This window comes from Pipistrellus hanaki (genome assembly GCF_964339955.1).
Source record: "Pipistrellus hanaki genome assembly, chromosome: 17".
In the NCBI taxonomy this organism is placed as follows: domain Eukaryota; kingdom Metazoa; phylum Chordata; class Mammalia; order Chiroptera; family Vespertilionidae; genus Pipistrellus; species Pipistrellus hanaki.
Genome location: NC_140519.1, coordinates 34034339 through 34157348, shown reverse-complemented (window position 1 = coordinate 34157348; position 123010 = coordinate 34034339). Strand labels below are relative to the sequence as shown.

The 123010-nt window shown below is 44.4% G+C and overlaps 1 protein-coding gene and 2 long non-coding RNA genes across 11 annotated transcripts; 1 reads left to right on the top strand and 2 right to left on the bottom strand.

The window, feature by feature from the left end:
• Window positions 1-1486: 1486 nt before the first annotated feature.
• On the bottom strand, window positions 1487-74584 carry SYBU (syntabulin). Of its 9 annotated transcripts, none has more exons than XM_084864460.1 (8): window positions 74351-74464; window positions 72840-72946; window positions 72372-72567; window positions 49010-49207; window positions 13759-13861; window positions 6929-7132; window positions 5506-5655; window positions 1487-3363 (listed from the first exon to the last, which is right to left on the bottom strand). In XM_084864460.1, the coding sequence occupies exons 4-8, from the start codon at window positions 49077-49079 to the stop codon at window positions 2256-2258; spliced, it is 1635 nt and encodes a 544-aa protein (XP_084720586.1). In that variant the 5' UTR covers window positions 49080-49207; window positions 72372-72567; window positions 72840-72946; window positions 74351-74464; the 3' UTR covers window positions 1487-2255. The 9 variants fall into 9 exon arrangements, with proteins under 9 accessions (XP_084720586.1, XP_084720588.1, XP_084720589.1 ...); XM_084864462.1 differs by having other exon boundaries at window positions 72372-72564; XM_084864463.1 differs by lacking the exon at window positions 72840-72946 and having other exon boundaries at window positions 72372-72570; window positions 74351-74584.
• LOC311611923 lies at window positions 41530-49001 on the bottom strand. Its single transcript, XR_014793182.1, has 2 exons — window positions 42781-49001; window positions 41530-42574 (listed from the first exon to the last, which is right to left on the bottom strand). It is a non-coding gene; the product is annotated as an uncharacterized lncRNA (long non-coding RNA).
• A 3254-nt stretch (window positions 74585-77838) lies between the features above and the next one.
• LOC311611924 lies at window positions 77839-79852 on the top strand. The gene is made up of 3 exons (XR_014793183.1): window positions 77839-78060; window positions 78371-78447; window positions 79212-79852. It is a non-coding gene; the product is annotated as an uncharacterized lncRNA (long non-coding RNA).
• Window positions 79853-123010: the final 43158 nt, after the last annotated feature.

Genomic DNA, 123010 nt, shown 5'->3' with positions numbered 1-123010 from the left:
TTCCACACAGGTGTTTAATAGACACCTCAAATTTATTTTCCCAAACTTGTTTTTCTCGATCTCTTCCAGGGGTCTTCAAACTACGGCCCGCGGGCCACATGCAGCCCCCAGGGGAGTCTGATCCTGCCCGCCAGGTTTTTTGGGCAGTGAGCGCAGCCAAGGTGTTACAGTAGGGATTAGTAGTTCATATAGTCCGGCACTCCAGCTCTCTGAGGGACCGTGATCTGGCCCCCACTTTAAAAAGTTTGAGGACCCCTGCCAGCAAATGGCACCACCATTGACACAGGTGCTCAAGTTAAAAACCTGAGAATCATCCATCCTTAATTTCTCTCTCCCTTAAACCCTACCTCACCCCCTCCCTACATCTAATCTATCTGCCAATCACAACAGTTCTCTCTTCAAAGCTATATCTTCAGGTATTCAACTTAATCTATATATCCACCTCCAAATTGTCATAATTACTCACCTGCACTATTTACAATAAATCTCTATATGGTCTCTTTGCTTCTGCTGCTCCTGCCTACTTACAATGCAGCCAGAGAGAAGGGGGGTAAAGAGAAGAGAGGGAGGAATCTGGGGAGAGAGGGAGAAGGGGAGAGGAGAAACCAGATTATATCATTGTTCTAAATATTCCCACTGCACTGGGAATAAATTCAACCCAGCCCTACCATGATTTACCTGGCACCATATGAACTGGCTTGTCCACTTCTCCAGACCTCCCCTTCCCCTTCACTCTGCCCCAGCCACTGGCCTCCTTGGATCCCCTATAAGATGCCGAGCCCTCCTCTGCCTCTTGGCCTTTGCATTTGTTCTTTTATTTGCCATATTTTCATGTGACAGGCTCCTTTTCACCCATCAGTGCTAATGTTTCCTTTCCTTCACCTTGTTTATCTCCTTGGAAGCACTTACTGCTATTTAAAATGATCTTGTTGGCATATTTTATGTCATTCACAGGCAGAATTTAAGACCTCTCAAAGAAGAAACCGAATCCTCCACTACTGAAGAGCAAGCCGGTAAAGTGCCTAGCATGTGAGCACCCAATAAGAATTTGTTGGATAAATTAATTTATTATAACAGCTAGTGCTAAAATCCCCACTGTTAAGTCGAGGCTGAGAGGAACCAGGCTGAATGAAATTAAAAAGCAAAACTTATAAATTTATTGTTTCATCTGTGAACAGAAGGGCTGAGATGAGAATGTAATAACATCTCTTAAACACTCATGTCTCTTGGTCTGGCTCCTGTCAGCGTGGACATAACACCTACTATTTGCATTATGCTGTCCTAAATTCTTGGTATAATTTATGAACAAAAGAGAACAGAGATTCCTGCCCTCAGAGAGTTAATATTTTAGTGGAGGATGGGCAATAACCAAGGCATAGTAGATAAAATATATCCCATTTTCACAGACCACTATTGATAACCATGCAAGGATCTGCTACTCATTTAATCTTTTTTGTCTATCAAAATAAAACTGCAGAGATCATAATTTTATACGGGGATAAAACATTTATTTAACTGTAAACACTAATCTTTATTTTCGTCATGCCGAAGTGTCTGGTTACAAACAATTTCCAATAAAACGCTATCTATAATAAGCAAAAAAAAAAAATAAGTTAATACACTGTAAACTTACAGACAGTTCCATCAATTAACAGTTTTTAAGAACAAACAAAGCCATCTTTAGACTTTGGAGCTACATTTAGTAGAAAACGGCAAACACTCGAACCTTACCAACCCCAATGAAGACACTAAAGGATTAGCCAAGACTTCTTCAAACCCAGGACGCAAATACACGTTCATTTTTTGGTTACAGTCCCCCCCCCCCCCCCCCCCCCCCCGCTGCTACGCACAAGACCACCGGGGATGCTGGAACAGTCACACATCGCAACACAGCACGAAGCAAAGCAGGGAGATGGCATGCCGGCAGGACAGAAGCTTGTCTGGAAAAGTGCACACTTTGCGTTTTCTCTTCCGGAACCACCAGGGTTAAGAGCGGGCACCTCTGACGACACGCAGGGTCACGGTCACGAGCATGCTTTCGACACCACACGGGCGGCGGGGCTTTTGCCTGGAACCAGGGTCTCCATGCCTTTGGAAGGTGCCTCCGCTCCTCCTCCGCAGGGAAGGGGCTTCCACTAAACATAGTGCAAATCAAACACCGAGGAGCAACACGACAGAACACAGACCAGCCCGGGTGGACCTGCTGCTGCTCCCCCCGCCTGGCACCAGGTTCCCCGCCTGGCACCACACCGCCTCTAGGTCTGCACGTGGGAGGCGGTGCGGCGGAGCGAGTGCAGGGCCAGCACGCAGCAGCCCCGGAGCAGGGCCCCGATGTTGTACACGGGGCCCGTGCTCCCCCTCTGAGTACTGAGCACCCACAGCGCGGTGGGCACCACGGGGGCAGCCACGGCCAGGAGATCCACCAGGAAGCTACGGCTCCAGTACTGCCTCCCCGGGGCCCCCTGGAGGGCGCCGTCCAACCTCTCCCCTGCGCAGCCTGCAAAGTCCAGCTCTCGCGTGAGGCTATTTGCAGGGGCCTGCGTCTGCACCGTGGCGTCTGGGGTCTCCACGGGAGACAGAAGGATGGCCGAGTTTGGGTTCTTGGGAGTTAAATCCACCATCAAGGCGGAGATGGACTCCGGGAAGCTTTCTGTGGAGTCGGCCGCTGACTCGGAAGGCGATGCCGAGCGCCAGGCAGAGGGGTCCTGCAGCTGGAGCATGTACTGGAGGAGCTCGGACACCGCGGGGCTGGAGGGCACCATGTCGGTCTGCACGGCCCGCTCCACCACCACCACCACGCGGCCCTCCTCCTCCAGACCTGCCTCCGTGGGCATGATCATCGCCAGGGCCTCTGCCCCCGGGCCGGAATGCAGCAGCTCCAGGTCGTCCGCCTGGGTGTCGGTGGCCGTGGCCAGCTCATCCAGCAAATCCGAGCCATCCACGCCGCTGTCTCCCACCAGCAGCTCACTGTCCACCCCTTCCTCCGTGGCCTGCTCTTCCACCGACATCCCATCCGCCGTCTGGCCCACGGGGGCGTCTCGGGGGCAGCTCTTGGCCGGGGACTCGCAGGGGAAGTCCAGGCACAGCTCGTCCCTCAGGGAGCCGCTGTGCGCCAGCTCCATGCTCTGCAGCAGGGACTCCAGCTTCCTGTTCTGGATGTTGATGTCCACGAAGTACTTCTGAATGCCTTTGTCTTTGTCGGCCAGGCTGCTCCTCATGGTCTCGATGACCTGCCTGAGCTGTTTGATCTCTTTCCTGGCCTCCTTGAGGGCCAGCTGGGCCTCCACCCGGTGGCACTCCTCTTCGATCCAGTCTTCCCGCATCCGGGCCAGCTGGGACTTCAGCTCCGCGATTTCCGTTTCCCTGCACGGAGAAGAGGAGCAGACCCCCGAGGCTGAGAGAACGGCATCTCTGAGCCAGCGGACGCTCAGGCCAGAGACCAGGCTCTTCCGCTTGGAACACAGACATGAAGCCAGTTTTGAGCATTTTTTCTTTCCCAGGTTAATACCCATAAATAAGCCCACCCTCAACTGTAACATGGCTAAAATAATTCTAATAACTAGAATCAGAATAAAAAACACTCCTATTGTTTTTCCCCCCTCTTTGTGGAGCATCACTACATGTCAGACATTGCATTAAGTATTTTACAAGCATTCTACCTTATTCAATACTTAATATTTGAGTCATGGTTTGATTCCCGGTCAGGGCACATGCCTGGGTTGTGAGCTCAATCCACAGTAGGGGGTATGCAGGAGGCAGCTGGTTGATGATTCTCTCTCATCATTGATTCTCTCTCCCTCTCCTTCTCTACAATAAATGACTATATTTTTTTAAAAGCCTAACCTTAATATTTGAAATTTTATTATTAGAACACATTAGAGTCTCTCAGTTATCCTGTTATATATACCTACTAGAAGCCTGGTGCATGAAATTCATGCATGAGTAGGGTCCCTAGGTCTGGTCAGCAATCAGGGCTGATTGGGGCCTTCTGGCTGCCAGCCAGGGCCTTCCTTTGTACTGCACTACACACAGGTGGTCAGCACATGTCATAGTGAGCAATTATACTCCCAGTCTCTTGGTTGAATACCTAAGGGGACATTTTGCATATTAGTCTTTCATAGATAGATAGATAGATAGTTTGTGGAAGGAAAGTCCATTTCACTTTAAAGAATATGTGTGTGTGTGTGTGTGTGTGTGTATATATATGCCCCACAATGGGGGTGTGGCTGTTTCAGAAGTTCAGGGGACCCTCCTTTGTTAGAGGAGACTGCCTCCCTGCTCTGGGTGTGAGCAGCTTTGACAGAAGTTGGATGTGTTCCTGACTATTTTTAAATGGCAGGAACACTCAGAGGAACAATCCATACTTCCAGCCCAATGGGTCACATTCAGGGAGCCCCTCGTAAGCTCTGTTTATTTCTGTGAGAGAGTGGATGGCTGTGTGCACCCTCTTGACATATCTGAAGATATGGTGTCAGTTTTGCTGCTTTAAGTTTAGGATTGAATAATCTCCCTCCCATGACTGTTCAAACCCTCACATGGTTTCCTCCAATCACACCCCCAAAGACTTCCAGAAAGTAGGGTCTGACTCTGGGCAACCTCACCCTGGGTTCGCAGCTCCCCTGGCTGGAGCTCTGCCCATCCATCCTAAGATGTTCCAGAGAATCTCATCTGCTCAAATCGTCAAAGGTCTCTTCTCTCTCAGATAAGATCTCTAAACATGGGCTGCTTTGTTTTGCTTTTTACCTTAGCACTTGGCCAAGAATAACGAACCCCTTCCTTCAGCACAGAAATAGCCGGCAGGAATCACGGTGCACACAGCCATCCACTCCCTCACCGATACAAACAGAGCTTACGAGGGGCTCCCCGTGTGTGACGCATTGGGCTGGAAGTATGGATTGTTCCTCTGAGTGTTCCTGCCATTTAAAAATAGTCAGGCACACGCCCAGCTCCCCCTGTCCAAGCTGCTCACACCCAGAGCAGGGAGGCGGTCCCCTCTAACGAAGGAGGGTCCTCTGAACTCCGGACACAGCCGCATCTTCTGAGAGTCTGGGTCAGCATTTTTCAACCGCTGTTCCGCGGCACATGTTGCCTGGTGTGCCGTAGGTGCAGACAAGACAAGAATTTTATAATTTTTCACTATTTTGTTTACTTAATATTTCATAATAAAGTAATTATAAAATACTTTCTTTGTGTTTATTTGATTCCTATTCAAGAGAATTACTTTATATATAGTCAATATAGGCACAGAGTTAAATTTTTTAACATTTTCTAATGGTGGTGTGCCTCGTGATTTTTTTCATGAAACAAGTGTGCCTTTGCCCAAAAAAGGTTGAAAAACACTGGTCTGGGTTATGAAACATGACAGGGATGCAGTCACATTTCTTCTTTTCCAATTTTCTACAGTGTGGTTTCCTATTTCATTTTATAGAAAAAAAGAAGAAGGAAAAAAAACAACACAAACAAATGCCCTAAGCCACCTTAAGTGTGCAAGGAACTGGGACTCGCCTCTCGTGGAGTCGGCGCTCCGATTCCTTCAGCTTGGTCTTCAGGTGTCTCACTGTCACCTCTTTCTGCTGCAGGGGAGTCAGATACTGCTCCGGATTGGGGGGCTTGACCCCGTGATTCTCACCACAGGACATGTACCTTCCAGACCGCCTGAAACAGCCCGAGCAACAGAACGTTACCTTTAGTATAAAAAAGGCCCATGGAGGCCCAGAGAAGAGCTTGAGAAGAAGTGGTGACTGTGTGTTGGGATCTTAAACCTCAGAAACGGGTGGCCTCACCATGAAAGGGGATGGTGATCTACCTGCCAGCCTTAGGATGTTCATTACTTGGAATGTCAGGGTGGTGTGTGGGGAGGGTGACGGGGGAGAGGGAGGGTTTTCTCTGGCTTCTGAGTGATCTCAGACGAAATAATACACAATGGTCCAGCTCAGAGGAGCAGGCCGTTTTATGTTAAAGGACAATGAGAGAGGGCAGGCGGGAGGAGGGAAGGAAGGGAGCAAGGGAGCGAGATGACCTAACTTTCCACACAATGTGCCCCTAAGATCCCGATTGTTAGGAGTTGAATTCAAATTGTTCTGAACGCAGTCCCTGGAGTGAGTGTGCTGATTCGGTGGGCAGTTTCCTCCTCCTGACAGGAACGAGGCTGAGTGTGTTTGGTAAGAGAGGTGCCCGATGTCCTACAAACCACCGGGAGCTGGAACCCAGCCCCGGTCAGGCTGTACGAGAGCTGACTGGTGAGGATAGACGCCCAGAGGAAGGGGCTGAAGGAGGTCGGCTGGCAGCTTCTTCCCTGGCTGTGGCCCCAACCCAAGCCACTGCCCTCGCCTGTTCCCTGAGCCTGCCCTCCAGCCACCCTCTGTCCCTCCTGTCCTGGCCCTTCTGGATGGGCAGTTCCTTCTTTCTGCCTCCCCAATCCCTCAAGGACTAACTCATTCCTTGTGTGACCTTCAGATCTCACTTCAATTTCACTTTCTCAGCGAGGCCTCCTCTGGTCCCTGCAGCGCTGGAGCCCTGGCCACCTTATGCTTGCAGAATCATCTCAGTGAGTTCTCGTCGTGAGATGAGTTAGGTCCTCCTTCTCCTCTGGGTGGTGCGCCCAGGGCCCAGCTCTGTTGCTCCATGCTCTAGTCCCAGCACATCACACGGAACCTGGCACCATGTGGTACTCAACATGTAACTGGTATCTCAAGGGACATGTGAGTGATGCCGTTTTTCTCCCTACCCACCCCCTACTACTTGGATCACCGAAACTTAGGAGAGATTGTGGCTTGCGTTCTTTTGGCAGCAGCCCTTAAACAATGAGCTGTGTGTGGGAAAGAGAAGTATCTTGTTGCAGAATAAGAGTTGCATAACTTTTTTTTTTTTTTTTTAAAGGAAAACGTACCATGTAGGAACCATGAATTGAAAGAGGATCAGAACTCACCTCATGATTGGGCTACAGTCACTTCCTTTGTAGGAGCCCGAGTTGCTACTACTTGGGGAAGAAGGTGCATAGCTGGGATGGGTGTTGACAGGACTCAGCTGATTCCTGCACAGCATGGACAGCAGGTCCTTTTCCCTCGGGGACTGGGGGCTGTTGCCAGACTTGTGTGATGAAGCTCCATTACTCCGCCCGTGGGGACCTCGGCTGAGGGAAGAGCATGAAAAAAATTAAAAAATTAAAACCCTTGAGGCTACGGGTGGCCACCACTACTGCTTTACTCTTAGAGCTAGTTACCACGAAAGAAATCCAAGTTCTAGAGTTAGAAAGAGGCAATGCAGTTATTGGTGCACACTGCCCTTGTGAGCAGCCTCCTTCCCACCTGCCTGATGCTCTCTCTCCTTCTGCTCTCCGCACCGGCAACCTCTCCCCCTCTCTGTTCTTTCAAGTGGTTTCTGACCACAAAGCTTGTTTTGGATTAAACCCAGCTGCCTGCCAGGAACACAAGCCATGTAAATATTGATCTGGTGCCGGTTCCTTTTGGAGGCGGTTTTGGATGTGGGGTTGGTTCCAGGACACCTGTTTCAGCTTCAGGTGGGTTAAGGCGATTGGGTTGGTTCATTTGGAGAAAGGGGAAGTAGGGGACTGCCCATAAAGGAGGAGGAGAAAGTAGAACAATAAAATAGCCCACATAAAAGTATCAAGCCTATGATTTTAACCACCTATTTTTTTTTACCCCTTTTCTTTCTGTCCCCGATAACTTAGCACAACCTTCATCATTGAACTGCTGAAATGTCACAGCCCCCACTCCGTCCCTGGCCTCTTGTCCTGACCCCTTGGGCGAGGCGGCTGACCCTGCAGCTGGAGGCCTTTCTAAAATGGAATGTAAATATCCATGCCCTCCCGGAAGCCATTCACCAGCTCCCCGTGCCTCCCCAATAAAGGCCAGACTTCTTAGCATATTTGCAAGGTCCAATCCCACCCCCCAGTCCCACCCACCCTCTGCCACGCCCCATACCTCTCCTCTATCGCAGCATTCAAAACGACTTACAGTTTCTTGACAATCCACGCTCTCCATCAACTTTATATTTTTAAGCTTCTAATTTCCTCTGCCTAGTACAATATATTCTCCTCTGCTCCCTACCCTAAGCCTCTGGGTACCTCCTACTTCGAAACTGGTGGGAACCTACTCCAAGCAGCCTTCTCTGGATTCTTTTTTCCCACGGCCGGTGTCAGTGCCATTCCTTGTTGCTCCCTAATATTCTGTGCGAACTTCCGACGTGAAATGTACCACAATGCATCACAACCCTAACCCTCCTTTCCTGAAGACGAGGGCATGCCGTGGGCAGAAACACACAGCCTGGCCTTTCCTGTCCCCGCTGCTGCCTGGCTCATACTAGGCACTCCCTGGATGACTGATGACTGAATACACTGGGTTTACATCCTGGCACTGCCACATTGTAGGAACTTAATCTATGGGGATAGATATATGATAACTTCTCCTGTCTTCCTCACAGAGTTGATAGGAAAAATCAAAGAAGGCGCGTGAGGGCATTTGACAAGCTGTTCAGGGCAATTCAACGATAGGGTGTCACCAGAGAAGAAACTTGTTTCCACTTCCCTGTTAATCGGGTCCCAGGGAAGCATTCTGAAAAGACTGTTGGAAAAGGAGGACACAGAGCATCCTGCTTTCTGAGGGTCCCCCGCTTGCCACTTTAATTACCGCCGTGTCCAACAGGCACGTCTCAATGAGAAGCGTGTGTGGACGGGAATGTGAGCGTGCACGTGGGCACACTTGGCTCCAAAGCCACAATCCTTTAAAATCAAGTGCAATGTCAACTCGCTGTCAACCCATAAATCACACACAAAGGAAACGTCACCACGTTGGAAAGTTAAAAGGTTCTCTCCTTTTGAAAGCATGCAAATGGACTCTGTCTCCTCTTCATGAAAAGGGGACGCTTTATAGAGAACAGATGGGCTGATGGCTCTGTGACAAAGCACCTCGAGCAGCCCCGGGGGCGGGAGGACTGCAGGAGTAGCTGCAGAGAACATGCACCCTGGCTTGAGTTTGCTTCTTTAGACGTCACTTCCAAGCCTGGTACCAACCGGCCCGCCTACTTCTTACCGTGGCTGTGAGGAATGTGGAGGGTTAGCCATTCATTGCAAGTTAGGGCAGACAGCAAAGAACCCGCCCCCCCGCCCCCCTAACATTGACCTGGGGAATCCTATTGAGTCTACCTTCACCACGGACCTCCTGTGACTCCAGCCCTGTTCCTGGTGCTTTGTGAACATTGTTTCATGTAACTGACCATCATGCTGGATATAAAGCTGGTACAGAGGTTAGCTCCCTCTCTGTGAAGTACTCAGTAAGTAACTGAGGCTGAGAGAGAGACAAACAAGCAAGCAAGCAAGCAAGCAAGCAAACGAAAAACTGGCTCAAGAACACAGAGCTGAGCAGGGAATGAAATCCAGGTCTTTTCACACTGCAAAAATACCTCCTACTTTCCCCAAGTGGAGTATACTGCTCTGAGCTTGTAAACAGGTACATTGGGTCCAGGCTATGTATATGGTTGTGACCTGAAGAATTTGCCACTGACTTCTTCAGTGTAGTATGTGACTAAGACACAAATGCAATTAGATGAGGATTTTGTAAGAACTCATCTGCTCTACAGACTAAAGCAAAAACTCTTAAGCTATTAAGCATGACTGAAGTACAATCAAGTCTTCAAACTTATTCACGTGTATTTCAGGAAATGAATGATTGTAGACTGTAACAGCTAACTTTTTTAAGAGAAAGTACATACTTAACAATCTCTGTTCTGTTCCTTACATTTAGTTTAATCCAAAGGCATCATGGGTGATGATAAAACGTTTCGAAGGAGAAGCAGGGATTCCATATTGGTCATGGCTGTGAATAGGCAAACCCAATGCTGCCCTCCTCAGCCCACCTAACGCCCCTGGTTTGGTGAACAAGAATGAAGTCCACAGAGGAGAGACAGAACTCTGCTTACCCCACCCCAAACAGAAGGAGGATAAATGGAAAGAGAGACAGGGAGACCTGAAGATGGAAACCTCGGGAGGGGCCCGGGTGAATTTCTATTCCCCAGCTGCTGTCCTTTACTTCAGGTCACATTCTTATCAACACCATCATCACATCATCGTTACCATGATCACTGTTTTGGGCTGAATTGTGTGCCCCCCGAATTCATAGGTTGAGGCCCTAACCACCTGTACCTAAGAATGTGACCCTGTTTGAAAACAAGGCTTTCTAAAAAGAAATGGAGTTGAAATGAGGCGGTTCGGGTGGGCTCTAGTCCAATTTGATGAGAGTCCTTATATGAAGAGGAAAATTGAACACAGACAGGTACAGAGGAAAGACTGTGAGGAAATGGGACAAGACGGCCATCTAAAAGCTGAGAGAGGCCTCAGAATAAGCCAAACCTGCTGACACCTCCATCTCATACTAATCGTCTCCAAAACGGTGAGAAAGTAAATTTCTATCATTTAAGCCACTTCGTCTGTGGTATTTTGTCATGGAAACCCTAGCAAATTGGTATGATCACCATCACCATAATCGGCACCACCACCATCAGCAACGGCAGCATGAGGTAGAGGCCATGATTACCCCATTTTCCAGGAGAGGAAACTGGGGCCCAGGGCTTGGGTCATGCCCCTAATAAACAATGGAGGCTGAACTCAGGTGCAGGACTGTCTGACTCCAAATCCCAAGCCCTTCTCTTCTCACTTCCGTCTGCCTCTGATCAGACAGGATTTTAGTTTAAGGAAGAGAATGCCTCAGATACACCAGAGTTGGCCTTCTGTAAGAAGAGACCATTTGTAAATCTCTAATGTGTTGTTTTTAAAATCACCTATCAAAAGGACTCTCACCAACTCCACCTGTCCCTCATTCCTCCCACCCCACCTTTGCCAAATGTTCTCGCCATGCTTCCTCCCAGGAGCTAATTCTCCACAAAGAAAATTCCTTTCTAATAGGATTGAGCCAATTAAACAGATCATAAACTATTACAGAATTTGGCAAGGATACTGGCCCATCTAGAGGAGTTGCCCTCAATGTGTGGGTCACAAAGACAATGTGAAATGCTGAGCTAGTCCATCATAGAAATCTACTCTTTATGCTCTATGCTATGGCCTTGACTGGTGTGGCTCAGTTAGTTAAAGTGTTGTCCTGTATACTGAAAGGTTACAGATTCGATTCCCAATCAGGGCACATAACTAGGTTGCAGGTTTGATTCCCTGGTGTTTCTCTCCCCCCCACCTCTCCTTTCTCCCTCCCTTCCTCCCTTCTTCCTTCCCTCCCTCCCTCCCGCCCTCCTTCTTTCCTTCCTTTCTTCCTCCCTTTCTTTTTCTCTAAAATCAATAAGCATTTCCCGGGGTCAGGATTTAAAAAAAAAAAAAAAGTGAGGGTAATGGATAGAATATTTCCAATTTCCATTTGCCATCTATGAACCATACATCTGATTTGCACATAGTTACATTTATCTATTTTATGTTTAACATATCAAATTTTAACCACTTAGAGATATCATGAATTCCAGACTAGCACATTTTCTCCAAGTCACTCAGCATTACTGGCATTACCTTGGAATTTAACCACAAACACAAATTCCGTTGAAAGGCTTAACAAATTTGGCTTCTTCTTTAGGACATTTGTTTTTTTCCTTTTGCTTCTCTGCTCTTCGATGCCTGTACCATGGGTATGGGCTAATTTCTTGAATGGGTGAGATTGATGGGTTATTTTCAGAGCGAGCCCCATCTGACTTATACAGAGAACGTTCATATTCACCGTCCTGTGATCTCAGAGGCAATTTATTTCCAAAACAGATGCTGTTTGGGAACAGAACGACTGCTCTTTCATGTGGACTTCGCTCTTTTGCTACAGGTTTGTCTGGCTTCGGCTTTGTTTTCAATAAACTCTACACCGTGGGTCTCGGGTCCCCTTGTAAACATCAGCCTAAGCTGCGGCCTCCCCAAGGGGAATGGGAACTGACTCCCAGAAATGCCAGATTTTAGGAACGAGACAGCTTTCCTCCAGGAAGGGAGCTTACAACAACATGCAGTCCAACCTCTTTCATACACGTTTGGACACTGTGGCCCAGGAGAGCCACGTGGCATCCCCAAAGTCTGGAGACAAATCACCCCCCAGTGTCTGTGGCTCGTCCGTCGCTTTGTTCAGGTCTCTGCTCAGAAGTCTCCCAGAATCCCCCTACCCAAAACACACCGCACCCCCATTACTCTCCTGTAGCCTTTCCCTGCAGGTTTTAAAGGTAATTACAGCCGAAATCGGTTTGGCTCAGTGGATAGAGTGTCAGTCTACAGACTTGGGGGGTGGGTCCCCAGGTTCGTTTCCGGCCAAGGGCATGTACCTTGGTTGCGGGCACATCCCCAGTGGGGGGTGTGCAGGAGGCAACTGGTCGATGTTTCTCTCTCATCGATGTTTCTAGCTCTCTTTCCCTCTCTCTTCCTCACTGTGAAAAAATCAATAAAATATATTTTAAAAATAAAAGTAATTACATTATTTATGCACTTATTCTTTCTTCCCCTGCTAGAAGGACTGTAATTTTCCTGGCGTTTTGTTTCCTGCCCCATCTCCAGAACCTGTCTCATAGTAGATGCTCCACAAATACTTGTAGAGCAAGTCGCTGATGGTGGCAGAGAATCCCTGTCCCTCCCAGTGTGAAGAGGTGCCAGTGTCCCCCAGTCCTCTCCCCTCTCCCCAAACAGCATCCGAGGCAAACCCTGCTGATGCTTCCTATGCTCTGTCTAAGCACTTCCCCTGTTCCCACCTGCCTCCCCTCAGGAATCTAGATTATGGATTCACCCTTTCTTTCTTCCAGCTGAGCTTCCTTTCCTTTATGAGCCCACACTTGACCTGAATCAGCCAATCTAATCCTGACAATAAACCTTATTAGGTGGGCCTCACTGTAGTCCTGTTTTATTTTTTTTATTTATTTATTTTTCTTCTCTTTTTTTTTTTAAGTATATTTTATTGATTTTTTACAGAGAGGAAGAGAGAGAGATAGAGAGCTAGAAACATCGATGAGAGAGAACCATCCACCAGCTGCCTCTTGCACACCCCCTGCCGGGGATGTGCCCGCAACCAATGTACATGCCCTTGACCAGAATCGAACCTGGGACCTTTCAGTCCACAGACCGACGCCCTACCACTGAGCCAAACCGGTTTCGGCTGTAGCCCTGTTTTACAGACGAGGTGACTGAGGCTTGGAGAAGCTAAGCTACTTGCTCAGGGCCACGCAGCCTGTAAGTGAAACTGCCGTTCAAACAGAGGCAGCCTGGCCCCAGAGCCCACACCCTGAGCTCTTGTGCCCCTCCCTGCGGTGGCCGCTCATGCCTAGGAACGTCACACTTCCTTCCCCAAGTACATATTGGGATGACCGATATTGATGCTTATATATCGTGTATGCTTCTTGCACCAGAATTAAGAAAAGGAAGCTCAGCTGGAAGGAAGAAAGGGTGAATTCGTAATCCAGATTCACGAGGGGAGGCGGGGGGAGCCTGGAAGGCTAGCTGGAGGCCCAGGTGAGTGAGCACACAGGTGAGAGAGGAGGAGAACGTGGATCGGACCCAGAGCCGAAGGCTGGCTGAGAGGTGACAGAGGCCACGCCGCCACGTGGCCACAGGAGGACAGGCAGAGCGAAACACCCACTTCTAATCCCTAAAAAACCCACAGAACCCACTCACTGACCAAGACACGGCTGGACAGTCCTCTGGGTGGCTCTCTAGAAGCATCAAAGTCCAGGTAAGCCGCCCGCGGACAGGGCCTGACTAACCACAGGGCGGGAGTCAGTGCCTACTTGCGTGAGAACGAGGAGCGCTTGCTTCCGGCCGCAGACATGTGGACCTCAGGCGCGGAAATGCTGCCCGTGCTGCTCGAGGAGCTGAAATCGGCTTCGCTACCTGCAAAACAACAGGGGGAGAAGCGTGAGGGGAAGGAAGCCCAGGCCGATGGCCAGCGCCCGGCCCCCCGGGGCCCTGGCGGCCTGCCTGTGCGCTCTGACTCCACACCTGCCAAGATTCCAGAGCTCCCGGCCCGTGTTCCCCGCAGCAGCCAAGGGAAGGCGCACACACAGGAGCATGGTTCGTAAGCACAGCCTAGCAGCACAGGAGGCTGGCTGCATACAGATGTCCCGCGTCCGGCGGGCTCTACCCACAGGGGCCCACGTGGGGGAGACACATGCATCCACCCTGTGAGTCACAGGCCCTCCCCACAGCACCTACGGGCCGACTGAGCTGCAGGCAAAACTACTCCAGTAGTTTTTTCCCAGAGAGTTCGTCTCCGGGCTTCTGTAGTCAGCTAGCCACACACGTGCATTTGGCACTTCGGGGTCTGGAGATGATCAACCAGTTGGAGGCAGTCAGGAAGCAAGCCTGGGCTCCAGAGAAGTGTTGGAGCCGCGCTATCTGCTTATTGCCTTGCTCTGACTGCGGCTGCAGTTCTGCTATAAAACAGAACCTTAACGAAAAGCAGGCATGGAGGGCTTCCAAGCAGAACGAAAAAAGGTCACGGTGACGGAACCTCTGAATTAAAGGGAAATTGGAAATTTTGGGTGTTTTCTGGGGTGGTGGTGGTGGTGGGAGGATTGGTCATTCGTTTAGGAGGATTGCATTATGTCTTGAGTACAGACTAGAGTTTGGTATGTAATTAGAAGAGTGGTAGAATAATTAATGTGAATCCCGTTTCCAACAACAATAAATAATATGTGGGTCTGAAATGGTAATGAAAATATCCCATGGCTTGCCTGGGGAAGTGAAGGGGAGGGGAAGAGAGAGGCGAGAGGGAATAAGTGGGAAGAAGAAAGAGATGAAATAAAAGATGAAATTCCATTTGCTTTCAGAAAGCAAACCAAGGTGTACAAGTTATTTGACCTTGTCTCTCAACTCCTACAACACAACTCCTGACTCTCTGGTCTAGAACCCAGAGCCAGCTCACATTAGTGAATTGAGGAAAAAATGAATAATTTAAATATATATATATATATATATATATATATATATATATATATATATAATTTCTTTATTTCAGAGAGGAAGGGAGAGGGAGGGAGGGAGAAAGGGAGAGAGGGAGAAAGAGGGAGGTGGGGGAGAAAGATCAATAATGAGAGAGAATCATTGATTGGCTGCCTCCAGCACATTTCATACTGGGGATCGAGTTCACAACTCAGACATGTGCCCTTAGCCGGTATCGAACCTGGGATCCTTCAGTCCGCAGACCAACGCTCTATCCACTGAGCCAAACAGCTAGGGCAAAAAAAACGAATAATTTAAATCCCCTAGGTTTCTAACAGGCAGTGAACAAGGTGATTATAATAAAAACGACTTCACAAGTGCCTAGTAGGTTCCAGGCCCTGAAGGAGATGCTTTCTACTCTTCATGTTTTTGACAACTTTGTAATGCAGGCATTGATCTCACTGCTCCACAATGGAGGAGACCAAGGCTCATTTGTGCAAGGTTGGGGAGTGACAAACCATGCCCAAATCCTCGTGCCACTTCCATGAACCGCGCTGCATCCTTAGCAAGGCCGTGGGGAATGCGGGGACACGGGAGACTTCTACCATCCCGCTAACTGGCAAGATGAGCCACATGTGCAAGATGTGGCCAGACTGGCCCACTGCGGAGCAGATCCTGTCGCTGACGGGTTGTGTTACTAGTAGATTTGCTAGAGGGGAAGGTAAGCAGCAGCAAGGAGAGCAATCCCTCCCCTGGCTGCCAGTACCTCTCAGGAAGTCCGGCCTCTTCTGGGAAAGAGATCAAGAATGATCTCTGAGCACAGAAGACAGTAGTGAATTTCACCTCCCAGCAGAATTCTGGGAGGATTAGGCTGGCAATTTATCAAGATGGGCCAGGCTAGTCCTTCTGGATTTCAGAGACTTTATCTAATGATAAATTGAACGCCAGAAGCTCCCCGAACCTAATTAGTTGCCTCTGAGAAAGGCACTGGCTAAGTTCGTATTTTAGTCTCAAGGATGCACAGCTGGCAGTGGTACCCAGAAACACGCTAGTCTGGACAGCCTCGTTCAACCAGCTTTGTATGCTAGTAAATTACCAGGTTGGCTATTTAATCATAATGGTGGAAGATTTTCAAAAGTAGATACAGTGTGCCTGGCTAGCATGGCTCAGTGTTTGAGCATCGACCTATGAACCAGGAGGTAACAGTTCCATTCCTGGTCAGGGCACATGCCTGGGGTTGCAGGCTCAGTCCCCAGAGTGGGGCGTGCAGGAGGCAGCCCATCACTGATTCTCTCTGATCACTGATGCTTCTGTCTCTCTCTCCCTCTCCCTTCCTCTCTAAAATCAATTAAAAAAATATTTTTAAAAATAGGTACTGTGGCTGCAGCCACCAGATTTCTGATATCATTTCCTAATGTAAAATTATTACTGGGTAACATCCCATTTTGATTTCCTAAAGGATACACAATAGCCATCAATCATAAGTTAGCTGCCTGCACAAAAAAAGGAAATTCTACAAGAGAAACAGACAATTGCCGAAAATCCACCGTGTCCTCCTGATGCCTTTGATCCGTGGTAATTAAGTTCTCTGAACTAAAGGGACACTTCATTGCTACAGGAACTAAATAATTGACTCTTACGTATTTGCAGACCCTCATGTCACCGTGTTCCTGTACTTTTTGAACTTATCTTCTGCACACATGAAAGAGATTAGAAGGCTCATTCAGGATACCCAATAGATGCATTCAGGATTATTTGAATAATACAAAAGAGAAAAAAAATGCTACTTCTCAACTACTTCAGTTTATGATTTGCAAAACTATAACTATTTCCAGTTTGGTTAATGCAATGTAAAGTCAACACACTTGATTTAAGGGCTACACAGAAAAGTCAATTTTACTGCATCACCTGATGTACTTCCCCCATTTGCTGAATCAAGATAACTAAGAGGAAGGCGGGAGAGCTGACACCCCCCCCCCCCAATTTATCTATTAGCTGGCAACACAGACACAGGGAAGGGAGGCACTCTTTATTCATTTCCTTTAAACAGTGACTGCAATGAGGGTATTGTTGTGGAGGCTGTAGTTCATTGCTCTGTTGGTACTGAAATCATACAGACAGAGTACCTAATCTAAAAATACAGGTCCCGAGACAGATAGGGCCTCTCTGTGCCTCAGTTTCTTAATTGTGAAATGGAGATGATAATCATAGCACCTGCCTCATAGGGACAGTGCAAGCAATGCATGTATTCATATAACCTGATCTCCATTGTAAGCTTTCAATAAATGTTAGCTGCTGTTACTCCAAAGACGTTAAAAAGGCAATGGTTAGTATATTATACATTTCCTTTGTAGATTATTTAGAAAACAGCAATGGTCGAAGGGGAAAATGTAGTCTATAATTCATTAGCAAAAAAAAATAATAATAAATAATAAAAATAAATAAAAATAAACAACAAAAACAACTATAATCTTTTGACATGCAACTCTTTAGAATTCAGACTTAACACACTATCATGTAACCTAATTGTCTTTCTTATAATATGTGATATCTTGAAAGCAGAACACATTTTGTTTCATTAAATCAATGCATATGAGGCTATTTCCAGTTGTCCTACTATTGATAACAAACACTATGCGCCAGAAACCATCCTACGCATCTTCTGCAGGTTAAGTCATTTCTTTCTTGGGAAAGCACAGGCCCTATGAGGTAGGGACATTGACAAGGCAGAAAAGTTGAATGACACAACAACAGTGACACAACTAATAAGAAGTAGAGGCAAGACTGGGACCCACGTCAGCTGACCCTAGGGTCCACATTCTTAAACACAGGCCTACCGTAACCTGAAACCGGTATACTTGAGCATACAAACTTATATCCTTGTCTACTCAGTTCTTTAATTCCCAAAGGTAGAATTTTTAAGCCAGACTGTATGCTCAATTTAAACACTTTTAGTATTTCAATATCATTAAGTAAGAAATTTAAGGTTTAAATTTCTTACTTAATGATAATGTAAGAAATGATTTCTTACTTAATGATAATGTAAGAAATGATAATGTAATGATTTGTTTAATATTTAAGGTTTGCCCCCATCTGCTTGTGTGCAGACACCTAACTGGGAATCTCTGATGTCACAAGGAATGCTTGGACAAAGCACGGAAAATAAGATTTGGCCACTGAAGAGTCAAACTTGGAAAGCGGAAGGGGATTTAAAATATGCATATCCCCGTCATCCTCATCAATACTGTCTTTGTTCCTTATCAATACTGTCTTGGATCGGCTGCTGCGGTTGGCAGGACTCCACAGGCAGGATGAACTTGACCTTTAAGACACCGTGTGGCGCCAGTCCTGATGCCTGAGCACCCTGCCCCCTGCCGCTGAAGGCATTTCCCAGCTACAGGCTATGCTCGCTGGCCTCCAGAAATCCCGGTGGTTTTTCATTTGGTAGTCTTGCTAGATTCTATCGGGAAGCGTTCCTTTATTCATAGCACCAGGACACCAAGCATTCTCTGCATGTGATGGTGAGGCTGGGAATTAGAGAAGGAAAAATGCGAACAGAAAGAATATGTGCAAAAACGGACAACAAAACTCACTTTTAAAAACCACTACCTGTGATCTGGTCTCTAGGATGCAATTATTTTTGCCTGCTTTTAGGATAATGTGCCGTCCTCCTACATCAGAAAACATCATGGGCCCCGGAGGACAGCGATCCTGGCTCTCCAGAGTTGTATGAAGTCATTCTATCGATAAACCAGAGCTTGCCACCATCCCAAACCTTCCTTTATCCTCAGGGTGTCACCACAAAGCTATCACATTAATTCAGGCTGGCCATCCATATCCCCATCTCACATAGAGGCAGCAAATTAAAAAAGAAAAAAGAAAGAAAGGAAGAAAAAAGCCAGTCCCTCATCCCTTCCTCCTCTCATCCCCACACAGAGACACACAGATCTTTTATTTAAAGCTCTCCTGGGAGGAGAGACGAGCCATCTTCACTGAAGCCAAGCAAAGCTATCGGGGAGCAGCTGGGCCGGTGGACAGATGTAATTAGAGGAGACACTATAAAAGAAGATGCTCTGTAAGGTGTGTTCAGGAGAACTGACTTTTAGCTGCAAAGCTTTGGGGTGGGGGAAGCCAAGGAATCAAACAAATCCTTCACAGAGGACTTTTGTTTTAGATTTTACAAACTATTCTTTGAACCTTCTATCTAGGGGGTTTATCTTAGAAAGGGATTTTTTAAAAAAATATTGATTTCAGAGAGAGGAAGGGAGTGGGAGAGAAGGATAGACGCATCAAGGATGAGAGGGAATCCTTCATTGGCTGCCTCCTGCACTCCCCCTACAGGGGATCGAGCCCACAACCTGGGCCTGTGCCCTGACCAGGAATAAAACTGCTATCTCCTGGTTCATGGGTTGATGCTCAATCACTCATGAGCCACACTTTCTAGGCAGAAAGGGAATATTTGATCAAAAGGTCAATCAATTGATTGGGAAACTATGTAAAAAGTAGTATGGTTGCATTTCAAAACAGAAAGTCTTCCTGAAAAATTGTAAGCATCATTTCCATTTATATCATAATTTCAGAAAAGATTTATTTTCATTCCGATTGATGTTCAATGAATGGAGCTACCATAAACACAAAAGCATACACACACACACACACACACACACACACACACACACATTTATGCACACGCATTTAAAAACAGAAAGTTCAAATTTAAAGTATTTAGAAGTGAATAATTTTGTACTGATAAATCTACATAAAATAAAATCATTTATGGGAAAATAGCAGTCAAAATCAAATAATACATTTAAAGAAATTATTTGCAACCTAGGACAGATTAAAAGCTAATTCACGAAAGCTCATATGAAATAGAAAAAAATATATAAAAAGAACAGAAAAATGAGTCAAGGACATGAACAGACGGATGACAGGACAACAGAGGAAAAAAATGAACAACATACATGAAAAGCCATACAACTTCACATATAACATTAAAATGTAAATGAAAAGGAGACTTCCTTCATCTGATTGGCATAAAAGTAAAAAGTCAAAGCTTGCTAACGGTGGTTCTGTCTGTGCAGGGTTTGGGAAACGCTCTGGGAAGGTTTAGTGAGAGTGCGAACTGAAGCAGCGCACATAAATCTGCTTGGGATTTATCCTGCACAGAAGCATCGGAAAAGACAACACAATTATCTACCAGTGAGGACTCCAGTCGTGAAAAGGGGTGGCGCGCACCTGTGCGTGCTGAAGGGGAAAGGTCAGGAACTCGCATATTCCTTAAGAAAAATGTGACGCAAAATAGTGAAGGTGGTATAGCTGCTTGTGTGTGAGCAGCTCTTCACGTAACATAGAACTTGGAGGGACTGAAAAAGATATGATAACAGGGCTTCCGCTGGCAAGGGGACAGCAGGGCTATCGAGAGACTCTTGTTTTCATTCTCTATCATTGGGGAACCATGTGTCTTTTCTAACCACGTGCATGTACTCTTGTTATAGGAATTATAACGAGGGGCCCACTGCAATTAAGGGCAATTAGTTTTGTCTTTTTTTTTTCTTCTTAAGAAAGCCCCTGTATTTCTTAAAAGAAAACATTACTTTATAATAAAAGTAATTACACCATGTAATGTGCTATTATTAAGAGGGCTCTGGAGGGAAGCTGCCTGAGTGTGGATCCTGGAACGTTTCTCTATGGAGCCTTGAGCAAGCCATTTCCTTTCTCTCCGCCTCAGTTTCCTCACCTGTAAAATGGGGGTGAACTTATCTATAGTAAGTACTACTCCAGGGTGGTGGAAACTAGGTGAAACATGTGCCCGGAACAGAGCTAACACTCAACGTGTTAGCTTTTACTATTTCATAGCTAAAACTATGGCATCCATGGCTAACGGGCCAGAAGGGGGCATTTCAAACACCGTTCCCTAAGATAAGCCCAAGTAGGAAGTGCCTTCTTCCCCTGTCATGCATTTTATAAACACTCCTTTAAAAATGTGGTTTTTTCCTCAGCCATTCTTCAGTGGAGACCATGTTTCTATTTTTATTTTTATTTTTTTTTACCTGTGTGTGTGTGTGTGTGTGTGTGTGTACACAATAGACTACGTCTGAAGATCTATGGTCCTGAAACAAACTTCCCATGATGCCCCTGGGTTAGAACCCTGTCTTCAGCGAGCCCCAAGGAAAACACGCTCAGGTTCACAACAACTTCATCTTCACAGAGGCCAGACACCTGCGCTAGTAGCTTTGAAGGTCTGAGAAAGGGAGGGAGAGATCGTGGGAGAGGAGGGACAAGAGAGCCCACAGGGCCAAGGCCAGCTCCACCTACTTCACTCCTTTGTCTGGAGCTGGCTCAGCCACCTGTCCTGGCAGAGACACAGGCAATCCACCCGCAAACCAGGAAAAGAGATGATAAACAGGTTGTAAAGAGACCGCACGCAGGGAAGGAGGAGGAAGTGGACATTTCTGACCAGGGTGAACGTTTACGCATTTCCTAGAGGGCCCCAGGATACATGTAGTCTCCCTCTATGTCATCTCCCGGGCATTGGCCAACCTTAGGAGAACACAAGGTAGGAGAATGGGTGCTGTGTGGCTTTGTGACTGACCACCCAACTTCCCTGGGCCTGCTCGCTTCATTAGTAACACATAAACAGGTGGCCCTGTCAACTGACTAGAGGTGGAAAGAGGAGAATGCTAAAGAAGAGATCAGGCAGTTCAACCAGAGAGCCAATCAGATGCCTTGCACTACTCAGCATTGCCAGAAGGAGGCGCCAGCCTGCAGATTCACACCCACAAAGTCCATCTAAAGAAGGTGCCCTAAAGCCCAGCTCTACCTCTCACTAGTTCATGTGTTCTTGGCCGAGTGTTTTTAACTTTTCTAAGCTTTAGTTTCCTCCTTTATGTACTACCCGTGTATATACATACATGTGTATATATTTTTAAAGGTTAATCTGTTTCTTTCACAAGAATTTACTGAGCACCAGCCATGTGTTAGACATGCACATAGACATTAACCTTTTAATGACTATGAATAATGCGATGATCCCTAAACCTTACTGTGCATAAGAATCACTTGGGAGGTTGGGTAATATGCAGATTTCTGGGCAACACTCCATCCAGTTCAGAAAGTCTAAGGGAAGCTCAGAAATCTACATTCATTGTTGTTGTTGTTAATCCTCACCTGAGGGTATTTTTTTTTTTTTTTTCCATTTAGAGAGAGTGGAAGGGAGGAGGGGGAGATACATAGAGAGAAACATTGATGTGAGAGAGACATGTCGATGGGTTGCCTCCTGCATTTGCAGGCCGATGGCCTAACCACTGAGCAACTGGCCAGGGCAGGAATGTGCATTTTTAATCATTTCCATTGTGGCCATGGATCAGGCTGGGTGGAGGAGCGCTCCAAAGATAAGAGCACCTGGCACCTCTCCCCAGGTCCGGTCAGATTACAAGGGCTCCCCTCAGCGGGAAGTGGAGGGAGAGTGAGCAGAAGCTGAGGCAGGCAGGCGGCCGAGGAGAAGAGTTAATTCACAGACAAAGTACCCAGGAGCGAAGCGCTCTCCAGGAACACCTCCCTGGCCTACACATGTTTTTAGGGGATTGGAAAGGAAATGGGGGCCGCAGTTCCAGCCGCCTTCATGCACACACCAACGCCGGGTTGTAAAGCTTTGGGATACTTCGCAGTCAATCCATGGCTTGAAGTCCTCCCAATCCTGTTTGAAAGAGGAGGGGCCAGCTAGTTTGGAGTCGGGGGCGGGGGGGGGGGTGTCAAACACCATTTGGCAGAAACACCCCACAATCCAGAATGTGTTCCATTGGGGCAGGGGTCCTCAAACTTTTTAAAGTGGGGGCCAGATCACGGTCCCTCAGAGAGCTGGAGGGCCGGACTATATGAACTACTAATTCCTACTGTAACACCTCGGCTGCGCTCACTGCCCAAAAAACCTGGCGGGCCGGATCAGACTCCTCTGCGGGCCGCATGTGGCCCGCGGGCCGTAGTTTGAAGACCCCTGCATTGGGGTTACCCATCAGCCCTAACCTGCTGCCTGTGGCGGGTTGACGTGTCCACGGCTGACATGCTGAATGGCACCAGAGGAACCATGTGGGCCTGATTGTCTCCCACATCGGATCAGCATCGGGCCCAAGCCCTTCCATAGGTCAGCCGGAGGGTGGCCCTCACCCCCACTGCCCTCCACGGAGCTGCTCTGGGAAGGGTTCCATCCACAGTGTCCATGAACTTCATCCACATCGATTCGCTTAGAGATCTGCTAATAACAAACGCAAAACCTCCCTAAAGAATGCTCCAGACTCTCCCATGTTCTTTCTCCTCGATTTCTTGCTTAGTATTCTGCAGGATGCTGAATGTCTCCGCCTTTAAAAAGCTAGCCCGAGAGCCGACTGCTTCTATTTAGAGAGAAGTGTTTATCCGGTGTTTACCAAAATGAGGAGCCTGCCCTTCGTGTCTGGCAGGAAAACCTAAATCAGGGAAAAGCAGCAGTCGAGGTGCAGCTGTGGGTTTGAAGCAGGGGTGTCATTGTGTGTTTGTGGGGAGGGGAGGTTAACAGGAGGAAGGAGGTGATGGCGAGGTGGAAGAGAGAAATGGAGATTGAGATGCCACTAACATTAAAAAGTCACACGTAATACCTTAATAAATTAAAAAAAAAAAATCAGGGCAGGGCTAGGACCTGCCTGTGACTTTAAGTACAGAACATGAGTGAGAAGGAAAGGAGAGGTCCCCTTTGAAATCACCTCAGCGTCCACTCTCCTCAGTGAGGCGGTGCTGTCTGCAAGCAGTTTGAGACCACGAGTGGAACAAAACACCCGCTTGCTAGGAAGAAGAAGACACAATTTACAACTCGCATGCAGTGACCTGTAACAAGCTAACACCTTTCGTAAAATCTCACTCTGTCCTTAAGTACAGCTTTTTTATGATTATTGACAGTTACAGATGTGCCCCCCATTTCTTCCCTTTTGCCCCCCACTACCCAGCTTCTGTATCCCCTACACTCCCAACGGGCCTTCCCCACACTATTATCTGTGTCCCATGGGCAATGGAAACCTAATAATAAAAGCCTAAGCAACCTTTACAGAGGAACAACCGGAATGACCAGTCGCTATGATACGCACTGACCACCAGGGGGCAGATGCTCCATGCAGGAGCTGCCCCCTGATGGTCAGTGCGCTCCCACAGGGGGAGTGCCGCTCAGCCGGAAGTCTCAAAGCTGGCAAGTGCAGCGGTGGCGGTGAGAGCGTCTCCCGCCTCTGTGGAAGTGCTAAGGAGCAGCAAGCTGAGCAATGAGGTGTAGTGAGCAGGTCCCAGACTGTGAGAGGGTGCAGGACAGGCTGAGGTACACCCCGCCCCCTTCCTCCCCTCAGTGCACGAATTTTGTGCACCGGGCCTCTCGTATGCATATAAATTCTTTGGTAAATCTCTTCACATCCCCCACCCCTCTCCCCTCTGAGATCTGCCAGTCTGTTCCATACATCCATGTCTCTGGACCTATTTTGTTTGTAAGTTTGTTTTGCTCATTGGATTCCATATGTAAGTGAGGTCAAGTGATACTGGTTTTGATTGGCTTATTTTGCTTTAAGTACAGCTTTTTAAATTGACTCTAAGACCTAATACTCTCGACTGCTTCTCCTCATCCCGTCCCAACAGCCTCTGGACATATGATGCATAACTGCTCTCCACACACACACAGCCTCCTTCCCACCGTGGCAGCAGCACCAGGTGCCACGGTCCACCGTCTACACGGGAGTCGGGGTCACTGCTGCTCACTCCGTGGCTTTCCCAGCAGCCCTGACCTTGACCTTCACCCCACGGAACAGTCTGCCAGCAGGTTACATCACTGGATCTTGTCAGCACTCGGCCGTGCTCCATTCTCACATCTGACATCCTTTCGCCACCCATCACAAACACCGGGACATCGACACTAACTTACGTCTGCCTCCCTCATCCTGCTCACCAGGTCCTTGGCTTCATTTTTACAAAAAAAAAAAAAAAAAAAAAAAAAAAAAAAAAAAAAAAAAAGATCACATTTATATGTATTCCTAAAACATAGGTTTGTTTTCTTCTTCTTTTTTTTTTTTATAAACCCAAATGAATTGCATTTATTTCAGTTGCTCATCTAGCTAGATTTTCCATTCTGATCAACATCTACTTGCATTCCCAGAGGCAGGAGTCTCCGTAAGAGGACGACGGAAAGAGTGAGCCCCCGTTTATGTGATGATTTCTGTAGGCAAAAACAATCGGTCTGTGGACCATTTCTCCTTGTACCCCTCTCCCTCTCGTTGTTATGGACCATCGACTGTTCAAAGTACAGCCAGGGTCTCTGGGTTACGCCACCCCGATTTTAGGATCCAGCATGCCTACGGCGACCCTTTCGTCCCCGGGTTGTTCAGACCCCGGGTGGCTCTACGAGATCAGGAGTTCCCAGCTGGGTTTGGCGTGGGTCACTCCACGGCCTTTCCCCTGGGTCTGGGCAGTGAGACCAGCTGACCCAGAGTTGCCACATGACACACAGGGCCTCACTGAGGGGGAAACGCCCTTGTCCCAGGGCGGGGAGGACAGGGGACAGGTGGCTGCATCCTGTGAGGATGTCCCGGTGCTTACCGCAGCCAGGACGTGGTTACGTTCCTAGCTCGAATGCCGAACTCTGCACCTCTGTCACCAGTGAGGGAACTACCTGAGCGTTCACAGGCCCCCAGTTTCAGAGAAGGGGAAGCGACGGTGGAACCATCTCTGTATCAGAGAGGACCTGCCCTGCCTTCGAAAGGCGAAAGCCAACGTCAGTAGTTCTGCCTTCTGATTGGCATCTTAAGCATCTTGGCATTCAGTCTGACATTTGCTGCTTTAGAACATCCCGTGAATTTACATAACTCGGTCTGTGGAGCCGGTCGGGCAATTCTAAGGTAGATTTTAAACCATCCTCTGCCCCTACACCTCCCTATGCCTCTAAGACAGTGGTTCTCAAAGTGGGTTCCAAAGGAGCTGCCATTGGTCCCACCTGGGAACGCGTTACAGATGTAGGTTCTCGGACCCCACCCAGACCCATGGAGTCAGCAGCTCAGGGGCCAGGTGGGGCTCAGTCATCGGGCTGAACAAACCCTTCAGGTGTCTGAAGGCTGAGAACCACCTGCTCTAAGACCCCTCCTGATTGGCTGCTTCCGAGAAACAGAGCAGCAGGCTTGACCTCGATGTACCACAGAAATACCACAATCATGAATGTGTCAAAACGTGCCTCACGCACTGAGACCGCACACCTGCATGGAGCTCCATAGCTGGGGGATTTCTGTTTTCCCCACAAGGATGTGCTTTTGCAGAGGGGTGGCTGAACCCTGTGGAAATGCACTCATGGCCTGCAGCAGGGGTCTTAACAGGAGTACCACCGCTCTGCCCTGATCTGCATCACATACCAGGATGCAAATAGTTAGGGAACTCCGGCCACACTAGCACGGAGACTGCTCGCTCGCTCTCTCTCTCTCTCTCTCTCTCTCTCCCTCTCTCTCTTTTCTGCTGGCTGAAACTTTCCCCCGTGGTTCCCATCAGCGACATTTTTACACTTTGCTCAGGTGGGCTTTCTCAGACGCCAAAGTAGGGGAACAGCTAGAATACATAGCTCTGGCTTTCCCTATCTAACGATGAATCCGGGCACCTGCTCCATTCCGTCTGCTTAGTAACCCCGGGATCTGGCCGCTCCCTCCCGGCCTGAACGCTGCACCCCAGGCCCCCATCCTGTCTCGCTGGAATGATGGAACAGCCACACACTGTGTCCCAGCTGCTCCGTGGCCCCGAGCCCTGCATCCTCCACTCTGCTCCGGAGCATACATCTCATTCGGCGATTCCCCTATAGAAACCCTCTAATGGCAGCCCGTGTCCTTAAGATAAAGCCCAACGCCACAGCATGGTTTACAAGCCCTTTATAATCTCCTCTGCCGCCTCGCCTCCGCCTCCGCCTGGCCCCGGCCCGCGGAGCCATCACCTTTGCCTGAAGGGGGCACCTCACTCTCTAGGTTCCCAGTTTGCCCAAGCGCTGTTGCTATTCCGTGGACTGTCCCCTGTCCCTCTGGGCCAGGCTCACAACTACCTGTTTTCCAGGTCATAAGTGAGCCTCTCCCTTGAACTCCTTCGTGCTCTGACCTCACCCACAATTTCACAAGCATGCGTGACAGTGCCCTGCCATGTGTTTGCAACGTGCCAGCACACCCGTGTCAGCTCCTTGAGGGACACTGTATCCCAGCGTCTCATGCAGCATTCAGCACGCAGTAGGTGCTGTCACCTGAAAGGATTTCAAAGCACTGAAGGTCCCTCCCACTCCTGGCACTCAGCAATGGCTTCAGGGAAGGCTCTCTACTGACTGACCTCCCCCTCTCCCTTCCCTTTCCGTGGGGGTGAGAGACCAGTGTTGAGGCAAAGAGGGTACCTATTCCCTCCCCGCCCACCTCCATCCCACGTGCCCACATTGCTTAATACTCAAGTTCTCAGCCCAAGATGTAGCAAGCAAAACCCTGCCGCCTGGAAAGACCTCTGTCTGGCTGATCACTGGATGCCCCCAAAGTTAGCGCCTGGCACAGAGGAGACTCGGAAGAATATTTGAGTGAGGAAAAAAAGAACACTGAAAAAAATTACAGACATGTTTGTGGAAGTAGCACCACGCGTTTGTGAAAAGTCGCAAAGGAAGGAGGCAGGCTGGAGGTGGATAAAAACATGCAGGCTCCCAAAGGAGAGAAAAAGATAAGCTCTTGCCAAAACCGGTTTGGCTCAGTGGATAGAGCGTCGGTCTGCGGGCTGAAAGGTCCCAGGTTCGATTTCGGTCAAGGACATGTACCTTGGTTGCAGCACATCCCTTGTAAGGGGCATGCAGGAGGCAGCTGATCGATGTTTCTCTCTGATGGATGTTGCTAGCTCTCTATCCCTCTCCCTTCCTCTCTGTAAAAAAAAAAATAAATAAAATAAAAAATAAAAAAATAAAAAAATCAATAAAATATATTAAGAAAAGGAAAAGATAAGTTCTGGTCCAGTAAAACTATAGAAGAGGTCCCCTTGGGAAGGCAAGGAGGCGCAGCACGAGCCCACTGATGACCAGTTCTCACTTCCTTTCCCGGAGTTATGACTGCGGGGTAATGGATGGCGCACGTGGATTCAGTAGGCGCTCATCAAAGCCATTAGGAGAGCCTGATGAACAGGCTGGCACACGCCTGGGATGACAGCACAGCTCAGCCCCGAAGGGCGCAGCCTAATGGATTGCCTGTCAACCTCCGGGGAAATCTCTCGTAACGTGTCACCTGGCTCCGTCCGTGCCCTTATCCTACTTAACATGCTTTATTCATGACATGAATGGAAACACGGGAGGCACGGCGCTGACGGCAGCCCACATTACACAAGCCTCGAAGGCACAACCCGTGCAATGAATGATGGCGTCCGACGCTAATGCTACCAGACACTGTGGACTAAAACCCAAGCCTGCCGAGAACTCCGCATCTGCTGTTTCCTCTAATCCAGTGGTCCTCAATCCCACGACCCTTTAATACAGCTCCTCATGGTGTGGTGACCCCCAACCACAAAATTGTTTTCGTTGCTACTTCATACGTGTAATTTCGCTACTGTTATGAATTGTAATGTAGATATCTGTGTTTTCCGATGGTCTTAGGTGACCCTGCTAGCAGTTCTCAACCTGTGGGTCGCGACAAAATTACAGTTATGAAGTAGCAACGAAAATAATTTTATGGTTGGGGGCCACCACAGCATGAGGAGCTTTATTAAAGGGTCTCGGCATTAGAAAGGTTGAGTACTTCCTCTCCAAGACCTACAAGGTACAGACCAGGAAACGGAGCTCCTGAGTGGTGATGAGATGGGCCCCAAATCACAGACCTAGTACACAACAGAGCCGGTTTGTCTGACTCCCAGAGTCTGCTTTCTTCTCTGCCCACTCTGCTTGGTACCTTGTGATGAGAATTCACCCAGATCTAAGAACTGGGAACCGAGATGATACTCAGGGTGTTCAATTCAGTCCATTTCAAAGATGTGCTCAACCTTGCATGCGTGAAGGCACCGGGTCATGGAGAAGGAGGGTTCTGATGCTCAAGGCTCCCTTTAGGAGATGAACTACAGAAACTAAAACAACTAGGACCTGAGGAGTGTAACGCAGACAGCAGGCACTAAGGGAGCACGGAGGAGGAAGACCGAGTGTTGGGGGTGTGGGAGGGGGCTGACCTTAGGTGAAAAGGATGACATGAGCGAAACGTGGAGGATAAAAAACACACGGGGGATAATGAGAATATATGGAACCCCTTGTTTAGCTGGCACACAGTGACCAGATGAGGAAATGCAGCCAGCATGGTACACTGTACCCGGAGAATTGAAGAATGGGCATGCTACCCTAACACAACTGCATGGGAGGAGGGGACACTCAGCTAAGGGCACTGACTCTGAAGGCAAGAGGGGGCCGTGGCTAAGATTTGAAGAGAATGGGGATATGAACAGAGGGATGCATTTCGGTCATACTGAGGCAGCTAACCTGGAGGAGGGACTGGAGGCTGGAAGGCAAGGCCGGTGGGCATATCAGTTAGGAAATGGGGAGCCCAGACCATCGAGTCCCTTTGCACATAGATCTTAGGTTAACAAATGTAACTCACAGGTTCAAAACCATTGAAAACCCCAGGCGAACAAAAGGATTTGAAACAGTAAAAACATCAAGTAAGTGAAACATTAAGCAACACCTCACCTTATGTTATATACTTGACAGCAGGGCTAACACGTAAAAGAACAATTGAATGAGGACATGTTTTTAGTACAACCAAAGAGCAGAAAAACAAAACAGGAATTATCCCTGTGAAATGCAAGGGGGGAAGACCTCTCTCATATTGCCTGAGGACGATGAGAAAAATTGAATACTGTAATCACAGTGGCATGGGATACTCCAAGATCTATGCTAGGCTTACCACTGTACAATCAATCTTTCATGCAAATGGGTGTGTTTTTTTCTTGCAAACACAAACATCCATGGAATAAAAACAATTAAGCTGGGTAAATTCAGGCCATTTTGGCACCTATACAGAGTGTTCAAACAAAAGCCAACGTAGAAATGGAAGGCCTGGTGGTATTTGTTTTAATTCAGACACGTGTTCAAGGAACTAACTAGCATGAGCGTCGGGGATAACTAAGTCACATGAAAATGCTTCCGGGAGGAGGCCTGGCAGCACAACAGAGATTTCTGGATCAGGGGACGGGCTTGCAGGAAAACAGGTGCAGGGCAGGTGGAACGGCTCCCGCCCGCCTGCCCTGGGACACCTGTTCAAAGCCCAGGGAGCCTAGCGCAGGCCCAGAGAGGTGGCTTCACCTGGGACGCTACCCTGCCCCTGTGGCCTTCGGAGCTGGGTACCTGCTGGGGAGAGACAATGAATTCTACAAACCAGCTGAGCTCCCAGCTCCACGCACCCGGATTTCACCTCCCCTCCATTGTGGGTCCATTGAAACCTCTTTGAATTCTCAAGCTTCTGAACACAAAGCTTCTGGATGTCCCCTACAAGAGTTCGCTACGAATTCTCGTGTGGTTTGTAGCATGTAAAAAGAATGGAGCACACCCATGAGTCGATTTATACTCTGCGCACACACTATGCCCTGAGTTTCCATGGACGTATGAATGGAATGTTCCCCAGGATCTCAACTCAAAGTGGCGTCTGGCACAGGGCACTGCTTCCCAAGGCCAACCCTTTGCTTGTCCGGCTGCCCTGCCCCACCCCCCAAACAAGTTTCCAAGTTCAAGTGTACTCAGTGTTCCCTATTCTCTCCACCTTCCAATGGAACACTCGAATGGAAAAGCAAAGCAGACCACGACAAAAAAAAAAACCCAAAAACTAAGGCCACTCTCTTTAGGAGCCCTGGACGGTTTGCATGGCAGTCTAATGGAGAGAAGTCGAAATGATAGTTTGGAAATATCCCCAAACAATTTAATAGGACCTGGCTACTTTCTGAAGCCTACACCTACAGGCATCCCCCCAAAGATGGAACGAACAAGGCTCCAAGGGAACACATCCACTGAAGTGGAAGTTCAATATCGCCTTAGCATGTAGAATCATGTAGAATCACAAAAATACCTTCTAGGCTCTCAGCCATATCCACAAGAATCATCACAGACATCTAGCGCGCACCTATTAAGTCTCAGACATGTGCTAATTATGGAGAACACAAGGCAAAGGCATGGCTCCATGTCTAAGTTGTATTTACATTGTGCTCCAACTTATTTTTAGTGACACATAACCTAAGGTTGTAAGATGATGTTTAAGTGCAAAGAAATGATACAACACACATTTCAATACAGTAGTCACCTCCAGGGGGCGGGAGGAGGGAGAGGGGAGACAGAGAATAGGATCTGGGCGAATCCACAGGCAGATGGTAATTCTTAGGGTGGAACTTCATTATACTGCATAGTTTACATATATATATATATATATATATATATATATATATATATATATATATAATCTTTGTGCATCACATTATATATATTTTAAAAAGAAATAGGAGAAACATCAAAAATTAGTTTTAAGTAAAAGATAATAAAAGGAGAGAGAGCAAGGGAGGGGAAGGAGAGAGAGCGTGCGCATGATTCATGTCCTAGAGGGGCTTTTTCTCTATGATCGATGTCATATAGAGGTGACTTTTCTCTACTTTTCTAGAGAAAAATCACCTGAAAGAGTTTTTAAATATAACATGGCAGCCATAACAAAAGAATTTTGAAAACTCCAAGGGCAGAGCACTTAACAGCAATGGCATGCTAAGTTCAGACCCCCAATTGTCTTTTCACTTTAAAAACCTGGATTCACCCTTTTTAAGCGCTGACACAACATTGCTTCCTCTGGGCGGCTTCCCAGAGCCCCAGAGCTGGGTTCCGTGGTCCTCGTCTGCGCATGCACAGGACCCGCAGGTGCCACAGAAGCACACCGCACAGGCACAGGGAGCCCCTGGGTTCCTGCGGTGTGGCTCACTGCCAGGCACACGCTATGTGTTGGAAAAACAAACGAGACGCATTACTGGGCTCAGTTCTGTTACATGATGGCTGAGAAAGGGAAGGAGGGGGGGAAATGCTAAGTTGGAGAATCCCATCCAAAGCTCAAGAATGCCCAGCTTAGCACAGAGGAACCCCTTGCTGTCCCTGGCAGGCTGGGCTTGGCAGGACACCAGACGAGGACGGCCCGCCTGCAGGCCCCAAGCCTTGCTCTGTAGGCACTAGCGCTTCTCAGCCCACAGCTTCCCTCCTTCCTTCCCTTCTCCCACCACCTAGGAGGGGAAAGCATTGGATGTCAGGCAGCAACCCAGTATCAGGTTCAGGCACAGCCTCTCAAGAAGAGTCAGGCCTGCCAGTCGCCTCGGCAGCAATCAGATCTTACTGGCAGAGGCTGGCAGAGGCTGGCAGAGGCTGCCTATCTCAGCCACGGGGATGAGGACAAGAAGCCAAAGACTCGGGAAGATCCAGTTTCTCTGAATAATGCTGCCACCCAAGAAAAGGGGCCCCCCTCCCTCCGAAGCTGCCATGAACGGACACCCTCTGCCCGAAGGGATATGCCCCGCAGCCCAGGACAGCAGCACCCAGCACCCAGTACCCAGCACCTAACAACCACGTGACCCCCGGGCACCATCAGACCATGTGCCCGTATGACAGCAGCAGTGAGAGGAAAGTGGGGCACGATTTTGGTCAAAGATCCGTAGAGGATAGGTAAAAGGTCACCAAGGCGGTGGGATGTTGCTAAGAATTTAACGTTGACCTTGAAACAAGGCTCCTTTTTATTTCTAAGTACATTATCTGAGTGAAACTGCACTTAAAGTCATGTTTAGCAAAATATATTTAGTATTTATGGACATGCATTGATTACAAGACCCCAGCCTCTAGAGACCTAATTTTATTTATTTATCTATCTACTTATTTATTTATTTATTTATTTATTTATATTGTTTGTTGAATTTACTGGGGTGACATTAGTTAATAAAATTCTACAGGATTCAGGTGTATAGTTCTAAAATACATCATCCGTATTTGTACTGGGCGTGCACCATCCCAAGTCAAATCTCCTCCCATCAGCATTTACCCTCCTCCCCCTCTTCTACCTCCTCCCACTCCCTCACTCTCTAATAACAGAGACCTCGCTTTAAATCACACCTTACAAATGTCCTCCCTGCTTCCGTTCAAACGAGTTGGTATAACCCTTGCTGCACATGCCCCATTCTTGCCAGGGCAAACAGATGGAAGCGAGAGACTATGCCAGAAAGAAGAAAGAGAAATGAAAACAACCTGGGAATAAAAATAAAGCCGCAAAATATAATCTGGGTCAACTCTTCATGCATTTGAAAGTCAGCACCGGCAGGCTCTGCACATATGGCGTTAGGTTTATACTTCCCTTGGCTCAGATGTCACACAGGATTAGTGCAAAAAGGAAAAAATCCCAGCATGGGGCCCGTTTTTATACAGATTAATCAATCATTCCCCATCTCTTCCTCTCCCAGCATTCCCCAAACTTCAACTTAATAAAACTGCTCTCTTTTCAAAGCATGTCATGACTGCACTCTGAGCGGAAATCCTTTCAGGAAAGGAAAGAAGCTTAAAGTTTGAACCCAGATTTTTAATTGTCACATTTTTAATGTGTTCTAAATATTAACTGACTTATGGTATGTGGCCTAGTCTTTTTTATCTTGCACATCCATTGTGGTATCCTACACACTTATCGTGTTATGGCAGCAAAATTAATTGGCAAACCTCGTTAAGTGCAGAGTGACTTAGCAACATCATATAGCCACACATTTGAAAAAAGAAAACTAATTGTATGAATTACATTTTGTTACCTACATTTTCATGGACATCGAATGCCATCATTTCTATCAGGATGCCAAGCACTTAGTTAGAAAGTTCTTGGAAAGTATTGGATAGGAAATTTGATAGGCTGAATGGAACCAAACCAAAACATTGTTCAAGCTACTAGGGACAGTCTCCCTTGACTACAAGGCATTGTAAAATGATAATACATATGGGAATCATAATATAATAGAAGCTAATACTTATTGTATGCCAGGTAACCTTATGTCATTGAATTTTCCAAGCGACTTTTGTCATGGGTCCTATCATTACTCCACTCTTGCAGATGAGGAAACAGTTTGAGAGAGGAGTTCAGGTATTTTGAGGTTGAAAAAAGGTCCTTAATTATGTGAGTTTTCAGAGATAGACATATTGAGGAAGAGAAATGGGGCTGTGTAAATACTAAGGAGGTGAAAAACCTTGGGTTAAATGTCATCAACGTGGTTTCCAGGTCTCCAAAGCCATGGTCTCTACAGAGTTTACCATGTACCCTTGTTCATCTGCTGGATGGAAATTATGTCTATAAAACATTAAGGCAAGGCAATGACCTAAAACTTGACCCCAATGACAAAGTCGGAGTCAGAACAGTCATCATCGGTACCAACAGGGTGGTAGCTTTTCACCATTTTAGGCAATTATAATTGAACCATGACTAACAGTTGGAAAAGATGACAACACACTGGTTGTCCTTTGCCTAAATGGTCATGAGTACAGAAAATAAGAGACATTTACAACTTCACACAATACCCAAAATGAATCTCTCTTATACCAACAGAGTGCTTGGTTAGCTTTTTGTTTAGAGTTGCTAGATGCCAGCTACCTACTGTGGACAGTCTAAAAATCTAAATTTTACAGCATATTAAAGTTATTGAACTGGAGTTGGGGTTACCATATCTATAGTCTTTCTTTTGCTTCCACTATTAATTTTAACTCCACAGGCATTCATCCTTGGCCCAGCAGATGAGAATCACTTTAAGATGACTCATGTGCTTTACAACATTGAAAACACAGCCCCTTAAGCTCTTAAAATGTACAGTGAAGAGAAAGTGAAAGATCAAATCAGTTAATGAAAGGAAAGCTCTTCCACATCCCAGTTCCACGGGCACGAAGAGCTTCAGAATTCCTACGGGATGCCACCGGGGAGAAGTAAGTTAAAACTGGTCCGAGGGATGTGCTCTGCCTAATTCCCACGGTGAACTGGCTGTCATGGTCACACAAGCAAGCTCTCTCTAGATAATAAATACATCGCATCTCAGTCTACACCGAGGCCCACTGCAAACTCTGTGCAGTGCCAATTAGCCTTCGCCGTGGCTGTGTCATCCATTCCTGGCACACCACAGGGCAAGGCAAGCTCTGCATTTACCAATTCAACAGGCAATACTCAGGGCTAGAAGAGCGTGCCAATATGACAGCATTCGTGGTCATTGTTTTTTGTTTGTTTTTTTGTTTTTGCTTCAGGTCATACAAACAGACTCACCTACGACAAGGGCTACTGAGAGCAATATAAGTGTGTATTTTTAATAGTTTACAGTAATAGACTCTGCATTCAGAATCTGTGAAAGGCAGAGCTGAACATTTGTTTTTAGACTACAATTTTAGCCTACCACACTAACTTTGCACACACACACACACACACACACACACACACACACACGTACACAAAAAGCATATCCTCTGTGACTAATGCTACTTACTCAGAAGGTAAGCTCCGTAGACTTTCATGGCAAACACTGCCTTTGCACACAGCCTTCCACCACAGGCCGGGGTGTGTCTTGTGCAGAAATACAGTGTGTGCAGCTCATCCCTGAGCTGAGTACAGTCTCGGAGTACGGTATCCATGGAGACCGAGCCTCCTACATGAGCAGGGCAAAGAAGTTCCTCTGCTTGGGCACCATAGCAACAGGAGGCAGAGGGAATGCCAGCCAATCAGGGAAGAGCATGGGAGCTTCTCCCCGGCGACTGCAGCATTTCAAATGAAACCATCGCCTCATGAATGGACACAAAGCATTTAAAGAAACCCCAGATTGTCGAAGAGAAGGGAATGCCCACACAAGTCAAGGCTAATGCTCCGACCATGTTGAAGCCGGACACGTAAGCGTCGTTGTACAACGGTGATTCTATCCCAGGGGGCAAGGGAGAAATTACATCTAAACCCCACACATTTCCTAAATGGAATGGCAAGCTGGCGAGGAGGCTCTGAGGCAAAGGCTCGGGGTGCCCCATGGACTCCAGCTATTTAACTATGCAAGGCACTTCCCAGTGCTGCCTGGGAGAGGGGAGCAGGAGAGGGCCACCGGGCCCCAGGGAGAGGACAGAATTGAGGGCACTCTGCAGTAACGGTTGGCACATTCCTTCCCAATAGGTTGCTTGGAGTAAACACATTTATTAGGCTTCCACCAAAGCCCTCCATTTTGTCAGAATAATTCGTAAGGAGGTATATCCCTGACAAAACAGGGCTGATGCAGACAAGATGGTGAGTGGACATTCAAATGCCTTCAAGACATGCTCTTTGGAAACATGCCTCATCTCTCATGTTTATGACAGGAATGACAGTGCTCATTTGTTGAGCACATACTGTAGACTGGGTAAATACTTTCTCTCCAAACCCAGCTTCCTGCCACATGCTGACACTGAGTTTTGCAGAACCTACAGGATGACTGTAGCCTGCTATATACAGTACCACACAGATTTTGATTCTCACAGCAACCTCAAAAGGCTGAGTTATTAATTATTCCTCCATATTATAAAGAAAAAAATGTTTCTTTTTTTACAAAAGAAACCCTTCCACCCGTGAATTCCTCTCAGCCTGCGGCTCTGCAGGTGATCTGGTCCACCCTATTCCAGGTCTAAATAGAAGGTGAGGTTACCCTCTGCCCACAGTTCCCTCCCAGAAAAGAAACCCCTTCGTGCTAGTGTCTTTCCAAAGCCTCTTATTATAGAGGTCTCGCTAGAATTACCTTCTTTGAACAGAAAGTCCCCATTTGAAAAAAAGACTCATCCATCTGAACTGACCTCCATCAGGGCTCACCTAGGCTGCCTTCAGAGGTCAACTGCCAGGGCTGTGTAATGTGAAGGGGAGGCAAGAAACTGAAAGACAGGTGTTTAACTATTCCTGTGGCCCGACTCCTCCAGCCTTAGCAATACAGTCCATGGCTAAGTTGTAGAGATCACAGTAACTCACATCCCTGGCTAACTGAGCTCAGGAACAGAACGGCTTTGGGTCCTGAGGACACTCAGATACATCTATAGGAAAACAGCAAAACCCACCATCTTCAAGCTCTACATGGATGCTGTGACAACCTGCCTCTTGTCCTCCAATGTCTGTCTCCATGCCCTCCTTCTTCCATAATAACAGGTGACCAAGATGCCCTGGGATATCATTAAAAATGACACATGCCACTCTGCGTCCTGGGTGAGGGGTCCTTCCCCCTCTTCCTTCCTCCTAGTAGATGACAGTCGATGACACAGCTGCCTACAAGCCGGAGGTTACTATATACCTATCTGTATGTGCTGTTTTACAGGAGATAAATGAGCTTCGTTTACCTTTAACACCTGTATTTTGTGTGGGCCTCTTTTTATAGTAACTGAACTCATGTCCTCATAGGACTTATCTTGGAAAATAGGCACCAGACTATGGATTCAGAACGGCTGTCTGTCACACAATCTGATTGAAAGTGAAGGTGATTTGCTCTGGCAAAGACAGAGAAATTGAAAAGTAGCTCTAGGAATGAGAAAGATAGAATAACGTTTTTAAAAATTAACTATGTTGAACAAAGTCAATGTCTTAAAATTAATAATAGAGTATAAATATGTTCAAAAAAAAAGCTGACCGGACATTGACTATTTCTTCCATATCTCTAAAGGCTTACTCAAGTTAGCAAATAAATTGAACAGTTTTTTTTTTATCTCGTTAGGAAAATGGAGGACTTTATATTCTGTCACACACATTTATATTCATAAACCTACTCAAAGTTGATAGGTTTACAGCTGTGAGTACACAACATGTAGAGTTTATTCTTGTATTATCATTTATTCATTATTGTAATATTTCCATGCAAATGACTGTAAACCTACTTTTGCCTCAACCTGTACTTTTTTCTCTCTAATCTCACAGCCTGCTTTCTAAGCCATCTAAATTTAGTGTACTTGCTTCCAGTTTCATCGCTTCATAATCCAAGCTCCAGAGTAGCCAGAAGGATCCAACACGTGTAACTTAAATTGTCTCTCTCTTTTTAAAGCCCTCCAATGGCCCTAGTGGATAGAGCATCAGCCTGCAAACGGAAGAGTCCCAGGTTTGATTCTGGCCAAGGGCACATGCCTGGTTTGCAGGCCTGATCCCCAGTAGGGGGTTTGTAGGAAGCAGCCGAACAATAATTCTCTCTCATCATTGATGTTTCTATCTCTCTCTCCTTCTCCCTTCCTCTCTGAAATCAATAAAGAAATATATATATATATATATATTTTAAAAACCTTCCAATGCCTTCCCATTACTCTAACAAAGCAGACCTCACCTGCTAGCATCCTTCACTTCCTAACTCATTGTCCCACCCCCAATCCCACCCCTAACTCTCCCTGCCCCCTCCCAACTCTCCCTAACTGTGAAGGATTATGGCTAAGCTCTCAGCTCAAAGGTCATCTCCCCAGTCACTGTCATCATAGCATGGCCTTGTTTTACTGTCACTATCTGGACTCATCTGGTTTATCTGCTTGTGTGTCAGCCATCTCCCCGTGTTAAAGGCAGCTCAACTTGCCTGTTTTCTCACTCCTCTACCCTTCATGCTTGGGACAATGCTGTCAGCATGGAACAAATGCTTAATACCTATTTGTTGAACGAATGAATGCCAGCCAGTCAATGCACAGCTGGGATTCAAACCTGGCTTTAGCAGAAATCTTACATGTGGTGAAGTAAGAGGTTTATAGTTCCTTTAGAAATAGAAGGTCTTCCTTAGAATCTTACATGGAGATCTCCTTCCTGCAATGCCACAAACATTCCAGACTCTGCATCTGAGAACAGAAGGCTACTGAAGCCAGGCTCCTGAGGGTGATGGCCTTTAACCACAACTGGCATCCACGTAGCTACGAAGAAGACCGAGGGATCCGGGTAATTATCCTGCTAGCTCCTTCCCTGCCAGGGAAAGGGCACAGTCTGCTCCCACACACAGCCTGGGGGGAATTCTCTCTGTCCGGGTTCTGGGGTACCCCAGCCCTCCCTCCGCCCCTGAACGGTGTGGAATGGCTCCGAGCTGTTGCCGGGTATTTCACCGTCCCTTGTGGGATCTCCTTAACGGGGCCTCTGCCTTTACAATAAACTCTCCTCCTCACTAAGGGAAAAGATCAGACCGCTGCCTGACTTACAGCTCTGGGTTGGTGAGTCTGTGTGTGTGAAGGGCGTTTCCGGGTTTATTTCTCTTGTCAGCAGTGGGTGTGTGGTCTGCTGGAGCGTCTGCTCTGCACAACAGGCTGTAGCGCTTCGCTCTCTACACGTTAGAGCCCGTGGTGAGCGCTTGGCCGGCGCCCAAATCAGTGGATAGAACACTGGACATGCAATAAGTCCCCAGTGAGCCAGCATTTGGGGAGAAGAGGATTATAACCGGCCAATTCTTTGGGGAAAACCACTAACGGACCACTGGGCAGCATTTACATTAACTGGGGGCATCATCAAAAGCACCGATGGAGCAAGGCATGGGAGCGCATATGTAACCCCGCCCCAAACACAAACACGATGGATGTCCACTCATCACCGTGCAGCTTGGTTTCACCGCTCTGGTGGGAGAAGCCACAGACGTTACAATCATCCACCACAGAACAGACTCCGCTGTATTCAGGGTGAACGAAGGTTCCAGAGATCCATTTCAGCATCAGTGTACTAGGAGAGCTCTTGCCTGAGTTGAGAAGGCCTAAGGATCTTCGCTGACGCGACAGGCAGGCGGCGCACACACATTTGAGCAAGTGGAGCGAGGACCAGTTCCCAATTATGTGGACAACACTGCAGACCTTAACATTCCCTTGATGTTCACATCCTCATGGTGCCCTGTACTAAATCTGCATCCAAACGGCGTTATGTGTTCAGCTTCCCGTGTTTCACTGAAGTTACGCTAACGTTCATTGATTTTGTTATCAGCAACAGCCAGCAGAATCTACACACAGACCGTATCAGCGAATTTATGAAAGTTAATTAAGACTTGTTAGGGCTGTACACACATGAGAGAGAAATAATTTCTGTCTTAGAGCCACACATCTTTTTTTTTTTTTTTTTCGATCATCACACTCCTCGACTGCAATCAAAACCAATCCTTTGAAAGCAGATCTTACTGCCAGTGCAGTGGATAGGTGTTAGGAGCAAACTCACTCTGTTTAAAATCCATTTACGAGCTGTGTGACCTTGGGTGCGTTACTTAACCTCTCTGGGCCTCCTTTTCCTCGTTTGTAAAACTGGAGATCAGATTTCCCTTTGTAGCACTGACATTAAGGTAAAACGAGTAAAGTGCTCAGATTTTAGCCTGGGACAGTCAGTGCTCAATAAACATTAGTTAAAAAGGTGTTTTAAATCCAATTTCACTGTTACCCAAGCCCACAATTACATGCTCTCCCAGATATTTCCGTCAGTCTCCAGAATAGGTAACAGTCTTAATTTGAGGCTGGGCTGAGACGCTGCAACCCCTTAGATTGTAGCTATAAGCTATTAGAAAAGTACCGCCTTGCCAAGAGGGCTGAAAGTTTCCATAGAACCAAAATCTTCTGTTTTGGGCACTAGAAGTCTAGTTTTTTTGTACTCTATGAAAATATTTCTCAAATGCTTCAGACCTTTTTCTGCCCCCAAATACATCACTTACTGCCAGTTCCACCACTGCAATGACTCAGTCTGTTTCTAGAGCATTAATTACTGCACTAAGTAGCACTTAAACATTTCAATGCTTTTCCGTGGTCTTTTGTCTGCTCTTTCATATTCTCCCGTCTCTTTCCTCATCGGCAGCGTACCAGCTGTCAAACTGTACTCTTGTCACCCTCCTGCAGCAAACATCCCGATTTACGTAAACTGGGATAACGCGACAGGCTAGACTTTCGTTTCAAATAAACATAAGTTCAGTGTAAGAGAGTTTTTAAGGGTTTTCTTGGAAACAAAGTGCATTGAATTCGTGATCTATCTATTTTAAGAGCTACCAATGACCATTATTACAGCGAAATTACTTGTGGATGGGGGAAGGTTAATTAGAGAAAAAGAGGAGACATAAGTACTACTATTTGTAATACTTTAAACAATAATCATAATAAAAAGAAATTCCTTGTGCCAGGTCCAGCATCGGGCACTTCACATTCAGCTATTTAATCTCCACAACAACCCATTGCACAGGTGCCAACCATTAAGTTTCAAGACTAAACCAAGCAGCTGAAGAGCACGCTAGATTTGAACCTCGTATGCTGGAGGTGAGAATCTGGTAGTTAAAAAGCACCCTCTTCTCCACCCTTCTCCTCCCCGCCCCCCCCTCCCCCCCCAAGTAGGACAAGTTAGGTAACCAGGGGAGAAGCCCTGCTAACTCTAAGCTCTCAACTGTCCTTCCTCTAGGCAGCGCCGTTATTGTAAGAATGGCCCCCAGGTAAGCTGTCCAGCTCCCATTTCACGGAACTCACTTTGCAGCGAGCGCGATGCCTGTGATCGCGCAGGGAGGTCTGTCGGCTAAGGGCTGTGTGTGAGAGGACGTCTCTCCACTGAGGGAAGCAGTGGCCAGTCCCTAGCCTAGCAGGTGCCCTTCCGAGTTTCCTAGCAAATGCCTCGGGATGTGGGAGGTTTTTTTTTTTGTTTGTTTGGTTTTTTTTATTTAAAGGAACCACCCTCTGTTATTGCTGCGAAGTTATTGGAGTTCACCTGGCCAGGTTTCCAATTTCAGGAGCCTGGGTGTCACCGGATAAGGGAATACTAACTTGGTTTGGATGCTGATACAATACGGTGGGGTGGCCTCTTTCAAAGGCAGGTCTCAACATTTCAGTGTCTAAGTGTGGATTTCTTGACATTCCAAGTGGCCACAACTATTTGCTCTTGACCTATCCACTTAATTACAGGTGCTGTTTTTTCCACATTTTATTTTTTTTCTTGATTTCAGAGGGGAAGGGAGAGGAAGAGAGATATAGAAAAATCCATGATGAGAGAGAATTATTGATTGGCTGCCTCCTGCATGCTTCCCCCCACCCCCACACCCCCTCACCCTCCACCTGAGGATCGAGTCTGCAACCCAGGCACAGGCCCTGACCAGGAATCAAACCATGACCTCCTGGTTCATAGGTCGATGCTCAGCCACCGAGCCACGCCAGCTGGGCACACATTTTTATTTGTTTAACTTGTGTCACTGTTTCCTTTGCTCTGGAGAAAGCCTTCGGGGCTTGTATTTGTAAAACATTGGCACTGGGTCTTTTTCTTCCAGGGTAAGATATAGCGCTGGCTGAGCAGTAAATCAACATAAACGGAGGCCCAGGAATGCCACTTGATGTAAGCCAACTAAGGCCTTTCCTTTCTGAGTAAAAAAAAAATCTCTGCAGGAAAACTGCAAACTAAATCTAGGAGGAGCACCTGGGCCGAGGAACGTTCCAGCCCCCACTCTCCCCCGATTCCCAGCTGGAATGCCTGCACCTCTCCCTCTTTTCCTTCGTCGGCACTGCAGGCCCGGCTTGTGACACAGTCTTCTTCCTGAAGCCAGAAGCTCCCTAAGAGCAGGCTGGCATTGAGGTCAGCATTGCCACATCTCCCCAGTGCTCCCCCCACAGTAAAAAGGACTCCGCACACACAGTGTGCACTCCATTTCTTAGTGAAGGGTGTATTGGACGCCTCCTTTTAAGTTCTAGAGCACGTGTCAAACACAAGGCCAGCGGGCCAAATCCAGCCCGCCAGGCCTTGCAATGTGGCCCGCACCGCGCTGTCATCACTGCACTCCGCTGTCAGTTTATGACATTGTCAGTTTATGACTGTTCAGTAAACCATTCGGCCCGCGATTTAGGCTGGATTTTAGATTTTGGCCCCTTCTCTGATTGAGTTCGACACCCCTACTCTAGAGAGTCCATATCAACGTCAGCTGAGCTGACTTTGTAGGTAAAAGGAACACATCCAGATCCAACTGGACTGAAGGGATGCTTTCTTTTGCTCTTTGGTGGCAATTTTCCATTAACTCCGCAGAGGCACTGACAGAAGCCAGAGGAACAGAAGGCTTGCTGCCTCGAAGAAGTTCCAGGAGTCCTGCCTGGAGGAGGGCAGGGTTCCCACATGCCCTGTTGGGAAGGTGGTGGGAAGGGGGTGCTTGTGCAGCTCACCTTCCTGAGCCCTTCCTGGCGGCCTGTACCCACTTTCCTTTTCCTTCTGCTTCAGGGACAGTCAGCATTATCAGCTCTTTGGTAACGACCAAAGGGACATTTCAATAACTCCTTTCTGAGGTGCACAGCAGTTTGCCAGAATCTAGAACCAACCTAAAATTAAATGGGCTCCTGTTCTTTATTGTTCAAGGGCCGTGAGCATCGAAGAGACACTAATTGTTTGCTATTTTTAAAAAATATATATTTTATTGATTTTTTTACAGAGAGGAAAGGTGAGGGACAGAGAGCTAGAAACATCAATGAGAGAGAAACATCGATCAGCTGCCTCCTGCAAACCCCCTACCAGGGATGTGCCCGAAACCAAGGTACATGCCCTTGACCAGAATCGAACCTGGGGCCCTTTAGTCCACAGGCCGATGCCCTATCCACTGAGCCAAACCGTTAGAGCTAATTGCTTGCTATTTTAGTAAAATGGTATTGGTTCTAATGAGACAGTTTATTTTTAAAAAGTAGGGCGTGTACCAAGATCAGTTTGGGCTGAGGGGAGAGGGCCACTTGGGGGTGGAGGAGGGGGGACATTTTAACCTGAGAACTCTGTCTTCTTGGGGTCAACAGATGATGTCTCTGTACTTTATAAATTTGGGAGTCATCCAGGGGCCTCATTTCCAGGATTTCCTCTCTTCATATGTATGTGACTGACAGGTTTATTCTGCTGAAAGTTCAGAGAACTATGGGTCAAGGTGCAGATTTTTCTAAATATGAAAAGAGCTTACTGTACAGAATTGAGTCCCATTCAAATGCTCGGACAATGTTTTCAGGGATCGCCTTAGGAATTTTAGGCAACTAAAAATTAAGTTTTAACCTTTGAACTTGGTTAAGTGCCAATAAAAAATATATTTACCCAAGGTCCTTACCTGCTTAGGTGATATGTGATCAAGTTAGAAGCAGTTGACAAAAGTGGTATTTCAGGGTCTGCCTCTGAGAGGCCAGGGTCATTAAACTAGGATTCATAAATCCTAATAAAGGAGATCCATGAAATCTCAGAAATAGTATGCGATATTCTGTGCTTATGGGTATTCTTCTGGAGCATGGGTCCATGACCTTCATAATTCTCACTTCCTTTCTCTCTCTTCCTCTCTCTCTGTCTCTCTGTCTCTCTTCTTCCTCTTTTCCTCCCTCCCTTACTTTTTTTTGTCTCTGCATTTTCTTCATAAAGACCTAGGGCCTTAAACATTCTCAGCAAGTCAAGTGGCTGATCCTTATCAAGTCACTTACCTTCTTCAGGATCCTTATCAAGTCACTTATCTACTTGCTAGGTGTGGATTTTGTGTGCACACGTAGAGTTTGAAGTCTTATGTTAACATGATTATTCTTTATTATAATTATTAAAACAAGGAAGGTCAATGAAAATCTTAACTCCCATTTAAACTTAGTTTGTTCCTTCTGCACCACACTTGTCTCGTGTTTCACTGTTTCCTTGTACTGTTGTTAACCACTGTGAAATGATTTTAGAATGAGCGGTGGATATTTTGGTAGATAATGTGGGGTGGAGAGCAAAAAATGAAATGATTTCAGGTTGCATTCCAACCCTATGTAACTCTCACAATGAAATCTACCTTTTCTGTGCAATCCACGAAGCTGACATTCTTTCCAGCATCATTTTATCTTCTCAAACCCAGAGTCCATCTTTGCTGCCAAGGTCAACAAATGTTGACCAAGCCCCCAATATATACCGACCCCGTGTACTAGGAGAACCGAAAGAGGATTTCAGGGCTCCTCCTCTTAAACTTACATCCCACATGTTCATGAAAAGACACTCATCACCATTCTCCACCAGGGAAATGTAAATTTAAAAGTATAATGAAATACCAATGGACACCCACTGGAATGGCTATCAAAAAAAAAAAAAAAAAAGGTAGGCAATAACAACTGTCAACAAGGATGGATGTGGAGAAATCAGAGCCATCAGACATTGCTGGCAGGGATGTAAAACGGTGCAGCCATTTTGGAAAAACAGTTTGGCAATTCCTCAAAGAGTTAAACATAGAGTTACCACATTTGTCAACAATGTTACTCCTCGCTATACATCCACGAGAAATAAACCCGTGTCCATACAAAAACCCAGACGTGAATGTTCATAACACATTATTCCTAATAGACCCAAAGCAGAATCAACCCAGATGTCCATCGACTGTGAATGGAGAAAGAAGATGCTGTATAGCACAGCACCAAGGCAGGAGATGAGTAACGGGGGAAACTGAGGTAGTACTTACTGGTGAGAGGGTACATGGGGACTCTGTATTCTCCGCTCAGTTTTTCTATAAACTTAAATTTCCTTTTTAAAAAAGTCCATTTAATAATGTGGGTTATCAACATAACAGAATGTCATTGATCCGAATACATGCTAGATGGATGAACCTTGAAAACATCATGCTAAATGAAAGAAGCCAATCACCCAAGGCCGCATATTGTGTGACTGACTCCCTTTGCATGTGCTGCCCAAACAGGCTGACCCATAGACAGAGACTAGGTACGCAGTTGCCAGCGGCCGGGGGAGGGAGAGTGTGCAAGTGACTGCTCCTGGGAACAGGGTTTCTTTTGGGGGTGATACAAACGTTCAGGAACCAGTGGTGATGTTGCACCACGTTTTGAATAGGCTAAAACCCACGGAATTGTGCACTTCCAAGGTGTGGATTTTATGGCACGTGAATTATATGTCAATATTAAGAGGACGACTGAGCTGGGGGAGGGAGGCAGGTCTTGTCCTTGGGTCCTGAGGGGAAGTCAAATTTTGCCACCCCAAATATGCCTTTTGGGGAAATTATTTTTAAGCTGGTTATTTTTAAGAACCAAAAAGAGTCACTTTTCTTTGTCGCCCGCTCACCTGCCTAAAGGAATCTGCAAGGAAAAATCCGCTTTTCCAGGAAGCTATCACCTTCGTATGATATAAACTGAGTGTGGCAGACAGGGAGAAAGTTGCGAAGTCTGTTTGTTAGACTCCCATCTGTGTCCCATTGTTTCTGGGTGGCCTGGCAAGAATTTGTTTAACAAATATTTGCTCCTTTTCGTACACCTGTGAATTGCTTACTTCCCCTTTGAAGTCCTCTTCTTTGTCTGGAAGTGCACAAAGGCCTCAACTGCCTGCTTTGTCCAGGGGGTCCATATGCTTAAGAAACGCCCCGTTTGTACATTTGTTAATACGATTGGTTATTTTCTCCTGTTAATCTGTCTCATGCCAATCTGATTATCAGACCAGCCAGAAGCACATAGAAGAGTAGAAGACAAATTGTTTTTCCTCCCACACAGTACACAAGGTAATGGTTTTATTTCTTGCCCATAATTACATGACATGCTTCACCTCACTGCCTCTGTCCTAAGTATTGAGGATACCCACCTCCCTTTTTACCATATCCATCTTCCTTTTTTCATATGCTGTCTTCCCCACTGCGTATCATTCCTTTTCTTTTTTTTTAATATGATTCCAAAGCAATCGATTATTAACAAATTCATCATGACTCATTTATCAGGAGCCCAGGAAAAAGGGGACTTCTTTTTCACACAGTTTTAAGTTTTGCTCTGAGATTAAATGACACTCTCTTTGGTTGACTAAGTGCAAGATGAAGAATAGTCCATTAAGATGTGCTGTGCACATCAATTATTCAGGAGGAACAAAAGTTGACAGTGATGGAAGAGGATGCCAGCCTTCCCAATGGAAAAGGACACCTGCCAAGCTTTGCCTCCATTGAAATAAAGCTGTCTGTAGCTCCCTGTACAGTAATGTCATCACAAACAAAAGTTAGAAGACAAATGGAAGGAATGAGGACCCATGCAGGCTACTAATCTGTCTTTTCAGGTTCATAAATATGCATAGGATAACTGTGAGTGTTAAAGAAAATAATGCCATTTAGAAGTAGAAGTTGTCTCACAATGCCAGTGCTCATGTCTTTTTACTGTAAGGTTAGAAATTCAGTTCTACTAAAACTATTCACTCATTTACTGTATATATTTCTGGGATATAAAATATTTATTTATATATTGCAAATTCTGAAAATTGACCTTTTCTAATATTCATGGTATTTCATCCAATACAATAATGATCTCTATTTCATTGAATAGTTTTTAGTATTTTGTAATCCTTGAATACATATATATGTGTGTGTATATATATATATATACACACACACACACACACACACACACACACACACACACACATAGACGCACACACATACCAGGAATATTGGTTAATGCGAATTTTTTTTTCAATAGATGGAACTACACATATGTGATATATATGCCATTTGATATATATGCTATTTTGTTGTATTGACAACAAGCTTCAAAACTTCATATGTCAAATTTTCTGAAAGTGTTAACATCATAGATATTTTTATGTTTAAAAATGTGGAATTTATGGCCAAAAAAAAGAGCATTTGTGGGAAGTTTTAATTCATTACTTTATTTTGAAGAAAAGTGTTGCTAAACATTATTGTATACTTTGGGAAGCTTATGGTAAACATGCTCCATCTCAAGATTCTTGCGAACGCTGGTTTAAATGCTTTAAAAGTGATGATTTAGATGGGAAACACGAAGAATGTCAAAGAGAACCGGAAAAGTTTGAAGACCAACAATTACAAGCATTATTGGATGAAGATGCATGTCAAACTCAAAAACAACTTGCAGAAAGATTAAACGTTGCTCAGCAAACAATTTCTGATCATTTACAAGCAATGGGAAAGATTTTAAAGGAAGGAAAATGGGTGCCACATCAACTGAATGAGAGACAAATGGAAAACCGAAAAGTCATCAGTAAAATGTTGCTTCTATGGCACGAAAGAAGGTCCTTTTTGCATGGAATAGTGACTGGAGATAAAAAGTGGATTTATTTTGAGACTCCCAGACTCACAAAAATCATGAATTGATCCAGGTCAACCATCAATATGAACTACAAAGCCAAGTCACTCTGGAAAGACAATGCTCTGCATTTGGTGGGATCAGGAAGGTGTGGTGTATTTTGAGCTTCCAAAACCAGGTGAAACCGTTAATACTGATCGCTACCAACAACACATCATCAATTAGAACCACACTTTGATCATAACACAACCAGAATGGGCCAGAAGACATGGCAAAGTACTTTTGCTTCATGATGACGCACCTTCACATACTTCAAAACTAGTGAAAAGACAGGTTAAAAGATCCTGCCTGGGAAGTATTAACCCACCCGCCGTATTCACCAGACCTTGCTCCTTCAGATTACCACTTATTCTGATCAATGGTACTCGCACTTTCTGAGCAGCACTTCAAAACGTACGAAAAAGTGGAAAATTGGGCCTCTGAATGGTTTGCCTCAAAACAAGAAAAGTTCTATTGGGACGGTATCTGCAAGTTACCTGAAAGATGGGGGAAATGTGTAGCTAGCAATGAACATTACTTTGAATAAAGCACTTCTGATGTTTCTTTTGAAATTATCATGTTTTCTTTGATTGGAAAATCCACATTAATAACTGGTACAATTGGTACATATAATATCATATTCATATTTCTATCTTTAAAAGCAAATAAAATAACCAGGTTTGCAAGTATGCTCAGCCCTAAAGATCTGCATCAAGCTAACCTCTTTTTTTTCATAATTTGTGGTCACTTTAGATGGTAACTTTCTAATATAATTTATGTTGGGATTAATTATAGTGTTTAAATGTCTACTAGATCATCCAGTTTACATTTCTTCAACGTTGCTCCATCTTCTATGTCTTTATAATGTGCTCATATCACTATAATTTCTCAATTTTTAACAACTAGTGTAGAAAAATATTCCACTCTTGGTCCCACATCCTTTTTGAAAACAGATGTTTCTGGGTTCTAGGTGCAGCATTAGTGTTCCCTGTCTTGACATACAGGTGTTTCTTTTCAAGTGTGAAATCACCACAGTCATACTACGCTGATCACAACATACGTATAAGCGCATTTACCTGGCTTCACAAGGCCTGACTTGGGTTCCTTCTTATATCGAGCTGACTGGATGCTTCCCTCGCCAACCATTCCAACTGTGCATTTCTTCCTGGTAAAGTCTTCATCACTTCCAGGGCGAAAGCCAACAGGACTGTTTCCAGTATCCGAGGGCGTCTTCACAGGAGACACAGACTGGCTACTAGGACAGCCAGTGTCATCTGGAAGACAGGAACCAAGAAGTGTTCAGTGAGGAGGAGGAAACCAATGATAGCCAAGAGAAACATACAGTGAGCCGTGCACATATGCGCTCACGCACGTGTGTACACACACACACACACACACACACACACACACACACTTTGCTTATCAAGCAAACGCCTGTAAATGACTCTCCTTTTGTTTTCCATATTTTGGTCAATCATTTTAACAGAGAAAATATCAATGATCAAACCAAAAAACTTACATGCATATATGCATAACCCATGGACGCAGACAATAGTGTAATAAAGGCCTTAGGGGGAGATGGGTGTGGGATAGAGGGGGTCAATGGGGAATTGGACATTTGTAATACTTTCAACAATAAAGATAAATAAAATAAATAAAAAATATCAATGATCAAAAAACACATTTTAAGGCAATACCTTATAAGCTTTTTGGATTACAAATATTTCTGTAACATTCATGCTCTCAAAACCTAAAGGTTTGTCTCTTTTTAACACATTAGGTAATCTACGTTTGGGTCATAAATGGCCATGGATTTTTGATGGGGTTAGTAAAAATTCAGCACAGCAACCTGAATCCTTAATGGGAACGCTTCAGAGTTGTCTGTTTTAGGAAAAAAAGTGACTTGAAAATTATTGACCACACCCAGTTTTTGATCACTAACTTGGCCCATCATTTGGTTAACAGGATGAGAGATAAAGAGAGCCGGCATTGTGAGTTCTAGGAAGCAGAGAGAAGTGGTCCTGTTTTATTATTATGTACACCCAAAAGTATATTGATTAGTATCTTGTAGTCTGGGGTAAACAGGTAAAATGAATTTTGATGCTCAAAACGTTCTCTTAACTTTCAAGTTACAGATTATTACCACTGTCATTATTATAAATGAATATGCATAATGGGAAGTGACCTGTGTAGACGCCTATTCAGCAAACAGGAAAGTTGTGCTGCTGACTCCTATAAGTGCTTTCCACATTTATTAAATATTTATGATGGTTGGCTAATTCATGTATACTTGGATGAGGAGAACTTTATAGGAATTTAATGCAAATCAATATTACTTAAAAGTATGTCCACTCAAACTAATCAATCAGTGGTCATTTTCATTACTAAATATATCTTTGTTATACAAACATATTTTGATGCCAAAGTTACCTTAGTAACTAGTTAGACAAAAGAAGAAGAAGAAGACGACGACGACGACATTTAGTACAACTTTTAGTAGAAGTATTATATTTTTATGAATATTAAAGGAACTAAAAATAATTTGCCATCTATGAAAATCTATCATAAAACTCCATAGCTTGACTAAAACAGAAATAGAACTAAGCCTGAATAAAATATACCAATTGTCTGAATTTAGAATCCATCCAAAGAGAACTGCCATTGCTTCATTTTTGGCCTTCATTTAAGATTTTGTTATGAAATAGCCTAGTTCCTGGAATAAGTGAACTTGGTACTAGTAAAATGATTTATTTCTCCTAATATCCTTAAAAAAAAAACAAAAAAAAAAAACACTTTTGGATACAGTGTACATAGGACCTCAATAGTCCACTCTGGAAGTGAATGGTGCTTGGAGCATTGTCTGTGCCTTCTGCCTTTGCTGCTCTTTGCAATGTGCTGTGTTCTTCCTGAACTCTTGGATTACAGAATGATGAGAACCCTTCTTGGCTGCTACTGTTCAGCTATTTCATGGCTTATTGTCCCTGCCTCTCTCTTCCATTTGCAGGTCCCGTGTTTCACCCCGAAGAAATCTGAGCTCCTTCTCTGAAGGTGCAAAGCCATTACTCACACTGATTCCAGCGCTTTGACAAGGCTCAACAGGTCTGCACATCGCCTCAGGAGAGTCTCTCCTTAAGTCCTCTCCAAAAGAAGACAAACCCAAAGAAATGAGGCCTACTCATTCAAAATTACCCATTGCCTTGAAAGCCATTTCTTTATGAGTCCAGTTCCATAAAATACTTCTTTAGAAAGAGAGATGGCCCAAATAAATACAAATCAATGCTTCAGATTTTTGACCCTAAAATGTAATTTTTTCTCAGAAAAATCTTAGACTCAAAGTGACACTATTAAGCAATTGCTGGTATTGAGAAACTATCAAAGTATGCTTCAAATAAACAGAAAGCATATGTGTTCTGTTTGGTTCTATTATCATTCTTGTTAAAGTGAAATAAGAGTATGTTCACACCATGTCTTCAGTGCTGGTAATGTCAAGGATTAAGTGCTATGTCTTATTAAAAACTAGAGGCCCAATGCACAAAATTTGTGCAGGGGGATGATGTCCCTAAGCCCAGCCTGCACCCTCTCTAATCTGGGATCCCTCTTACAATCTTGGACTGCTGGCTCCTAACCACTCGCCTGCTTGCATTATTGCCCCTAACCACTCTGCCTGCCATCTACAATAGATAGCCCCCTAACCATTCCCCTGCTGACCTGATTGACACCTAACTACTCCCCTGTCAGCATGATTGTCCCCAACTGCCTTCCCCTATGGAGCTGAGGGGGCTGGGGAACTGAGGCTGGATAAGGCAGGGCTGAGGGGGCCGGGCACATCCATAGCCATGAAAATCTGTGAGTTAGAGAAGCTGGGACATTTGCCTGTTTTGTCTAGTGGGACCAACACTAACAAAGGAATCTGGCTTTGCAAAGGGCAGGGCCATACATTTTCCTACCACGGAGAGCACGCTTCAAGTTATGCAAAGGAAGGCCAAAGCCAGGGCAACAGAACTTCCCATACGGGTGGGCTATCTCATCACCAGTGACACCTGCGGTATTTTCCTCCACGCAGCACTGAAGGAGTGGTGATTTTTTTCAACGTCATGTCTAAGGCCCCCTTTCCACTCTCCCCCTTCCCTCTTCTTCCTCCTACTCTTTTTTTTATCTTCCTGGTCACAGTTGGAGGCTGATCACCAGTCCAGATAAAGATAATTGTCCTTTCCAAAAGTCTATGTATGCTGAGAATAGTGGAGACAAGTTGATGTTCTCTGGCTGCTCAGGCCTAATCTACCATGAGCCAAGCTGCGTGTGGATCAAGCACATATTGAAGAGATTTATTTCTTGAACCGGCTTGGGATAAACCCTTTGCCCTTGCCTTGTTTCTTGCTGCTACCTTGATTCCTGAATTTGTCCTGTAGAATCCAGAGATTTATAATGATAGGTTTGTGCAAAGAATTTATCAGTGAAAAGTAGTTCTACCAGGATTCCACGAGGCTACTGTCTCTGGGCAGGAAATGGCAGAAATCCAGAATGATCTACCCCCAGAGTGTGAGTTGTTCCACATTTCCAGAAGAGTGCCAGAGAAAAGCACGAGCATTTTAGTCTGGTTTTGGCACAAAGACTTTAGGAAGAGGGTGTAGAAGGCTGTCTGCATTGGAGAGGGAGAAGCTTTTTTGGTTTTTTTTAAACACATAGAGGCACATGTGCACACATCCACTCACACACCAGCTCTTACATGGCTGAGTTTTTACACTTCTTTCTCTGTTATTCATGGTAAGAATAACTCCATACACACACACACACACACACACACACACACACACCAGAACCACATTCCATACTTTACACAATGTGTGATACATTTAAAAATATAGGATGAGCGGAAACTGGTTTGGCTCAGTGGATAGAGCGTCGGTTTGCGGACTGAGAGGTCCCAGATTCGATTCTGGTCAAGGGCATGTACATTGGTTGTGGGCGCGTCCCCAGTGGGGGACGTGCAGGAGGCAGCTGGTCGATGTTTCTCTCTCATCAATATTTTTGGCTCTCTATCCCTCTCCCTTCCTCTCTGTAAAAAATCAATAAAATATATTAAAAAATAAATAAAAATAAAAATACAGGATGATTTTTTTTCATGGGGTCATCGTTTAAAATCCCACTTACAAGGGCCAATGGTGAAACTCAGGTAAAAGTGAGCCTCACCAAGGCCACACCTAAAGGACCACCATCTACAGTGAAGGAGACACATTTACATGTCTTCCCGGATTGACATTAAGGGCTAAGTTATTTTGCTGTTGTTGTCCTTGTTTATTTGCTTTGAACCTGTCAATATGCAGGACTGAGAATAATAGAAAGAATATTCCCAGATCCAGGAACCCCCAGAAGTTGAGGTCTAACTAAAGCGTTGCAAGAGATATACCTACCCACTAGTGTCCAAACTGTTGTTAAAGGAAAAAAATGTAAGGTCTACAAAGACAGATGGGAAAACCAAGCACCACTCATATGTGGAATCAAAATGGACAAAATAAATTGATGAACAAAATAGATCTAGAGACACAGAAGCATAGAACAGACTAATGAATCTCAGAGGGAAGCGGGGGCAGGGTGGGGAGAGATTAACCAAAAAACTTATGTGCCTAGATGCATAACCCAGGGGCACAGACAATAGTATGAAGGCTTGGTGGGGGTGGGGGGGGTAATTGGTAAAGGGAGGTGGGTGTGGGTGGAGGTGGTCAAAGAGAGGAAAAAGGGGGACATCTGTAATACTTTCAATAAGAAAGAGAATATTTAAAAATTGCTTATCTATTTTTCCTCTTTGCATACATTACAGCTCTTTAAAAATATGGGGTATAATTACTCCACTTACAGTTCTGAAAAAGATGTGCATATCTTTTAAAATAATTTCAACTTTATTTTAAATGCAGTAGAAGAACTTATTAGTAAAGAAAATCTGTTGGGGTTGTTAAAATTTTAACTTAATCTTTTTATTGTTAAAGTAGTAATTCTCATTGTGGAAAATCTGGAGTGCAGAAAAGTGCAAAGCGCTAAAGAAAAAATACGGAGGTAGTATTTTCCTATAATAGTACCAGCAACAAAAATATTTAACCATTTGGATATTTCTTATTAATCTTTTCTTAGATTCATATATGGCTGTATCTGGTTGCTTGCTTTTTGTTTTGCTAAAATTTCAACATATATTATAGACAGTTTTATTACTCTGCTACTGACCATTTCTCTCTGGAATTTGTTAGGCTAGAAAGCAAGCTATTAATGACTAACAGGAGCCAACACAAAGGGGTCCCAGTTGACCAAAGATGGAATAATTTGGGCATGAAAAAGAATAATAAATGCTACCGACTGATAACCATTGAATATTTAAAAAAAAATCCGAGTTCACAGGCATACAGAAAAGCAAAACTAAAGAGAGAGAAAATATCCCTTTCACTCACAAGAATCCCAACCCAATGGAAATCATGGGAGGTGAGCCAGAAACCATGCTTATGTTGAAATTTGTTAATTGATTTTTAGGGGGAGAGAGAGAGAGGAGGGGGAAAGAGAGGGAGAGAGGACGAGAGAGAGAGAGAGAGAGAGAGAGAGAGAGAGAGAGAGAGAGAGAGAAGAGAGAGAGAGAGAGCGCAATATTAGGGAGAAATATCAATTGATTGCTTCCCATACTAGACTGACCTGGGATTGAATCCACAACCTAAGTATGTGCCCAGCCGAAGAATAGAACCTGAAACCTTTTGGTGTATGGGACGACATCAACTGCGCACCCAGCCAGGGCTATTTTGTAATTATGTCGAATTAAATTATCTGGGCAACCAACATAATCGATACAGTAGAGGGATTAGTACCCACGAAGTATTCTGATTATCACCAACAATAGAGTAGCACAACAGACGTCAGGTACCGTCTGATGGAATGGGAGGTGAAGCCCTCAGCACTCCCCATGAAGTATTCTCACCACAAAACATTCCCCCCGAATCTATCCAACTTTCAAAGCTAATGTCCACCTTATGAAATATATGGAGAAGGAAATAATGAGTTAAATCGGGGCTTGGTGAACTTATAGCCTGCAGGGCCACTGGTGAAACTCAGGTAAAAGTGAGAATGGTAGAAAGCTGTTTGCTTTTGTAATAGAATACCACTGAAACACAGCCATGCCCAATCCTCTGCACGTTCCCTGTGGCTTCCAAGCTCACAATGGCAGGGCTGAACAGCTGTGACAGAGATCATCTGGCCAGCAAAGGCGGAAGAGTCGCTGTCTGGTCCTTTACAGAAAAAGACTGTTGGCCTCCGGGCTAAAGGATGCCATGAGGAAGCAAAGAGACACTTTTGAGACAATTAGGGCTATTTCACTGTTCTCCATCATCAGGGAATTATGGTAATTGTGTTAGTAGTGAAAATGGCACCATGATTATGTAAGAAATTGTCAATTAAAAAAAAAGAAAGAAATGCATGATGATGTATGTAGGTAGGCACAATATGACACGATGACTGGAGTTTTGCTTTAAAATGCTTCAGCAAAGTAAAAAAGAAAGGGAAAAAGGGAATAGATGTGGCTAATACGATGATATCCTGCTGTTGTTTAATGTGGAAAAAGCGAATAAGCAGCATATTGGGAATCACTGCCTTATTCTCTCTGCTTTTAAGTACATTTTACCAAGTTTGAAAATATTTTATAAAAAATGTTAAAAGAGCAAAATAGATGTAAACATTGCATTTAAAAAAAATCAATTTCTCCTTCTGGGATACTTTAGGTTGTTTCTAACTTTCTCACTATTATTAAAGTTTAATAACATTTTCACAGATAAATATTTGGTCAAGTTTTTTTTTTTTTTATCATCTTAAAGAATTCATCTCTAAAAATAGTGGAATTACAAAGACTTCCAAGAAGTTTGAGCCAACTTACATTCCTATATTATTGTATGAGAGTATCCCATTTATTAAATTCTGATCAGTATTGAATATGATTCTGCTTGCACTTTTGCCGAGTTAATAATGGAAAATGTATTTCTGATGTTTCAGTTCACATATATTTAGTTATCAGTGAGGCTTCCTGTCTTTCACATGTTCACTGGACTTTTTACTTATTCTATGAATCGTTCATGTCCATGGACAACTTTTCTCTAAAGTGTTAAGATTTTCTTCCTGGCCTGGAAGAAATCCTTGCATGTGAAAGGCATTAGCCCTTTGTCATCTCTCATCCAGTTTGTTGTTTGCTTTTAACTTTATAATCTTTTTTATTTTTAAGCATTTTTATATTTCTAGTTGCCAAATCTCTTCATATTTTTCCTTTGATTTCTTCTAGTGGTTTAATGCTTACACTCTTTTTCTCTACCCAAATCAACCAAATTTTATATATTCCTTATTCTACCTTTTTATAACTTACCTTTTCATTTAAATTTAGTCCTTTTTGATAAGGTTAGATAGGTACATTATTTTTTTTAATTTTTAGAAAAATTTCCCTTTCCATATTACTGTGCAATGTTTCTCTGATGAAATTCTATAACAATGAATGTTTTTTTGCAAAGTAAAAAAAAAAAAAATCTACATATATTCTTAAATCTACATTTTAAAATATTGGGATATTTTAAATATACCTAATTTCCCAACTTTTAACCAAAATGTCTAACAAACAGGGCTGTGAGCACATTTGGTGGCAATTATGATGACTAAGTCCCTATTTACTCTCTTTGAATCAATTACATTCAAGAACAAAACACTAAGTTCTACATGTAAAATATTTCTTTAAAATACAAGAAACATCTCTAAGACTTCTGGTTCTAAATTTTTTAATTTAGATCTCGGAGCTCATTACTGAACTAAACAATTCCAGAAGACGTTCTTAAAAAAATAACAGGCAGAGGAAAACGTGGTTTTGCACTATAATGTCTTTTGAAACATTCAGTTATGATTTGATGCTATTCAATGTTCAGCTGCACATTTTGAGGAAAAATCTTTGCTATTTTAAGGAAACATTACTTAAACCTATATGGAAATTAAAATTGATTCTCGTGAACGACAGTAATGTTTACTGGCTATTTATTCATCCATTCAAATATATATTGGGTAACTACCATGTGTCAGGCACTGTTATATGTATTATTATTCTTACTACTTTAGATACTGAGATTTTTTTAAGATAATCTGATAAAGACATAAAATGCCACAGTTTACACTCACTGTTGATCTGAACCCTGTGAAATACCACAAACCACTCAAATGCACTGAAGAGGTACAGTAAGAAAATAATTAAAAAGCACTGACTCTAGGTAAGGTGAGAAATGTAACATTTGTTAAGTAGTTATCACATGGCACGAACACTACTTTTTATCCTATAACGTAATAATATCTTATTTTATAGGTAGGAAAACAGAGGTTAAGCATTTCAGTCACACATCTACTAAGTAACTGACTCAGGGTTTGTCTAAATGTTACCAAGTCCTTGTTTTCCTAACTACCAAAAGCTAGCTGTTTTCTAAAATGTTCTATGCCTTTGTTTCAAGAGGAAACAGCAGCAATTTGGGGAATGCTCAAATCAAAAACAGACAAAGGAAGCTGTTAAAAGGAGCCATCCCATAATAAGCAGACCACAAAAATCCGAGGCAAGAAACTCTAGATGTTTCCAGTTTTCCAGTAGTCTTGCTTCAAGACAGTAATCATATAAATGCTTGCCATTCAAATAGTTTTTGCATTCTAGTTTCCAATAGCAAAATTTGAACTTCCACTCATTTAATTTTAGAATCTTTTTGGAGTGAGAATTCACAAGTCTATAAGGCTCTACACTAATTTGGCTGTAGAACTATACAATGAAACACTACCCAATTACCAATGTTGAGGTGTAAGAATCTCATTACCTATCCATCCATTCATCTATTCTTTCCACATATAATTACTGACTTCCTGTATCAGGTAATCTTCTAGATATTAGGGATGTAATGACAATCAAGACTCTACAATCCTTGTCGTCAAGGAGTTCACATTCTAGTGGTGGAGAGAGACATTTAATAAACAAGTAAAAAATACACAAAGGCCCTAACTGGTTTTGCTCAGTGGATAGAGCATCGGCCTGCAGACTCAAGGGTCCCAGGTTCGATTCCGGTCAAGGGCATGTACCTTGGTTGCGGGCACATCCCCAGTAGGGAGTGTGCAAGAGGCAGCTGAATCGATGTTTCTCTCTCATCAATGTTTCTAACTCTCTATCCCTCTCCTTTCCTCTCTGTAAAAAAAAAAAAAATCAATAAAATATATATATTTAAAAATAGGAAAAAAAAAATACACCGAGAAGGTATTTTGATTGTGATGTACTTACTGTTAACGAACAAACTGGGTGATAGTAGAAAGACTATCGAGGTGGGAGGTGGAAAGATACTTCATTAGAAAGGTTGCCAAGGAAGGCCCTGACGAGGCCATTTTAGCTGAGACTAAAACATGAGAAGAAGCCAGTCCTGGAAAAGGCAGGGGAGAGAACTGCAGGCAGGGAAGGCAACGAGGAATTTGGTGCATTGAAGAGACAGAAAGAAACCCAGGGAGATAGACAGGAGAAAAGGATTGATGACGAGTATGTGCAGGACTGTGGCCAGGAATGCTACATGCATAGCAAGCGCAGTGGAAGCCACGGCATGCATTAGGCAGATGACAGCAATGCTGTTTGTGGAGAAGTCTGTACGAGTGGTAATCTATCTAGCTAATACTTACTGAGTGCTCCTAAGTACCAGGCATGTTTTAAACACTTAACACCGACCTCAACATCTAATATCCCCTTGAGATCGGCACAAACATCATCCTGCTGTGCAGAGGGCGCGAAATGCCAGCACTCGAGTTTGAACCACCTGCCTAGGTCACAGCCGGGAAGTGGCAGAGCCAGGGCATGGATCAAACAGGCTGACTCTAGAGCCTCCTTCTTAACCATATGCCCTGTGGACGCTTCAGGAGTGAAAACACAGAAGCAAATAAACCCAGGAGGAGGCCACTGCCATCGTAGAAGTGTGAGATGAGGGTGGTCTGACTAGGGAAGTAGCACTAAACAATGAATAAGAGAAATGTAGATGGATTTGGGATAGCTTTTTGAAAACATAATGGAAAGCATTCATTTGTGGTCATGAAAAATAGAAGGGACAAAGAGTGTCTGCTAGGTTCTTTGCGTCAACAACAAGGACCGTGGTGGTCATTGGTGAGCAGGGGGTGAAATCAAGACTTCTGTTTTTGATCATGTTAAAGCTGAGGCACAAATCATCCACAACTTTGGAGATATCAAATAGGCAGTTAGATACGTGAGCCCGAAGCTCAAGGGAGAGGTCAGGTAGCATCACCATCCTACAAGTGAAGTATTTACGGATGTGAATCCTGGAGGTTGGAGGGTGAGGGGAGAACAAGAAAAGAGGGCAGAGGACCGGGTGTGGGGCATTATCCCCTTGTAGGGACAAGGAGGTGGGTGTGAAGGCAGCAAAGGTGACTTAGGACTGAGATGAGAGGCAGGAGGCAAATACCTCCCAAGGCAGAGGCTTGTTCAACTGTGCTGATTTTTGCTGAGAAGTTGAGGAAAATAAACGCAGACAAGAGAATGTTACCGGATTTTGCCAACATGGTCCCTCACAGGCTTAACAAGGGCAAATTATGGAGACAGGATTTTGGAGAAGGTTTGCTCTGAAAAGGGGCAGAGAAATAAGATGGCAGTTGCAAGCTGATGAGGGGGTCCGAGGGGGCTTATTTTGTACAAACGATGTGTGTACTTGAGCACAGGTGTGTGCTGACGGCCATTCAAATGAAGCGCCCCCACTAAGACAGGCAACCTACCTCCACAGAAATACAGCGGAGAGGGACGTCATTATTTAAGGACGGTCTCCCTGGTTTCTTGGAGACAAAATAATCGTTTGACATAGAAACATTCCCGGGATTTCTGAGCTATTTTGGAGCCCTGAGTGCTCCCATCAGTCATCCTGGCGCAGCCCCGCAGCGCAGGAGGAAGTGAAGAAATGAAGTGAGGGATGGGGAGGGGAGGGGCCCTCTCTTTTCCTTCCTAGAACTCCTGTTCTCTCTGAAACCAGGCCTCGCCTCGGTCTCCCTACCAAGGGTCCGAGTTGCGTTAGCAGCCACAGGAAAAGGAATCTGGAGAGGAAAGCGGCGTGGTTCACATATGTCATGTGGTGTGAGTAAGGAATCTATCCAACTTTGGGGCGGGAGCTGCCGATGCTGACATTGGGGAGCAGGTTGCCTCCAGCATTGCCAGGAGACGGGCGAGCCCGGCAACGGTGGTGGTGGTGGGGTGCAAGCCTCTATTCCTCTTGCTCTTTCTTTCCTAGGGTGTGATCTTTACAAAATAAGCATGTTGCTAATCCTTCCGACTTCCCACCTTCTTAGCAGTATGAGCTCATTTGCCATTTCCAAGCCATGCCTTTGCAAAGACTCAGTTTTTCTTTCTTTCTTCCTTTTTTTTTTTTTTTTTGGTTTTGTTTTTACAGCGTGGGTTTTGTTTTACTTCAGGTTCCTTGGCAGGAGACTATGGCAGAGAGGGAGAGGGAGAGGCAGGGAGAACTGGCAAGCTGGGATAGCTTATTCTCCAGAAAACCTTACAACAAGGAAATGCCAAACCACTCCGAGGACACCGGAGTTACAGTTGGCTCCCTTCTGGAAATGTAACTATAGCCACACCCCATCTCTTTTCCCCACCCTGACAAGCTGAAGATGGTGACTGTCCACAGGAATAAAGGTGGGAGAAGGCTGAGGAAAAACACAACGCTCATCACACAGTCTGGGTGCTCCCTACAGTTGTGTGTGTGCTTTTTTTTTTTTTTTTTTCTATTTGGACAAAGAATTGTTTTAGATGACCTATGTGTTATCATGGACCTTACTTCATTTTAAAGGAAGGAACGAAGAAAGGAGAGAGAGAAAAGAAAGACTATGCTCAGGAACAGTCTAATCCCAGCGCCACTCATGAAATGAAATTCTGAATTTGGAAGGTTCACCTCACCGGTGAGATGCCCACCACAGAAGAATGGCTGAGGAAGCGATGGCTTTCCGCAGAGCGGGACGTGTGTTGTCACTGCAATGGGGGAGGGCACAGCCATGCACTGGCACTAATGTCCGTGCAGGGACTGCCCGGACACACAGTCCAGGAGTCCCATCAGCATTGTTCATCGCTCTACTCACCTCCTAGGAGTGTCCCACCCCCACAACGGGGGTTCGATAAGTATTTACTTAACACAAACGGAAAGAACCACATGTAATATAGCACAATCTCACTTTGGCAAAAAGCGAAACAAAATAAGTCCTATAGCCCTGGCCAGTGTTTCTCAGTCATTAGAGCGTTGGTCCCTGCACAGAAGGGTCTTGGGTTCAATTTCGAGTCAAGGGCACATACCTGGGTTGCAGGTTTGATCCCTAGCCCTGGTCAGGGAGTGTTCAGGAGACAACTAATCAATGTGTTTCTCTCTCTCTCTCTCTCTCTCTCTCTCTTCCCACCCCCCCTTCTCTCTCCACCCCCCCTTCCCCCATCTCACCTCTTTCTTACTCTCTCTAAAAAAATCAATGGAAAAAAGTCCTTGGGAGAGGATTAACAACAGCAACAACAAAATAAAGTGAATAAATAAATCTTATAAATGTGACGACCTCCACTCTGACATGTGTTTGCACATTTCTATTACTTGTAAATTTTTTTTAAAAAATGTATTTAGTAACAAGCATGAAAAAAATATATATATAGTCCTCAGAAACACCTCAGAATCAATAGAACTGCAGGTTAGGGTCCGCAGGGTCTCAGGAATTCTGTCAGCATCGGAGAGGAATCCTGTCTGCGTGGCTGGGCCGCCCACACCAAAGCGGAGGGAGGATGGCTGAGCCAGCCAGGGAAGAGGGACCCGGGAACATTCACCTGAGGGGGACGAGCGCTGGGTGAGCCCACCTCAGGAGCACTGGGGTCCCTGGGACTCTCGGTTTGGGTTTTCTCAAAAGAGAGAGCGGTCAGTCTGAAATGCCGGGCCCCCTTCTGGAGCCAGATCGTGGCACCAGGGCCCTGGAGGGCCTGTGAGCAGCAGCTGGGGAGGAGTCTCTGCTCAGAGCAGCAGCTGGGGAGGAGTCTCTGCTCAGAGCAGCAGCTGGGGAGGAGTCTCTGCTCAGAGCAGCAGCTGGGGAGGAGTCTCTGCTGGGCAGAGGAAGGGCTGAGTTGTGTCTCCAAAGCAGGAGACAGACAAGCTGAACAGAGCAGCGGGGGAGGTTTGGGGCAGTGTGGGATCCAGGAGCCAGCAAAGCCACTTAACAACACAGGCGCAGCCTGCAGGCCTGCATTCCTGAAGTCACCAGCCTCCCCGGGGCCAGTGGGAGGGGACCAGCGCTTTCTCGGAATCAAAAGCACCTGTGGAGCAAGGGGGGGTGGTGGCCAGTGTCACGTTGGAGGCCTGGGAAAGTGGGGAGGTGGCTTTGTGCTAAATTCCTCTTCACGTTAGACCAGGCTGTTGGCTTTCCCTTGGTTTTCAAGGGCCAGCTCTTTAGTGGAGCATTTGCTGATTTTTCTTAGAGAGAGATTTCTCTCTCAGCTGCCCACAGCCCTGGGGGCATAGTTCTATTATGGAGATTTTTCTTTTCTTTTTTTGTTTGACAGGAGCTTCTCAGGACAGGAATGTTTTCTTCATTTAATAAGCCTGTCAAATTGAGTACTGGGTATGGTTCTAGTTATTTTATTTCCCCAACTATGAAGGTGGTATTCTATTCTCAATAGGTTGTATTCAGTGAATGAAAATACATCACTTGCCCTATTCTCATAATGATGCCTTCCACCAAATTCCAGCAAATACTGATTAAGTAACTGCTACCTGTCAGTAACTCGGTATTTACTCCTGCTTTCATGGAGCTTACAGTCTGTCAGCCTCCTGGGGATTCAGGAATTGGATATGAAATTTTGAAACCAGGTCATGTGGGATGACAGAGGACGCCTCAAACCCCTGTGCTGTATTCACATCTGGCCTCTCTGTGCTTCCTTATATGTCACTTTTTGGGCTACCCCAGTCTCATTACAAACTTATCACTTCTTTACTATTTTCAACCCCCCCCCCCTCTTGCATTTCCCTTTGGCCTAAAAACATTATCAAAATACCTGTCATTTGATGAACACCCTATCTTTACTATCCACGAAACACTTGCTTTTATTCTATTTCCTCTCTCATCCACTTCGGCTTCTTGAAAAAGCCGTCTATACTCCATTTGTCACCTCCCATTCACATCTCTGGGACTGTTTCTGCCCAAGGTCACTGATGCTCTCGTGGTCTTGTAGTTCACTCCTCCTAATCCTGCTGTGACTTCTGAACCTAACGGCTACTTTCTTCTTAAAAGTCTTCCTTGGGGATTGGAGACACTGTCACTCCTGGCTCCCCTCCTTCCTCTCTGAGTGCTCCCTCTCAGGTGCCTTGGCTTCCTTATTCTGCCTACTCTTGCTTTATCTCAGAGTTCCAGGCCTGGACCTCTAATCTTCTTCCTCCACGCACTCTCCTCGGGTAATGGCGTCAGCTTCCTTAGAGTCAGCAGCCAACTTCTCCGTCTTCTCTTCGCTCCAGACCTCTCCCTTTACCTCAAATGCCACCGAGCCTGATCTGAGCTCATCAACCGGACGCAATGTCCTTCTCGCAAGTCCTGCTGCTCCCCTGGTGCTCACCCAGTGGAAACTTAGACACAATCCTTTCCCCTTCCACTTGCCATTGGTGACATAGACCGGTATGCTCCAGCCCCCAATCCTCAGACCTATCGTCCTATCAGTCTTCACTTCGACTGCCTCGATGGCCTTCCAACCAGGCGGCCCCTCCTGCCCACTGCCCAACACACAATCAGAGAGATTTCTTAAATCGTAAATCTGGCCATAACCCTTCTCTGCTGAAAACCCTTCACTGGCCCCGCAAGGCCTCTGTGAATTGTACAGCGGCAGCCATGAGCCACATCCCACTATTTATGTCTGCTGACTTTGCCTACAGAGTTGGTTAAAGAGCCGAGTTTTCAAGCGTCTGAATACCGTAGGAGGGTGCTCTGACTACCATCCAGTTCTAGCATCCCCCACGACTGGCCATCCCTCCAGGCAGCCCCCACCCTTTCCAGGACTCTCGAGGTCCTGTAGGCATCCTGATCTCATGGATCAAGTGCTGACGGGACCTGCCCGCCTTGCTAATCTCATTTCATGCTTTTAACTTAGGCCCACTGGTGCCAAGGTTCATGCTTACCCACCACACTAACAACGTCACTTCTCTGAATCCCTGGGCTTATGAAATGTGAGAGGCTGATGGGATCCTAAGTGGAGCAACAGACTCTAATTACAAGGAAGGGGTGTGTGTGAATGGGTGTGGGCGAAAGGGGGCAGGGAAACAAAACAGTGAGGAAAGGTAATCACGTGGGAAGCACATTCAAAGATTGGCTCTCCATGTATTTTGGTACCAGGCTCAGGGCAGTAAAGTAATAGATGTTTCCAATCCCTAGGTTTTGTTTTTTAATCCATATATTTTTTAAATATGTTTTTTTATTGATTGCAGACAGGGGGATTGAGAGGGGGAAAGGGAGAAGGAGAGGGAGAGGGAGAAGGAGATAGAAACATCAATGATGAGAGAGAATCATTGACCAGCTGCCTCCTGCATGGCCCCTTACTGGGGATTGAGCCTGCAACCTGGGCATGTGCCCTGACCTGGATTCAAACCGTGACCTCCCAGTTTATGGGTCGATGCTCAACCACTGAACCATACGGGCCAACCACTGAGCCATACGGGCCAGGCAATTCCTATGCTGCTTTTCATCTGTGTAACCTTGGCACACTTCTTGACTCTTAGTGGTATTAAACAAATGACTGTTGGATAATACATTTTTTGTGGAAGTTTACAAAATTCTGAATGTCTGATCATACACCATGACCAAGTAGGATTTATTCCAGGAATGCAAGGATGGTACAATATCCGCAAATCAAAATTCTGAATGTCTTACTCCTCCCGAACCACAGTTTCTCTCTTTTGATTTTTCACTTTCAGTGAAGGTACATGCATGGTATACCCAGGATAGCACTTTCAGTGTACCCAAATCATCCTTATACCAAAGAGAGAAAATACAAAAGAATGCAAGCCAGGGCTCAAAATAGTAAACCCAGAAAGAAAGGATTCTATAGGAAAATAAAAGTGTTTTCTCCTTCCTTTACTTTTCTACTACTTAAACACAATTTAAGTCCATTACGTCGAGATAAATGATATCGTTGCTAAGACTAATGGCATAGGAGCTCTGCATAAACAGCGAGGAGCTGTAATTTCTAAGGACTGTGCAGGCATCTCCCTTGTCCATGCCACGGATTTAAGTGGCCTGGTTGGGCACCGCCTCCACCATCGTGATCCTCCTTCAGCCTGTGATGCCACTTTGGGCACACCCCTTGCATTTCTCACACAGAATCTCCCAACACACAGAGACCAGAGAGCAGCGAGGCCGACTTAAAAGCCATCTGAAAAAACCTGTAAAATGCAGATTCCTAGGCACTCTCATTCTGAGATCATAGGGTGGGGCCAAGGCACCCACATTTTTAAAAAAATATATTTTTTATTAATTTTTTACAGAGAGGAAGAGAGAGAGAGAAACATCGATGTGAGAGAATCATTGATCAGCTGCCTCTTGCACACCTCCTACTGGGGATGTGCCCACAACCAAGGTACATGCCCTTGACCAGAATCGAACCCGGGACTCTTCAGTCTGCAGGCCAACGCTCTAGCCACTGAGCCAAACCGGTTTCGGCCACCCACATTTTAAACCCATTTTCCTGAGGGTTCTAAAGTAGACCACCACCATACTCAGACACTGAGAAATACTGTCATAAAAAAAACGAGTAATTTGGAACATAAAAGATTTTCACCTTGGGTGCCATCACTTGCTTTCAGGCATGGTCCAATTCTGTCATGACTGCCTTCACAGTCCCTACTGATAAGTATTTTTTTTTTTAATTAAATGTCACGAAAACTTGACTCTCTTCCTCCTAATGGCAGCTACCACATCCTCACGGAAATAGTGCCTAGGAAACCTATTTCAGTAGGTACTTATTTCTGTGACTGAAGCAGCGAAGCACCTGAAATACATATTATGCAACTCGGCCTCAGTCCTACCCTCATTAAAAGGATCCTGATGTCTTAGGGCCTTGGTTTTTTTTTTTTTCTTCACAGCAGGTTGGCAGGCATTCAAGTATGCTGTAATTCGGTACTGCGGCTCACTTTACTTTAAGCAGTTCATCTCAATTCTGTTCATTATGTTACGAGGCCCTCGGCACCCAGGTGCCAAGTGTCTTCCCCTGGACAGAAGCATGGCAGACAGAGTTCTGCTTGGCACGGCCTGACGAATTTTGGGAGGCGTTGTCATGCCTCGGCGGAGCACCAGTCGGGTTGTAATTTGCCTTAATTGTTCTTCCCACAAACAGCAACAGCGATGACTTCTAGGTCATTGCTGGGCCCTCAAAGAAGGATTCCTCCACAGCCACTGCAGAAACCAAAACACTTCCTGCAGCTATCTTCCTCAGGATTGGACCGCAAAGAATTCTGAGTTCTGGCCATTTAGTGTACTGGTGGGGTAGACAGTGTTTAATGGGTTAAGTCATACATTTGCCTAAGTATCTGTGTGTGCAGATTAGAAACACGGGAATAACTCAGAGAAATCACTGGCCTCCCATAAAACAGTGCTCTCTACGCATAATTTGTTCCACCTGCCATGTTTACAAGGCACCCCAAGGAGAACGAGCTTAAAGCCCAGCAACCCATCTGCCTCCCAGTTCTAAGGGGGCAATTATTGCCTCAACTAAGTGAAGAGGAATGCGCAGCACGCTGCTAGCCGTGTCAGGTGACTGATGTATGTGACTGACGTACTCACCCAGGTCATCAGCTTTTCTTATAATGGCTGGAGCCCTGGTACAATGACAAACACAATTAACCAATGAGAGAGAGAGAGAGAGAGAGATGGACAGAGACTTAGATGCAATGGGCCACACGCGGGACACAAGTCATAAATATGGATTTTATCACTTCTCATGGGAATGTTAAAACAAGAAACACGGGCAGGGAGTTCTAGGGGGAAAAGACAGAGGAAATTTGTGCCAAAACATTGGTTAAAAATTGATTAAACATAAAGGATAAGACATAAAAGCAAGTATTTTGTTGCTGTTAACTATATTTCCTTATGCTTGTATATTCTTTTTTTTTAAAGAAAGTGTTAGTTAATATTTACTAAAAATGTATGTTTTATTGCTACGTACACAAAATAGGGCCTGGCCTCCAATATGTACACTATCAATTTAACTGTACCCAACTAAGGACTCCGTGACTAAGCTGAATACCAGCTGTAAGCAGTAGACTTTTCATAGAATGGTGTTTGAGTACATTGCAGAACACACACACACACACACACACACACACTCACACACACACACACACACACATCTTCAGAGAAATCCTGCTCATAAGAAGCTATTAAAAGAAGAGCTCTTTGGGGACACACCCCAAATGAATTGCAAAAGGTCACACACAACTCCTTCCTGAAATGAGATAAGATACAACATACAAATTAGCATATAGAATATCAAGTCATTAAAAGTTCCTTGTCAAGGTTCCCATGGGAAGGAAGTGGCATGCGGGAAGGAACAGAGAAAAGTAAAAATGGACAGGCCACTTGGAAAACAATTTCCCCGTTTTTCAATGTCACTGGTCTGTAAGATGAAGAGAAAAGTGTGAGGGTGAGGGTGGAGAGCAAACCCATTATCATGATTTTTTTCCTTATTAACACAGAGCCAGACTCTCAAAAGAGAGGATAATCCTTTATATTAAATAAACTAAACTTTGTGTCAACTCCCTGGTATCCTTCTTTGAATAGCTGAGTATCTTAGAATATAGGATGCTCTTAAACAATGAATGAAATGCCTTTGACGCAGATTTGCGGAAGGAGTCTCTCGTTTGCAGTCCTTGAAAGGTAAGTTTCACATTCAATTGCTTCTCCCCCTGATTCCGCATGGCCCCTTTCCCGTTAGCGAGGGTGATGATTTATGTAGGGGACAAGCTAATGCAGAATGACCGCTGTAAACTCACAAAGCTATGGTGGTACCAGACACCTCTCAAAGATCCCAGTATCCTTCTAGCAGAGGATGGCTTTTGCAATGTGTGCATGTTCCCTGGTCTCTGACTTAACTGCCATGATGAAGTAACCAGCACATAGACTGGCCTCAGTGGCTGGATTAAAACCAGCTACTCCCATCTGCTGGCTGGGCTGTTTCGTATTTTCTACTCCACCGCCTGCCGCTTTAATGCTCCCCACAGTACCAACCCATTTATTTCCCATCCACCGGCGGACCTCCCGTAGCATCATTAACACGCCCCCCAAGGCCTTGCTCCTGTCCATTTCAGTCGGAGCAGCACTCAGCGTCCTCGTGGGGTCTGTCAGGGCCCTGCAGGGAAGGCAGGCAAAGAAGGAAAAAGCACCAGCCCAAACCTTGGGGAGTCACCCCCACAGGAGGAGGAGGCCCAGGGGCGAAGGGGGTCCCATCAGGAGACAGGATAGAGGCTGACGATGGAGAGGCAGCTTTACAGACACCCATCATTAGAGGCTTCCGCCACTCAATTCTCAGCTAGTTAGTGGCAGAAGGATCAATACCTGCTTTCGATTTTCATGTACGGCATTATGGCCTTCGTGGGAGACCGGTCCCCTGGGGAGGAGGGGTGATCTTGGAGAGAGTGATTCACGACCCAAAGTCATAAGGTTATTGGTTTGTCAAATGAATTTTTCTAAAATATATTTGGAGTTCCGCCTTGACCAGCTTTTCACTTTTTTTTTCTTTTCTTTTTTTTTTCTTCCTGATAACTCTACTCACCCTGAAGTCAGTTAGAGACAATGATGAGGGGGAGAGAATATCGGTAATAAGTGTGGAACCGAGTTATGTAAACAAAGCCACGTCAGTTTGAAATGCTATCCCCTGGTGATTCCTGAGCTCCAAATGGAGCAAAAGTAAACAGCATTACATTCTGCAAACACGATTCCAGTTCTGAGGGTCTGAACTGCTCCAGCTGGTCAGCTGTCTTCCTTATCATGCAGACCCATCAGTGATTTCCATTTTAATCTAGATTCATACCATTCCAATAGCCATAAATATTAAAATGTAACACTTGGACAGAATTTTCTTTCAGAACCAAGCAGATAACCTAAGGCTTTACAAAGGAAAAAAAAAAATTAGGCAGTACAGTATTTCTACTATACAAGTTACAGGTGGAATTCTTTTGGTAAGTATATAATAAATCCAAAGTCGCGTTTTAAAATCCCTGAAAAAAAAAATGTAGTTTACCAATACTAAATATAATGAAATATTACAGCCTGCTAAATTAGGGCATTAATCACAGGATCTTGATTCACATATCTCTTCTAACAATAGCGTAATCTTCAAATGACATTTTCCCTAAAAGTCCTAAAAATGATCCACTGTGAATGATCCATTTTTCATGAATCGTAAGATAGTCACTCGTGTAATTTTTACCCAAATTCCTAATACTTCGGAGATAATTCAAATCCTTCCAAGTCTGTGCTTCTGTGAGTAAGTATAATAGGCTCTGTCCAGTGACTATGGTGGCACCTTCTAGAGCTATGAAGGGATTTGTACGTTTACCAATATGCTCAGAACTTGATCCCTAGATCTTCCCATCAAGAACCATCACTTGTGAAGCACCTCTGTGCGCCAGGCACTGAGCTAAGAGTACATGCAGGTATGTGGTTTCACTCAACCTCACAGCCACTCTACAAGGTGGGTATTACCATCCCACTTTATGGATGTTAACAACTAAGGTTTAAAGAGCGTAAGCAACTTGCCCAAGGGCACACAGCTTGTAAACGGCGAAACGGCCAGGGATCCCGCACACAGGCCTGAAAGATTACAAAGCTTGTCCTCTTCCCCTCCGTCAAAACTCCAGGCCAGGCCTGGGTCCTGGGAATAGAAACCTGGGTCCTGAGGTTCAGGAGTTGCTTTATCTTTGGGGATACCGCCAATAGGAGTCCGCAGGCTTAGGAAGGTTGTTAGTGTAAAAATGCAAGCGGATATGTTCTCCAGATTTAACAAAGGAATACATTTCTTTTTATTTTTAGTCTATTTCCCCCCATTGATTTCAGAGAGAGTGGAAAGGTGAAAGGGAGGGGGAGGGAGAGGGGGAGAATGGGGGAGAGAGAGAGAGAAAGAGAGAGAGAGAGAGAGAGAGAGAGAGAGAGAGAGAGAGAGAGAGGAACATTGATTGGATGCCTCAAACGGGGCCAGGGATGAAACCTGCAACCCTGGGATGTGTCATGACCCAGAATGGGACTGAGACCTTCTTGTGCACGGGATGGATGAGTTTCCAGCCCACTGAGCCACATGGGCTGGGCAACAAAGGAATACACTCTTAAGCAGTCATGGGAACAAGAAATTAGAGTTTGCATTGTAAATTATCAACTAAAATAACATAAAAACAGGTATGAAATTCCATTGGGTTGAACCACATGGAACTGCTGTATTTGTGGGTCAAATGGCCAAAAAGGTGCAACCATTGCCAATTCATCCCAATAACAGAAATCTAGTTCTAGGCTCTCAGGGCCCAGTCCTGGTCCATTCTCCATGTACCTGCAGTGCACACATTTCATACTCCTGGTTCATTCACCATGTACCTGCAGTGCACACATTTCACACTTCTGGCCCATTCTCCATGTACCTGCAATGCACACATTCCATACTCCTGGCCCATTCCCCATGTACCCGCAGTGCACACATTTCATACCCCTGGTCCATTCTCCATGTACCTGCAATGCACACATTTCATACTCCTGGCCCATTCTCCATGTACCTGCAATGCACACATTCCATACTCCTGGTCCATTCTCCATGTACCTGCAGTGCACACATTTCATACCCCTGGTCCAATCCCCATATACCCGCAGCGCACACATTTCATACCCCTGGTCCATTCCCCATGTACCTGCAGTGCACACATTTCATACTCCTGGTTCATTCACCATGTACCTGCAGTGCACACATTTCATACCCCTGGTCCATTCTCCATGTACCTGCAGTGCACACATTTCATACCCCTGGTCCATTCTCCATGTACCTGCAGTGTACACATTTCACACTCCTGGTCCATTCCCCATGTACCTGCAGTGCACACATTTCACACTTCTGGCCCATTCGCCATGTACCTGCAGTGCACACATTCCATACTCCTGGCCCATTCCCCATGTACCTGCAGTGCACACATTCCATACCCCTGGTCCATTCCCCATGTACCTGCAGTGCACACATTTCACACTTCTGGCCCATTCGCCATGTACCTGCAGTGCACACATTCCATACTCCTGGCCCATTCCCCATGTACCTGCAGTGCACACATTCCATACCCCTGGTCCATTCTCCATGTACCTGCAGTGCACACATTCCATACCCCTGGCCCATTCCCCATGTACCTGCAGTGCACACATTTCATACTCCTGGTCCATTCCCCATGTACCTGCAGTGCACACATTCCATACCCCTGGCCCATTCCCCATGTACCTGCAGTGCACACATTTCATACTCCTGGTCCATTCCCCATGTACCTGCAGTGCACACATTTCATACTCCTGGTCCATTCTCCATGTACCTGCAGTGCACACATTTCATACTCCTGGTCCATTCCCATGTACCTGCAGTGCACACATTTCATACTCCTGGTCCATTCTCCATGTACCTGCAGTGCACACATTTCATACCCCTGGTCCATTCTCCATGTACCTGCAGTGTACACATTTCACACTCCTGGTCCATTCCCCATGTACCTGCAGTGCACACATTTCATACCCCTGGTCCAATCCCCATGTACCCGCAGTGCACACATTTCATACTCCTGGTCCATTCTCCATGTACCTGCAGTGCACACATTTCATACCCCTGGTCCATTCTCCATGTACCTGCAGTGCACACATTTCACACTTCTGGCCCATTCCCCATGTACCTGCAGTGCACACATTTCATACCCCTGGTCCAATCCCCATGTACCCGCAGTGCACACATTTCATACTCCTGGTCCATTCTCCATGTACCTGCAGTGCACACATTTCATACCCCTGGTCCATTCTCCATGTACCTGCAATGCACACATTTCATACCCCTGGTCCATTCTCCATGTACCTGCAGTGCACACATTTCATACTCCTGGTCCATTCTCCATGTACCTGCAGTGTACACATTTCACACTCCTGGTCCATTCCCCATGTACCTGCAGTGCACACATTTCATACCCCTGGTCCATTCCCCATGTACCTGCAGTGCACACATTTCATACCCCTGGCCCATTCCCCATGTACCTGCAGTGCACACATTCCCCATGTACCTGCAGTGCACACATTCCATACCCCTGGCCCATTCCCCATGTACCTGCAGTGCACACATTCTCCATGTATCTGCAGTGCACACGTTCCGTACTGTACCTGAGCAGAAGCTGTTGCTACTAATGGTGCGCCCTGAGCGCCCGGAGCTGCTGTGGTTGAACTCTCTGCTCTCCTCCTCAGAGAAGGGAGACTCGGAGGCGGGGGACACTTTGTGCTGCTGCTGGGGCAGGTGGGGCCGGAGAATCAGACGGGGGATCCGGCTTCGGGAAAGCTCCTTCTCACGATGCACTCTCTGCTTCTCAAAACCGGACAGCGAAAAGAAAAAAAAGGAAACTCGTTTCCCCGGCTGACCTCCAGGCTCTTCCTTCTGGGCTCAGTTCCTAAGAAATCACATTTCTGAAAACCGGCTCTTCATAGTCCTTATCTCAGCTGCTGAGAGGAATTCCAAAGCGCTTCCACTGAGCTATCCCTCCTCGTCTCCTGCAGAGCACACACCCCAGCACAGATGTGCACCCACACACACAACCATGTACGCTTCCACCACTGGCAGGTATGTATCTGACTCACCTTCCCCCTGGCTTTTCCTGTCACCTTCAAGCTTGGGACTGTCTCAGAGGCTTTTTGTGACTCTCAGCACACCACTTGATTTCCTCCGGACTTCCATTTTGCTGTCCCTGAATCAGCAGTGACAGCGTGACTTCTGCCATCCTACCTCCTCCCGCAGACCCCTGTACCTGGAGCAGTTCCCTCCTGCTAGGTCCCGCAGCCTTATCTCCCAACCCCTCCTCATCCAGCCAGGCTCTTCATTATTCATTAATAGCCTGGCACGCGAGGCCAGTTGCCAACAGACAAGCAAACAAAAATCCAATACTCTGTAAGATGGCTCCACCTTTTACACCACGGTCAGCTTTTGTTTTCCCACAGGAAGAGATTTTTCTGTCTCCTTCAAAAAACACAGCATCAAATACAGAGGACCATGCCTTGGTTTTAAAAAAAAAAAAAAAAAAAAAAAAAAAAAAAAAAAAAAAAAAAAAAAGCATTAAAAAGTAATATCCTGGCAATGTCTTTCCCATTTTAAGGTGCCTTCCCGGCCATTAGTTCATCTGTTCCTTATCACAGACAGAACCGGGCCACAGAGAGAACACTCATGTATCTCCCTATTTACAGATGAGAAAACTGAGGCTCAAAGAGGTCAATACAGATGCCTGGCCAACCTAGGGCATCGTCTAGAAGCAGAACGGGCGTCTGAAGTCACCACCACCCTCCGCCTTATCAAAATGGATTCCTAGGAAGAGCTCTTGGCAAAAAGAAAAAGAAAAAAGAAAAAAAAAAAAGCAAAGCCAGGGCTCCCTCTGACCTCTGCCACTGAAAACAGGCTGTGGATTAGGTAACAAGCCCTCTTTCCAAACATGACCTCTTGCTCCTCTCCACGCTGCTTACGGGGCAGGGTCGCTGCCAAAGCCAGCACCTCCGGGGGCCCGCCCAGGGCAGGAGCCGCGGGGAAAGCGGGAACCTCTGAGGTCGCCCCAGCACCCAGGGCACCCAGAGCACCCAGCCCGCCCAGGGGCGCGGGCCCCACCCCGTCTCCTCCGCATCCCCTCTGCACACCAGCCCCCGCAGCAGGCAGCACCCTGCGGACCCCGGACCGCAGCCCGGGCGCTCCCAGGCTGTCCTTCTGGCTCACCCTCCAATACACCCAACACCCAACGGGTTTCCCCCGCAGCACACACGCACACCCCGGATGGCGATGGAGAGCTAGATGGCAAAGCCTCGATTTCGGGAGCTGGGATGCACCCTCCAAAGGCAATCTCGTTCCCTCTCCTGTCAACCCCCCCTCCCCCAAACCCCTTCCTCCAGGGCCATCTCCCCATCTCATCACCTGGGCAAATGCCCCCCACACACCCGCCCCCCGTCTCCCCAGCGTCCCACCCACCACCCCTAGTCCCTTTTTGCCCCGACTCTAAAGGCTTACCCTCCTTGCCCCCCTAACCTCCATCCCCCCCCCCCCCCCGAGCTCACCCCTGGCCGCTCCTCGCCCCGCAGCGGCCACCCACCCGCTCCACCCGCGCCCTCCTTACCTTGGGCTCCCGGAGGGGTCCCATCGCGCTGCCGCCCGCCCGCTCCTGGCGCCGCCGCTGCCGCTGCCGCCGCCGGGGGAGGCACCTGCGCGGGGCAGGGGCGCGGTGAGCGGGGCAGGGGCGCGGGGAGCGGCGGGTGCGGGGCGGGCTCTGCGGGGCGGACGCCGCAGCCTCTGCCGCCGCCGCGGTGCGCGCTCCGCTCCCCGGGCGCCCGGCCGCCGGCCCCGCCCCGCCCCGGCCGGACACGTGGTGCCGCCGCCGCGGCCGCCCCGGGGCGCCGCCCCCTCCCTCTCCCACCCCCCCCCCCCCCCCGCACCTGCCGGCCCCGCCCGCCACCCCCCTCCCCCGCTGTCTCCGCGGCCCCGCCCGCCCTCTCTGCGGACCCGGACCCGAGCGGGGTGGGGGCAGGCGGGGCTCCGGACTTCTGCTTCTGGGAGGAGCCCGGCGGCACCCTCCTCTGGGCACCGGGGATCCGGGCGGATGGCTCTGCACGTCGGGTGGGGGAGCGGAGATAAGCTGCGACCTCACTGCGGGCCAAATGGAGGAGGGGGAAGTTGTCCCCCGAGTCAGCATCCAGCTCCCCACAATTACCTCGCCCGCAGAGAGAGAGAGAGAGAGAGAGAGAGAGAGAGAGAGAGAGAGAGAGAGAGAGAGAGAGAGAGAGCCAGGGCGGGTCCCTCTCCACCGGGCCCCAGCCAAGCGAACGCTGCAGAGCTGACACGGCTGCTGGGATCCGGGGTCCCAAGGGCTGCGAGTCTCCTTGGGGGGTTTGCATGGGAACGTCCTTGGCTGGGCAGCGCCCCAGCCCCAGGCAAAGAAGGACAAGGTGGTGCTTGCGGGCCCAGGGAGCATCCTTTCCTCCAACTCTGCCCGCAGCCGCCAGGAGGCAGCCCAGGGCCACGGCTACAGGAAGGTCACTGCCCTTGACCTCAGAAAGCCGGGGTCAAGGCACCACCCCACTCCCTTTGATACCTTCATGCCTAAAATCCTTGACCAACTCTGAATACGTGATGTCTGAACCTTGACCTTGTTGGTCTTCAGATATGCCTCGTGAAATTGTGGGATAACAACAACAACAACAACAACAACGACAACAATAATAGTAATATCTTCCTCAAAGGATAGCTCTGAGGATTCGATGAAGAATACAAAAGAGCTGTGCCCAACTGACAGAACTTTCCAAAGGGCAGTTACGTCCCCTCCAAGGTGTCTGTTCAATATTTGTCTCTTCCATGGCTGGCAGAATAATCATTTGTGAGGCAAATTTACTCAAAAAAGCTCCGGAAGCTATGCAACAGAGGCCTTAGAAATAGGCCCCATCAGCTGGATCATGGGCCTGGGTTGATTTTTTTACCCTGGGTATACTTAAACCTTGTCCGCTGATGGAACTCCATCACCAGATATTATAAATTTATTCAGAATTGGAGAGTATTGTATTAGAAATTTATTAAGAATTGGAGAGTATTGTAAGTAGCAGTGTGGGCGGGGGACAGACCGATCCTTACAGCCAAGTGTCTGTCCTTCATGGGAGGACTATGGTCCATAAAAGTCCTATCTGAATCTCCAACATCCCCCATATGTCTGTCCTCCCCACAGCATTTTTCTCAGCCCTCAACTGTCAAGTTTACAGAAGTCCAGTATGAGTCTAGAGAGAGCCTCAGATGATTCGTGGAATCAATGGCCTTCTTACTATCCCCCCCCAAAGAAATTCTACTTCATACATCTTCATGCCTTTTTAACCTACTTCGCTCTCTTAAGTAGTGAGTTTGATAATCCTAGAATTCTTTATCTGGGGGGAAGGGGTAGATGAATTAATTAATACTTTCTATCGCTATCTCAGATAATGGACTTCAGAAAAGCTATGGTCCATAATGATTCCTGCAGTTTATTATTTCCAAAATTATGAGCCTGAGGACATATACTGTTGACAGGAATGAACTGCTAATGTCAGCAGGTGCTTCTGAGTTCCTTACTGAGAACTGAAAATGGAGTCTGCGGGCCTCATAGCAGAATCATCCTCCACTGAGCTAGCCAGTTGGAACCAGAGAGTCATTTTTCACTTCTTCTCCCTTCCAAGGTCCACATGGCATAAACCACGAGTGATCTCCACGCTACTCTGGTGATAATGCCTTGAATCTGATCACTTCCGCCCACGGATCGACTGCATTATCTTCAGCTTAAGTCTCAGCCACAAACGTTCTGGATTACTGCAAGAGTGGTCTAACTAGCTGAAACCGGTTTAGCTCAGTGGACAGAAAGGTTCAATTCCGGTCAAGGGCATGTACCTTGGTTGCCTGTGTGTGAGCGCGCACGCGCAACAGGCAGCTGATCGATGTTTCTCTCTCATCGATGTTTCTAACTCTCTACCCCTCTCTCTTCCTCTCTGTGAAGAATCCATAAATATATATATATATATATATATATATATATATATATATATATATATATATATATATATATTTTTTTTTTTTTTTTTTTTTTTTTTTTTTTTTTAAAGAGTGATCTCACTAAAATTGTCTTGCTTCCAATTTGGCCTCATTCCTTTCTTGCCAGTTTTTCATTTTTGCACACGGTCTTTCTGAAAGGCCAAATGGAGACATGCTTCTTCATTAAAGCCCGCTAATGATCTCCCAGATGTCCTCTGAGGGACATTCAGGCTCCTCAATGTGGCACAGTGATCTATCTAGCCTTGTTTACCTCCTCAATCTCTTTTCTTGCCCCGCCTTTCTCTCCTGCCAGGCATCCTTTCCCCTTCCTTTCCTCCTTCACTACTCCCTCCGTCCACAATGGATGACCCCCCCCCCCAAACTGTGGAATGTTGTTTTCTGGAAGTATAACGCTCTCTTTTTCTCTAGACTCTTGTATATGCCGGTCCCTTTGTCTAGAGCAACTCTTGCACCCCACCCACACATCCTCCTCAACTCCAAGCGAGACAGGAAGTCCCATTTCCGAGACAGCTTCTCCCAGGAAACCTCCCCCGACCCCCCAAGAAGGGTCAGATTCCCCCCACCCCCACCCCCTACATACTAGGACACCTGGATTTGTTTTACCCCCAGAGGAACTGCTTTGCTCTTGCATTCAGAATTCCCTATTTTTTTTTTTGGTCTTCACCAGGGATTGTAGGCTGGGCCTAGTACAGGTCCTGTCTCACAGTAGGCGCTCAGTAGATTGCAGCCCAATGAATGAGTGAATTCTGGAACCCCATCAGGGGCCTGTCAGTACAGCAGAAAGAACCAGAGACAAATTTCTGTTCTGAAAATGACGCAGGGAAAAGAGCGGCCTCCATTATGTCTTTGTATTTGATGAAGAGGTGGTTGCCTAAAAAAAAAAAAATCCAACATGTGTTCCGTGAAAGCTTTTCCTGCCGAAGTGCAGGCAGTGAGAGAGGCTGGGCGGGGAGAGGCTCCCTCTCGTCACCATAGCAACCCTGCTGCGGAGGGAAAGGCTGATGAGTTAGTGCTCACATGCCTCCTAGCTCTGTACTTTTTGGAGCCCGAGCCTGTTTTTCCACTGTTCTTAAAGGCAAGTTTTTACAAACGATAGCATCTCGATGTTGCCTCTAATTTCATTTTGTTTCCCGTGTCACGAAGAGAAATGCCTTACAACGTTTGGATTGCACCATCAAAGAGATAGAATCTAATACGGTACATTATATTCATCTTTCATCTGCTTCAAAATAGACCCATGCATCATTTCCAGTTCCTACTTACGTACTTATTTTACGGTCTGGCTTTGTAATTTTGCGGCTTTTCCCTTTAGACATGAATGCCATGCTGGTTTTTTAAAGAAAAATATCAGCTGCTTTAGAAGGCTAGAACCGACCCTCCCAAGATTATAGGCAGCATTCCTGTCAGGCCTGGGGAGGGACAGGGCATTGCAGATTTGGGGGGGAAGAGAAATGTACCTCCACATCAATATGCCTCCAAACCTAGTATGAATTATTTGGTTCTTTGTGGATGTGACATTTGTGATTCAATGGCCCCTACCTTTCCTCTGCCCACAACTTTGTCTGTTTTTTAGAGCTCTTTCACATCTATCATCTTCTCGGAGGCTCACAAGGATCCTGTGAGGTGGCTGTGGCCACCCCCTGACACCAGGTAAGCGCTAAAGGACAGGCTTCTATGGACAGGAACCCCTGCTCCCCACCAAGGCTGCAAACTTCCCAGAAAAGACAACACACACACACACTGCCCAAGAGAAGATGTCTGCACCGCACAAGCAAGACAGCTCGTGGTCCCCACGGCCGCTCTGCCTGGGCTCCTCACCTCAGTACGCCGGGGGCTGACACCGCTCCACCTCCTAATCCCATCAGCTGTGCGAGCAAGCGCTGCCTTCTGGCCCCGGGGCTGGGCGATCTGCACAGCAACAAGGAGCAGCTGACGTGCTCTGCAACACGTCACCGAGAAAAGAAACTGCATTCTGGGCATCCTGGGATTTTTTTTTTTTTTTTTTTTTTTTTTTTGTAGGGTGCACACCCATGTTTTTCTTAAGCAGGGAGAGAGCCCATTTTCCCACAGGAGCCTGTGTGAAAGATCAACCCTTCTCTTCCTGTATGTGTGTTATTGTTTCTATATGTTTCCCAATAATTTTGATGTTGGGAGACTATAATGAGTAGAATTCTGCAAGATCACTCCCCTGACCAGAGGCCCAGGCTGTAGCTGGGGTAGAGAAGGGGAGTGGGTAACCTGAGGCAAGGTGGGCTGGAACATTCCAAGGGTTTGGAGTGTGTCCATTTTATCTTTCTTCTGCAAGTGAGTTTTTTAGTCGCAGGCATGAAGGGCAAGTCCACGTGAGGAGGCAGAGGTTGGGGGCTGGGGGCTTTAAAGATTGGTAAGGACGCAGTCTTCTGCTTGCCTGACAGGGGAGCCGACGTGAGGTATCCTCTCAGAATGCCGTCGGCTGTTTGTGAGCTTTGGCCCATTTGTGAGGATAGAGAAAGAGACTAGTAGCCAAAGACATGCGTGTGGTGATGGAACCAATTGGGGGACACATGGCTGGATAAGTCATTGACGTATTGGGATAGAAGATGAGAATGACTGCAATGAAGATGCTCTGGAAAGGATGAGTGTAAAGGTTGCCATCGAGATAGGAGAAATGGAGTCTTGACATTTACCTAATGAGATGCTTCAACTGACTCGCCAAGACAGGCAGATGGGTGGGCCTTCCAGACTCACGGAAAGGGCAAAGGATGTTGCCTGTAAGCAGTCACAGAAAGGCCTACGTCTGGGGGCTGAATTCTGAGCCTGAGAGAAAAGCACCTTCCTTTCCCAAGGGACTGAGGTCAGAAAGTATGAGAAGGACAGGGCAGTTGAAAGCTGCCTGACCACAGCGCGTAGCTCCCTAGAGAGAGAAGTTGAGGAATGAGGGCTGGACTCTTCTCAGCTGTTGCAGGGGCAGAGCAAGTGGTCCAGGCCAGAGGCTCTGAGGGATTCATTCAGCACCCATAGCAGCCTAGGTCTAGACAAGAAATTGACCACCTGGGTTCCCAGGAAGCAACTCTGTGACTGGATTTTAATTACATTAAAATAAAGGAATCTGTTCTCCATCATATCGTTTATTTCTGCAATTGTGTGTTTGTTTTCCCTTCAACTTTCTGGTGAACATGCTTTGGAATTTCTTAAAAAAATAATAATAATAAATCTGCTTTTTTATTTCTGCAAAAAGATGGGGAGGAAGAAAGAGGGGGATTTTGAGATTGCCTGTTCAAAGGACAGGAGTAGTAAGTATTGCAAAATGGGGCACTGAGTAGAGGCCAACTGCCATAAGCCAGCTACAGGAACCCCGGGGAAACCCTGGACATGCCGCACTGGCTGGACAGGCGTGGTAGCGGGTGGGGGGTGGGGGTGGGGTGGGGTGGGGTGGAGGATTGACACCTGCATTTGTGAAAATGAAGTTTTGAATGCTGCTTTATTTCTACCTCCTGGGCACTCTTGTGAATCATTTTCCTTCATCGCCTGACATCTCCTGACTTAGTAAAGACAGCACTTGCTCTGTAGTTGTAGCTCTTCTCCAATCTGGCGCAGAAAAGTCCGTAGGAAAAATAAACCCAGAATTTGGGAATCTGGCCTTTGTTGTTTTGTCTGTTCATGTGTCCTCTCCAGCTATTTATAAAATGCTGGTTAATCAAAAAGGGGGGTGAGAAGCACTTTTTTTTTTTTTTTTTTAAAAAAGGTAACTTTCACAGTATCTTTTTAAAGGTACTAAAACTGCATCATCAAAGTTTTGGGGGAAAATATTACTCATCATTCTGTCACCCTAACATCAATGGCCCATAGCCTTTCCGTTAGCGTTTTTGTGTACCTGCTTTCAGGCTTATCTTTCAGTGCAGCGCTGTTAAAATGAGAATAAAATTCTAAATGACATTGGAGGGCATTTGAGGCCTCCTGATCCCATCACACTTGGCTATCTCTGGGTGGCTGTGGCCGGCTCCCATGTTCATTGTTTCCCCAGAAGTTACCACCTCTGTTCTCAGAGTGGGCGCTAACCTTGGATACGAGCCACTCAGTCCTCAGCCCTGCAGACAGACTGACTGCTGGGGCTACTGAAAAGAAACTCAAAGCTCAAGGATAGCTTCCCAGGTCCCTGGCCCTGCTGGCAACGGGACCATCCAAAAGTGTCGGGAAAAGCTACCGGAAATATGGTGGAGAATTGGCAAATCCAAGGCTGGATAAATGATCTCAACTCAGAAGCTGGTAGGAAATACACCTCCGCCCCTTTTTATCAGAAGCCCAGCTACTGGTTTGCATAATGCAATGTGGATTCAAAAGTCTGCAAAGAGATCTGTGATGGGAAGGAAAAAAAAAAAGTAGTTTAATAAAGGACATGGATTCTCAAGAGCCAGACGCATGGTGAGTCCCTCTTTACCTCTTTCTGGCTGTGCAAACCTAGGGAAGATACTTAACCCCTCTAGGACCCAGCATGTGATACTTGTATGTTGGAAGGAAAGGGAGGGAGGGAGAGAGGGAGGAAGGGAGAAAGCTAAGTTTGCACCAGTTAATGATTTAGGTAGATTAACTTCTCCGATTCTCATTTTCTCAACTATAAAATGGGTTTAATAATAATAGTTCATAATACTGATGTAAGGATTTGATAAAAATACACGCATAACCTACCAATTATGTCTGACACATTGATAGAATTTAACCTATGTCCATTCTCCCTCAGGATCACCAGCATTTGCTGCCCCCTACTTGTGATTTCACATTCTCCTCTTCCTAAAGATCTTAATTTTTAAACTTCCATTAAATGTAAATTGTAAGGTGGTGTTGGTTTTTTTTCAGGTGACTTATGAGATATAAAGAAACTGAACTTCTTATTAGAAAATACATTGATAGGACTTTCTTCCCAAAGGTAGATTAAAAGGTAAAAGTCCTGATAAATGTCCTGATACCTACAATTCATTCATTCATTCAATCATTCATTCATTCATCAATGTTTATTTTGTTCCTACTCTGAATTAGGCACTGGACCAGGCTCTGGTTCCAGAGAATTCTAAGTGGAACAGTGTTTCCTGTCCTCCAGTATCTCAGTCTAACAGGGGCATGGGCATGAGCATCACTACACACCATGACATGTTAGTGGCATGGCAGACAAATGTTCTGGGAGCTTGATAATTTCCAAATTAGACTGGGATCAGAGGCTTTCAGGGGTGAGCTTTGAGGTGAATTTCGAAGGATAAATTGGTCCTATTATACTTTTGGCCCCTTCAGAGTTCCTTTCTCATCTCTCCCCTTTCTTCTCTCTCCTTCCTCTCCTTCCCCCACCCCCAGTCTTTCTACTCTGAGAAACTTCTGCTGCTCTACCCACTGCTCCACAATTTCTTTCTTTCTTTCTTTGTTTTTTTTTTTGTTTGTTTTGTTTTACATTTTACTTTTCAATTACAGTTTGCATTCACTATTATTTTGTATTACTTCCAGTGGTACAGCACGGTGGAGTGACGATCACACACTTTACAAAGTGGGCCACAGATAACTCCACAATAGACTGATACAGAGAGAACCTTTACCGTCTGACATAACCTTCTGGAAGAAAGGCACTTTGCCTCGGCGTTTTGATTACCTGCGCAGCATCATGCACAGCACCTGGTCCCTCAATCAAAATTTTGTTCACTAGCAACATTATTTAAAATTCCAAGAACATTGCCATACTGCCACCTATTGTTTCATTGGTGTATTATCCTTCTGACAGTCTCTTGGCTTGCAACAAGGTCTTCCCAACAAACCCTAATACTAATAGTGCCTTTATTCAAATGTCCAGAACACACTCAGACTTTAAGGATACACTTCACGTAATATCAATGAACATAATCAATAGTCAGAGGGTATTGGATAATGGGCAGGTGCTCCGAGGTCTGACAGACACCGCTTCCAAATTCTCCTGTTCTCTTTACCTGCTGAACCACGGCAGACAAGCGAGCTAAATCATCTGTATAAGTCATATGGCTAAGTCAAAGTCAGATAGTTCCTACCTAACCTATGATTTAGGTAGAACTATTTCGAAACTTATGATTTATAATGAATAGCTACGTGGGAAAAAGAACCTTACAACCCCGACACTTACAAAATCTTTTTAAACATCCCTGAGAGCAGCCAATGTCCTGATGCTTGAGATCTATTATAAGTATAGAACTGTGACTTCGTTCAAACCAATGTGCTATGTTTCCCATAGTAAACACTTGTAATTTTTACATATCAATTACTCTTTTTTTTTTTATCTGCCAATAGTCCTCTACAGTTCTAAATTCAGAAATTCCCTCTAGTAAAGGGTTGTGAAATGTTACAAATGGGGAATAAATATAGAATTAAGAATCTTCTGTTTTTCGTCCTTAGCTTTTAATTATGCATTAATGGATATCCGAAACATTGTTTTAAAATATGAAGATTGCCGAAACCGGTTTGGCTCAATGGGTAGAGCGTCGGCTTGGGGACTGAAGGGTCCTGGGTTCGATTCCGGTCAAGGGCATGTGCCTTGGTTGCAGGCATATCCCCAGTAGGGGGTGTGCAAGAGGCAGCTGATCGATGACTCTCTCTCATCGATGTTTCTAACTCTCTATCTCTCTCCCTTCCTCTCTGTACAAAATCAATAAAATATATTTTAAAAAAATAAAAAATAAAAATAAAATATGAAGATTATTCATTCCTAAATACAGTGGAGCTGATGCTAGTAATAACGAGGCAGTTTCTGTAATGCTCACCTGAGAACCGCCTTTCCGAGTTATACTTTCACAGCTGCAAATTTTATCCTGTGAATTTCAGACTTTTTATAAATAAGTGACTTTATTTATTCAACAAATATTAATTGAGTTTTCCTTGCTATGCACTAGGACTTCTGGCAAATACTGGAAGAAATCTTAAGTAGTTTGCCTTGGTAGTAAGAAAGGTGAGATTTTAAAAAATTTTACGTTGTGCCTTCGCACGATGCCCTAAGCAGTGTTTGGCCTGTTACATGGCCAATTATCAGAAGGTTAGGATGATGAACTCCAACTAAATATTAAGCGATGAGCACTCTTTTGGGGCAAGTTCAAAAGAATAAAATAAAACATGATCATTTTTAACACTTACAGGCTCATTTAATATTAATACTTCAATTTCTAGCTTTAAACTCTATTTTTAAGATAAACCAAGAATAAAAATACAGAAATAAACGTGACAAAAGAATCCTATTTATTAATACAGAATCAATGCTGTATTTTTTCTTTATAATTAAGAAATGCAGTACAGCAAAAATTAAGCAAGTCTTTTCCCTGCCGGCTGAATCCCTTGAATTCCTTTTCCACAGGGCACTGCTGTTTCTATAAACATGAAGGACCAAACAGGCACACGACAACCCTTTGACAGTCGGAAATGTACTCACTTCATCATGTTATTTTGCCGTAATAGCTCTGTTATTACACGTTGCTACAGAACAGTCACTTCTCCATAATTGGCAAAGATAGCCAGAAATAATGGTGACTTACAGAGGAGGGTTCAAGCAGAAAATTCTATTTATTTATTTTTTTTTTATCAGAAGGAATATGGCTCTCCTTCAAAACGGAATTTTCTGATGGTCTTTGGCCAGAAGGTAATCTGTCTGTTCTGTGAGTTTTACTACAAAAAAGATTGTGCATTCCTGCGTTGGGGCTTTCATAAAAATGTGCGTCAGACATCCAAGCCCTTCTGAAGCCCTCAGTTCCTGCAACCCGAGTCCACCCTTTCCTTTCCACCGTTGCCATTGAAACTGGAAATGACTGCAGAACACAAATCATATGATAAGTATCGGAGGATTCTTCTGTGTAGCTTTCCAGCATTTCTGCCAAATTCCTTGCTAGAGAGCTGTGTGAGGCTTTTGAATCTGAAACCTTTGAGTGATCCCATTCTTTAGCCAACTGGGTAAGCAGCCCTTCCTCAGGGATTAATAAACATTTCAAGTTCTCTTGCTTATTTGTTGGCCATCTATCTATATCCCAAAATGTTAACCACCACCAGATGCTTCTTCTTTATGGAGTCCCCTCAACGTGGGATACCTACAGTTCTGAATTGCATTCGTATAAATGAGCACTCTTTCCCTAAAATGTTTAATCGCAATGCTATCCCCCACTTAGCTTGAGCCTACGGAAAGACGCTACCTTCGGGTTGGTTTCTCAGTAAACCACAGCATACAAGCTCCCTGTCTTGATCCTCTTGAGGGTACAGTAGGACTGTTTTAGAAGAGATGTGGCAAAGAACCAGCCACACTGTCCTTCAGGCAGACAATGCCATTTGGAGAGTAGCTCTAAGACCCAATGATGAGTGCGAGATGTAGGACAAACTTCCAGCGAGTTAACATCCTCATTTGTAGGCCTGAACTTGTGATTTTCCCACTGACCATGCTTTTTTAAATAATCTTCACCTGCGGATATGTTTATGGATTTAGAGAAAAGGGGAAGAGGGAGGAAGAGAAGGAAGAAAGGAGGGAGGAAGGGAGGGAGGGAGGAAGGGAGGGAGAGATTGATTGGTTGCCTCCCGAAATCTTTTGGTGTAAGGCAGTGGTCAGCAAACTCATTAGTCAACAGAGCCAAACATCAACAGAACAAAGATTAAAATTTATTTTGAGAGCCAAAAACTGACTTCTGTGCATGGGCCACGAAGTTTCGATCGCACTGTACATGTGTGCGTGCCTGCATGTGGTATTTTGTGGAAGAGCCGCATTCAAGGGCCAAAGAGCCGCATGTGGCTTATGAACCACAGTTTGCCGACCACTGGTGTATGAGACAAGACTCCAACCAACTGAGCCACCCATCGACCATGCTTTTTATAGTGAGGCACCAGCAGAGGAAATATATGAAGGGAGGCCTTTTCTGTCCTGTTTTCATGCTATCACCTGTGTGTTCCGTCCGCTTTCCTCAGTGCTGTTAAACGATCTTCCACAAACTCTGTTATGGTTTTTAATTCACACAAAAAAAGAGGCTTTGATATGTTACAAGGAGAAGTGTGGTAAAAATGTCAACAAAGCCAGTGTATTAAATGTGTCCAGAGCTGCTAGCTTTTCCTAAATGGTGATTAAGACAAGGTATTGAAATAAGAAGAGTGTTTCCTGCTTGAGCAAGTCAGACACTTCTTTCTTCACTTGGAGATCAGAGGGAACGGATGCTGTTACCCATTAAACCAGTATGCCTGCCATTTACATCCGCTCTTAAACTCTGAGACTGGATTAAGAATTATATTCTTCAAACCTTCTGCATTTACCTGCCTGGGCTCTACTGAACTCAACAATTGAGCATTTGGCAAAGCTATCTTACCCACAGGGAATGTATACATCATTTTGCAGTCAGACCCATGAATAAGGATGGAAAAGTACTGAGTTTGCTAAACAGCGATCAGAGGTCATGTCTGATCACTTTTCCAGTGATGTGGGTGAGCCTTATATTTACTTTCAGAAAGGTAGTCTCGCCCCACGTCTATTGCTGGGGCAAAGAGAGAAAATTAGCCAAGGGAATTTCCAGTTTGGCCATTGTATAGGCCAACGGTCGGCAAACTCATTAGTCAACAGTCAAATATCAACAGTACAACGATTGAAATTTCTTCTGAGAGCCAAATTTTTTAAACTTAAACTTCTTCTAACGCCACTTTTTCAAAATAGTCTCATCCAGGCCGTGGTATTTTGTGGAAGAGCCACACTCCAGGGGCCAAAGAACCTCATGTGGCTCGCGAGCCGCAGTTTGCCGACCGCAGGTGTAGGCAATAGCAAACAACTTGGCAAACCTGCTGCCTCCTGATTCCGTCTGGCACCTCCACTTCTGTTTATGATTTCCAAGTTGAATTCTCCAAGGGTGTCCTGGTAGGAACTTTCCAAGGCTGATAGCTCCTTGTTGCATTTCACCGCCTAGGTGTTTGTTTACATTGTTCTTTTTTAAGGAGGAGCCCACTCTGTCATTGACAAAAGCAGCACTCTGGTCCAGAGTGGCCCGTTTGTTTTTTCTTTTTCTTTTGTACACAGAGAACAACAACTTTCATCACCTCAACTCCATTTCCCTGCAAGTAGGTGAATCTAGTGAACTGTTAGTATGAAAAGGGAAATATATGTACTTATTATTATTAGTTAGCTTTAGAAAAGAGAGGTGGGTGTTTTTGTAAAACTGTTCAGCAAGCCAGTTTTTTTTTTTGTTTTTTTTTTTTTTTTTTGTGTGTGTGTGTGTGTGTGTTTATTGATAGGATCCTAACTTCATTTGAAATGTGAAAATATAAATGCTGCATGGAAAAGGACAGAAAAATTGATTTTACTTCAATATCAAACGCTATGTTTATGAATCGAGCAGCCAAAAAGCCAATTAGCTAGACAGCTGTGATGAAATGACTCTAAAATATACCTAATTCTGAGTCATCCTCTGGCAGTATCCATTTGGCTTCATTTATTTCAATAAAAAAAATATAGGGAAAGACATCCCTCCAAATTAATGTCCAATTCAAAATAAAACCAGAACCATATTTTGGTTTACAAATCAAAAAGTAAAAGCCCTTTTTCCTATTATTTAAGGAAGAAAGTTGTTCCACAGTTATGTATAAACTAGAGGCCTGGTGCATGAAAATTTGTGCACTCAGGAGGGTCCCTCCAGCCCAGCCTGCACCCTCTTGCTGTCTGGGACCCCTCAGGGGATGACTGACTAATGGCTTAGGCCCACTCCCTGGGGGATTGGGCCTAAGCTAGCAGTCAGACATCCCTCTGGCAGCCTGGGAACCCTCAGGGGATGTCCGACTGATGGCTTAGGCCCGCTCCCTAAGCCATTAGTTGGACATCCTTAGCACTGCGGAAGCAGGAGAGGCTCCCACCACCACTGCTAGGCTGGTCAGCCATAAGCCAGCTTCTGGCTGAGCAGCACTCCTCCTATGGAAGTGCACTGACCACAAAGGGGCAGCTCCTGTATTAGGCGTCTGCCCCCTGGTGGTCAGTGCAGGTCATAGAAACCGGTCATTCCTGGTAGTTCTGCCATTAGGGTCAATTTGCATATTACCCTTTTATTATATAGGATTCTTTAATTTCCCCCATTTGCAGTCATAATAAAAGGCTCCCATCAGTACATGGTAAAAATTACAAGTTATCTTAACATCAATTTTATTCTTTTTATTTATTGGAAAGATAAGTATATCACAAACTTTCTGGACTATGTCTGTATTGTGTCTTATCTTAAATAATCCAATTTGGGTTCCCAGTTGTCTCATATCTTAATACTCACAATCACCATTTTTCCATGCTATGGGTTATTTTCTATGCCTCAAATGAGAATTTATTTCCAAGTGCAGTGCGGCCAGCCTACATAACTATTTGTATGATTACCATTTGCCCAACCATAGGAAAACTTTTTAAAAATATACATTTCTTTATTGGTTCCAGAGAGGAAGGGAGAGGCAGAGAGAGATAGAAACATCAATGATGAGAGAGAATCATTGATCGGTTGCCTCCTGCATGCCCCTCACTTTGGATCGAGCCTGCCACCCAGGCATGTGCCCTTGACTGGAATAGAACTCAGGACCCTTCAGTCGGCAAGCTGATGCTCTGTCCACTGAGCCAAATCAGCCAGAGCTGTTTTAACTACTAAGTTAAGAAAAGTTTGTAGGTTTGTGACAGTTAAACATGAAGGCTCTACTATATATATACCACTGATTTGCAATCACATACAGGCTCTATGAAACTATTTTTTTTCAGGTTTTTAAAATTGTAAATGATTCCTCCTGCTGGTGCAGTTTCTTCGCACTTCATCACATTTCTAAATAAGTAACTGAAGCTCTCATCTCCCGCAGGCATTGTACCAATACTTCCAAGTGCTTCTGTTCAATTTTTAGCCCCCTAAAGGCCATATCGGGGGAAGAGAAACTAGAAACCTGCTCTTCTTTACGTTTTCCACAGACTCGCTTTCCTGAGAGCTTGTACATTTCTTACTTAGTTTCCAAAGCACATTCGATACCGGTCAGGAGCCGAGTGAACATGGCCCGTTCCTTAAATAAAGGCTCTGCAAAGTCTGCTGCTTTGAACGTGAGAGAGGCACTCCAAGGCAGCGGCTGTGCTTCTGAGCAGAGAGCGCTTCTCCGATGGCATGGCACAGGAATGAGAAACACTGAGCAACACAGCGCAGTCTTTGAAAGTTCATGGCTTCGATCCAGGGTTTCCGAACGCCGGTACCATTAACATATTGGGCTGGGTAATTCTTTGATGTAGGGACTGCTTTTGCATTGCTTGGTGTTTAAAAGCATCTCTAAGTTTCCACTTCCTGAATGCCAATCGCATCCTCCCCTGGGTCCCCCATCCAGGTCTCCTCCAATCAAAAGTACCTCCACACCTTGCTAAATGTCCTCGGGGGGGACAAAGCTGCCCCTGATTGAAAACTACGGCTCTATTCTAGGTCTGGAAATTACCGTATTTTTCGGACCATAAGACGCACTTTTTTCCCCCCAGAAGTGGGGGGAAAAAGTCCCTGCGTCTTATGGTCCAAATATAGCCTACACATATACTTTAAAAAAAAAGTTTTTTAACTTGCCCGGCTCTGTGTGGTCTCTGTGTGCTTGCCCGGCTCTAAAATGGTTCTAAATGCTGCTGTTTACTTTACAGGGTTGATTACATGTGTTTATGACTGTGATGTTGGGTTTTAATGCACATAAAATATTTTAGGACACTATTTGTTTCAGAATCTTTTTTTCTTCATTTCCCTTCTCTAAAAACTGGTGCATCTTATGGTCCGGTGCGTCTTATGGTCCGAAAAATACGGTATATATGTACAAATACAGTATGGGCTCTGGTTTCAGAGTGCATACCCATGAACATCAGCATCTACATCTGCTTGGCCTAAGAGCTTATAGTCTTTGAAAGAAATGGATCTAGATTCATAGACTGTTCTCCATCTCAATGATCTTGTTTTCGCCTGCCCTTTCATTTAAATACCCCACCTCATTTTTACCTGAAATTGCTATGCCATCATGATAATGTTGACTTTTATACACAATCATTGCATGCAACAGAGGGAATAGATGTAGCCATTTGAAATCGCTTAGATACATTTGAGGGTGTTTACTGAAATTGTGTTTATAATGCTCTGTACTTCCTAAATAAGCAAGGTAAACACTAAACCTCCATCACCTTCAATTTGGTATCTTTCCATAGTAGCACAAGGAAGACGCAGTGTTCCGTGGCTTAAGTAGTACCTAACACCTTTTCAACCACATAAAACTCTTCAAAGCAAGATTTATACTCCTCCTTTCACAGCATCTTATACCTACTCTAGCTTATTCTTTGTCACGTGTAAAACTTGGAGAATTTAAGAATAGTGAAAGCATATCCCAAGCTTTTAGGCTCAGACATTTATTTTGAAACGACAGTAAAGGCAGACAGATGTATCATGAGGGTGAGAACGTGGGGATTTCACAAAGGCAGCAATCTGGAACAATGCATATAAACTATTTGTTCTCTACTACCCTCTGGTGGTTTGTGGTTTTTTTTTTAAAAAAGAAAGTGTTTTTAAAAACACCTTAAAGAACCATTATTCTTATCACCGATAATATCAATAGCCACCATTTCTTGGTAAACACTGTATAATAGGCTTAATGAAAATTCTCTCATTTAACCATTTACAGTTGCTTGAGGTAGGTATTATGACCCACACCTGAAAACGAAGGAAACCGAAGCTCCAAGTGTTCAAGGAAACTTGTCAAAAATTGATGTGTCTGGTAGAAATGATATTCAAATTCAAGGCTCAAGTTCACTGTGTGTGTTACTGTTTCCTGGGCAACTCTTAATGAGAGCTGGCCGAATACCATCAGCCTTGCAAGTTGAAGAGGCTAATGGACTTTTTGGCAAAACAGAGGAGCCTTGTCATATTCTCATTTAAATTAATCATATTCAACTATTCAGTTTTGGAGAGAAGGCAGAGGAGGGAAAGATTTTTAATCACGTAGGCCTTTTCCAGCTTAGGTCTGGAAGTTAAAGTGAAATGGGAGACATGAATCTATTATTTCCTTCGTTTTTTGTGGCTCACTGAACCATGTGTGTTTCTAGTGGTTAAAGACACAAATATCTTTATACAAGAGTTCTGATTATAGCCGAAACCGGTTTGGCTCAGTGGATAGAGCGTCCGCCTGCGGACTGAAAGGTCCCAGGTTCGATTCCGGTCAAGGGCATGTGCCTTGGTTGTGGGCACATCCCCAGTAGGGGGTGTGCGGGAGGCAACTGATCAATGTTTCTCTCTCATTGATGTTGATGTTTCTAACTCTCTATCCCTCTCCTTTCCTCTCTGTAAAAAAAAATCAATAAAACGTTTTGTTTTGTTTTTAAAGGAGTTCTGATTATAAACCAACAGGTTCGTCTCTGGTATACAGCTCACAAAAAGTAACCCTATTCTGACTCTAGAAGAAAAGTGGCTAAAAAGTGAATTTATGGCCAAATTACAGGATCTTCAAAGATTAACTGAACTTTATTATTATTGCTGTTTACTTTGCATACTTCTTTAAAACTTTAACCCAGCAAACAAAGTGATTCTGTCTTTGTACGTGTGTATGCATGGCAGGATGCTGGGGGTAAGGGGTGATTTCAAGGGGGATGTCACCGTTTTCCAGTAAGGCAAGGGAAGCCATATTCTTCATGATATCACTTACGATAGGAAAATAGTTAGGAAAATAGTATCCCACTCTTTCAGACCATTGCTGGCAAAAATGACTGTATTTGAGAGGTTCCCAAGATGGTTGCAATTCAGACTGAGCCAGGGCAACACTGAATGGCTGAATAGGGCTTCAGAAGAGGCCCAGTGAAAAAGATTATGCTGCTCACTCCAGCTCGATAATTTATAACTTGGAACCCCCCCTGATGTGTATCACTTGTATTTTGTGAAAAATAGAAGAGATATGTATTTAATTCAATTAGTTACAAAATGGACCTAAAATCCACACGCAGGCTTATTTCCATGACCAATTTAGTTAGTCTATGAAGCAACTAATCTAAGAGATTCAAAATATTTATTGGCGCTAGCATAAACACCTATAAAATCTCATTGAGTAAATTATATTTACACGGTATGGATATATAAAACAATGTATTGGAATTTCAAGCAGAAAACATCTTCCTGTCATTTCTCATTTAGTATTATGTGAGGTTTTATTCAAACACCATGTTTTAGATTTTGGGGTGCGAGTTAGAGATTCTACCAACGAAAAGTTTTTTTGGGGGATTGATTCTTTCCTTTTTCCACTTCTCTTTCTGTCCAAGAACATGTAAGGCAGCCAGAGGTTATTATTCATAACTGGAAAAAGCATATCCACCGGTTTTATAGTTTCCAATTAAAGGATATTTATTTATTATGCTTTAATGAAAAGTGCCTCTGTGTACCTTTTATTGACTGAGCCTGGATCCCAGCTACATATGTAAAAATTGGAAAATTCATACATGCAGTTAAAGTACTTTAATCCCTCAATAAGTGATGAATGTTCATAGGCATATTTATTTTCAGTGTAAATGCAGAGGATTAGGCTTCAGCCAAATAAAAGAATGATTAGTGAAAGTAACAGAATTATAGACAAAATGCTAATAACTTCCATGATGTAGAAATTAGCTTCTATAATTGGCTATTACCAACACAATATGTACAGAGCACTATACCAACAAAAATATCCAAATTGAGCACTAAGAAGGTAAAATTATATGGTAAGGGAGTTTTGAAAATCAGACTTTTCATATTTAGAAAAAGAAAATTCCAGAAAAACACAACTTAAATATTACCTTATATATTTTAGTTTTTAAAACCATTTTCATGTATACTAGCTCATTTAAATTCAAAATGCCTCTTGACCCTTATTATACTATTTTTAATGAGCCTATAATCATTAAATGTGGTTTTGTAGATATTACTGAATGAAGATATAAATGGTGGTTCATGTCTATCACAGTGTTTAAATACAGCATCTTTAAATTAAAATTTCAATTAAAGAATATTTGCTTTATCTCTGCCAGGATTTCAGTTTTTACTAAACAACCCCGATTCCTTCCTTTTTTTTTTTTAGTTCCTTTCCCCCCTCCCTCATATATATATATATATATATATATATATATATATATATATATATATATGTAATTCTTGGAATAATATAATTATAGACAGGTTGTTTTCAAAGAAGTAATTGAGACAACACCACTCAATTTATATACCTTCTCGATAAAGCTACTTGCTCTTTGAAATTTATAGCATAGCAATTAGATATGAAAATGCTGACTTCAAATGTGCAATATTGGTTTTTCTTCCCATTAGAATTCTTCTTGATAGAGTGACTCATGTTTATATGCAGAAAACCATTCTCCATAGTAAAGTCACATGAAGAACAAGATACATTTTTATTTCAGCTTTATCAGGTTTTCTCCTTCCTCGGGGTGTGGCAGAGTGCTTTTCTTAAAAGGGGCGAAAGGCTATGTGAGTGCATATTTCATAGGCTTCCTATTCATTATTCATGCCAGTCGGCAGAAGGAGTGTGTACACGTGGAGAATTCTCTCAGATGTGTCCTCTGAGGAGCACACTCCGCCTGAACCTCAAAGGGGCTCTTCAGTGGGGCTGGAGGGCAGCTTGGGCAGAGGGCAGGGGGTGTCATCAGACATAGTCGTATAGAGATGCTCCAGTGGGTTCCAAGTTCCACTGGGATTCAATCTCTGGTCACATGAATCAGGCCAATGGCACTTTATCCTAAAGTAATTTGAGTGAATATATTATAGCATTCAAGAAATTCCAAACTACGCGTTCCCATGTATTTTGTACTTTGTGTTTCAGGAATATTATTTTATGAAATACTATTTTCTGAAATATGAAAATAAAACAATCTCTAATTAAATTTGGGAAGGTTCATGTCACTTATTTACTTATATAAATTGGATTCATGTTTCTTAGAAGAATGTGCAGCCGACTTAGGACTATGCATTCATTAATATGTGTCGAAGATGCTGTGGGTACTTAATAAACTTCTAATTATAAAAACAAGGAGAGCATGTGTTTTTCCTGCCTTTTGAATTAAAGGCAATATTAGTGTAAACCGTTTTTGAAAAACTCATTTATGAAGTCTACATGAACTAATAAATTGGGTGCTAAAATGTACTATGTAACTTAAGAATAGGAATGAAAATAATATTAGATTATACATTTTCCCTGATCCACCTGCGTACTTTCAGTATTAAACAAAAAGAAGTTTGGGAAGAAGTTACTTCTCAAATTCATTTTTATTTCCTTGTTTTTAAATAACAAGCCTATTACATAAATTAATAGGAAATTCTGAAAATCAGACTTTTCCTATTTAGAAAAAGAAAATTCTAGAAAAATATAACTTAAATATTACCTTATTATTTTAGTTTTATAAACCATTTTCATGTATACCTAGCTCATTTAAATTCAAAATGCCTCTTGACCCTTATATTTTTAATGAGCCTATTGTGTAATTTTTTTTGGTTTTGTAGATACTACTGAATGAAGATATAAATGGTGGTTCATGCCTATCACCAGTGTTTAAGTACAGTATCTTTAAATTAAAATTTTGATGAAAGAATATATGCCTTATCTCTTAATGTAACAAGGAAATAAAAATGAATTTGAGAAGTAACTTCTTCCCATGCCTCACTTCTGCATATATCTGAGGTAGATTGGTAGTTATCATCTCAGGAAACCACTTACTGACATTAGTAAACTACTAACATAGTTATTATTATTATTAGAAGAAACATACCAAATGGTAGTATTTTTAAAGGTGCTGTGCGTTTATTTTATATTTTAAATATGTTTTTATTGGTTTTTAAAGAGACGAAGTGAGAGGGAGAGAGAGAAATATAGGTGAGAAAGAAATATGATCGATTGGCTGCCTCCTGCATGCCACCTACTGAGGATCGAGCCCCCAAGTCTGGCATGTGCCCTGACCAGCAATCAGTGGATAGAGCATCGGCCTGAGGACTGAGAGGTCCCAGGTTCAATTGTGGTCAAGGGCATGTACCTTGGTTGTGGGCACATCCCCAGAAGGAAGTGTGCAGGAGGCAGCTGATCAATGTTTCTTTCTCATCGATGTTTCTAACTCTCTATCCCTCTCCCTTCCTCTCTGTAAAAAATAATAATAATAATAATAAAAATTAAAATAAAATATATTTTTTAAAAGTGGATAAATCACTAGTATCTATATTGCTGCCTGGAGTGGACAGCAGTTTCAAAGGACTTTTTAAAATTATACAGGAAGATAATTCTTCTAAGGCAATGAAAAAATATTGTTGCCTAGGGCCTGCCATGTGATTCTAACATGCAGCTAAGGTCAGAAAACACTGTTCTTAGTTTCCATCCACACCAGTGGCATTATTTTTTTTGCAATTGTTTTGCTACTGCACCCACGTGATGTCAATTATGATGAACCAGGTCGACAGCAGGAGAATGACAGCTTTCAATGTTATTAGAATGAGATAACTCGGATATAACAATAATCACCATCACTTTGGGTTAGATGCCTAATTCTATACAAACAGTATGAGACTTACTGGAGAGAGGCGGTCTTAAGGCACCAGGCAACACACCTTTTCTGCCTTGCTGAGATGCGAGTTTAACTGGCAGCTACTTAATGACAACTGGAATTGGAGCCTATCGGAAAACAGCTTGTATTTAAATCCAGTTTTACCTGCAAGAGTCTCCATCAAGTTGTTACGAGACTATTAAATTCATGGCAGCTATCTCTGAACATCTGCATACTGGATAGTTTAGCAATAAGTAATACAGCACTTCTACTGAACAGCAGGTCTGACTCTTTAATCCGAATCTGTGACAGCTCCCCACCAGGAGAGCGTGTGTGTAAACTCTCGTAGATTACAGAAGCGTTCGGTTTGTACAGCTGCAGTGCAACTAACATCAAGTTACTATTAATTTAATTACAATGCTTCTAGATCAAAGAGAAGTCTTTCTATTACGCGATAAAACAAAACCTATGGCCTAGAATAAATCTGGATAGAAACTCATTTAACTCACTCAACTGCTACCTAGCTAGCAGGTGTAGGAATGGCTACATGCCACCACCAGATCAGAAATACTCACTGAAGAGCACAGGAAACAGTTCTGTATGGTCTGGTAAAAGGCAAAGGTGCATTCTACCAAAGTGAAAAATTAAGCTTACTTCTTATAATACATGATTTATTATTATTTTTTGCAGGAATCATAAATCAGATGGAGCGAATTCTTTGCTGTTTCAACGCTCACTTGGAAATTCCAATTTTCTTCAGATCCTTTCCAATTTCCCAAAGTAGGCTCTCTGGAAAAATCAGCAATGTTTTCCAAATGTGGTTTTATTCACCACTATCTTCTTAATATTTTTGTGACAAATCCTTGACAAAAATATATTCCTGACCCCCAAGCAAAACAAATACTCCTCCCTCATCACCACAAGCAAACTTACCTCTTGGCAAGGAGAAGTGATCAGAAAGCCCTGGGAAGGGGAATATAAAGAGCGATAGGATAGGAGGCGTCAGCTCTGGAGCCAGGGTTGGAGTCCTACTGAAATGAACCCGAGTGGGAGGGCTGGAGTCTGCACTGGTGGGTAGAGCTTCCTGGTGTCTCCCTTTGTTCTAAGGAGAATGCGAATGCTAATACCGCAGTTTGAACGCCTGCTTGCTCAGGGAACACTGATGCAGTCTGACAAAGCTTCCAGCTTAAATAAATATCCAAAAGGAAAAATTAAGATGGAACTTGCCTGTGTAAAACAAGCCACACTATGCATGTGCAAATCTGAACCACTGGAAATTTGTGGTCATATTAGTTTTATCTCACCTCCTTTGAAAGATGTAATCAAGATACTAAGAAAATAAATTTTTCATTTCTTGTGAACTAAGGAATTTGTGTGTGACTTTGAAATTTTTTTTTCACCTTTCTCTTCTCCCTCGTGTGTGAATTTTCATTGGCAGGCAAAATCAGAAAGAAATTCCTCAGGTCAGGGAAATATAGATCAAGGTATAGAATAACAGAATGAAAAATGCTATGAAAAAGTTAAGGTCATAAGAGAAAACAAAACTAACAGTGCAATCTAACAGTTTTGGCTCAGTGGATAGAGCCTGTGGACTGAAGGGTCCCAGATTCGATTCCAGTCAATGGCATGTTCCTGGGTTGTGGGCACATCCCTAGTGGGGAGTGTGCAGGAGGCAGCTTATCGATGTTTCTAACTCTCTATCCATCTCCCTTCCTCTCTGTAAAAAATCAATAAAATATATATTTTTAAAAACTAAATGTAATTTATTCATGTGCTAACATGATATGTTTTGAAGTATAGAAGACATTTAATTTCAAATTATTTTAATGCTCTTTTTCATTGTACTTGGGGAATATAAAACAAGTCGAAGAAAAAAAGCATGGTTATAGGCCTAAGAAAAATCCAAAATAAAAGTTTTTGGAAATCAAATAAAAATTGACAACTGTTTAATATTATTGCTATTCGTATATCTTGATAAATCAAGTGTAGGAGCAAAGTGATGAAAATTCCCAGGCTGTAGTTCAAATAGGTTAAAAACAAGCATTTGCCAATCCAGCCTCTCTGTTGCACGTCGTTCAAATACACAAGCTTGTAACATGTGAAAATTTTCTTGCTATGCTGGTTATAAAGTTGAACAATACATTCACTTCTAAGTCAATATTTGCATTATGCAAGTCATTCACTGAAAGAAGTATCAATCCATTTCCCTCCTCTGTCTGACCCTGGGATCATTGACCAGGATATATTTCAGCACCATGGACAAAGCACGCAACCTTACTCTTGGGGCTATGGAGAATGTTCCCAGGATATTAAAATGTAAGAAATAGCCGAAACCGGTTTGGTTCAGTGGATAGAGAGTCGGCCTGCAGACTGAGGGGTCCAGTTTGATTCTGGTCAAGGGCATGTACCTTGGTCTCAGGCACATCCCCGGTGGGGGGGTGTGCAGGAGGCAGCTGATCAGTGCTTCTCTCTTATTGATGTTTCTGACTCTCTGTTCCTCTCTCTTCTCTCTGTAAAAAACCAATAAAATATGTTTTTAAAAATGTAAGAAATAACTTTATAGCAGCCATCTTCCATTTTAATATGTTTTTAAGGACCAAATGAGTGCTAAGGAATGTTCGGTTGAATTATATCAAGTTTACACTTTCCTCTATGTTATAACTATGAAAAATATAATTGCCCCTTTACACACATGCATTCCTGTGATAAATGCATTTAAGTGTCATTAGGTTTAATGGCTCCTACTCACTCAGACTCTTATACCATACCTTTTAAAGTTAGTTTAATGCATATTAATGGTGTGAAATTGGTGAAATGATGAGTAGAGTTTCCCTGGGCAAAAGTTAAATCAAGGAAGAAGACAGGTTAATATTACCTTTTACCCCATGCTACAAAAGATGTCAGCACTGCCCTTTGGGAAAGAAAAGCTCACTGTTCGTTGAACTTAAATTGATTGTTATAGGTTTAAGCTCAGGTAACTGTCTATGGTTGAGTTACCAAAGGTTTGCAGTCTTCTTCAAGAAATAAGAAAAAGATATGTGCGTTTCTGAGATTAAATTGGTATTCTATTCAGTAATTTCAGAGAAAGAGATAAGATGTCATTGCCTTCCTTTTCTGAATTCATCTTACAAATTCAACTTAGGGGTCATTCAGGATATTTTTATTTTGTAATCTCTCCCTGTAGCTTATCACCATGTGTCACACAAACTAGTGGTGTTTAATCAATTTTAAGTGAGTTGAATATTATGATAATTCTATTAGTATGAATGTGAAAAAAATGGAAAAACCCATGGTTCTGGTCCCAGGATTTCTTGATATACCAAAATGCTGCTTCATACTATCAGCAGGAGTAGAATAATTTTGAACAGTGACTTGCAAAAACATTAAGAATAAGAAACATATTCATTTATATTATGTTTGGAGAAAGAAAAGTACAAGCTCACCACTTGTTACTCACCCTCACATCCTCACAAGATGGCTGCCACCAGATGGTCACTCCACATCATCACAAGATGGCCTCCACTACAAGATGCCCACCCCCATGTTGTCATAAGATGGCTGCCAGGGAGAGGCAGTTGGGGGTGATTGAGCAGCAGGGGAGCAGTTACTAGGTGTCAATCGGGCCAGCAGGGGAGCAATTAGGGGATGATCAGGCTGGCAGGGGAGCGGTTAGGAACCCTGGATTGTGAGAGGGATGTCTAATTGCCTGCTTAGGCCTGATCCTGCAGGACATCCCCCAAGGGGTCCCAGATTAGGAAGGGTGCAGGCTGGGCTGAGAGATGGCCTCTAGTATTGCTATAACTTCTATTTTATTGACATTTATTATTGTTAATTTCTTACCATGTCTAATTTATAAATTGAACTTTATCATAGGTATGTATGCATAGAAAAAAAAAAACATAGTATAAATACGATTCGGTACTATGCCTGGTTTTAGGCATCCACTGAAGATCTTGGAACCTACCCCCATGGGTGAGGGAAGGGTGCTGTAGTTTAAGCAAACTGAGTTAACGTCCTCTCAGAAAAAGAGACTGAAAAGCCACACGTACATACAACTCGAATTATCATTCCCATACATTTTAGATGTAAAGACCAAGTATAGCTTCTAGCTTCTACAGAGCTAACTATGCTTGCTGAGCTGCTCCACTCTGATAATGAATAAAGGAATTTCAGGAGTATTTTATAATTTTCAAAGATTAATGACAATTATTTTTTATTTTTTTTTCTAAAAGGAATAATAGGTAATTTCTCAAATGGCTACTAGGTTGTAGGGGAACCTTTACTAAAATATGAGAAAGTCACAGGACTGGGTGATGTACTACTAAACATGTGGAGATCAAGGAGGACGAAATGACATATTTTTCAATATAGTCTGCGTTAAAATAGTGTCATTGTCAAACAACTGAAGTAGCCAAAACCTGTTGTTATGATAACATATTACTGCTGTGACATCTGAAGCGAGTGAAAAACATGACTTCACTTGGGCTCATCTCTCCAGGGGACAGATACTGCTATTCTCCCAAACGTACAGGGGGAGAAAACTTGACACAGCCATTACCTGGCTACCTTTGCCTCCAAGGGCACCCTTTTGGGGAAGAGGGAAACACCCCTAAAATGTACCTGGTCAAGTATCTGAGCTTGCCATGGTGCAGCAGCAGAAACTTTGGGATTCTGACCTGTGGGGCGCAAACCTGGCCCTTTTCCGAGTGGGGAGATTTAGACACCGGAGCTGCTGTTTGCTGCTGCTGCCCGGGGTCTGGAAGTGAGGGCAGAGGGCCTGCAAGGAAACTAGCAGGAGTTCCCTGCCTTCATTGACACTACTTGCTGCACACAGGAGGACGGGAAAGCAGTTTTCCCCAAGTGGCCCCTTCCACGGAAAGCTTTAAGAATCTCTTGCCATGCACCAGAGATCTCTTCCTCTCGGATTCACTCTTATTTTGAATTCAAACCTGTTGATACCACCCAATAAAAAGATGTTTTGAACTTGTCAACGACATATGGATGGAAAAAAAAAGGGTCCTCCCTCAGCTTAAATCGTTTGCATGAAAAATCCCGGGAGAAACAGAAACTTGACAGGTGTCCAGAGTCCAGGGTCCCAGGCTGGTGTGGCTCAGTGGGTTGAGCCTGGTCCAGGGCATCAAAGGGCTGCCTGTTCCATTCCCAGGGAGGGGGCCCTGCAGGAGGCAACCCATGGATGTTTCTCTCTCTCTCCCTTCTCCTTTCTCTAAATCAATTACACACACACACACACACACACACACACACACACACACACACATTTTTTAAGTGTCCTCTGGGAACTTTGGACCAGCCACGTCTTCGGGGAGATCTACAGCGGCTTTTTTTTTTTTTTTTTTTTTTTTTGGAGACACCAATGCAGGACTAAACCTTCCTTATCCAAAGGCACCATTTCCAAGTCCCACTCCGGAGGACAAGCCTTAAAGGGAGACCCCAAAAGACTGCTGGGTTAAGCTTCTCTGTTGCACGAACTCCAGCCCAACCATCCCAAAAGCCAATCAAACAGGGGCACTGTCCCTTGGGGTCCCTCTGCTGACCGTCCCCGTTTTCCAAGGCTCCTTTCTGTGGGTCAACTGTGCAGCCTGGACTCACCCCCTTCCCCCGCATCCCTCTCCGCACCCGGGAACGGCCGGTCCATCTCTGCCCTCATAGAACCTCCCAGTGGCGGGTCTTACCCTGCCTCTCCCAGCGGAGCCCCATCCCGCCGTCCAGGGGGAGGCATACCCACGCACCCGGCGGGCGCGGTGAGGGCCGAGGTGGCGGCCGGGGTGCTGCCTCCCGGGCCCGGGACCTGCAGGCTCGGTCCGGTCGGGTCCGGTCCGGTCCGGTCGGGTCCGCGGGGCCCGCTGCTGGAGGAAGCGGCTCAGGGTGCAGGGGGCGGCCGTGTGGTCCCCTCCGCCGCGCCCTGGAGAGGAGCCACTGAGAACAGCAGCCGGGACCCGAGGGGCCCGCTAGGCCCTTTGCACCCTGGGACAGTTCGTCTCCCGCCTGGGAGACCAGGCTCACAACTGGATGGAGACCTACCCATCGGCACAGTTTTTACCGCTGCACCAGGGACCTAGGGTGCGGGGTCCACATAAGGTGTCTTTATCCGAATGTCCCGATCCTAGGGATCAGTGTGGCCATTCACTTTCTTGCTCTCAAGAGGTCATAGTGATTGGGTTTTAAAAACTAAGCCCTGGGTGCTCAGTTGATTGGAGCATTGACCCAATGCACCAAGGTTGCTGGATCTCTCTCTCTCTCTCTCTCTCTCTCTCTCTCTCTCTCATTTTAAATTCAAACCTGTTGATACCACCCAATATAAAGATGTTTTGAACTCATCAACTGAGCTCTCAATAAAAATGCTTTTAGACTAGATGAAATACCCCAAGAATCTTTAATTGCAATAGAAATATACTTTTATATTGACTTTAGGTAACATGGAAGGAAACCTCAGGACTGGGAAGAAAACGGTTCCAATCTGTGAGTCCAAATGCAAAGGAATCATCAGACACCCCGCCTGCTATTCTGGGAAGGCGGGTGTTTGAAGACATTGGTGGGAAGGTACTTTTTCCCCTCCTTAGAATTGCCAGAGCCCCAGGTAGCCCCTCTAGAATATTCAGTTTAACTAAAGAGATTCATGGTGGAGCTGGTTGCATTATATTGTCCTGCCATAGCTAAGGGTCAAAGGGCAGCCACCACCAAGGCTCTTCCAGGGAAGTTATGTGTATTTGCTTACTCTTAATTTAATCTTCGTTTTACACTTGGGAAGAGCTCTCTGTACAGAGCCTGCTTTTGCAGAATAGCATCCCTGCCCTGACCATGACCCCCTTCACCTTCCCTGTCCCCCCTTCTTACCTAATCACCTGGATGTAGCATACACAATCAGCTTAAAGTACAACAGACCTGTTTTTATGTGTGCCAGAACAATGCAGTGCAAACTTCATATATCAATAATTGAAACCCGCCAGTTTCTCATTACTTAACTTGGAACATGTTAAATGCATGAAACATTCTGTTGTTCCAGCTCATTTTCCTCTGGTCTTCTCTTCTCCTACTTCTCTCTCATCTTACGGCTCCAATTCTAAGATTTATTCTCTCTGGTGTTTTCTGTATTGGAAACCCCTTCCTCCATTGAAAATACAGATTCGTAACATAATGGAACCCCATCACAACAAAAATTCTTCTCTTGACATTACTAGATCTTAGTATGTGCCTTACCCTGTCCACCCCAACTCATTCAAGAGCCAACCAGTAAATGTAAACTTTTCTTGATCTTCAACACAGATATATCTACCCCTTTGGCTTCTTGTCAAAACTACTGTCTTCACTAGCATGTCCTTCACCAGCTTGGTTCATGGTCTCTTGGGACTATGTCTTAGTTCCTGTCTATAATGAGTTTATTCATTCAACAATATTTACCCAGTATTATATTCCAAACCTACGTTGTTTTTCCTTTTTCTCTTCTTATTTTCTTAAGGCTCATTTGTCAAAAGTGTGATTGATGAGACTGAAATATGTGCTCCTCCATTCCCAGGATGGAGAGGAGCATACATTGGCTGAGTGTGTATATACCAATTTATATCATCTAACTTGTTACATTTTCCTTAAAAAGTCGTTATTCCTTATATAGTTTACTGATGACAGAGAGGGGGACCTTGCCTTGTTACAGTCCTAAAGCTAGCACATGGTGAAGTGGGGATTTGAACCCAAATATATTTCTGATTTTTCTGTATTTCTGTTCATTGCACAGGCTCCATCACATAGACAGCTTTTAAACCCTGGGATGCTTTTAAAAAGTGGATAGTTTATTCTTAAATGCAAACAGTTTTCTTTGGTCAAGTCATTGTGGTGGTTAAAACATTGGTCATGTTGCTGTGGTTGTTGAAAACAGTGCCTCTATTCAAAAATAATAAGTCAAATGGAGGAAATATGAGATACTACTGCAGGATGGACAGGGAATAGATTTGATAATATTTTGTCCGCCCAACTCAAAGATGCCAATAGCTTCCTCCCTCTCTCTCTCTCTCTCTCTCTCTCTCTCTCTCTCTCTCTCTCTCTCTCTCTTTTTTTTTTTTTAATAGAGTTTAATCAGAACCCTTGGGAAGACTGGAAAACCATGTACACTCACTTAAAATCACATACATGATGTGAATATTTATTGAAAAATTATCTTGGAGATCCAAAACCTGTTTGCTCAGTGGTGGAGCGTTGGTCTGTGGACTGAAAGGTCCCAGGTTTGATTCCTGTCAAGGGCATGTATCGATACATAGGTTGCGGGCACATTCCTGGTAGGGGGTGTGCAGGAGGCAACTGGTCAATATTTCTCTCTCATCGATGTTTCTAGCTCTCTATCCCTCTCCCTTCCTCTCTGTAAAAAAATCAATAAAATATATTTTTAAGAAAAAAAAAAAAGAGAGAAAAAAATATCTTGGAGAAAGATTATATCATTCTTGGGTCTATACCATGACTAAAAATAAAGTACGAGCAAGGCCAACAACTTTTATCCATCATACTTTGGTTTGCGACTACCATGAGATACATGTTAAGTTTGAGCAACTCATATACTCTCTCAGGGCCTGGAGTTCTTTCTCTGTACAACAGAAGTAATCAGCATATTTCTCCGGGAGTTTGAGGTGTCAAGAAGATAATGGACACATAAGTGCTTTGAAAACTATAACTACATATACATTATTGTATATGACAATAATAGCTAAATGGAAATCACATAGTGAATTGAGTGGAAGGGGGATATTTTATAGTTTACATAGGTCTTAACCACAGCCACCAAGTTTTTGCACCAATGGAAAATTTATAGATTCGTTTATCCCATTCAATTAATGAAGAAACACATGCCCAGGGAAAGTAAATTTCTTGCAGTCGCATCCCTTAATAATATTGCAAATTCTAAAGTAAGGAAGTAGTACCATGGAAACAGGCAGAGTCAGTCAATGAATATTCATTGAATGCCTACAACATATCAGGCATTGTGTTAGATGCTGGGAATAAAGTGGAGAACAAACAGATAGCATCCCTGCTCCCTAAGATCAAAGATGAGTGAACAAACAAGGTCTTCCAGGCACTAAGTGTTTTAAAGAAATTAAAACAGGCAGTGTGGTGATGATGATGTTTTTTGATCTGAACGACTGGGTGGGTGGAGGTGCAATTCACTTTGGTGGGACTGGATTATAGTTGCGGTTTGGTTGGGGTGAGGATGGGAGAAATGATTTAGCTCTGTTTTGGACCTGTGAAATGTCACATACCGATTAGGCATCCAAATGGAAGTGTAGGGTAGAAATTGGGAGCTTAGAGAAGAGGTCCAGGCTGCAGATAAACATTTGAGAGTGTTCATCACATGGACAGAGTTCAAGCCATGGGTTGTTTTATAAATATGGATAGTTTATGCTTTTTTATAAATATACTTTTATTGATTTCAGAGAGGAAGGGAGAGGGAGAGAGAGAAAGAAACATCAATCATTGATTGGCTGCCTCCTGCACATCCCCTACTGGGGATTGAGTCCACAACCTGGCCATCTGCCCTTGACCGGAATCGAACCCAGAACTCTTCAGACCACAGACTGACGCTCTATCCACTGAGCCAGACCAGCTTAGGGCTGGATAACTTACCCTTAAATGTAAAAAGTGTTCTTTGGTTCGGTTGTGGTGGTTTAAACGTTGGTCAGGTTGCTATGGCGCTTCAAAGGAAGATGGTTCACAGGTGTCTTAGCTTGTCCCCCCCAAAACTAAAGCCACCTGACGTTGCTCAGCCACAGGCGAGCAGACCATCACCTTAGCAACCGCACCTTGTGCAGGCAGCGGGGAATCTTTTCTCATTTTGAGGCTTCGGTCATGTCTGCATTTTAAAATGAAGGTGCTCATGACCACACTGTGATTTCTTTTATTAAAGTTCAAATATGTGCCTCGAATCCATTTCAGAGCTGCATAAACCTGACCTCTAAGTTGAACTTAGATGGTAATGGCTTCCTATTCTTAGTTTTAAGATGTATGTGTAAAGCCATCATTCAGTTTTTATTTTCTTAATAAAATTATCTTGACGGCCAGTATTTGCTTATCTTTGGACTTTTATGGTGTGATAGATTCTTGTATGTATTACTAAAGATCATTTTAAAGTCAGAGACGATTCTATTTTGGATAGAATCCACATGTTTTAATATAGCTTTTTACTAGAGTTCCTCTTTCTCTGCAGCCTCAATATTCCTTGCTTCCTAACCTCATAACATATGCTCAAGTCACGTTGAATTATCTCCAAATCTGCAAACATGCCGTGTCCTCTCTCACCATCTTGTCCTTGCATATGCTGTTCATTCACAGTAGATAACATTCTCCCTTAACTGATTCCTGTGGAGTTTTCAAAGCTTCATTGAGAAGTCTTTCCTAACACTAACGTTAACTGTGTCATAGGACTTAATGCATATTGTATTGTTAATAATTGCATTTTTGTTGCTCCTACTGGACAATAGATCCTTGGAAACTCTGTTGTCGTTCCAATATTACTAGTGGCTATCACAGAGCCTGACATTTGAAGGCATTCGATAATTGTTATTTGGTTGAATGAATGAATGAATGAATGAATGAAATTTCTCTTTATGTTCCTTTTTTTTTTTTTTTAACTAGAGACCCGATGCACAAAATTCATGTAAGGGGCTGGGCCCTTGCAGCTGCATGCAGTGGCTACCTCAGCCCTCGCAGCCTTGGCTTTGTCTGGAAGGTCTCTGGAAAGTTATTCTGCTGTTCAGCTGTCGGTATAATTAGCATATTACCCTTTTATTATTATGGATATATTTTTATTGATTTCAGAGAGGAAGGGAGAGGAATAGAGAGATAGAAACATCAATAATGAGAAGGAATCATTGATTGGCTGCTTCTTGCACACCCCCTGCTGGGGATTGAGCCCTCAACCTGGGCATGTTCCCTGATCTGGAATTGAACTGTGACCTCCTGGTTTGTAGGTCGATGCTCAACCACTGAGCCACACCAGCCAGGCAAAAGTTTTTCTTTTTCTTTTTAAAATTTTATTTTATTTTTTTCATCACCATTTAAACACACACACACACACACACACACACACACTATCCTGACATATGTTTTCAGTTAGATTTCATACATTCTTGAATACAAAATCATGTTTTAGTAGTATGCAATATAAATATTGTTTCTCAGTGGTTCTGCGTCTTTGCAGTTGCCTGGGGCATTATTCACCAGTGGTCCGTACTATTCCTGCTCCCATAAGCATTACCTCCTCCATTCTCAAGCATTTACTTGCTTCCATCTGTAGGCCTAGAAGGAAGTGTGCAAGAAGCTGACTGCATATTGCCCATCATTGTCTCTCTGGAGCCTAATAAGCAATCTTCTTCATATTGACACAGATATTTAAAATTTAATTTTTAGTTCAAGATTCATTTTTTCACCAAACTATGGGCACTTTGATTTGAACACATTGCCTCATAGGATTAAGGTAAGTTGTACAGTGTATAGAACTTCTAAATAAGCAACAATCAAAACTTATCATTGGGTGTTTACCCAGTATGCCTGACATAATAAACTTTCTAATACAATATTTAATAATCCTCTTATATTAAAAATGAAAGCCACTTAACATTACTTTTTATCTTATTCCTCATTAAGTGATGGCATGATTTAAAACATTTTAAAGAGGATTATATGACTTTTACATTTCAGCAAAAGAGGGTTATGGTTCCAAATCAGTTGGCGTGTGTGGCTCTGAAGGTTGCAAATAAGAAGATATTAAAAGGCTGCAGGTGCAGTTCATGACTAAGAACCTGCAGAGAGAGCTGCCTGACTTTCAGGAGGCCTGGAGGACTCTTTATGATGAATAATGGCACATATTTTGAATTTCCATTTGGATGGAAATAGGCACAGCAGGTCAGATCCCAGGACCTCTACCAGGGCCTCACAGTTTAAATTCTAAATATTTTTACTAGGGAAGAGTCCCTGACACAGTGCAAACAATTCTGCCCCTGGCGGTGGAATCCTCCTAAGCCCATTTCTCTTGATATATTTGCCCTGGACACAGAGGCAAACACCTTAAGGGTCCTGAAAGTCACCCTGGCGGGGAATTTTTGCCAAAAGGATGCTTTACCGTCCTTAGCTTAGCTGAGCAGTTCTTATTAGACTGCTTTCTTCCTTCTGGGTTTATTCTTGCTCTCTATTTTTAGGGACTCCTTACCCGCCCCAGTCAGACTCAAGATGTCCTGTGAAATGGAAATGTAGCTGAGCGGAGAGCTAGATTGACAGTGCGAATCCTCCATCTGCCACTTACCAAGGATAATTTGTTCAACATTAAATATAATAAGGCCTGGCTGATGGTTGCATTATACCCAGTGGGGTGTCTTTTCAACCCAGGGCTGGGGCACAGGTTTCTCCAGCTCTCTCCTTTCAGTGTTTTTGCCTTTAAGTAAGTGAGAGCAGAGCATCCAAGCATGTTAAATGAGACTCAGTTCCTAATTGTCAGATATTAGTGTAATGGGCTTAGCTAAAAGGATTTTTAGACTTTCGGGCCAATGTGGCCCCTCTTCTGGAGGCTTTGTATGAATCTGCCCCTTGACGTTGGAGGGAGGGCTGTGCGGATGACTGGATGCCTGGCTGTAGTTCTTTACATTTCCTGGCTCTGTGGCTGCCCTCCATGCATGTGCAGGGCTGAGGGCTGGCCTGCCTCCAACAAACAAACATATTTGTCGGAAGTGATTGACTCCAGGCTGCGCTAAATTTGGAGCTTACTTTTCAGGCTGAAATCCCACATCAAAAATATTTCATTTAGTTCCCTAGCTTGCATTTCTAAGTGTTGTCCTAGGTGTACTGGTTAATAATGCGGATTTTTTTTTCAATAGATGGAGCTACACATGCCAGTATGTTGATTTATTTATATGCGATTTGATATGTAAGCTCTTTTGTTGTATTGACAACGAGCCACATTATTAACCGGTACGCCTCGTACAAGATGTGTTAGGCAGTTTTTAGTCTTGTTAGGAAGTGAGCTGTGCCTGAATTCTCAGGATATTTCTGAACTCTTTGTCCCCAGTGTGCCAGTCCCTAGGGCTATAGAAGTGTTGGTATGAAATAACATGACATTTCTAGTCTCTAATATGCAGAGTGTGTACCCCCAGCAGGGAATTACATCAGTTCTGGTGGGAACTCATGCAGCATTGTCAAGGTTGGGCCTGAATTTTCACGGGGTTGGTAGAAAATCGTTTACTATTGCTCGGGGACCTTTGTGGGGTTCCAGGGCAAATAGGATCATGTTGGTAAACAGCTAGCCGACCACGTGGCCTTTAGGCACTATGAGGACCTCTGACCTGGCCCCGGGGACCTTTGAAGGGGGACAGGACCCTGCCTGGGGTGCATAAGCACTTGGAAATTCCCCTGGGTCATAGTTGTGTTTGCGAATCCTTAGGTTTCAATGACTTACTAAAAATAATTCAATTATGCCGAAACCGGTTTGGCTCAGTGGTAGAGCATCGGTCTGCGGACTGAAAGGTCCCGGGTTCGATTCCGGTCAAGGGCATGTACCTTGGTTGGGGGCACATCCTCGGTAGGGGGTGTGCAAGAGGCAACTGGTCTATGTTTCTCTCTCATCGAGGTTTCTAGCTCTCTATCCCTCTCCCTTCCTCTCTGTAAAAAAATCAATAAAATATATTTTAAAAAATAATAATTCAATTATGCTAAAACCAGACACCTTCAGGGTTTTGGGATCCTTCCTTGTTAACAAACCCCGAAGTGGAGTTTTTCAGTGGCCTCCCTCACTTGTGGCCCAGACTATATTATTTCTTTTTCTTTTTAAAATATATTTTATTGATTTTTTTTTACAGAGGGGAAGAGAGAGAGAAATAGAGAGTTAGAAACATCGATGAGAGAGAAACATCGATCAGCTAGAGTGGGGATGTGTCCGAAACCAAGGTACATTGGTTTCGATTGCCCTTGATGGGAATCGAACCTGGGACCCTTCAGTTCGCAGGTTGATGCTCTACCCACTGAGCAAAACTGGTTAGGGCCAGATTGTATTATTCCATTCCCTGCCTCCCCTTGTCCCCACCTACCCCAAGCCTGCCCATTGTCTCCCAGTCCAGCTGCCACAAGAGGAAAAACATTCTATTCTGCGCAGCTGTTTAGAAAGCCTTGTTTGTGTCTTCAGCTGAAAGGATACATCTGAGTTTTGAACCCAGGGAGTGAAAAAAATGGAAACACTTAGCAACTATTTCAATTAAGAGCCAAGCATGCATACCTAGGTAGGCTACTTAGGCAGCTAGGGAACATTTGTCGTTGCCCCAGAGAAAAGAAATGGGATAAATTGTTAAGAAAAAATGTGTTTCTTTCGCCCGTTTCCCCTTATTCCTAGCACATTCTAGCTGTTTCCCTAGCCCTTCCTTTATGGCCATTTGACAACCAAACAGAAGGTGAGAGCTCTTCCCTGCAAGAGTTGAGCTTGATTGCTGACAATCTTCCACCCCCAGAGGTCCCCCACCCCACCCCCAAGGAGGGGAAATGGCCCCCAGCTCATCCTGCCAGGACTCCCAGGCTGCCCGGGGAATGGGGAAGAAATCTCATTTTGGAGACAAGCGTTTCCTGTGAACTCTATTAAGCAACAAAGCCGCCAGGCTCGCACAGGGGTCACGTCTCCAGGATGTAATCATCAACTTCTTGGGTGCAAAATCAGGCCGTGCTGAGCCCGCTCTGCCCGTGTTCGTCCATGTGATCCTTTCAGGATAGCAGCTTCCCCGGGGGAGCTGGAGGAGAGGCTTTTTCTGCACATGTTAATGAGCCTGTCAGCCTGCCTCATTTCTTCCCCTTGGTCTTCATTTCGTTTCCCAATCTTTCATGTGGTGAGCCGCCACATATATGTGGAAGGCCGAGAGAACAGAGATGTTTAAATGTCTTCCAGCAGAGATGGAAATCTAGGGTCTTTTCTCTTGAAAGATTGCATTTTCTTGATTGAACAGGGGTAAAGGGATTTTATATCTGTGTTCTGAGGGGGGAAAAATGTAAATCGGGCCTAGAATTTCAGTATGTTCCTGGATGAAGTCTTCTTTTTTTGTGAAGAATTGGACATTAAGTACAGTTGCAATAAAGCAAATCATAACAAGCATCTTCTGTCATAAAAGATTTAAGAATCCTGTCCAAATTCTGTTTTTACTAGATTTTATTTTAAAAGACTAGGTAATCTCTATGTAGAAACCATGATGGTTCTAACAACTAACATTTTTTATTTTGTTACTTAATATAACAGCACATTCTGAATTTGGGAAACATAAAAATGTGGTTTTTTAAGTTTAAGAATAGGAAAAAAAAAAAGATCGAAATATTTTATTTCGTTTGTTCCTCATACCATTCCATAATTGCTAAACTTGTATTTAATTTTTAGCCTGCTTAATATTTTTTTCCCCCTCACACTAGAGTTTGATTTTTATAACTAAATTTACCTTGGGGTTTATTATAAAAGGATAGCTGAATAGGATGTGAGATTATAAATGAATTTGCCTTGGGATTTACCATGTAAGGACTGTAGATTAGGATGTATTTTAATGAATTTCAACTACCCATTGGCAATTGTTTATCCTAATCTTTCAGATGGCTTTTGTTAATTAACGTCTGTGACTAATGCTCCCTGTAGCTTCACCTTCTAAATTAATCTGGCTCTCTATCCTTTGTAAACAAGTGTATGATCTGCTTCAATCAGATTTCCTGAAAACAAAGGAAAGTATTCCTCACATCTTCCCAGGAGATTTACAAATGAGATGCATTGAACTAATCCAGTCAGGGCAATATGATTATTTTTGTGTGTTTGCAAAAGGGCATCGATTGCTTGATAACACATGAGGAAAGGGAAGTGACAGATCTCCTCCCAGCTTCTTCGCATCTGGATCCGGGGGAGAAGGTGTCGGTGAGCTAAGACCCTGGTGGCTGCCAGCTCCAAGACTTTCCTTAGAAATTATGCTGTCTGTCCCTTCCTTTGGAAACGGGGATACATTCTCGAGCTCAGACAAAGAAGGAGATTCACTGGCTCCAGTTCACTCACACCTGCTTTCCTAGGCACAGGCAGGACTGAGGCCTGGGTATCCAGGCCAGTTGGCTGAAGGAAGGACATGCATGCCCTCTGTCTGGGCCTGGGTGTGGGTCCTTGAGGCCTCTCACAGGCCTCGGTGTGTGTTTTGGTTTGTTGGAAATATTACAGATTGGGTGGCTTAAAACACACAGAAATTCACTTCTCACAATTCCAGAGGTTGGGAAGTCCAAGGTCAAGTTCCCAGCATGGTGGTCTTGTAGTGAGAGCCCCCTTCCTGGTTCACAGCAGACACTGCCATGCTGTGTCCTCACCAGGAGGCTGGGGATCTCTATGGCGTCCCATAGAAGAATGCTAGTCCCATTCACGAAGGTTCCACCCTTACGACCCAATCACCTGCCAAAGCCCTCACTGCCTACTACCATCACCTTCAGGGCTAGGATTCTACCTGTGAATCTGAGGGAGCGGGGAGCTGGGGAACACGTATTCAGATCATAACAGTGTGCTTTCTTCCTCTGCCCTGTCTTCACTGGCTGTGCCCCTTCCTTGGTTTTCCTCTCTTGTCCTGCTACATAAACTCCCTGGTCATTTCATCAGAGCCATGGATTTTGTTATCTCCCAAGGTACAGATTCCAATATTCAGCACGCTCTTGGATATTTTCATGTGAATACATCATTGTTCCTCAAAACCATCAAGTCTCAAGACGAACGGATTATCTTTATTCTCAAACATGGCTTCTTTTGTGCTTCTTATCTGAGGGAGAGATACCATCTAATCCTCAAACACGGAGCCATAAGGGGTTCTTTCCTCTTGTCACCCCCCATATTCCAGATCACTAAATTCTATACATTCCCCCCCCCCCTAAATATATCTCATATTCCTTTTCTGTTTTCCATGACCACTTCTATCATATTAGATAAGTTTGTGAATTTATTATTTTGTGGAGGAGGGAAGTGAATGGATTGGGAGATGAGCATTTTTTAAAAAATATTTCATGTATATATATTTTTTATTGATTTTTTACAGAGAGGAAGGGAGAGAGAAAGAGAGCTAGAAACGTCGATGAGAGAGAAACATCGACCAGCCGCCTCTTGCACACCCCCTACTGGGGATGTGCCTGCAACCAAGGTACATGCCCTTGACCGGAATCGAACCTGGGACCCTTCAGTTCGCAGACCGACGCTCTACCACTGAGCCAAACCGGTTTCGGCAGCATTTTTTTTTTTTTTTTTTAATCCTCACTGAGGATATTTTTTCCATTGATTTTTTTTTAGAGAGAGTGGAAGGGAGGGAGTGGAGAGGGAAAGAGAGAAACATTAATAAGAGAGAGACACATTGATTGGTTGCTTCTCACTTGAGCCCTTGACCGGGAATTGAACTCTAGACCCTTTGGTCCGCAGGAATGCTCTAACCACTGAGCAAAACCAGCCAGGGCAGGAGGTGAGCATTTTTCACAGATGTAGTACACAACTCTTTGTAGGCTAGTAAGACACTGGATATACTAACATCACCATTTTTCTTCTTGCTATATAGCTTTTGTGAATATAATTTTAAAGTTTGTACATGAGTTTGAATTTAATGACAATCCATTTACCTGTTGATAGTATGTTCTTTGCGTCAATATATGGTCCCACTAACATTATATGAAAGTGTTTTTTTATGCACATTCTTGCCAACTCTAAAAACTGTCAGTTTTTAACAAGTTGATGGGCAAAACGCTATACTACGTTCTCTTGATGTTTTCATGATCACAAATAACTACTAGAATTTTCATGCATTTTATCATTCCTTTCTGTTTTTTATTATGTGAGTTACCTCGTGAATTTTTCATGGTAATACAGTAAAACTTCACTATGATTTCCATTGGAAGAGTTCTTTATGTGGAGCATATGAATCTTTTCTGGGATGAGGTGTGTGTGTAGTAACTTTTTCCTTTTATTCTGCCACTTGTTATTTCATGCTTTGTCTTTCACAAATACCTAATGTGTGTGTGCGGTTTTTATTCAGTCTCTTGGTCATTTCCTGTGTGTCCTTCTAACTCAGGGGTAGGGAACCTTTTTCTGCCAAGGGCCGTTTGGATATTTATAACACCCTTTCTTTTATTATTATTATTATTATTATTCAAATATATTTTATTGATTTTTTACAGAGAGGAAGAGGGAGGGAGAGAGAGTTAGAAATATCGATCAGCTGCCTCCTGCACACCACCCACTGGGGATGTGCCCGCAGCCAAGGTACATGCCCTTGACCGGAATCGAACCCGGGACCTTTCAGTCCGCAGGTCGACACTCTATCTACTGAGCCAAATGGTTTCAGCTAGCACTCTTTCTTTATGCCATCATGCAGTGTCTCTTCCTCTTGGCACTATTTTCTCAATTTCTGCTGTAGCAATGTACCTGAGATCTTATATACTTAACTAGAAGCCCAGTGCACGGAATTTGTGCACAGGTGTGGTCCCTAAGCCTGGCCAGAAATGAAGCATGAGTGTCTGGTGTGGAAGGGTAGGTCCCAGCTGACCTCTGGACCCTGGACAGCACATGGGCCCTTGGGCCTCCATGCACCCCTCTCCACCTGAGTCATTGGGCCCCCGCCTGGCTCCCTCAGTGCCTGGGAACTGAGTGGCTACCCCGACCCCCGTCGCCACCGCTGGTCACCATCTGCGGGGTGATCAACTGTGCAGTTGGGCCCCACTCATACCCTCCTTGGCCTAGCGCCGCCCACTCACCTGCTCCACCATCCTGCCATGGTCCTGCCCTTGTCAGGGCCCATCAGGGCTGGCAGCACCTCCATTGCCACCTGCTTCCACACCACCCCCTGGTGGTCAGCACATGTCACAGTGGGCGGTCGAACTCCCAGTTGAACTCTTGGCCAAGGGGACAATTTGCATGTTAGGCTTTTACTATATAGGATAACTCTCTTTACTATATGCCCATTTTTTTCATTTAAATAAAACTAACGAAAAGGAACTTTCATATCTCTGCTGTAAATGGAGATGCAGTGGTACTTGCAATAGATAGAAGACCATAAAAATAAAAGCATGACGACTACAACCACCTCCCTGTGTCCCATGTAAAAGCATCTTGCACGTCAACACAGACCAGCTTTTGGAAAGCACTCTCTGGTTGTATCACTTATCAAATTACCCAAAAGTAAACTTTTAGAGAGAGAGAGAGAGAGAGAGAGAGAGAGAGAGAGAGAGAGAGAGATTATTCTGGAGCAGATTTACAGACCATTGTACACTTGTAGCTTATAAAAGAGACACGTCTTTGTAAAAGGGCTTGAACATATCATTAACTTATCCCATTTATTTCTAGTTATTGTCACAGTAAGAAGTGTTCATCTTAACCTCGTGCCATGCAGCAAGCCCTGGTTGACTAACTCAATTTTAAACAGTGTTGTGAGGAGCTTTAGAAGTGTTTCTTAGCACATTTCTCCTATGACCTTTGCCTTAATCCAAGAGGGGAGTATTAAATACAGATTAAGAGCAAATGAGATCGCAGGGCAGGGAGAGTGGGTGTTGTGCCTCAGGGGGACAGATGTTGGAGAAAACTGTCAGGCTAAATTTTTTTTTGATTATGTGGTAGGATGACTATGACCTTAGAATAAAACACAGTGTTATATTTAGATTTGGGAGGGGTCAGGGACTACTGCTGGGCTAGACTTAATTACACATACCATTTGACTATCTTAACAAAAATCTCAAAGGGATCCATTCTTCATTGTAAAAGTTTAAATATACAATTTACATCACTTACTCCACTCTTTTTTTTTTCTTTTCATTTCTAGGTGCTGATTTGTGCTTTTAGTAGCTATGCACTAGAAATAGTCTACATTCAAACGCTGTTATTATTTGATTTGTTAAGATGAGCCCGCATAGAAGCTGAATGCTTAATAAGTCAAGGGCTAGAAACAAAGAAAATTATTATTTAAGACTTTTCACATTTGTTACCATTCTCATCCTAGACTTATAAAATACCAGTTCCGACGAAATGCGTAAAAGTGCTGCCAGACCCTAGAAATTTCAGAGAACAGTAAGCATTAACTAGGACTATAAAAATAGAACTTTATGACCAGTAATGAAGGGGTGTTTATTTCCTACATTACTCCGAAATGTATAATTTTAGTTGTTCCTTTTCAAATTACAACTGGATACAAAAAACCTCTTTTTATTCAGAAAGGATGTTATTAAGTTTTCCTAGAGAGAGAGAGAGAGAGAGAGAGAGAGAGAGAGAGAGAGAGAGAAGCCAGCTGTGCACAAGCAGCTCTCAAAAATGGGCCTGAAGATGAATGTAATAGCTTATTAACATGGCTCCAAGTTTTCTTCATGAGCTGAAGTCAAACTGTTTAATTCTTGATCCTTCTTGTTGATCTCATTACCATCCACCCTTGGTGATCTTCAGTTGGGAGAGAGGCATTTAGTTGAGACCATTTAGTGAGATTGCTTTCACGAGTCTGTGGGCTCTGGGGCTGGTAACGGTGGCCTTTGTCCTGTAATTCTGACTTGTGACTTCAGCATTTCTCTATTCCTTTCGCTGACATTGGCGATCACATGCCCGGGAGTTCCCCTTTCTTCAGTGAAAGCCGTCTGGAGCCTCAGCAGCTGGCCACACCGTGTGGTTGAGTCTCCCGTGACTGTTCTTGCAGGGAGGTCAGTGGGGACACCTCAGGGTGCTGTAATTTCTGTCCCCCAAGTTTTACACGACAGTATTGGGGTTCCATCACTTCCAGAAGATTCTGAAAGGGTCCAGTCATTTATTTATTTGAAAATTTTTATTTTTTTAATTAAATGTATTGCAGTGACATTGGATAAGAGGAGTATATAGGTCTCAAGTGTAGACTTCTAGGACACAAGACCTGTATATTGCATGGTGTGCCCACCACCCAGAGACAGACTATCTTTTGTCCCCGTGTACCAAGTATTAGTCCCCTCCCACTTCACCCGTCCCTGCCCCTTCTTTCTGGCATCCACCACACTGCTGTTTGTCTCCAGGAGCTTCAGTTTTTTGGGGGTTTTATTTTTTTTATTTTTTATTGATTTTTTTACAGAGAGGAAGGGAGAGGGATAGAGAGTTAGAAACACTGATGAGAGAGAAACATCGATAGCTGCCTCTTGCACACCCCCTACTGGGGATGTGCCCGCAACCAAGGTGCATTCCCTTGACCGGAATCCAACCCAGGACCCTTCAGTTCGCAGGCCCATGCTCTATCCACTGGTTTCGGCAGGTTTTTTGTTTGTTTGTTTGTTTTTGTGTGTGTGGTGTTTTTTTTTTTAATTATTTTATTGATTTCTTACAGAGAGGAAGGGAGAGGGATAGTGAGCTAGAAACATCAATGAGAGAGAAACATCAACCAGCTGCCTCTGCACACCCCCTACTGGGGATGTGTCTACAACCAATGAACATGCCCTTGACTGGAATTGAACCTGGGACCCTCCAGTCTGCAGACCAATGCTCTATCCACTGAGCCAAACCGGTTTCAGCTAGGAGCTTCAGTTTATATCCACATGTGAGTGAAATAATGGTTCTTAGGTTTTTCTGAATAATCTGTTAACACTCAGCATAATATTCTCAAGGTCCATCCATGTTGTCACAAATGGCAGTATTTCTTCCATTCTTATGGCTGAGTAGCATTCTATTGTGCATGTGTATGACATCTTGTTTATCCAATTCTCTATCAATAATTTATAATGGGTTGAAAACTGCTCCCAAAATGTCCCATTTTGTTGTAATTTGTAGTCCTAGAACTGTCTCCACATTATGTAGACTCTAATTCTTTTTATAGTGAGATTGCTAAGATCTCTTTTTTTTATATATATATATTATGGTACGTTATACATAGCATAATGTTTATCTTTCTAACTATTTGTAATTGTATAATCTAGTGGCATTGATACATATACTATGGTGTGTAACTCTCTTCACTGTCCATACTCAAAATATTCAATCTCCTCCAACAAAAATTCTCTACTCATTAAACAATAACTCCCACTACCCTCTTCATCCCTGTCCCTGCTGGTATCTGTTCTACTTTCTGTCTCTATGAATTTGCCTCAAATATTCTAGGTGCCTCAATATTTGTCTTTCTGTGCCTGTCTTATTTCACTAAGTATCTCTGTTGTGGCATGTATCAAAATTTCATTCCTTTTATGGCTGAATAATATTATAGCAGGCATATATGCCACATGTCCTAATCCACTCTTCGGTTAATGAACACTTGGGTTGTTTCCACCTTTTGGCTATTGGGAATGATGTTACTGTGAACATTGGGTACAAGTATCGGAATCCCTGCTTTCAATTATTTTGGATTTATCCCTAGCAGTGGATTTGCTGAGTATAGTTCTTGCTATTAGAATAAAAATCTAACATTAGTTTCTTCTTTTCCACCATCAAGAAGAGGTTTTTTTTGTTTTGTTTTGTTTAATATATTTTATTGATTTTTTTACAGAGAGGAAGGGAGAGAGATAGAGAGCTAGAAACATCGATGAGAGAGAAACATCGACCAGCTGCCTCTTACACACCCCCTACCGGGGATGTGCCCGCAACCAACGTATTGTACATGCCCCTGACCGGAATCGAACCTGGGACCTTTCAGTCCGCAAACCTACGCTCTACCACTGAGCCAAACCAGTTTTGGCAAGAAGAGGAGTTTTTTTTTTTTTTTTTGCCACAGAACTATTCAAGGTCCGATGTTAATGCCCGATCAGTTGGCTGCTTGTAGCTCCTCTCATGTGAATCCACCTGGGTGGTCTCCGTGATCTCCCTGTTTTCCAGTTACAAGTATTTCTCTCCTGGTCTTGCCTGTGAAACCCTGGGAAACAAAATCCATCAAAGAAGATAATCCCCTCCCCCCAATTTATCTAGAATATAGATCTCATAGATCTCATAGATCCCTTTCTCTTTCAACATTCATGACACACAAAGAATTTTTTACTTCATGAACAAGGTCTCCTAAGCATCATTTCTATAGCATTTTCAGGATTTATTTTGCAAATTACTTGAAATGGCACCTGTCACCAATGAACAGGGATAGGAAATAAGGACATGTCATGCCCCTTGTGGAAATGATTATTCTGGACACGGTACTAATTCGCCAACCCTGAAAAAGTCAGTTTTGTTTATAAAGATTGTGACATATCCACAGAATTGAGAATTTAAAGTAAATATCATGAGCTTGTGTTTGCTGGCCCCTGGGGTAATTGCTTAATGCAAGTTCCTCTAGAGCTCAGAAATCACATTAAAACCATGACATTATCAAAGTATGGGAGGATGGGAGACAAAAAAAAAAAAAAGGAAAATGGATTCATAGTGGGAGCTCAGACTGGGAACTCATTTTCATAGAGATATTTTGTCATTTCTCTTAAACTCATCCTTATGCCCATCACAGAGGCTGGAGAGAGAATAGGCATACTGCATTCCTCTGAGACTCAGAGTTAATTATCCTAAATAATGCGGTAGATGTTCTGCTAATGGGAATGGAAATCAAGTAATCTCAGGGCCTACAGTGCCCACGTCGCCTCTTTCCCTCCCTGCTGTCAGATGTGCTCTGGATTAGCTGTGGTTCTGCAGGCTCACCCTGTTTTGTAGAGAACAACGGACACACAGAATCAGAGTTTTTGAAGGTGTTTGTACTCAATTAGATTGGGAATTCTGTCGGCATCTTTGCAAACTGGATTTCTGGACCTCAGATGAGTCGTTCAGAGACTGAGCAATGTGTCCAGAGGCAGTTAGCGATGGTTCAGAGGTTCCCAGTGTGGGAGTCAGTCCTCTGCGGATCTGATTTTGGAGGTGTAACTCCTTAGATAAGGCACTTAACATTCCAAGCCTCAGTGTCCTCTTCTGTAGTGCATTTTCAATAACAACTCATATGATTGCCATTAGAACAAAGTGGAAGAACATTTGTGCACGTCTATCATTTTCCAATGGCTGCTTTGTTCTCATCAGAATTGTAAGTGCTCTATGTACACGTCTCTAGTGCAATGAAAGTGCCAGGTGCACCCTGGCCAGGTTGGCTCAGTAGATAGAGTGTCGGCCTGCGGCCTGAAGGGTCCCAGGTTCAATTCCCGTCAGGGGCACATGCCTGGGTTGTGGGCTTGATCCCCAGTGGGGGCTTGCAAAAGGCAGCCAATCAATGATTCTCTCTCATCATTGATGTTTCTATCTCTCTCTCCCCCTCTCCCTTCCTCTCTGAAATCAATAAAAATAACATTAAAAAAAAGAAATTGCCAGGTGCGTGCTACCTGTATCTCGAGTTATCACTCAGGCAGGTTACTCCAACAGTTCCCTATGGATGAGCCTGGGTCCCTGGGGTCTGGCCTAGAACTGGGGTTCAGAGCAGTCAGAACTGGGGCCCAGCACAGTGGGAGCTTTTATCTCCTTCCCGCTAGGGAACGCCAGCCAGGCACTCGGCCTCCCTCCTCTCCGGCTCCGTCCTCTCCGCGCGCACCACGTGTCTCCGTACCTTAGGCTTTTACAGCTCCTCCGCGCTTCCTTCTGGTTTTCTCCTTGCTTCTCGTTGTAGAATTTCCAGTCAGTTGACTTTCCTGTAGTTCTGGGTAATGTCCATTTTATATTTTAGTTGTATTTTATTGAAATGGTTGTGTGCGGCTGCAGCTAGGTGTTTACCTGTCAGCCATCTTGGAATGACCCCTTTCCTACTCTTATTAAAACTTTTTTTTTCTTCCAGTTTTTAACCGTTCTCAACCGTCACCGGTTATTGTGTGACTGTTACTGTGCTGCAGATATTTTATAGTTAACCAAGACTTCTCCCAGACTCTCTACACGGAAGTCGGTATGTTCTTCACTGTATTAGTTTCCTGTGGTTGCTATAACAACGGGATGGTTTGACCCAATAGACATCTATTCTCTCAGAACTCTGGAGGTCAGAGGTCCATCATCCGTGTCCCTGGGCGGAGGTCAAGGTGAAGCACAGGTAGCACCACTCCTTCCGGAGGCCCTCGGGGAGAGTCCGGGCCTGGCCTCTTCCAACTCTGGTGGCTGCTGGCATCCTTGACTGGTGGTTACCTCCCTCCGAGCTCTACCTTAGTGGTCACAGTGCCTCTTCTGTATCACATCTCCCTCTGCCTCCCTCCTGTAAGGATAGAGGCGACTGGTTTGCAGACCTACCTGGATCATCTCCCATCTCAAACGTTTTAAAGGTAGTCACACCTGCAAAGACTCTGCCACGTGAGGTCACACTCTTAGTCCTGGAACTAGGACCTGGATATCTGTGTGTGTGTGTGTGTGGGGGGGTACTTTTCTACCACGTTTACTTATATGGAAATGAAGGGATCAGGTTCACTTCCCCAGGACACGCGGAATTAAGCAGCAGAGTCTGAAATTGAAGCCTGTGTCTGGTTGATCCTGGAGCCTGCCTGTCCCTCCTTCTCTCCCACTGTCCCTCAAAAATAAGCATTTGCATTGCTGTTTTATTCTGAGTCAAGGTTAAATGTAAAATGCCTGGTTTAGGATTCAAAGGGTAGGCAGTCCCGAGAGAAGGTACTGATGACACAGGCAGTACTCTTGAGGTTAGTGCAGCGCTTGCATTTAATTCCTTCATTGTTGAAGCAGGCGGCGAGGCCCGGAACAGACAGATGGGGACACTCCTCCCAGGGATGGTCAGCATCTCATTACCTCAGCTGCTGCCGGCTCTCAGCTGATGTGTCAGGCACCTCTGCTAGCGGGACGTCCTTCTGGCCGGGAGGCGTGTTGCATCTGCAAACCCTCAATCCAGTGTCCTCCTCTGTGGGTTCAGGGAGGTGGGTACTCAGGCTCAAGGGTGGGATGGTGACCCCGCTGTTGCTTTTATGCTAGAATTTCTAGGGGAAGAGAACTACAGCAGCAAGAAGTGCTAGCTCCACTGGCTTTTGAAAAATTATTATTGATTTGAGAGAGAGGAAGGTAGAGAGAGAGAAGAGAGGGAGAAACATCGGTTTGTTGATCCACTTATTTACGCATTATTGGTTGATTCTTGCATGCGCCCTGAACAGGGATTGAAGCTGTAACCCTTGGTGTATCGGGACAATGCTCTAACCCACCGAGCTACCTGGCCAGGGCAACTCCATTGGCTTTTATTTAAACCCAAACAACGTTTTATATGATTCGCTTTGCAGGAATACTAGTAGATATGCTTTCCCCTTTTCAAAAATGTTCTTTAAAAACGTTATGTTCTAAACCAAGTTTCATATAAACACATGTATAGTATTTCTTAGGAACTGTGGGTTTGTGTGTAACAGCCAACACTTTGCCCAAACAAGCTCACTGCGCGAGGGGAACACGAAGCCCTTTGAAAAATACTTAAATGACACAAGTGACAACTGTACACAAACAGCACACATGCACAAGGGGCATTCTTTCCTTAGAAGTAGACAGTAAACGGTGAACAAATTGGTGTGCATTCTCCTAGTGTCCTCTTTATGCTTGTTAACATATCTATTTTTTCCCCAATAAATGGGATCATTTTTTTCTACTTGCTTTTCAAAATTAACAATGAACTCTAGAGGTGTTTACAGGTCAGAACCTACAAAAGGTTGTGTAACATTTTAAAACATGGACATACAATACTGTAATTTATTTGCTCCCTCATTGGGCTTCTGGCTTCTTTATTATTACAATAGAAGGAAAGGAGAGAGGGAGAGGGAGAGGGAAAAGGGGAGGGGGAAGGAGGGAGAGAGAGAGAGGGAAGGGGAGAGAGCGACAGAGAGAGAGAAGAAAGAGAAAGGGAAAAAAAGGAAGGAAGGAAGGAAGGAAGGAAGGAAGGAAGGAAGGAAGGAAGGAAGGAAAAGAAAAAGCTGAGGTGTCCAGGACTGGATCAACCCTGCCCTCTTGTGATAAAACTTAAAATTGCAGGGTATGTTTTTTTTCTCTTCCAAGGATTCTTAGAATGTTTCTCATAATGCTGTTCTCATCAGCTACCAATATTTTCAAAGAGAATGTACAGACCACATCATTAGTTGCACAGGCTCATAGAACACTAATGGTGTGGGCTCGAAGTTCACAATGCGAACAACACCATGTAGCAGTAGGCGATTCTTGTTCATTAAGGAGTTGTTGGACTTGCCCGGGAAGCAGTCTTCTGGAGGGGAGAGTCCTGCAGTGATGATTTAAAGGGTGAGGAATATATAGTTGAAGACTGAAGGATTTTTTCTCTTAAGATATAGAGGAAACAGCCGAAGCCGGTGTGGCTCAGTGGATAGAGCGTTGGCCTGCGGACTGAAAGGTCCCAGGTTCTATTCCCGGTCAAGGGCATGTACCTTGGTTGCGGGCACATCCCCAGTAGGGGGTGTGCAAGAGGCAGCTGGTCGATGTTTCTCTCTCATCGATGTTTCTAGCTCTCTATCTCTCTCCCTTCCTCTCTGTAAAAAATCAATAAAATATATTAAAAAAAAAAAAAGATATAGAGGAAACAATAAGGACTGTCTAACCCAGTTATTTTATTTCACAAGTGAGGAGACCAAAGGTCGGAGTGATTAAGTGGCTTTGAGTTTAGCTATTTTGGATTCCACATATAAGTACGTAAGGTCATGCAATAGTGGTCTTTGTCTGAGTTATGTCACCCAGTATAATGCCTTCAAACTCCTGATCAGATTAGGTCTTTTCCCTCATGTTCCCTCAGTCTCATCTCCTACATCTTTCCATGTAGGAATTCCCCCCCCCCCCCCAGAAGGTGCCTTTTTCTC

What these genes read in the sequence shown, in the direction of transcription:
- SYBU (XM_084864463.1), bottom strand. Translation starts at nt 74,374, where the DNA reads ATGGGACCCCTCCGGGAGCCCAAG. An exon ending in TAGCAACAGCTTCTGCTCAG is followed by an intron (nt 49,208 to 72,371) that starts GTACAGTACGGA and finishes CCTGTCTTCCAG; the next exon opens with ATGACACTGGCTGTCCTAGT. An exon ending in GACTGTAGCCCAATCATGAG is followed by an intron (nt 5,656 to 6,928) that starts GTGAGTTCTGAT and finishes GGGCTGTTTCAG; the next exon opens with GCGGTCTGGAAGGTACATGT.